At 43.5% G+C, this 137,999-nt stretch overlaps 3 protein-coding genes and 1 long non-coding RNA gene across 8 annotated transcripts in view; 2 read left to right on the forward strand and 2 right to left on the reverse strand.

Annotated features, from left to right (window-relative positions):
• Positions 1-40,575: 40,575 nt before the first annotated feature.
• Positions 40,576-41,436, forward strand: FAM181A (family with sequence similarity 181 member A). Its single transcript, XM_074865226.1, has one exon. The coding sequence runs from the start codon at positions 40,576-40,578 to the stop codon at positions 41,434-41,436; it is 861 nt and encodes a 286-aa protein (XP_074721327.1).
• A 2,245-nt stretch (positions 41,437-43,681) lies between these two features.
• Positions 43,682-97,238, reverse strand: ASB2 (ankyrin repeat and SOCS box containing 2). Of its 4 annotated transcripts, none has more exons than XM_074868672.1 (10): positions 96,819-97,238; positions 70,168-70,464; positions 68,489-68,593; positions 63,211-63,377; positions 62,405-62,560; positions 60,409-60,654; positions 57,986-58,157; positions 52,602-53,163; positions 48,644-48,797; positions 43,682-47,885 (listed from the first exon to the last, which is right to left on the reverse strand). In XM_074868672.1, the coding sequence occupies exons 2-10, from the start codon at positions 70,410-70,412 to the stop codon at positions 47,749-47,751; spliced, it is 1,944 nt and encodes a 647-aa protein (XP_074724773.1). In that variant the 5' UTR covers positions 70,413-70,464; positions 96,819-97,238; the 3' UTR covers positions 43,682-47,748. The 4 variants fall into 4 exon arrangements, with proteins under 4 accessions (XP_074724773.1, XP_074724772.1, XP_074724776.1 ...); XM_074868671.1 differs by lacking the exon at positions 96,819-97,238 and adding an exon at positions 76,516-76,791; XM_074868675.1 differs by lacking the exons at positions 68,489-68,593; positions 96,819-97,238 and adding an exon at positions 76,516-76,791.
• Positions 97,239-98,857: 1,619 nt separating this feature from the next.
• LOC141943425 (uncharacterized) lies at positions 98,858-120,194 on the forward strand. The gene is made up of 2 exons (XR_012628949.1): positions 98,858-99,028; positions 119,953-120,194. It is a non-coding gene; the product is annotated as an uncharacterized LOC141943425 (long non-coding RNA).
• A 3,265-nt stretch (positions 120,195-123,459) lies between these two features.
• Positions 123,460-137,999, reverse strand: part of DDX24 (DEAD-box helicase 24) — a 14,818-nt gene continuing 278 nt past the window's right edge. The window contains exons 2-10 of one of the 2 annotated variants that reach the window (XM_074868677.1): positions 136,973-137,698; positions 133,580-133,957; positions 131,790-131,943; positions 130,886-131,401; positions 129,749-129,824; positions 128,979-129,167; positions 126,386-126,515; positions 125,371-125,524; positions 124,537-124,624 (exon numbers count right to left, since the gene is read on the reverse strand). In XM_074868677.1, coding sequence (XP_074724778.1) covers positions 125,418-125,524; positions 126,386-126,515; positions 128,979-129,167; positions 129,749-129,824; positions 130,886-131,401; positions 131,790-131,943; positions 133,580-133,957; positions 136,973-137,693 — 2,271 coding nt within the window. In that variant the 5' untranslated portion in view covers positions 137,694-137,698 and the 3' untranslated portion in view covers positions 124,537-124,624; positions 125,371-125,417. Of the gene's footprint in view, positions 124,625-125,370; positions 125,525-126,385; positions 126,516-128,978; positions 129,168-129,748; positions 129,825-130,885; positions 131,402-131,789; positions 131,944-133,579; positions 133,958-136,972; positions 137,699-137,999 lie in introns of both variants that reach the window. The other variant, XM_074868676.1, reaches the window with a different exon arrangement.

Here is a 137,999-nt window from a genome sequence, read left to right on the forward strand (position 1 = left end):
TTTGAGCTCTGAGGGCAACTGAGTAGCGCACAGCCGCTCACTCCCCCATCCCCCACCAGCGCTGAGAAGGGGAAAATAAAGCAAAGGTGCTACTCACTCGCCTCCTCCCCTCTCAGCACTCGGAAGAAGAAAAGCAAAAGGCCTAGGAAATTGAGATAAGGACAGAGAGGGATGATTTCATCCATTATCGCACAGGCAAAAGACAGACTCCTTAAGGGAAGAAAAAAAGAACATAAATTTAATAGAGACACTAAAAACAACAACATGTAACAGACAGAGTAGGACTGTGAGAAGCATGACATCTTGAAAACTTTCCCCCATCCCTTCCTTCTTCCTTGGCTCAGCTTTGCTCCTGATATCTCTACCTCCTCCCTCTCAGTGGAGCAGGGAGCAGGGAATGGGGGGTGCAGTCAGTCCTGCTGCTTCTTCCACCTCAGTGGGGGGAAATTTCTGGCATTCCTCCCCTGTTCCAGCGCAGTCCCCTCTCACAGGAGACAGTCCTCCACAAACCAGCTCCGACATGAGTCACTCCCACAGGTGTGTGGGTCACCCCCGCGTGTTGCAGCCCTCCCAGCACCAAACTACAACAGTGGGGCCTTCTTCCCACAGGGTCCCGGCCTCCTTCAGGCGCAGTCTCCTGGTTCAGCGTGGGGCCCCCCACAGGCTGCAAATCGGCATCTGCTCCACCAGTGACCCCCATGGGTGGCGGGGGGGGTGGCCCTGCCATCTCACCACGGGATACAGGGGAGTCTCTGCTTTGGCGCACCTCCCCCCTTCTTCTCCTTTCTTCCACTCACCTCGGTGTTGGCACAGATGTTCTCCTCGCAATGCCACTCAAAACTCCCACTCGTCCTCCCAGGTTCCCATTCTTAAATACGTTATCGCAGCAGTGCAGCTAATTGGCTCAGCCAGGTCCGACTTGGAGTCAGGGGAGCTTCAAGAAACTTCTCACAGGGGGCCACTGCTTTAGCCTCTTCCCCCGCCACTCACTCAAACCAGGACTATTACACCAAGTTAGTACCAGTCTGACTACTTACATTTTCAGATCATTTTTTACCCAAGCACATGTGAATCTCCCCATTTTTCTATTTCAACATCACCTGTGTGGCAGCTAAATATACACTGACATCTCAATCTGGCTAGGATGGGCCATTTTGGACTAGCGTTATAGTAAAAACTTCATTTTATTCTCTATTACCAACCAATCTATTCCTTGTGCTTGTGCTGTAGTCAGTTTTGCTGACAATTTAGAAGTGTCAGAAACAAATGTGCGTTGTTACCTGGCTTAGTAACTGTAGTAAGACACCCAGTGCTGTGTCATCCAGAATGGCACCTTCATCCACTACCTGGATGTACATATTTTGCTTTTGCACTTTGCAGGCCACAGTGACTGTGACGTACTTCTATGCAAAAATTAATTGCTGTTACTGCATACACAGCATCCAACAACTCCATGAGGCTGCTTCTATGCTTATAAGGCTTTCCATGATAATGCTAAGTAAACACAAGTTTTCAAATAAACTTAACAGATCACTTTTATTTGTCAGCAGTTTACAATGGAAACCCGATAATCTTTTTATGTCCAAAATTTGCCATGTCTTCAATCCTGGGTATTGAAATATTGGAGAAGAACTGGTGTTTATTTTCAGACATTAGTTCATTCAACTGCTTTTGTTGAATACCCCAAAATGTCATGTTTGATTTTGCTTTCAGCTTCTCACAGAAAACCTGCCTGTTCCAAGGGGACCTGTTGGATTAAATTAAATAACCATTAAATGAAGGGGTTGTTTCACTGTGATTTAGCAAAGCAAAGCAGGCTTCTTCTGCAGCTCAGAAGAATAAGGATAAATCCCCTGCTTGCCCAGAACCATGCCTGTTCATATCTCTGGATATTTATGGACACGATAAATGCTTGCAAAGAAGAGAATACTGTAACCTTATTGCTCAATGCATACACATTTGAGATGTATATTATTTCAGCCTCTCTGTGCTCAGCGGAACAACTGGAGAAGTCTGCTAGTTTACCAGATAGGACAAATAGCTGAACATAAGGACTGAAGTGCACTGATAACCATCACAGATCCAAACCTCTGATGTGCTTACAGTAAAAACCAGGACTGAAAGGCCCCCTTCTAAAATAAAACAAAGCAGAAAACACAACAAATGTGAGCTGAAGTGATAAATTATAGAGGACTTCATGTAGAGAAATCAAATAAATCTCCCTAAATATTTTTAGCATGCTCACTTTCCTTTCAGTAGCTCAACAGGAGGTTCAGTGGTCTCACCTGGCATCTTATTAATACTGCACTGATTGGTGAGCATGCAGGAATGGAGCAGCACTGGCATCTTGGTTAATCGTGTCTTCCAGGAAATTGTGGAACAGACACAGGAGATACTTCACAAATGGCAAGCTGAAGCTTTGCTGCAAAAAAAAAAAGGTCTCTTTCACAGCAGGTGATCAATAAATCTAGCACTGTTATGGATCATAGCTATAAGTGAGTTTTCAAATGTTCCCAACTGCATGAAGCATCTGTCATATTCAGGAGTCTGATCACAAACAATCTTTGCTGCAAGTGAAAGATGGAGTTTCTCCTGCACTTGGGCTTGCTTACTTTCGTTTCATTTGTGACTTTTACTTGAGCTCTTCGTTGGATCCTGTTATTTCAGAAGACTATTTTTTAATCAATATAATCATTCTGCAGTGCCTAGTGAGTTTGTAATTCTGAACTAAAAATCTCTTTCATAAGCAGTTCCCTATAGAAATGTTCCTTTTAGTCTACTAGTAGTTGCACTACTTGGATTTTTCCTCAAGGATGGAATGTTATTTTTCCTTTTAATTCTCTTTAAACTGCTGACAGTAATGCTCTCTATAAAACCTGTTGTGGGCCCTGCTCTGTATCTCATATATATTTGGGATTAAGGAGAATTTATTATCATGTGGTCTTAAAGCAGCTTTTTCATAAGTCTTGAGTACACTCTCCTGTCAGGTGAGTGCTGATTATATATCATAGGAAAAAAAAGGGTTTAAAAATAGATCCAAGAATGAGAAAAATCTGAAGGCTTGAGATGAACAGTTAGGAGAAACAAGACTGGAAGGAATTTGCAGCAAGAGAAAAATCTTAGCTCCTGCAGAGTGGATGATGCTATTTCTTCTGGATGAAAGAAGCTTTGGCCTAAGAGGTGACCCAGTACTGCTCAACACCATGATGGCCAGACGAGATGGGATGCCTGAGCTCACCTCCCACCTAAATACAGGATTTGGAATCTAGGATTTTGATTTCATTCAATGGGGCTGGGGACATTCACAGCAGGAACCAGAGTCACACACTCAGAGACCTCAATGCATGGGCACACATACTTCATGTATGAACATACATGAGCTTTTGGAACATGTATCAAGCTGAAAAACCACCCTTTGAATCAGGGTCTTTTCAGACACCCCAAGATACACAAGTAAAACAGAAGTCTGTGTTTTGTGAAAGGGAAAATATCAGAAGTTAAAGATGCTGGTTGCAGAGAAAAATGCATTTTAGTGCAAAAAGAAAGGTTATTCTAAATATTGTCATCCTAAAATTGGTATTACTCACCACAAGCTTGGGAACTGTTCAGAATTTATAACCTTGATAACTTCGACTACAGCAAAATATATATAAGTGGATCAATTTTTAATATGTGTAACTGCAAATCTGACAGAGATAAACCCTCCAATGGATCACAGGCTCAACTTCTTGTTTGAAGTTAACAGTCATTTCATTAGATTTGACTTCAAAAAAACACCTTGCCATGATTTAATGTTATAAATTATGAACTATTCAAATGGCTCACTGAAAATGTATTATTTAAAGATTTAAAATAAGGGAATGTAAGCAAGGTGTATACTAGCTGTATATTTAACAGGTTACACATTCCCAGGAGACTCTGTCACACTGGGAACTATCACAGTAACTTGTCAGTGTGATCTAGTGGTATGAGCAGAAGCGTAGAAGTTGGTGGCTACAAGGCAGGTGGTGTGTGACCTTGAGAAAGACATTTCACCTCTGCATTGTTTTTTCACCTGTAAAATAGAGAGCAGGGGAAAACTAATGAAGCTCTTCTGGGGTCTGCACTAAGTTAATGTTTGTAAAACACTCTGAGGGTTGCAAATGGAAAAGGTGCCAGAGAAGTGTTATAACTTCACTTATTTCTAATTATTTTTTTCAAGCAGGGGTCAGATCCTCAGATTTGGCCTTTTTAGGTTTCTTCTGTGTTGTAAAGAGATTGTAAATCTGCCCTCATAGGGCAGCTAGCGGGAATCCCTGCTCACTGTAAAGCTACCTTTTGATTTATTTCTGCTGCAGTTTGGTCCATACAGAAACATCCAGCTCCTTTTTTTACTTGAAAGTTAATAGAAGACATATGATGGAGAAAAAGAGTTAAAATCTTTGTGAGAAAATCAGTTTTTCCATTCTTGCCTAAATCAGCCTCCCTGTGTATCCATCATATTGGCTGCTCTAACCAGTACTGTAGCTCACTTGTTCTTGTTGCATTGTAAAAGCCCTACATCATTAATTTCCATTGCTGTTTCTTAACTCCTTGAACTAGTAATTGGCACTAATGACTAACACTGGCTGCCTTCTTAGCTGACTTTGATTCATGCATATACAGACAACACTCAAAAGCATTAAACATTTTCAACATGTTGCCCTTCCCAGCCTTACAGGGTCCAGCTATAATTTCCTTTCCCAACTTTCTCATTAGCAAAATTTCCACCTTAAATATTCTGTGTCTCTGAAGCCAAATTGCTGCACATGTCATTCCCTGGTAATGCATATAAAATTTAGTTCCACTTAAAAAAATATCTCCAGAGCACTGGTTTTTGTTCAAATTTATCTAAATACGAGGTTTGGAGCATGCAAAAAACTATTTTTTTTTTTCTTATGAGAGATCAGATGTTAATCTGAGTGTTCATAAAGTAGTGATCAGAATTGTAGCAGGAAAAAACTGTGTCATGAAGAACTTCCTAGTAAAAAGAGAGTGGGTTCCAATGCCCCATGGAAGGTCTGCTGCCATGGGGCACTGCAATGCTGAATCCTCGTCCTTCCCCTGGTTCCTCCTTGCTGTGGTTACTGGAGACCTGATGATCCTCTGGAGGGTCTTGTGCAGTCCAGGACATTGCCTGGTCAAGGAACACATGTACTCCCTGTAGACTGGTCAATTCTGATTCATATTCCCCTCCAAAGGAAAGGTACTGGCACATTATAAATATAAAATGTCTTCTGTGCTTGATTAGTGCTGGCTCTCATGAAACCCAGACTGCTGGGTCATATGCTTTGCGTCTGCCACCTCTTTTTTTCTCGCAGCCATAAAAAGCCTTTCAGGGAGGCAAATTTAATAGCAAAACATCATTGAAACATGAGCTAACTCCCATTGCGTAATTGTAACCTCTGTCTCTGGGAGTTATTAGCTAGGATGACAGGATTTGCATTTATTTATTCTTCCAGTGGCAGTGAGAACATCAGAGAGCAAAGGTCCCTAGGGAACTGCTGCATCTTATTCCTAAATGGGGTATTTAATAGTTTCTACCACAGGCCTCTTAAGGTTGAATATGAACATATTAGCCAGAAACCACTGTTCAGCAAAGTGACAGGCAAATCTTTTAGAATGGTATTGTTATTTTTAATATACTGGCCTAAGACTTTTGGGTGAGAAAAAGGGAGAAGTAATTGCTTAGTACGGGGAGGCTCAGGCACAATTTAGGATCCATCCCTATCTATTAAAGAAGGATAATTTCTGTATTGTATATCCAGGAGAATAACCAGAAATTAGATTTGCACTTACAGAAACAAATGGCCTTTCTTTTATAATTGGTTCCTGCTTGGACGAAACCTGTCAGCACATTCTATGAATGTATTTCAGCCTAATCCAGCCTGGAAACACCTTAGTGACTGAATTCTCCTCCTGCAATACTTGGTCCCCAGGGGACTTCCTCACCCTGGCACTAAAATTAACCAGGCATGCCTTGTAGTCTCAGAGTTCAAAGCTCACTCCCCATTCAGTGCCTTGCCAGAATCCAAGATGGGTGAAGTTTTTTACAAGATTATGTTGTTTTGCTGTCAAGGATGCTGGCTTTTGTTCTAGTGTTGAATATATGTTGTAGAAGACCAAAGTGAGAGGCTTTATGTCCTCAAAACCTGCCTGATGTTGCCCAACAAATAGTTAAGACTTAAAGTTCAAAATAAACATGACTCTCACCCATGTATTTATTGAAAGTTGATTTATGAAAAAGAAAGAAAACAGAACAGAATAAACTTGTGCTTCTTTCTGATTCTTTTTGATGAGTAAATCTTGAGAAACATCTACTTCCATCTTATGGCACTGTCACAGTCAGTCAGGTATCAAGCATGTGCAGACACAATCTCAGATATCAACCTATTTTTGCTTAGTGTCTTCTTTACAGCGCACATAAAAGCTTTGTAAAACCCAAACTGCCAGCCTGCAAGACGCTTTGTGCTGATTGGTATTTCAACCCAGATATTCTCTGGAGGACAGAGGGTACATAAAGATAAGGAATAGAAGGGACTACATTAATGAGAGAGGAAAAAAAATTACAGACCATGTTCAAAAACACAGTGTAATTAAGGAACGGTTTGAAAGTATAGTTAATCAGAGCTATCCTATATTCAGCATGGCTTATTCCATGTTTTGATGTATATTCTACCACAGCAGTAAGCATCCAACCAATCACCTTGCTTCCCATTTTTATTGTATTGCTTTTATTTGCCAGTACATTGTGCCAGACTTTGTAATGTATCTGAAATAGAAGGTCATGGTATATAGATGTTTGACAAAGCAGAGGGGTCATGTGGAAGGACCTGGTTATTAATTTTGAAGAAGAATGTGTGCACACGGCAATAACAGCCAAACTGATGGCCTTAGGGAAAGAGGACATAGTGAGGGCCAAACCTTGACTGCGGTAAGCATATAATCTCCATATAGATCAACAAGAGTTTTCGAATTAACTTCAAAGGGGAACGGGTTATTCTTCAGTGTAGAAGGTCATGATTTAAGAACCTGTGCTATTGCACAGCTGCTCCTATGTGAGGGAACACATAGAGCAACCAGCTTTATGTATATCTTCTTACCCCAGCTTCAAATATCACTCTTACCCATCAAACACTCCAGAGAGACTTCATTCTTGCAGCTTTGTGGAAAAGAATATGAGACAACTGGTACACAAGCAAACTGTCCTGAGATATGTTCTTATATTAAAAAAAAAAATCCTCTTGCCTTATTCAGCTCCTGTCTGTAAATTTTCTTTCCTTGTCAGGGTTATTAAGAACAACTGGCTGAAGCAGCACTGTTGTTAGCTGAGATTCTTGCTCTCCTATGAATCTGTGAGCCAAGAGAATCAATAGCCTTTTTGGCAAAGAGAAAAAGCTGACATTGATTCTTCCAGCTCTGGCAGCTACCTTTCGTACTCTGCCCTTTGATGTGTGGTCAAGACCTGTCTTAAGCATGTTGTGGTCCTGTTATAACCTTGTATGTTCAGCATAGGAGAAAGGAGAGACCTACAGAGCCACATATTCCCTAACTTCCATGAGTTAAGGACTGGGTGAGTTTGACAAAACTTCAGACTTCCAGAGGGATAGATGGAACTGGGTGAAAAGGGTCCTCTCATTCCTTCCTGTCTTGGATGTTCAACCATCTGGCAGAGTTCCTATTTTGAGGAAGTGTCCTCAGTGGACTTCTGGAGAGGTCTTCTGTCATAATTTAATATATCTGACTAGATAATAAGATATGGTCCAGAACCACCATTAAATTAATAATTGTAGACGACAGTTCCAGACTATGGTATAGACATACAAAACCTGAACTTGCAAAGGAGCTAGTTTGCTGAGATTTAACACAGGCAAAACCAGAAAGATGGTCTATCCACATTATGATAATAAAATTTACAAGGCAAAGAGTTATGATATTGTTCCTTCTTTGCGCCCATACTTTCCCATCACTGCTCCTTAAAAACTGTAATACCACGTTTCACTGATGTTGCTTTGCAGATCTTTTGAGTATTTGCTTTTTCCCAACTCAACTGTGTTTTGAAATGCTGTGCACCTCTATAAGAGCCCAGTCAGAGGTGGGTGGAGGATTTACTTTGTAATGATTATTCTTAATACTAAGTGCCACCTCGTAAAACAATCACTCATAATTTGACTTCATTAAGCATTCTTTGTTTTACATCTTTAATTCATTAACCTTGGCATTGTCGGCATGTTGCCACAATCAAATGCAACTTATTCTGTGTTGCACAATGAGAGCTGAGGGCAGATGTCACACTGGGCTGTTGTCTAATGGACCTGAAGCGCCTGTTAAATGTAATGACGCACTGTCCTAAATATAGGCATCTAGCAAGGGGAGAGGATGTATGTGCTGGAGATGACCAGGTATACATCCAGGTACTGAGCTGAGTACACCCAGTCCTTTAATCCCAGTTTCATCAAATACCTGACAAATTTTCTAAAGCCCGAACTGATTCCACCCTTGATTGACAGCTAAACTTGAATGCACCATGGGGCTGTTTCAATTTTGCTTACTTGGATGCTGTTCTCAGAGGAGGAGAGAACTGACGTATAGGCTTTGCTCAACATCTGCTGTACTTTTCAAACTGCAGATAATCAGTGGATAATGCAAAATGATATAATTTGCATCAGAAAGATAACTGAAAAGCCTCTTACACATATTAGGGGGCATAATTTAGCCCTTTGATGTGAGAACAACAAAAGAATATTAAGGGCAAGTTCTGCCTTGTGTAATATGTGCTGATAAAATAGCTGAAGCCAATGACATCCTGCAGATCTCTGCCACCTTTTTTCATGTTGGCCTGCCTTTGGCCAGCTCCCAAAGGTCACTGTACAGCAACATGGGATAGAATAAGCCCTGGACCCAGCTGTTTGGCAAGAGTAACTTTCTCAACTCAGGCAGTCAAAAGACCTGCTAAAGCCAAACACCCTCGCTAGTGCTGCAAAGGGAAGGAAAATGATAAAAAGCTCCCTGAGAAATTTCTTTTCAATCTTGATATAGGTAATAATTGAACTGCTCAAAGCTATTGTAAGCAATTTTCTCTATGTTACAGAGAACAGACCTGGTTTTGAAGGTGATGATTACATTGAATTCCCAGCAGAAGCTCAATCAAATATGTGGTTATATAGTTTCCTTCCAGACTGGGCAATATGGCAGTTCTGGTGTTATTTTATAATGGTTTTGTGGGTATTAATTTACTGTATGCCTCATAGTTGGGCTTCCCTTCAGTGGTTGTGTCAGTCCAGACTCCACCAGCCGGAAGACCCCATCTCAGCCAGATATGCTGGCTTGCTTCATTCCTGACTTTTTGCCTGGTTTGGTCAAAACAAACACAATATGCCACAGTATTTAGGCCATGTCAATAGTTTTTAAGACCCATCTTTTCCAGTATTATCTATGCTCAGGAGATAGCATGGTGAAAGGAAACTGCTGTATCTTGTAGACTGTGGTGTGTTAAAGGAAGATAAAGTCAGTTACTGCCATGCATTCAACAGAAGAACACCACTTAGCACTTTCAGGTCTATAAATCATGTTTTTGGTTTCAACTTCTGCACCTTTTCTACAGCCCATCTACAGATTCCAAGAGATCACTGAGGTTTCCACCTCAGTCTATCAGTCTTTAAAGACAAAAGATTAACTGTGTTTAAAAAGGTAAAACAGAATTTGTGTTTCTTAAAAAAATAGCAAGGTAAAGATGGTAGATTTTGCAGGTGAATATGATACTTATAGGAATCAACATGCCCTTCTGATACCTAAGATACTCCTTTCCAGAACTTCAGGTTTTTATCCAGCCTCTTGACAGTGTCATTTTATTACTGCATCTGAATAAACATACTCTGCTAATAGCAAGGCCCACTGCCTTTTCAGCTTAGTACCCATTTGACACCTATTTATTGACTTCATTCTGGTGCCTGTCCAGACTTGTCCTTCAGATATCTCCTCAAAGTATTCTTTACCTTTTAATTGCACCAATAAATATTCCAAACTGCCTATCAGCTATCAAACTTTCAGCAGGAGGCCTAATGATATTTTATTGCTAGTGATTTGCCCAATTCAAGCTATAAAACAGCAATCAGTGTTTTGATGACAAATAACACAGGTATTTATCATTGCAAATAATGGACCTAACTTGGACTTCACCTACTTATTCAGATTATTGCTGAGTTATGCCAGCACTCACAGAATCAAACTCCCAGTCTTCTGGCACTGGAGACCAGTGTAACTTTCATGGAGTCAGTAGAAGATCTGGCTGCAAGTGTAACTTAACTGAGTGAAATGGCTCCTCCTGCTCCTGTTAAACTCAATGGGGAATACCCACTAAATCAACAGGATCAGGATCTGGCCAGCTGGGAAGTCTCTGTTTATAGAGAGACCAATTCTTCTCCTATTTCATGTGTTTTGAACTCCTCATACTCCTCTGACTTCAGAGGAAATAATCTGGATTTACAACTGTGTAAATGAAAGGAAAATCAGACTCCAGAGAGAAAGAAGGAGAGCCCACTAAGTGGATTTGTGGATTTCCTAGGAGGAGGTAAGAAATTACAGACAGTGGTGTGTGGGCTTTTATTTTGCCTTTTTTTTTTTTTTTTCCTGACCAGTATTTGTTTACATTATATTGTTTCTTTTATTACTGGCTTTCAACCATACACCTCAAAATTTTGGTCCCATGTGTTAAAAATATACCTGTTTTTTAATATTCCTAGTACTGGCTTATAAAACCTTTTAAGTACAAAGCTTTAAATCAGTAACAAAAGCTCTCTCCTGTCTCAAGAGGAATGACTGATGCATATGAAGACTTGAAAGTTGGCACAAATATCTTTCTCAAGCATATAATGAAAATGTCTCCATATAATATACTGGGGGTAGGAGGAAGCTGGAGGAGACCAAAGGTGCTGCTGTGGCTGGCTGACTGCCTCTGCAGCAACCGTACCATAGGAGTCCAGATACAGTTTCATCTGCTGTCTCTGACCAAATCAGGAGGCTTCCTCCATGCCTTGCATGGGAGCCTTGTGTGCAAAGAGAAACACCTTTTATTTTCCCCCCAGCCCTCTCCATGCATTAGTGAACAGCACAACATTTCTTAAAACAAATCAGGGATAAAGTTAGCTTTCCAGGATAAACCTCCCTTCTTATTAGAAAGAACTTATGAAAAAAGGGAATGTAGGTCTTCCTACCTCAACCACCTTCCCTTTTCCTGTACTTAGAAGCAAGGACAGTAACAGAGAGCAAAGACTTATGGGTACACTGAGCCTGGGAACCAAATGATGTGTTTTTCATTTGTTTTTCTTTCCATAATAGCTGAGATAATTTGTACAAATTACTTCACCTCATAGTGCTCATCCTCCCTATTTCTAGACAAGGGATAATAACTCATGCAGAAGAGGTCATAAAGAAAAATATCACTGTCTGGTGGCAGGTATCGCCTGTCACTACTATAGTTTGATAAATTGCAGGTAAATCCTGACTTCTTTAATGGGCATCAGCTTAACTAGATCAGGGTGTGGGGGTTTCTTGCTTGTTCATGCCTATGGTGCGCACTGAGATATTATGAAGAGAATGGTCCTGAAATGTCAAGTCCCTCTCCTATCTTAATACTTCATCTTGTGTGCTTTGATGGTCCTTTGCTGACTTGTCTCAAGTTACACCACAGCCTGACTGTAGTCCCAGAGTCCCTGCAAGGGAATTTAAAGCTTGGTCAGAGCTTTCCTTTCTTGCAAGAGCTAATATGAGTAATATAGGCTGGACTGCAGCTGAGGTACCTTGACATGGCTTCTTTATCACCAAGGACCTGCACTGGCTTGCCCTGGTGACAAAACTGATTTCATTTACCTGGTAACAGCACGGCCACTTCCTTGGGACGTAACGGAGGAAAACACATAGCTCTGCTCTCAGTGAGCCAAAGCAGTATTGTGAGCCCACAAGTTCAGTAAACTGTGGAGCAAAGAGTGAAACAAATTGAGGTTTTGGCTTGGTCAGGTTTTTTTCTTGTTTTGTTTTGTTCTATTTTGTTCCCACGCCCCATCCTCCCCCTTGATTGGGGCATTGATTTGGGACATGAGGTGACTGACATTGTAGTTGCTACTCCAGTGAATAATTAATAGCTCTTTCTGAGTTGGATTTTTTATTATTTATAAAAAAACCACAGCTTCATCAAAGCTAAAGAGTCTGATGAAAACTTACTGCTGTTGAGAAAGTCTGCAGTGATGAGATATGTTATGGAGTGTAACGAGACAAATGTCTGAACCTTGAGTGTTTCAGAGAGAGGGTCCCCAGCCAGAAGGAAGGCTATTTAACTTTGTTCACATCAGCAGTGGCCCTGGGAAGCGGATATTATCTAGCAAGATTACTGCTGCTGGTTCTGTTGAAATGTCTCAGAGATGGAGAAATGGGATTGGGGGTGGTGGTGCATGGGGGGAGACACAGGGCAAACGATTGCAGCAGTTTCAGGGCATGTTGCCCCCTAGGCAGCACCAACAGGGCTTGCTCTGGTTGCAACAGTAAAGCTTTAGCAGTCTCACTAAACCAGCAGAGAACTGGAGAGCAAGGACAGACCCTCCTCAGGCTTGTGCTCTCTGTCCTTGGCCTGGAGATCCCCTGCTTGGGCACAGTTTGCAGTGAGACATTGCATCTGCCGATTTACTTGACATGCCGTGCCCTCTGTGGTGCTTAACAGGCCTTGTGGTCCCCAGGAGAAAACAACTTTCTATTTAACCTTGGAAATACTCACACTTAATAAGTGGAAATAAATTTGAATACTTGGAAGATCTCCCGACTAGTCCTCCTGCTCTGCTAACTGCCTCTGACTGCAAACGCAAAGCAAGGCTGAATGCTCCCTTCTGCCTCATTGCTCGACTTGTTGCGTGCCAGCAGCCAGGCAACTGATGCTCTGGAAAGAGGGTCACTGGGAATGCACAGTGCCTCATGCAGGCAAGAGTGTCTCTTGTCTGTCCCTCTTCTACCGTAACGCCACACACTCAAGGTCCTAACAAAGTCACAGCCACCTGGGGAAGGTCTTAATTTAGTCATTGACTTTACGAAATGAGGGTGGAAAACATATATGCATAGAGGAGAGCTGAGCAAGCTCTGTCCAAAGCTCTCTGACATGTTGTTTGAGGTGTCATTGCAACTAGACCAGAAGCATGCTTGCTCACACACGTATCCGTGGGTGCATGGCAGAGCTCCCTAGTGCCCTGGGTGTGAGCTGAGCATCCCAACCCCAGGGCTCTGCCCCTTGCTCTGTTCAGCCTCCCTCTCTGTGTGGGTCCGGGTGACCCAGCCCACTGCACTGTACTCCTGTGCCCAATCTCTGCAAGACAGAATTGCTGAACACTGCTTTGACTCCAGCTGGGCAACTCACGACTGGCAGGAGGCTGTTTCTCAAAGTGCCCTTAGCCCAGTGCGTGTAGACAAGGAGATCATATGGCTGCATATATCATGTCATTGGTATTGGGAAAGCATTTGCAGTAAACCTGAAAGTGATGGGGATTGGACTCTGAGGTTGCAAATTGATGTAACATGCAGGGGCATCACTCTGAGTCCAGGGAGGGATGGGTGGCATGTCTCACTGAAGGGCTTCAAAAACGGCGTAAGTCAGCCTTTAGTACACTGCAGTCTTGTTTAATTGGCAGTATTTCTCTGCAAATGGATAAATCAGGCAGTTCTAGAGGCAATGGTCGTCTTTTAAATTGGTTTTTTGTTTTTGTAGAATGGCTTGCCACTGTTTTATGGAACAAAAATGTACTTTCTGCACCTGTTCTCAGTCACAGCTTCTGAAAGCTTTAATGGGGTAGTGTCTAGTGTCTGACTATTCCCACGGAATAATCAGGCCCCCTCTCCCCCAAGTTTTTGTTCTAAAGTCCCTAAATACGCTTTGGTTTTACTTTGGGAAAATTTCTTTCTGGGGTTTGTTTCTTTTCTTGTAATTTCATTTTGCAGCATTGAGCACCATTGAAATAATTATTTCCCATGTTGTTCCTGTGCACTGGGCTTTTTGCATTATTCCATGCAGCTTCATATTTGTTCAAGCAGAAATGCTTAAAATCCCTGGTAAGGGGTATTGTTATCAGGGGTAATCACCCCCCTGCGGAGATGTGAAGTACAAGGTGTAAATGGGTACCTTGGCTCCTAGAGTCAGTGTTAGCCAGCAACAGCCACTCTCCAGGAGCTGTCTTAGAGGTATTGTGGAATGTCTTGTTTTTCCACATAAATCATTTAAATAAATTACCATGATGGCTGGAAACTGCTGGCTGATACTAAAATGTCTTAAATGAAGACACAAAGATAAATCTTTTAAGCACTTATCATCATGTCATGTTCCATTAGTCCATTATTATTTAATTACAAGCAAGGGGCAGTGGCAGGGAGGAAACCCCACCACTCCCCTCCTTTAGATAGGAGGCAACCAGAGCATGGACCAAGGGGAAAGCTGAGGCCACTACACTTTCAAAAGAGGCTAAAGAATCCTGGCATGCCTGCAGTGTAAGGGTACCCAAGGTGGCTTTAACCAGCTTGCTGGGGCAAGCTTGCCACCACATGGACCTCTGTGCAAGCCAGTTTTGCTGCTGCTTTGCCAGCTCCTGCTGCCACAGGAGATATCCTGGCCTCGTTTCCCCTTCACATCACAGGGCAAGTGTTAGCCTCAACTGCATGGGCAAGGCTTCATCTGGATCCATCCACCCATGAGATGGACGGTGGCACCTGAAGTGCATGCCGACTTTAGTCTGCTTGAGTTTGAGATACACATGTTTTGCTAAATGTCTAGAAAAATAACATTCCCTTCTTCCCATCCTTCATCCTGGTGATGGGAAAAAGGGTGTTGAAAGACACTGGGAAGGCTTGGATACTGCTAGCTCAAAAGAAGAGCAATAGGTCACATGTAGGGAGGGAGATCTCCTGTGCTTGAGATGACCTCTTCAAGCAGGTTCCCGAGGGTAAAAGACCAAGCTATGGACAATGTGGCTTAGAGACTGTGTTCAAAATGCTTCAGAGCCTGGGTCTTCCAGGTGTGGATTCTGTCTGTGGGCTCACACAGGACTCAATACTTGGCACACCTGGTTGTGACTCATGATTTACGGCAGATAAAATTACACGGGAAGGCAATTTCTGTGATTCATGTGCCAGGCTGCATCCATTGCGCTTACTCTTGCAAAACAGCCACAGGCTGTACGTGATCGGAAGCAGTGTGCGTGGGCCCTGCTTGATGCTGCTCTAGAGCCACCTCTTCCAGCCAGTTCACTATCCACGATCCCCTCAGCACGAGAGAGGGCTGTACTGTCAGCTCTCCATCACCCACAGCTACTTTATCTTCATTGTGGATTAGCTGCTGCACAGAGGATCACAAAAAGCTAATGAGGTGCCTGCTGGACCTTCTCAGGTGCCTCTGGCACAGCCTGCATGAGGCTTTCCCCCTTTTCCCTTTTCTGAAGCACCCCAGAACAGAGCTTGTAACCCCAGACCAGAGATCGGCAAGCCTGGCTGAGGCAGGATCAGGGCTAGCATGCTGGAGACAGGGTCCTGGAGTGGAGGTGGCCATGGGCTAGGTGTGCTGGCATATTGGAGCAGCCACAGCAGATGTGAAGAGAGAGGCAATAGTGGGTCTGAAGTGCCTGCAATTGTCACAGCAGTAAGGTCTGGTGAGGGGCACTTTGATCATTAAAAGCATTTTGGAGGTAGGAAGCTTGGCACTTGGCACCAAGGACAGACTGGGTGCCATCATCCCCCACCACTCCTTGCCAGTGATGGGAACACTGTTAGGCCAGTCCAGGACTCATTCAACATCTGCAGTCAGCTCTCTCCTATACACCATGGCCATCTGCAACTCCTCTGGACCAGGCATCTCTTCTCCCTGAGTTTGTTTAATTTTTTTTAGTACTTTCCCTAATGGGGAGAGGTTTGAATTGGGCCAGGTTCAGATGTAAAGGGAGGAGGGAAGATCTCTGGGGTCATACAACTAGCGGTCAGAGCTTCTTGCACCAAAACAAGCCCCTGCCACTAGCATTACAGGAAACTTACATCACAGAGAGGCCTGTATCAAAGCCAGGAGCGTACATCACCCTATGCTTGTGGAGGTGCCCTTGTATTAACTAAAGAGAAATAAAAAGCTTAGGTCTAGGTATAAATAAGCACAAAGTGTGTATATAGTGTGTAACTTTCTGCCTTCACTTAAGGCTCCTCTGCACAGGCAGGGACAGTTTTCTTGCCATGTAAGACATAGAGCAGTGTGTGCCCTAAAGCTGTATGGGGGCTTGTTAAGGTCCACCACTGGGACAAGGAGGTGATGAAGCTCAAAGACTTATTTACATTAAAAAGTAGCCAGATCGGAAGCCTGTCGAAAGTAAGAGCCATTATTTGCTCTAAGTCTCAGCACCTGATATGTCTATCAATACACACACCTTCCTCCATACTTGCAAAAGTCCTTCCCCCATGCCCGATCTTCTGAAAAGCCCTTATATTATCTATATTACCTGCATTAAACAGTCTGTCATCCCTTCTTCTGTTTGTGTAAGGTTGGTGGATGGATGAATGAAGGGAGTGAGAGAAGCAGCTCAGAAATCCACCTGTCCTGACGCAGGGCTGGGACCTTGCAGAGCTGCGGCACAGACTGGGGTGGGGGGCTCGCTGGCAGAGCCATGCGCTGCCCCTCTGCTGTGCTCCCCCCCAGCCTGGCTGGGCACCAGGGTCCCTGGATTAATCCCTCGGATGCTGCTCACTGCACCAAACAGTCCATCCTGAGGTGTCACCCCTGTGTGAGTTCACTGAAGTAGGAGTTTTTATTCTCGCATAATGGCAGTGTGAATGGGGTCAGACTGATCCTGAATACCTTCCTGTTTGATGTGCAAAATGAAATGGGATTATGCACTGAAAAATGGAATCTCTGGGTATTTAAATGAAGTAGGGTGCATGAATTCATTATGATCGGAAAGCTCTTCAAACACTGCCTAAGTAGGTACAACAGCCTCAAATGAGCCTCAGGACTAGTTGCTAATGCACATGTTTAGAAAATTTCCTTGGATTTTTCCCAGTGCCTGCTTAACAGCTGCAGAGCTCCAGCTTGAAAAGAGCATCCATGCAAAAGGAGCTACACTAAAAGAAGCCAAAAGCTGTAAAAATATCTTCAGCGTAATTTAGCTCTCAGCTGTGGGTCTGCAATTCTCAGGACTTCCCCTCCACTATGTAGGCAGGAAACAAACTCTGCCTTGATTCAGGCATTACTAGTGATAATGTTTATAATAATGCTGTAGAAATGAGCAGACACTTTTATGTTGCATAAAAAAATAATAACATTTCTATAGCATCATAATTTTGAAGCTTAAAAGGTTCACTATGATCATAAGATTTCTATGATCATCTTCTCTGACTCCTTGATTTTATTTTTTATTTTTTAAAATAATTTAATAGAGAATTTTATCTTGCTGTAATTTTGATAAGGCTGCAGGCAACAATCCTGGCATTGTTATTTCCTACAAGGAATCAGAATCAGACCCCAGTCTGTCAGACATTTGTTTATGTACAGCTATGTAGGAAATGAAAAAAGAGCCCTGTAGCTGTGATTAAAACATCTCAACCCCCTTGCTCACTTGTGCAAGTTATGGACATAACTTGTATCTCCATCTAATTTTTCATCTGTGCTAAGGAAGCATTTTCACTGCCTTCACCAAGCACATGGGTTTCTCCTCATGCAGGGCCACAGGCTGCAGACTGCAACAGTTCAGTGGATCTGCAAAATGTGCCTTCAGCTTTCCAAACCCTTGTGGCAGCCATGGGGGTTTCAGTCCCTTAGTGGGACAAGCTGGTGGCAGCGTTAGCTCTCAAACCCTCCCGGTGGGTGAAACATTTCCCGCCACAAAATGCCAGCACAAGGCACACTGGGAGAACGATAAGCTACACGTTGTCTTCACCTGGCTGGGCCCAGGACAGGTTGTGCCCTGCAGTGCTGTGAGGGGACCTGCACTTGGGTGCTGGCAGGTCTCTTCCAGCCAGCCATCCCTCCTGCAGGGATCCCAACCAGCCATCCCAACACTCTGTGCTGCAGGACATCCTGGTGTTGGGCACAGCTGAGCAAGATAGAAAGTGCAACTGCCTACCCGTGATCCCTCATGTTTTATTTCTGACCTTGACTGAGCAAACCCCCAACCCCCTTCCCTTCACGGGGTAAGTTCTTGGTCCCAGATCAAGACCCGGGGAAGTGAAGTCCTTTCAAGTCCTGTTTTCAAGAGCAGCTCAACTCACTGCACATCCCCAGACACAGGCAAAGTGTGTTTTAAAGACAGTCCTTCACTTCTAAGAGGAAAAGGTCATGAATATCAGTCACTCTCAAATTCAAAAGGCTGCTTCTTCCTAATCAGAGAGGTGAAATGTCACTGGCTGTTCTCTGAAGCCAGTGCTTTGCTCTGAGAGTGTCAGAGATGCTCAGTGTTATCATAGATACCCTCACACCCCCAAATGAAAGGGGATCACTTGCTGACCAACAGGCCTCCATTGCCTGGGACCAGGTCTCCTACCATAAGTCCTGCTGAACTGGACACCAGGCAAAGGCATGCTGATGTCTGCAATGCACTACAAGTCACTGGAGACGAAAGACCAAGTGATGGGGGAATAAGGGACATACCTCAAGCCCCATGCCTACCCACAATGCAAGCAGCAAATCACTACTGCTGTGCTGGCAGGAGCTGAGCTGCCTCACTGGAGCAATACAAAGTGAGTGAGAAAGAGTCAGAGAGAAACTAAACTGCCTTTGATCAGCAGCCAAGGGTTGATGAAGGCCTGCCACTTGGGTCTCCCAAATAGTGTAGAGCAGGTATTTAATTTTTCTACTTGAAGTGGATGTTTGCAAAGAGTAAGTATTTGATGGGAATGCTGTGCAACTGGATCAACTTCAGGTTTAAACTTGCAGCTTGTCCAACAGTTTCTCAAAGTTCAGTCTCTTCCTGTGTTGTGGTGGAGTAACCTCAGCTTTAGCTTTAGAAAGGACTTGGCTGTCTTGGAAATATAGGAGTAAGTATAAGGATAAAGCCTACTTGTGGAACTGGGGTGGGACTCAGGAGACTCAGAAAAAAGGAATTAGAGAAAAGGTTGTTGTTTTTTGCTCCTCAGACTCTGAGTGCTGGGACCTTCCACAGAGCAGCTCATCTCAACCACCAGAGCTCATTCTCCCTAACACCACGGGGCCATTCCCCATTTCCAAGGAGGCTTATTCCCTATTGCTCAGCACCTCCAATAGGCCCTTGGAAGAGGGTTTATCCCAGTGGGAACTAGGGAATAGATCTTTGTTGTTTTCTGGCTGGGAGGCAAAAGCAACTTCTCCCCCTCTCAGGGGCTAGCGTGTGTCTTGGAGGAGCAGACAATGTGATGCCACACACAGGAGACCTCTCAAGCAGAAAAATAGGTGGATCTGCCTCAGTAGGAGAAAGCACACACTGTCTGCTCCCATATTATTAGTTGCATTATTAGTATTGTTTTATATCTTGCAAAGAATAGGTGCAGCACTCAGCTGTGCCCAGAGGCAGCTTTTGTTTGCCTGACCATCCCTTGCTCAGCCCAAGGCAGACAAGCAGGTCTCCCTGACTTTCTCAGCATTACAGGGATCTGAATTTCATGCTGATTAACTGATCTCACACAGCCACTCCTCATGTATGAAGTGTGAGCAGTTTTTCTACCCCACACACTTTTTCCCTCCCCAAGGCTAACAGGCTGCTGGGGCATGGGCTGGAAGCTGGGCAGGTTCTGTGCCGGCCGGGTCTGTAGTCTGGTGCTGGAGCCACTGCAGCCTGTGTCCAGCCAAGAGCTTGTCCTGCTCCAATGCTGTTGCCTGAAGTTATGCAGAAAGAAAATCCAAATCCAAATGAATTCGAAATGAGAAATCCAAATGCAGTGTGCATAATAGGGACAATGGAAATAGGAAATGCTGAGCTGTGGAAACCTGTAAGTTGCCCTGAAAACGTTCCTATTTGGGCTGAAGAGCAGCTGCCCTTGCTGTGCGTTCGGGCGCTGGCCACTCTCTGTTGTGTCAGCTCCCACCCATACTGTGGCCAAACAGCTGTGGCAGACAGGAACAGGCAGCAAAGGGCTCGGGCTCAGGCAGGCAGCAGCTGTAGGGGTATCGTCCCTTAAGGCCAGCTTGCCAGGACAGCTGATATTAGAGTTTGATTGATATCTCTAGACTGATACTAGAGAAAGAGATCTTCTTGATTTACTATTAGCATAGCTAAATTAGGTAGGAAATTATCTTCTTCTTCATCTTTTGCAAGCAATGCAAATTTGTTGTGTATTTTGAGGCTGTGGCTGAATTATTTTATTTGTATTTTACCTTAGGCTGGCTTGAACCAGGTAACCCATACAAGACAACAACAGGGATCTCCTGTTCGAGAATATGGCAACCCATGACCAACCCACCTTTACAAGTGTTTTAGCTCTGCCAGGTGAAGGTCCCCAAAGTAGCCAAAGGGCAGCAAGACTGGATATCACTTTTGCTGCTTGAGGGAGAGGTGAACTGGTATCACAATGGTCAAGAGAGGCAGAAGTCTTTTCTGGGGGCTGCCCTAGATGCTGGGACCCCAAAGGCTCCTAAGGGCTTTGCAGCAGTTTAGTGTGGCGTGGGTTTCAGCTAAGAGAAAAGAGGAAGGGTACGTTGGAAGTTACTGCTACTGAAATTAAATGAGGGTAAGGCAGTAGCTGTGAGGATCTGGGCCAGGATCCTCTGCCAGCAATAGTGAGAGGAGGGCATCCCTTAACACCCCGGTAATACGCATATCCAAGAGGTCTGAGGAGGCCCAGCGAGGCCTTGTGTGTGGTCTGGTGCCCCCAGGCAATGGCAAGGGGAGGGTGCTGGCAAGGGAAATGCTATCCTCCTGCCAACCACCATTACATTTGTCTTTGCTGCTTAAGTTGGAGCCAACTGTTCCCTCTGCTGTCATGCTTCACCCTCCTGGGCAACCATTAACCATCTCCTTCGCACAAGGTTTCCAACAGAGCGAATACAGCATCCCCTGGGACTCCTAGCTCCTAGATGTCAAATCATCACTAAATTGAACAGACAAAAACAAGGACACCAAGAGGGAAGAAGACTCTGCTTGCCTCCTGAGCGGGCCTTGTGAGACAGACTGTACCTGGAAGGCAGCCCCCTGCAGCTGTGTGCACAGCAGGGGAAGGCAGTAGTGCTGCTGAGACCTGGGCAATGCTGAGTGCTCAGATATGTACAGTGTGTATGTATAGAGATCCAGATGCAAACAGCATGGGCTGCATTTTGCTTTCATCACTGTCTAAGAGCATCCTTGGGGTAACACTATTTCCCAGCACACCCAGAAACTCAAGGTACATGAGGGTGCTGCTGCCCTGCTTTCCCTGGGTGGCCAGCAGCTCCAGGACACACTCCAGCGGGTCTATGCCGCAGCAATAGGTGGGGACTGAAAACGGACACAGTGCTTGCACCAGGGGCACAGAGGCATGAGGAAGAGATAAAGGTGCTCTAACACCTTTCACCTCACCCCACCAGGCACTCCAGAATTGCAGCTGCACACCAGTATGTGACTGCTGAGCACACCCACGTAATTCAGTGTTTGTAGGACTTTGGCAAAAGGTTTTGAGCCGACAAATTTAGTCATGTCCTCAGGATGATCTTCTCTTACTTGCAGTTTTATCTGTTATGAACTTTGGTTCCCAATCTGCATAGGTGTAATCACTTCCTTCCTTTCATCTGGGAACAGGGAAGAAGTGAATCACAAGACAGTGAATGTGGTCTTTCTGTACTGAGTTTTTTGTTTTAGTGAAACTTTGCAGCATCCTCAGTGAGATGTTCTTGAACTTGCATTTTCCAGGCACTTAAAGACACTGTGAATTACAATATAATTGAAAAATGATCCTGTTTCTTAGAAATGAAGTGTAACCAATAGCCCCGGTCTGCTGACTTAATAGAGAAGCTTAACATTATTATATCTATATTAATAACAAGGCCAGTCAGCCATTAGCAAGAGGAGTTCATTCATTGCATTTCTCTGATGCTTTCCAGCTTGCTTTTTTCATGGTAAATGAGTGTTGCTTGTCTTCATCTTCTATTCAGATAATTCCCATTAGCAAGATAAACATGAGTGAGAGATCCTACTTTCTTCTACTTCTAAATAAGAGCTGTTAGCAAGATCATGATAGAAATAATATCAATCTATGAAAGAGGAAAACACAAAAAGAAGGACCCGTGGAGAAAGCAGTCCTGGTGCAGGAGAGCAGGGGGGAATCAGGAGGAGGGACCTGGACCCCTGACCTAGAGCAGTTCAAACCTTTCTAGCAACTCACTCCAAGCTAAAAGAGACTTGCTAATGGACAGAAACACTGAAGGGCCTGGGACACAGAGACAGATAGCTGAACTCACTGGAAGCTTATTGTGTTTAGCTTTATAGCAAGTTCCTAACCGAATCAATATTAGCCACATGTATTCCTACTGGTCTTTCATTCTGCCCCACAATCTTGTTTTGAATAAACATCTCAGCATTTGAGAGACATGTCAGACAGCTTGGATGTATTTCATTGACCAGATGCACTTAATATAATCTGCCTCATATAACACTGTGAAGGATCTGTTCCATTTGCCTTGTCACTGGCAGATAATGTGTACTCAACAGGTTAGCTCACCTACCTAAAAAAAATCACAGCTCTGCTGGAGACTACATATTACCGACTCAGCAAAGACATCAGTTTTGTGGTATATAATAATCTCCTCTCTTCCCCTCAAAAAGCTGCTCCAGGGTTAGCTGTTTCTTTCTGGGCTGCAGGACTTCATCAAGTCTCCTCTTGCTCCATTCACCTGCTCCATGGGTACCAACCAGCCTTTGCACGTAATCAGCCAGTGCCATTGTTTAATCAATTATCATAACTAAATTAAACTCAGCTTGAAGCTTGATGCCTGTTCCAGTCCTAAAGAACGATCTCTGTATTCAAAAGCTTACCTGCTTTTTCCAACCGTATCAGCTGTACCAATAGAATTAACTTCTACACCCTTTGCCTTGCTTCCATCTGCCTGAAGCAGAACAGTGTGAAGTCTGGCAAATGGCAGTTTTTAAGGGAAAGCTATTGACCTTCTGATGTGTAAAATGCAGATGCAACAAAACAAAGTGCAGCCTTCTTCCGTGTCAGATGATAGATACACAGCAATCAGAACTTATTTTCTGTACAAGCCTTCCTGGAAATGGATTATCTAAATCTTCTGCCTGAAAATCAATATTCCCACTACCAAGCAATCTCTCCAGAGCCAACAAGCATTCAGATTCTTAATGCTCACCACAGTTGCTAAACACCAGGCTGATACAGCTTTTGTACTGGTGATTAGGGCTGCCTGCACACTGCAAAGAGCATTTGTAAATATTTGTGAAAACCCCCAAATGCTGCTGGATTCATCCATGTTCCTGATCCATACACTAGTTACTTTTTCAGCTATTTCTAGAAATTTCCCCCTTGTCCTTTATAATTGTTGGAGAAATAGATTTTTATGACTGAAGCTCAGTCCTACAGAAGACTAAAGCAAAGGACAATGAGGTCCTGGTATGTTAAGGCTTCTGTGTACTACAGTTGCAAAAATAATGCTGAGTGGTTGATGGGCACGCTTGTGCATTAAAATACAAAAGCAATTTTAGAAAAAAAATCTTAATTTGTTCAATTTTCAGTTGTTCAGTTTGTTCAATTTAAAATTGTTTTACTGTGTTTTTCTTTATTTTTACTCATTTTTTGGTAACAGCTATTCATGGGAAAGGCATTCAGATAACACAATTAGACTCAGTCCAGTGGTGACAATAAGTGTTTAAAAGGTTTTAAAAAGTCACTGTTAAATAAAAAAACCCAGATAATAGTGCTGATCATTTTGTAGGGCCAGTTAATTTTTTTTCCTACAAAAGCTTTGTAAAAGGGGGATGTTTCATTCAGAGCATTTGGACCAGGTCTGCAATGACATTTTCAAACTCCACTTATTCCCTGTGCAGCTGGCGTGCTGCATTCACCCCGTGGTAGCTGGCTGCACTGGCCTGGATGTAATCTTGTTTGCATAGTCAGTCACACACAAAACCAAGAATTACTCTACTGTATGAACAGGGTATTCATTACTTGCTACATCCCATTTTAAAGGTTTCATTCACCCAATCAAGAAACAAAAATGACACAATGTGACACAGCTGAACTGACATAAAATGAATTAACCCATTAGCTGGAACTTGGGTTACCTAAATGGTCCAGGAAATCATAACTGGGTAATTAATGACTAATTCTTAGAAAGAAAAGGAGCTTTATTTTAGTCTCAAGGAGTTTCTGACCAGTGTGCTTGCATAAATATGAACTAAATAGCAAGAAGAGAAGCGAGTCACTAATGCATCTGCATCAAGCAAGTGAAGCTACCATGCCAGAAATCCTTGGCGGTATTCAACCAAGCCAGTCCTAAGGGTGGCACACAAAATTTGAACAACAAAAATTGTTCAGGGACAGTTTTGTTCCTAGATGTTCTGGGATCACACCGGGCCAATTCAGCTGATACAATAAGCCTCGCCAGACTCTTGATATATCTATCACTTTTTCCCTCAAAACACATTTAGCAGCATCTCCAGTTTGGTCTGCTGAGTTGCTTGCACTGGTAGTGACCCTGATCAGAAAACAGGGTCTGGTCCAGGGTATGGCACAGTGGGCCACTCCTATTTGAAGGAATCCTACCTAGTGACAGAGGTGGGACACATGCATCTGTGCTGCTTTTCTTAGCAAGTATCTGGATGGCCACTAGATTGCACAAAATACCAGGTGTATTCAAAATCTTGGAACAATCTGCTCTGTCAGAAATCCTTTTTTCAGTTTTGCCCTTAGAGTGACATCACAGGAGGACATCTTTAACATGTTGCTGATTCTGAAAACAAACTAGATTAATCTGAGCAACTCCCTACAAACTATGAGTAAATCAAATTCCTGAAGATCATGAGAAATTCGGTGGAAAATAGACATTCTGTTGAAAGAATATTTCCACCTACAGACTGCTTTTACCAAGCCTTGGCTACTCATGCTAGTGATCAACTATGGTCTCTTCTCAACACTTCCATACCTGGAAGAATGGTTGATAAAATTCCCTCTCTTCTGTTTGAAGAATCTTAAATTGTACAGAGGGATGCACATTGTTTCATTGATACTACTTATTTATTTCTCTTTTCTATCTTTTTAGCAAAAGCTGTATCATTGCATAGCCATTTCTCTCTCTCTTGAAAGTCCAGCCGCAGAAAAAGACAAGTTTGTGAGGGTGTATGCATGTTTGGAAGGAGATCTGACAGCTTGTGAGTTATCTAGGCCTGAAAAGCTGACAGTTGGGTTCTAATGTTTGAAACGAATATTGCCGGATTCATTACCAAATAAATCTTGGAAATATTCTGGAAGCTGACGGGGTACTACTTTTTGTGGACAGTATTTCTTCTGCTTTCCTTGCCTTTCATTATTTATACCTGCCTGATATTGTACCCCTGATGTTTCTCTTCATTTATTAGAAAACAGGGAAAGACTACTTTCCAGAATAGCTTTTTCACATTGCATAAGGTAGAGTGCAAAGTGACTGCTTTTTGGCTGGGAAAAAAGAAAAATTTCTATATTGTCACAAATCACTGTCTGCATTTTATGATGCTATATCTCTCTGAGCAGCTGCAGTCTAGTGTAGGGATTGCCCTTCTTCAGCAATGTGAATGTATGCTTAAACAGCTGGAGATAAGCACATTCAGAGCCTTACTGAGAACACACCATTGCATTTCCATTGGTAATGAGTAAAACATCTACAGTACTTTCTATCTGAAATGAGCTTTACTGTAAGCTAAAGATACTAGCAACCAAGAAAAAACACCATGTCAGGTGGGCAGTGGCCTCCTGAAAGCAGGATGGCTCTTGTTCTTACACATTAGCGATCAGATTCATCCCTGGGATATCTCCATTAGACACGGATGCCCATTTGCACCTACAAGGGAAGTATTTCTTATTCCTGGAATATTTTGGAGAGATTTTGAACCAGAGAAATGTGTAAAAGACTGTAAACAGCAGGGGTACTACATGATATGGAGACGTAAGAATTATACAGTTGGTGTATGCAGATACCTCTACTTTTTTTTTTTTTTTTTTTCCCTTGCTTGCTCATGTTCTCATTCCTGTGTTTACATGGCAACTTTTGTCAAGAACTGCATGAGACAACATGTTGTGCAGCAACACTACGTGAGCATAGGCTGTGTTTGACGTTTCTGCTATAGGATCAGGACTCATGGCAGAGTCTGGATCCAAACATCTTGTCAAATCTGTGTGTTTCTGAGCTGCTCCCTCAGGTCGCATAAAGGCTCCTGTGGACAGCTGTGGCATGGCTCAGGCTTGTGGAGCTCCTGGTTTGAGCAGGGAAAGAGGAGTCCCCTCAGCCACAGCTGGACTGTCAGCACGAGTAAGGCAGGCTGAGTTTGAGCCTCCAGAGATAAAGAACCCCATGCTCTCCTGCCCCAAATATACTCTTTATGCAGGAGTTAAGAAGGGGAGAAAAAGATGACTTGGACATCATTGTGCTCCCCTGATCCTAGGCTGTTTTGCTATGAAAAGCTCCTGAATTGGCTTTATTTACTGGCTACAGTAATGTCGGTAGCAGCCAAAGAGCCTGCTGAGCAAATAATGATGGCTCCTACCACTTTCTTGCTCTGACAACCTCCCATGTGGAAACAGGGCTGGCTGGCTGGAGTAGAAATCCCACAAGTAATTCTTACTAAAGGGAATTCTAACATGAGACATCTTTCCATCTGTTTTTCCATGCTGAAGCAATACAAAACCACCCTCCACTCAGTCCCTTTTGTAAATGTACCTGTGGTGTTTGACTCACTGAGACAGATGAAGTGAGCCTACAGCCAGACTTTGGGCTACACAACCAACTCACAAACGTTACTGGCCACTTTTCCATTGTGGGCACTGCAGCACTGGGGCTGGGCTGTGGGCTAACCATGCTCTCCGGGCTCTTCAGGTTAGCTGATGTAGGAAGATGCACCATTAACCTCCTCCCTCATTTTCCCAGTCCCTGCACTATGGGATCAGCCTCCATGGAGATGTGCAACAGGGGGAGTTGAAATGAGGTGTCTGGGTGAAGACTTCCCTTTCTCTCTCGTGTTAAACTGCCCTGGTGCCCCACTGTCCTGGGGTCCCCAGAGGAGGAGTGGCACCCCTCAGTGGAGAGGACGCAGGTTGATGGCACATTTTTTATTCATGACCCCATGAGCTAAAGGGGGATGTAATAAAGATGTATCTGGATTTACATGAACAAGCCACCCACTGAAATGCTTCAGCATTGTCTAAAATCCTGATTAAAAAGTTGGACTTCACTTCTAGCTCCAAGCAGGCAAGGACTGCAAATAAGACATCACCTCTCTTCTCTCACTCTTCTGTTGGGAGAATTTTACATAAATTAAAATTAATGCATTTTTTCAACTAGGTCAGTGGAATGTAAATGTTCTGTTCCAGGGAGGATTATATATCGTAACTCAGTTAAGGGACGCATAGCACAGATCAATCCTGCTGCATTTATCAAAGCTGCACTGTTTGGAGCAGAAAGCAAACAAAGTTTGCCTACCCAACACTTCATTGCAGTATCTGAAGGCTCATGGGGCTGAGGAGGGGTATTTGTCTCAGTCCTGAGAAATCTCAAAATCTTTGGCTTTTTTCTATGTATCAAATGTGTCCTCAAATGTGGTCATGAAATCCCTCTGAAAAAAATGGGACAGCAGTAACAGCCCTATCTCAGTGCTTTTTAGCTCCAGCAGGAACATGCCTCCCTTGTGTTTGCAAACCAGGCAGAGCAGCTTGAGACTCAGCAGCAAGTTGAGCCAAATTGAATTTGTGCTGCCCCACGAACATGGAGCTTGGCTGCTCCTGCCGCCAGGTCCACATCTGGCTGCTGTCAGCTGTGTGCTGCCCTCAACAACTGCCTACTTTGTTTATGCCTTAGACCCATAGTCAGCCCTGGATGCAGATACTGTGCATCTGAACCCTTGATGGGGTCTGCAAACCAGCAAACAAGAAAGAATGTAATTTTGTCTCTCTCTCTGGCGTGGATTTTCTCTTGGGTCCCACATACACACTCACATGTACTGAAATGAATGGCCATCCTGACTTCCAACCACACTGGAGAGAAGCTTCAGAGGTAATCAGGTGTGTGGCTGTTTTCAGAACTGCACCAAAGCTTTTGTTTTGATGGGCTCAGTACTGTATATTCTGGTGTAAGAAAAGATGCTGCAACTGAGACCATAATACAATAGCAACAGAAACAAAAGCTTCTTAAAAAAAATAATGTATTTTTTCATGATGGATGACACTTTGAATTAACTTCCATTAGAGCAACCTCATCTTTCTTCTAAAAAATCATCATAAGTAAATCTTTATGAGTTGCAGACTTCCTTTTATGAGAATCAAAACAAAGTTGCTATGAATGCAGAATAGTCCCAGACTTGTAAGTAGTAGGTGAAAGGAAATGGAACTTTGTTTTTCACGCAGTTCCAGTACACCCTTTCCTTCTCGCACTGCACAATCATACCCAGATGTATTTTCCCATTCCTTCAGATAACAGATGCTATAGTGAATGAGATGAAAGGTCTTTATAGTCCAGTATCCTACCCCAGATGACAGCCTATGTGGATATTTAAGGAAGGACACAAGGACAGGTTAAGTACACAGTGATCTGTACCTGATATCCTCTTCTGGCTTTTGACAATCAACAGTTTCAGGAGTCCCTGAGCCAGAGGTTGAAGGTGGATTTTTCAGCTTAATAATGGTCCTATATGGCATGACTTTGTCTTTTTTAAACTCATTCATTCTTTGGAATCAAGTCCCATGGTTTAATGCATTGTGTGGAAAATTCCTTCCTTATGGTTTAGACCTACTGTATGATAATTCAAATTGCTGCCCCTAATTCTTGAATTAGAGAAACACAAATTAACTTTGTCCTCTTTACCTTCACCATGCCATTGGTGAATTTATACACTCACATCAGGTCCTCTCAGGTAGTTTTCTTTCCAAGCTGCAAAGGTCTAATTTAGTCTTTTCTCAAAAAGAAACTGTTCCAAAACTCTGGCCATCCTTGCTACCTGTTCTATATCTTTTCTAAAGTTATTAGCTCAGTGCTGTCATACTGTTTTCTGTTCTATTTTATTGTGTTCTCTCATTCAGCAATTTCTACTATCCAATTTGCCTTTTGACTGTTGCAGGGCAATAAGTGATGTTTTCAGAAAACTCATACCTTAGTTTCAGTTACCCAGGATTTTTCTTGAGTGTTGCTATATAGAGCCCGTCACTGCAGATGTATAAGTAGAGTTATTTTTTCCCTAAGTGCCTTAGTTTGCACTTGTCAATACTGAATTTCATCTGGCACTTCACTGTCGGTATTATAAGCTGCTTCTTGCAACATTCAGCTTTGGCTCTGATTATTATGAATAATTTTGTATCATCTGCAAACTTTGCCAGTATTCACCCACTTTGACATGCCACGTACAGAGATGGTGAACAGCCCCAATCCCAGAATAAGCCCTTGGGGCACTCCTCTGGTAAATCTGCCTCCAGTCCAGAGGAAATGTTGCTTTATTTATTCTGTTATTCACCTTTGTTCCTTGGTGTGGAGGCTACACCCTGTAGACAGGCTCTGAATTGGTAGCTCAGTAATTTCCTATTTGAGCTCTTCTGGCACACTTAGTTGAATGCCATCTCATCTTTGTTGGTTGATCCAGGTCAATTTATCCAACAGGTTCTGCTTTCCAGAGGCTGTCCATGCTTCTCTTTGACAAAGATATTCCACATCGCCATCAAAGCTCCAGCTCTGGGAATAATGCAGGTTTAATGACTTGTAAATCAGAAAATGTCAACCTTTTGCCATCTTCCAGAAAAACTAATACCTGAAAGAAGGGCCCTGTACACCTAGGTTAAGCTCTTAGACTGAGGGTGATTTCTGTAACAGCTCAGGCTTGGGGACTCCTCCAATATCAAAAACTTAAGTTCTATCCGTTATAACTGGAGAACTGTTTTAAATATATCCCATTGTAAACCTGAAGTGCTGGAATTAGCATTCTGTTGAGCATGTAACACAGTAGAGTAATGTCTTTCTGAGAACTATTGTCAAAAAAAAAGGGGAACTGACTGCTGCTAATCAAATGTTAATTCAGTTGAGTCCGCCTGAGTAAGTCTGTGTTGACATCTGTAGAGTTTCACATAAGCTTGTGCTCATGTGTTCCCCTGAACTGGGATCTAGAGCAACACACATAGATGGTGGCACCTCTTCTTATAGGTGGGAAGGAGACTCCTAGCAGGACAGCAAGCTGCGTTTTGACCCTTCCTTTTCCCATTTATTTTCAGTGCAGGCAGCTCTATGGTCTACAGATCCTTCTCTGATAAGCGGATGCAGAGCTTTTCTTCAGTCAGGATAGCAAATTGGTAAGCCACTGGTCTCTTCTAGTTTACTTTGTGTCATCCCTCTGTGCTAGAACAAACAGCAATTGCTAAGTTGAGGTTTGCCAAAGCTGAGCCAAAGTATTGCTTACACCACTCTCTGCTGTCCTTGGAGCCCGGCTCCTCAATATACTTGATGAAGAAAATAATTCAAATTCTGACTAAGTATTTTAGTTATAAAAACCTCCTCAGATATAAAAGCATCCTCAGATATAAAAGCCTATTAGATTTTGTTGCTAAGGTGCAAATCACAGTGCAAGTAATAGACACTTAAACTACTATTAGAAATAACTACAAATACTTCTCATTTACCATGAGCCACTGATTACAGAATTTTGTGAGTGAAGCACTACTTTAAAGCATCATCTATCTGGATTAATTTTCGTGGCCCCCATGATGGATCAGACCAGGCTCCCCAGTGCCACTGTCTCTCATGTGGAGCTCTGCACATGCCTGGCAGCTTGATGCACATCTCTAGCTTGTGCAACAGTGACAGACTTTCCTATGTACCAGATTCACTGGGGGCAAAAAAGAAAGAAGACAAACAATAGACTTGGTTGAAGAGACTGCGCTAGGGTCAATAAACATTTGTTTGTTTGGGTTTTTTTTACTTCAGCATATTGATCTCCTGTTCTAAATCCTCTGCATTCTGCATGAGCACATACCCAACCCTGCTGCCTCCCATCAACACCCATGTATAGGATCCCAGTGGACATAAACACTGTGATATCCCAAACAAGCAGAGTGGTAATCTGCTCCAAGTACCCTACTCTTATGTTTTTAGTGGAAAATTCATGCCAAACCTAACTTGGCACCTGTAGAAATCCATGCCCAGATCAAATCTGGCCCAGAATTGCTGTAGCAAACCCCTGAGCTCCAGCAGACTGATTCTGATCACTGATGCTTCGCTTAATATTGGCTGTGTGATTTGTTCCATTTCTTCACTGCAATATGTACTGCAGATCCCATTTTCCCCAAAAACTCTTCCTGATGCTTTATGAATGCAGGATTGGTCTCGAGGAACTGGACTTGAGCACCTGGAAGGTGCTGAGAACACTCAGGCACCACTGAACTGAGCGAGCTTTGAGGCTGCTCAGGGTTTTGCTCAGGCATCTTTGAACCTTTTGCTTAGGCAAGGGACTCCTGAACACAGAGGCTCATTTGTTTGCCTGCAATGGCTTCTCCTACTGCACATCATTTAAGAAGCAGGGTTGTGTCAGGAGAGCACGTCCTGAACACACTCCAGCATCACAGTGTGAAAGGTGAAAAGAGAGTAAGGGAATTTTCCCCACTAGATTTGTTATAAATAAAAATTAAAACCCTGATGTTGGCTGTTCTGGACAGATTAATAGTGTTTCTTTGGCTGCTGCTGCCCAGGCAGGGAGTGGCCCCAGGAGGATCCCGGTGAAGGAGAGAATGAACAGCAGCCAGGCCGGTGCCCACCAGTGGCCGCCCCACACCCTAATGGCACCACCATGCCATTGCCAGGGCCCCGGGCTCACCCAGTGCTGGCAGCCTCCTGCGGCCCCAGGCTCCAGGGCGAGGGTCCCTGGGAGCATGGCAGCCATGTCCACGTTGTGGGCATTTTGTGGATCTTGCTGTGAAACTAAGTTGGGAGTCAGTGCCTACCTTCTTGTCCCAAATGCCATGATCCTGCCCTTGCCAGAGCTGGTTTATTGGAACACAGGTGCACCTCCCACTGGTTCTGCGGCTTTGTGGCACAAATACCAGCAGCATGCCGAGAAAGGCAGATGGACAGAGGTGGCTCTTCCCTGGAGTGGAGGGACATGGCAGCTGGGTGTTTTCCCCAGCTGATGGCCACATACCTGTGTCAGCACAGCCTATGAACCTAATGAATCATGCGGAGAGGCAGACCTTGGCATATTGGCTTAGCCCCGGGGTGCTCAGCACAAGGGTGCATGTTTGGGCACTGTCAGGGCAGTGAGGACGGCAGCAACCAGCACCACAGAGAAGCACCTATTTCTCTGATCCATATGATAACCACTGCCTTTCCTGGGGAAGTGTCTCCATCTACCCACCTTGCAGAAAAGCAGGCCCTGCAAGGCTTCTCGTCTTCAGGTTGCTTGGCAAATGCAGCATGCTGTTCACATTTCCTGGCACTCACCTCCCAGGGACCCTTCTAGGGGTTCCCGGGGTGACCCTCATCAGTGGCTGCAGCCCTCATCACCTTTCACATTCCTTTGAAGCATAAAGATAACTTTAGAGAAAGACATGTCCAAAACTGGGATAGAAGGATGACACTGAACTTGGTACAGTCTGGTGCTACTTCTTCAAGCAACTGCTGACTACAGCAAAGATGGCTGAATTCCCCAAACTATGACTAGTACTAAAGTTATGAGTCAAGACAACAAACAGCATGGAGAAGATTTAGAGGTCTCTAGATTTTTTGCTAGGCCTTCTGCATGGATAATTCAGCCCAGCTAGGCTGGACACTGAGCCTTCATCCTAGCATCCATCAAGAAGGGACATTTGGGGTTGGAAGAGCTCCCCATTAGCTCCCATATTGCAGACCACCAGAAGATCTGGTCCAGGAAGAGGGGTGTAGTTCATCAGCTATGTCTAGCTGTCATTATAGTTTAGAAGGGATTTTTTTGTTTGTTTTGATAATAATTATTTCTAACTTTGTTTTTCAATAGAGAAACTAAAATAGTGGCTAAGGTTAGTTTTTATTCTCTATATCAATGTTATGTACAAAGTACCTCAAACAAGTGTGGGTCTGAGGGCAATTTGTGCCGCACAAACACAGCCTGAGCTGGGGCTGCACTGCCACAGAAACACAGTATGTTACAGCCTCTGTGGCCCATTAATGCAAGGAGGGGAAGGAGATCAAAGACACCCTTCTGGCTCAAACACCACCTTACCCTCAGAAGGTGCTTTAAGCAAAGCTCAGCCTCTCTGAACATCCCCTGTGCTGAGCCTATGCACCCACAGGTCTGCGAGTCATGCTCACCCACCAGTCGAACCAAAGCTTTTGCCCTGCTCTGCGCTCCGCAGGGTGTTTCGGCAGCGCTGGTGGGCAGATGCCGTGTCTGGAAATGCAACAAGAGAGGCAGGTGGAAGGAAATGTTAGGGGTATAACCCCACAGCGGGTTATAGACATCTAGCCTTGCTAAATGGCTGCCCGCCTGCAGCCTCATGGCCAGACTGCCACAGGGGGCCAGCTGATGCAGTGCTGCCTGAGGCTGCCTGCCCCCTGTCCCTCCTCTAAGGGCTGCCCAGCTGCAGGTGCAGCCATGGCTGGGCTGCGGGGCAGGGGCATGTCCCCCTGGTAAGGAAATGCAGGTTCAGGAGTGACAGGGGTGTGTTTCTGGCTGCACCGGGGTTGGAGAGCCTGGCACCAATTTCACTGCAGAAACACCCACATGGAGAAGCCCCATCCAAGAGAGTGGAGCAGGGAACAGGACTGTGAGCCTGGCCAAAACGTGGGCAGGGGGAGTACTACCCTTCTGGTCTGGCATGGGTCTTCTGTACTGTAGGCTCGAGATCCGGACCCATCCCCTGTCCAGAGCTCACTGTGCATTTATTTTTTTGCAGCTTTTAAGAGAAGGTCTTCACCTTTTCACATGCTCATATTCATGTCTCTATTTTTTTAATCCTCTTTGCAGCACTATTTCTCATCAACAGAAGCTCTATGTAGCATTTGGTACTGAATTCACCACTGATCTTGAAATACTTAATTACTCCAGAATTATGTAAAGAAACCTATATTTGGCCCTGCTGATGCTTCTCAGTGCATACCTGCTGTGTGGGGAGACAGGATTTAAACCTCCAGAAGGACCAAACCAAGACCAGGCTCATTTTAAAACATTATCTAATTTACCAGAGAGGCAGTGAAAGGTAGGATGGGCTTTGATCAAGCCTAATTATGGAGTCTAATACTGGATACATGGATACAATATTGCTATGGGTGTTTTTTTCTGCCCAGAAAACCAAAATATTCCTTAAATAAACAGCTGTGTCCTGCCTGCAGCCTGCAGAAGAATGGCATTAGTCACGTGCAGTCCAACACGTAGCACAATTGTAAAGTTCGCTCTGTGAGACTGACAGGAGCTATTCATATTGGCCCCCTCCACCATCTGCCTGAATGGCAGGCTGCGGGGTAGCAGTGGCCCCCCCTTACAGCCTCTGTGCGGCCTCAACACTTAGTGCCTGCTCAAAGTCTGTCCCCAAGTGCAGAAAATCGGGGATTGAAAGCAAAGAGAGGATGTCACTCAGGTCAAAGCAGATTGTCAAGAGGAAAAAGAAAAAAGGAGGGGGGGAAGAGTCAAAGCTTCATCTGGTGGGAGTGCCAGGTTGCTCTCCTCCTGGGAGCAGAGGTGTTGGCTTCAACAAGGAGATGAGGAGGGAGAGCAAAGGGGATGACCAGACAGTATGGGTCTGGGGAAAAATCCCATATACTTGCTCCTTCTTCCCTCCCTGGGCTTAGAGGACTCAGCTCTGAGGCAGCACCAGGCTGTGTGAGGGTCAGTGCCAGGGTGAGATGTCCCTGCTGCTGTTTGCAGCAACTGCGTGCTGGGGTGCAGGAAGGAATGATGAGGGCTTTGTCTGCACCCCTGTGCACACACTGTCAGGCATCCCTTGGGGGCTGGTGGCAGGGACCACAGACCTGCAACCATGGTCACTATTTGCCTGTCCCAGATGCCCTTCAGGTCCTTGGACTGGTTTTTTTCCCTTTCAGATGAACCTGCATGTCCTGAGATGAGCAGGCTCACGCCCCAGGCTGGGGTCAAGGTCTGAGTCCAGAGGACAACCTGTTTGGAGGCCTGAACACCATCAGTGCTCTGCCTTTGAAAGTCAGACTGTGTGGAGGAGGATTCATTTCCATCCTATGACCTGTTTTTCCTTCTCATTTCCAGACAGTGATATTTCCCCACAGCAGAAATTCCTGCTATCAGTGCCTGAGGTGTGTGGCTCAGGGTTACTACAATCCATTCCTCTACCATTGCATTCACTACTAAGGTCACCCGGTTTTTGCAGTATGTTAAATACCATCTCCCATTTTTATGCCATCAGGACATCATTAACATCCTTCCACTTCAGTCACTGTCAACAAGAAATCTAAAATCAGGACCTCTGAGGAGCTTTAGTAGTCTTCCTCCAACCCAATACTTCTCTTCTCCAGGCCAATACTTCTGGTTTCACCATGAGCCATTGTCACCTCCCCTCAGGCTCCTGCTCTTCTCAAAACTGTTGCTCTCTCTTTCTCAGTGCAAAGGCAGAGCAGAGTCTTAGGAAACAGCAGGTGAGTGAAAAGATATCATGTATCTGAAATATCTTTGCTTTTATCTGCCCTTAATGGACAAAGAAAAGGGACAATTCACAGGTGGCCCATCTGGGAGTTTTCCAGCTTATTTTCTTATTATGTTTCAAAACAGTTGGAGCCCCATTTTCCCTTTGCTTCAAAGTGCATATTCATTAGGCTCAACAAGGACTCACAGGATTGTGACCCAAATGGGGAAAAATAGTTGAAATTTTCCACAAACCAATGGAAATTTGGTTTTTTCCTCTCCTCTCCTCTCCTCTCCTCTCCTCTCCTCTCCTCTCCTCTCCTCTCCTCTCCTCTCCTCTCCTCTCCTCTCCTCTCCTCTCCTCTCCTCTCCTCTCCTCTCCTCTCCTCTCCTCTCCTCTCCTCTCCTCTCCTCTCCTCTCCTCTCCTCTCCTCTCCTCTCCTCTCCTCTCCTCTCCTCTCCTCTCCTCTCCTCTCCTCTCCTCTCCAAGAAAAACCTCTAAGAAATTTCTAAAGAAAACCTTTTGACCATTGTTAAGAAGCCTTATTTTCAAATTAAAATCTGAAAGGTTTTGTGTTTGGTTTTTTTGTTTGTTTGCTTGCTTGCTTTTTTAAATTAATGGAGATTGCCTAGTTTTAACAACCATGGGGAAAAGATGAGGATAACAGTGCTTACCATACAGACGTGTACCTTGGACAAAGAGATACCCCAAATCAGGGAGGGCAAGAAGCCACTGAGAGCTGATTTCCGTCCAGGCCTGGCCAGAAAGTGTACCATGTGAGACGCAGAGTTGTTATCCTGACAACGGTGTGAACCCTGTGACAACACCTGTTGTTCAGGCTAGGATGGAGAAAAAGCTCCGTTGTAAGGGAGGAAAAAGAATTTTGAGTAAACTAGTGTCAAAACTGACTTCTGTATCATCTCTGTACCACTCAGCTGTTCACTGGGCTGCTCTTTGCTTTACAGGCCATTAAAATAACAGCAGTGATTTGGGTGTTCATGCCATTTGAACTGCTCAGGGCACTTGCGGTGGAGGAATCTTTACCCCAGTTAATGGTGTGTACTGGAGTTAGTGGGTCTGCTCACACGGTCCAGGCCAGCCTGATGCTGGAATACCTTTGCTGAATGGGACCCTCAGCCTGGAAATAAGCTGTGGGAGGTTTTGGTGTAGAAGTGGCTAAAGATTGACATCACTTACAATGAGTGACACTTTAAAAACACTTCCCAGGTATTTTTGCATAAGAAAATATTTTCTCTCTCCTTTATTCAGTTTTGTAGGGAATACTGCATGTTTAGGAGAGGCCTGGCTGCAACTTTGAAGTGAATGGATTTATTCTTGTGCTTTACTTAAGAAAGGAGTTAGAAAACTTCACATACCAAGAATTCCCAGGAAGACAGCTGTCAGAGGATAACATGTCGGATATGAAGTGCCTCTCCAGCTGGTCCCTGTCTGCATGCTGGGAAGGCATGTGGAGACATTTTTTCAATTGCTGTACTAGTTTGACACGTTCACAGTAGAAAATGATGTATCATTCTTGAGCCTTTGGTTGGTGGACACTTCAAAGTGCATTGGATCCTCAGAGAGGAGTGCCCTATTGTTAATTGTTCCTTTCACATGTACATTGGGATGAACATGGCAAGAGCAGCGAGGAACAAAAGGGCTCCGGTGGCCTCTTAGAGAAAACCCTGTGCAGCTCAACCTGAGTCTGACCTTGAAAGGGTGGGTTGCTCTGGTTTTTAAATCCTGCTTGCCGGTTCATTCCCCTCCAGCTCCCCACCGTTACCCAGCTGCAGGGGAACAGCATGCCGGAGCAGCGAGCACAGCTAGGCATGGGGACCCCCTCCGCCACTGCCACGTGGTGCCCAAGGAGCCATGTCCTGAGCAAGCGTCCTTCCAGGAGGGGTCTGGGGGCTTGGAGAGGGATTCTGCAATGGGTGTGTTGGAGGGATGCCAGGTTTGCCTTATCCTCTGGTAAGCAGGTAAGCCATACCCACCCTCCTTAATATAACTGACCCACTAGCATTCAGTCTCAGCACAGCACAGGGGTCTTGAGTCCTATGATTGGATATAGGGTCTCAGAATACACAGCATGAGTTTTCCAGGTCTCTGAAGACACAGTTCATTAACATCCTCAGACAATCCTTTGTTCCCAGGCACCTGCCCCATGTTTCTCTGCCTCTCCCTCTCACCCCCTTGGGAAACCAGATAGCTCTATTGGGAGATTGCACTGTGCAACATGGTGTCCAGGTTGGGTTCAAAAGCTCAAGCACAGGAGGCAATTTGTTCCTGCAAACAGATATGTGATCCCTTGGTGTGCATCTCTTCCAATGAGCTAGACAAAACCTCTCCCTGTAGCCTCAGCTGCACGGAAGGATCTGTGTCGGGTCACAGAGAGGCCAGACCCTGGCCAGCACATCCCAAAATAGATGCTCAAGCAGGTAACTGGAAATTGTCCCCCCTCAAATGATCCAAAAGAAGATTGCACAGACATTTGTATGCTGGCATGAGGCAGATGATAGAGGGTGCAGGCAGGGCTAGCTGCCCGGGTCTCCTAGGGAATGAACTGCTTCTGAACTAGAAATTGGGAGGAGAGAGGCATGTCTGTGGTGACATATCAGGCATCGCATTACAGTCCACCATGGTGACAAAGGCACTGCAGCACATTCTGCTGCAGGATGTCCTGGCCCCGGGGTTTCCCTAGACCTGAAACACCTGAGCCTGGGAACCAGCAGATGTGGCTCAGACCAGACTGGAAGAAATTATGTGAATAGGGATGGCAGCACTGGGTGCACCAGTACAGGGACACTGAAGAGTCATCCCTGAGGCCTCTGCCCAGAGTTTGGTATAAGGACACAGTCTGGATCTTGTCTTCCTCCGAGGAAAATTGGAATAATACAAATACAGTAAATAACCTTAAAATGTAGCTGTTTTCAATCCTCAGTGCTCAGGCCTTTGATGCCTTGCATCTGTAAGGTAGATTTTACTTGCAAAACAGCTTGGATTTCGGTCCCTGCTTTCTCTAGGGCATGCGTTTAGTCTGGAGCTGGCAGCATCTCCCCGTGGTGGGTGCAAACATCCTGTGCCCCTCTCCACACGTCCCATTCCCAGGGTGCTGTGGGCTGGAGAGCAGGAGCAGTGCTGCTCCTGCCATGGGAGACAGCAGGTCCCGGGCTGGCACATAAGCTGCTGCCAGCTTTGTGTCCTTGGTGTGTCCAGTGCACACTGAGGGCAGCCCTTCTGCTCTCCTCTTCCTCCAGCTCTCCATTTTACGGTGCTATTAAGTTATTGCCACCCCTTAGGGACAAGCCTGCGAGAAGGCGGAGGGCTCACATAACTCTGGATCAGTAAAGGAAGCAGCTCAATTAGCATTTCACACGCCTTTTCTTCCCTCTCTTCTTACCTTCCCTGCAGCGGGCATGCTTTCCCCTTAAAGGATTGTCCTGTTTCTGCTCCTTGCCAGCGTTGGCAGGGTGACAGTAGTCGAGTGTGCAAACTTGTGCTATTGTCCCCAGGCCAGGGGGAGTCATGGAGACCCACTAATATGACACAGGAAAATGTTTGCTGATGGCAATTCTATGGGCTTTGTCTAACTCTTTCTCCATCATGACGACTCGATTTAAGTCTCTAACTGTTTGACTACAGATGCAAGAGTACTATCCAACTCCATCCTTTTGTCCGGGTAGTTTGAATGGGTAATTCAGCTTTTGTGTAACTCAATTGAGGGGGCAAACATAAAGACAAGATTCTTGAGCGCTCAAGCTCCCTTTCCATGGATATCTGCACATCTCTTTAGAGATTTGTTCCTTTCCTACCTTTTTCTGACATCATCCTCCCCTTAAAAAAAAAAAAAAAGGGGGCTCTGATGGGGAACGGTTAAAAGTAGGCTAGCCTGGTCCCCCGTATTACATTGTCCTGTGCCAATGAAGCATGGTTAGTATCAGCCCCCAGACAGCTTCGAGGAGTGCAGAGAAAAGGGTGTCTAAACTTTCCTAACTCATCCTCAGCATTTTCACTTCAGATTGTGTCATTTTTAAAAAGAAAGGCCTCAGTAGGGGTGAAGAGGATAGGGAGAATGGTAGAAATAGCCGGGAAATGATTGTATTTATTAGCTGTCTTTCTGTGGCTGTCCCCATGGTGACAATTTGTGATGGCAAAGAATGCAAGGAGGGGAGGCTGATGCCTGATTGGGATGCTTTGTATTTGGCAAAGTGGCTTCTGATTGGCCTGGGAGAGCCCCGAACTCGCCGGAGTCGATATTCATTCAGCTTGCTCAAGTGCTTGCTAAACTGCGTCCAAACACTGGCGGGCCCTGGCTGCCTCCGCCGAGGTTGGCGGTGTGTAACCTGCCTAACAAGATTAGCGGGTAAGGGGCTCTTCACAGCAACGCCGCAGCCACCAGCACCAGCAGAAAAGCCACTGTGTGCCGGGTGAGTGTCCACGCTTGCTTACAGGGAGGTGGGAGCAGCCGTCCCGGCTTCTTTCCACTAAGCGCTATCTAACAAGATTAGGTGCTGGGCTGGCCGGCATTCGTGAGCCAGTCCCCATGCTGGTGTGTGCTGGGGCAGCGGTGTGGGGCGGTGGGCTGCGGGTGCGCGGTGGCTCTGCCGGGAGTTTGCCGGCATGGAGGTGAGATGATGGACAACTTGTTTGCATGGCTGAGAAGTTTGACATGTCCCCCCACCCTCCCTCCATTTGCTTGGTGCTATTTGAACCGAGGCTTCCTGCCCTTAAGCCTGCCCATCATGTTTCACAGGTTTGTCAAGGTTTGTCCGAAGGTGGATTATAAACTTTTCATGGGAAACTCTACACAGTGCATCCAGTGAGATGGCATCAGACAGCGAGGTAAAAACTCTACTGAACTTTGTCAACCTGGCCTCCAGCGACATCAAAGCGGCTCTGGATAAATCGGCTCCTTGTCGCCGGTCAGTTGACCACAGAAAATACTTGCAGAAGCAACTCAAGCGGTTTTCTCAGAAGTACTCACGGATCCCACGGTGCCACTCCAGCAAACCCTCCGAGTGCGGCTGGCGCAGGGGGGCAGAGGACCGGGGCCGTGGCCCCCAGCCCGAGGCACCTGATCCCAGACCCCATGGCGGGGCTGCTTCTGAGAAGGTGCTGCAGACAGTGGAGGCACAGGAGAGCCTCACTGGGGAAACGGTTTTGCAGGAGCAAAACCCTGAGGCCGTCAGGCCGGACCAGGTGCCTATGAGGAAGAGACAGCTCCCCGCCTCCTTCTGGGAAGAGCCACGGCCAACCCAGAGCCTGCCAGCCAGGGCCTTTCCTGAGGGGCTCCCAGCCCCCAGAGACCCTGCTCCCTACGAGGGGAAGAAAAGCAAACGGAGCCCAGATACTGCCACCCCAGAGAGCCCCCCTGAGCCTGCCCCGCATGCCGGGGAGAAGGACCCTGCTGGGGTCCTCTCGGGCAGGGTGGGTGCCTGGACCTGCTGCCCCTTCCCCTGCCCTGGGCCGGGTGTGTACCAGCCCCCAGGCACACTGCCCCCGTCACCCTTCCCAGGGCTGGGGCTGTGGAGGAAGAGTGCGGCCACGTTGCCGGCAGAGATGCCAAACTTCTGCAAGGAGGCTGATGGCACAGGGCAGAAACTCTACAGGCCCGTGGTTTTGAAACCCATCCCCACCAAGCCTGCCGTCCCCCCACCAATCTTCAATGTTTTTGGCTATCTTTAGCTGGGGGGGTGTCAGAGTCACGCTGAACATGAGAGCTCCTGAGAGTGAATCGAAATGCCGGGTCGGGCACCAGGCGTGAGCTGCTGGCAGCGTGGAGCAGCGAGGGGAAGGAGACCAACTATTGCACCCTCTTCCTCGTGGGCGGGCTGGAGTGAATTAGTAACTGTTGGGAAGCTACTTGGGCTCCACTCTCAGTACATGGGTGTAAGTAGGGAATAAGCCTTACGAAGCCGGTGGCATGGAGCATGAGGCAAACCAGGGCTCTTTCATTGATGGGCATTGTCTGAACTGCGGCGAGTGGGGCTGCGGGCCATTCATAGCCGCACTTGTAACACCTAGGAGACCTCCTCCGTGTGGGAACATCTTTCCGGGGTTGCCCTGCGGCAGCAGCAGTGAAATGAAATGAATTAAACCCATTCAAAGAGTTTTTGTACTTTAAAGTAATTCAAGAGAAGTCAAGATATTCAGGTCACTTCCTTTTGCGTGCAAGAGACTGCAAGGACAGTATTTAATGTAGAAACCACGCTTGTGAATTGATTTAAGCTCTTCTTGTATGTAAATACTGAGAGAATTAAAAGAAAAAATTAAGGGAAGAAAGGAGGTAATTTTATTTTGATGATTCTGTAAATGCGGTCTGTTTATTTTTGCCCCACTGGGTAGACACAGGTTTGATTTGCAACTGATGGGTAGATATGAGGTCTGAAATCTTTGCCTATTCAGACTGATGTAAATCAAAAGTAATTCTTCTGAGGCTGGAAAATTAACTAGTGTTAAGCTGGTGCAAATGGAAGCAGATGAATTTCCACATAAGGAATTGTTCTGCATCAACAGAACAAAGGAGAAATTGTATTAGTTGAATACAAAACCATAAAATATTATAAAAGAAAAAAGTGTATAGAATAGCCTGCCTTGATTTATGGCTCACAGACAACTTTTACTTTGTCTGATTTTAAAATGCTATCACAAGGCCCGGCTGCCCGGTATTTTCCCAATTATTTTAACAAATTGCCATTAGAAAAGTTAACAGGGGATTTTTTTAAGTTAGATTTCTCTTAAACCCATGGAGAAAGTGGTGCTAAGGCATAGCACATGAGATCTGAAAGGTTTAATATTGCAGGCCTATGTATCTATTCAGTTATACTGGAGTAAATCACTGAGGTCAAGAGAAGTGCATTATGGGGGGGGAAGGGCCAGAGAATGGATGCCTGTGATCTCGCTTAACCTGCTCTCGCTGAAGCTAATGGGAATTTCTCCCAAGGTTCAATAAAAAGTGTGCTCAATCAGCTTGGTCTCTGGCTAATATAACTCCCTATGACTCTTGATATCTCCATAAGGGGAAAAACAGGCAACACTTCTTTCAAGTGCATTGCAGTCATGAAAAAATTATCATTTTAAGCACTTGTAGAGTGTCATTTTGGATCTTCTGATGGGGCTTGATGTTATATAACCAGGTTGCAACTTTCATTAGGATATGATCTACTCTCAGGCTAAAAGTAGATCATTCTTTCCCCAAACCTCACAGTATATCCCACCAATGTTTACTTTTACAGGAACAATGGCTGTAAGGTGTTAGTCTAACAGGCCAAAAGTAAAAATGTAGATGGCTTTCATTACTTTCTCCCTGCTACCAGCACTTAATATATGTATCAAGCCTCCATAGACTACTCCTATAGGAGAGAGAGCAGGAAATGGCTTTGGTAGCACATATCTGCAACTGTAGGCACGGTGCAAGGTGGTAAAGAGTTGATCTAAGGATTAAAGACATCAGGTTAGCTCTTGATCCAGAAGTGAAGATATGGATATACTTAGATGTCTTTCCCTTTTTGTCAAAAAAATCCATGAGGAGACTCTGTCCCTCCCCACGAGGAGACTCCAACCAAAACCAGAGGCAGTACCCCCATTCAAGTTAATGGGAGGAGAACGATGTCTCTTAATTTGCAGAGCTGTAGGCAAGGAACTTTTTACATGGAAATAGGGGCCCTTTCTCACACCTATAGGTGTGTGTCACTTTTGTAATCCAGATGAAGCCAGGTGCTGAACTCTGTCTCAGTGCTGTCAATGCCGAGCAGCCTCCTTGGCATTGGTCTGGAGTTCCATGTGGGTGACCCGAGCAGGTCGTGGAATGACCCACAGTGACTGCTGTGGACAAGTGTTCCTGCTAGAGTTCGGAAGGGAAATTTGAAAGGGCTAGATATCGCACCAGAATATGCATTTCTATCATAATTAAAATACTTGGCAAAGTGGATAGCCTCTGTAGAAATTTTATTTCTGAAGAAATCCAGAGAAAGAAGAGAGTTAAAATCAAGTTCCTACCTTCTGGATATTAAATTCTTTGTTTTCTACTTTTAAACTCTTTCTTATTTGAATGTATGTTGCTGCACATTTTCCATGTAGTAGAATAGCATGTTTTAAAGTTACGATGAAGGATTGAACCAGACTGTTCCAAATGACCTCTGACACACAGATATTTATGCACTTACCCTCAGATTTAAACTGATGTTACTTTTTAAAATCCTTAAAATCCTTTGTGACATACTTCCCTCTGCAGCCCAGGGCAGGCAGCGGCCCTTGCTGGGGCTCTGAACTAGAGCAGCAGTAAGGTAAAACATAAATGAACAGAAGACAATTGTGAAGTATATTCAAAATCACTGAATGGGAATGTGTGAGACTTTCCAAAAGGTTTGCAAAGAATAGGAACTTTGTCTCATCTCTAGCAATACTTACTCTTCTCTCACCCCTGAGTTTAACATCGAAATTATTAATTGTTCAAGCTTGGATTCAGACTTTTCCTGGGTATTTTTGGGTTTGGTTGTTCAATGTTGCTATTCAGGACAGCTGATAGCCCTTCAGAATCTACTTGTTTATTCATACCTTGATTGAAAGATGGAAACATAACATTCGAGAGATGCTATTTACTACAACAATGCAAATTTAAACTGTTAAAACCAAAATAGCTTTTATAAATAATGGGAAGGAAGAGGTAAGTGAAAAAGCTTTCATACAAAATGAAATAAAAAATCAAAAAAGTGCACAAGAACATCAAGTGAATTGCACATGTTGCAGTAAAAAAAAAGTACAGTAACCTGGTCATGAAATATTCCTTGAACATTTCACATAAAGTCATCATCTCTGAAGGAGTCTATGTATCACACTCAGTAAAAACAAGCCACTTCACCTTGCACTAGAACTACTGATCTGCTTACAAAGCCTGGTTTGTTTGGGTTCTGGGGTATTTGTCTCTTCACAGTAACTTCTAGATAGATGCATTAAAAGCACACTGAATTTGCGCAGATTCAGTATTGTGCACAAAATACTGTGTCAATGACTGGAGTGGAGAGGTAGCGGGCTCCATTTCAGTGCAAGTAAATGTAAACTGAGTGGGTGAGATTTGCTGTAAGAATCAAGCAGAAAGGACTTAATAACATTGTAATTATCAGATTTCCCCTCTAATGGGCTCTTCTCTCATCAATTTCTGTGCACAGTGTGCCCTTACCATCCCACAGTTGTGATACGTTCCCATCAGAGCAGTACTCTCTAGCTCAGTGACTCTCCTGCTCAGGACAGATGGTTGAGAGCAACCAGGACATGGATGTCTTCACAGAGATGAAGGTCTCTTGGTTGAAAGAAGAAATGGACTTTCCATATTTGCTCCACTCAAACCCAGTTTCAACTTCTCCAGTGACATAAAAAGAAATTGCAATTCGTGAGACTTTTATGTTCTCAGGGGAAATTCCTAGTTTGGGATCGTTTATCAAATCCCACCCCTGAGGTTATACATACAGTTGGTGATTGTGAATCCTTCTATCAGCCACCGGTCTCCAGGGCTGTCATTGCACACCAAACAAGCACTTAAGCATATGATCTCTACCAAGCTGTGTCTGTATCCATCACCCTCTACAACTGCTCTGTTACAGTCATTTAATTTCAAGGATTTTCTTTTTCTGATTTATATCAATATGAGAAGGGCCCAGAACTTCACTGCTCAGCCCCATAAAATGAGAGATGCATGAACTCCACAGGTGATTTTCTATCTCTCAAGATGTTGCTTACCAATACAGGGACTTCCTTGGCAAAACTGGTCTAAAGATTTCCTGTTCCCCATTCCTTTCTCTCCACACAGTATTTTTCCAACCTGAAGAAATTTCTTGTTCACACCACAGGAGACAAGGAGGGGGGGTAGATCCTAAACTGGTAGTAATGGAAGTCACTGGAGGAAATTTCAGCAGTGAAGGAATTTCATCTGACTTTCCAAAGCTTTGCAAGAAGATCACTGTTTGGTGTGAATTGAAAGTGCTGGTTTTTCAACTTCTTTTGCATTTGGGAAGGGGACAGCTATGGACAGAGTGTCCGTAGTTGTAACCAATTCCTCTGCTTACATCCTGTCCCGCAAGTGCTGAACACATTTCACACAAAACCATCACAGAACCTGAACTTGTGTGCCCAGACAGACTTGTATGTGTACAACATGCTTTTAGTCCTGTGTTAAGGTATAAAACTCCGCACAAATAAAACTCATTGCAATGCATATTCCCTGCTTCTTACATTTCTATCTGATTCCATGGATGGTATGCAGGCCCACAAACAAAACCAGATCTGTCACGTCTCTGGTGGGGAACCCAAACAAACCATGGTGCACAGCTCCTTTGTCACCTAAGGTAAGAATGAGTGTGCTTCTAGCATAAGATCTACAAAGACATAGTTGGAAATTTAGACTCTTCCATCCTAACTGAGGTGCCTAGTCAGGAATGAGGCACTCATCAAATCAGTTCAGTAAGTCACACCTGTCAACTGAGCTGTAGTCACTGCCAATAACTGTTCATGGGCTCCTTGGCCTCCCCAGCTGTGAGGGAATGTGACTTGTTAAAAACTTCAATAAAAGAATTTCACGGACAATTATAGCGGTTCAGCTGATAGATGGTAACTTGTTAAGCTGCCATAAATCAGTTGTGGATCTGAGCTGTAAATAGGTGACCTAATTTTCAAAGAAGCTGAGATATTAACTTTCATCAGTGTCAAAGGGAGCTAATAGATACTTCAAGCTCCCAAAGTCAGGAAATTCAGGGCTAAATCTTAAGATTTTTATTCTGCCTCAGTAATATCTGACACCAAATGTGGTCCCATTGGCTTAAGTGGAACTACACCTGGCGCAAGCAACTTGGCATTGTTTAGGCACCTGAATGAGGATTTGGAAGCCTGATTCTGGGTATTGGTTTTCTTAAATCTCAGAGTCTGAATTTCATAATTTTAAAATAATATCTATTTCTTCCAGTGATGGTATTGTTATAGCCCCAGAGGTCCAAGGAGGTAAGAGAGGCTGGGTTTTGTAGGGACAAGACCTTCTAGGGGAGGAACAGATAAAGTTGGTTTAGCAGCGTTGCCTCTCCCTGAGTACCTTGCCTCTCTCCTTCACATCACTTTGTTCCTGCTCCTCTCCGGCTTTGTTCTGCTCTGACACCAGCTTCATGACAGAGTAAAGCTACTGTTTACAGTGCAGCTACTTCTAATTTATAACAAAAAAAAAAAAGAAAAAGCTCCATGTTGCTTTCAAATCCCCAGTCTAGGAAATTCTCTCAAGCAGAATTTCCCCTACTTCTCATTACAAATGTAATATGAAATGAACTGTATTCACTACGTGCAAATACAATTCTTACAGCCTTCTTAAATAAAACTTTCCTTGACTTTTAAAGAAATCAGCATTTCTGGGTTTTAGTCTGTTAAAAAGTTCTGAGATTTGAATGTTCAGAAATCAAGTACTCAGTAAGAAAGATCCAAAAAATGAAGGTAAAAGTGTTAGCAAGATGGTGTCAAAGCATCAGAGAATTAGCAACCAGCACACTTCGCAGAAATCCAAATGGTAGAATAGAAGCTAAAATAAAAATCTCAGTCAATGAGAGAAATGTTTGTTTTCCTAAATATGTTGACTCTTGGCAATTTCTGAATTGTGATCACAGCAAGGATGCTAAGCTCCACCACCACCCCAGGATACCTTTGAATTCCTCACTGATACTTGCTTCAGCAGTACTCATTTTTCAGTGTTGGCTTTCATTTCTTGTTCTTTGCAGACCAAGCTCTGAGGTGAATCATACATGTTTTCTCTTGGAAAACCTAACAACAGTCCCATGTTTAGTTCACCGTCTCCTCCATTTTCTTCTCACTCATGCTTCAGAGCATATTTCTCTTAGATTAGTCACTGGAGGTCTCTTGACCAAGCCAGCAGCAACTCTTCCCCACCATGCACAATGTGTGCCCTCGCCACACTGATGATGCTGGGTGCCATGATGGGAAGCTGCTGCATGTCTGGTATGCCTGGGGTCACTGTGTGTAATCATGCTGTAAGTATCGAATCAGTCTGTCTGGGAGAGGCAAGGTGTCAAGAAGTTTAATGCGGCTTCTTCCAACCAGGCTTCGTACCTTGATGCGGCAAAGATGGGAAAGAGGTCGTGGGGGCTCTGAAAGACAGGCAGGTCAGAAACATGAGCAGAACAGGTTTAAACTTGGGAGGGACAGCTCAGCTTGGCCAGGGTCAGTGGCAAGAGAAAATGGGAGAAGGAGGAATGAAAAAAAAGGGGCTTTTCTGTAATGAAAGGACGATGCATCTGGCATTGGTGGCAGATCATCTATTCTGAGGCATGACATAGGAAAGGAAGCGGGGCTGGAGAATGGGGTGCTGTATCCCATCTCAGCCTTAGCAATGGGCTTTCTAGGAGGATTTAAACAAGCTCCATCACAGTACTCTGCCTTCCCACTAAAAATAAATGTAATATGTACCAGATTTAGCTTGGTGCCAGAAAACTAATTCTGATAATGTCTATGAAAGACTTTGGGTCCTGAGGGAAAGGATATTTAGGAAAGCAGAATATTAGTAAAGGCTTTAAAGGCCACTGTGCCTGCTGGGCTACTGTGGAGATGGTCTCACTGCCCACCTGCCCTGATCTGACTTTACCCCAGGTGCGGTCAAATTGGCCTTCCTGCACTGGCAATGCTCATTCTCAGTGGGTCAGATCCACAGCTGGTGTACGTTTAGCATCACACGGTCAGTGACACCCCAGCAATTTCTAATGCCTCATATCTGGTCCAAAATGTAATTCGGTCTCAGTAGGGAAATCCTATCAAGTTTAAGGGATGAATACAAAGAGGAGATGGTGACTGAGGTTTTGAATCCAACAGCTGGACTATTTGTGCCGGATTCTCTCCTGAGTGACCATACCTGCTTTTTCTTTAATGACAGCCCAGTCCTCATAGCTGTCAATATGCTCCTTGAGCCGGGAACAGAGCTGCACGTTACCCACATAATCCAGGAGAACATCAATGATTGGCCCGGCCCAGCGACTTATCTCTGGAGTAGACACCATTTCACAAAACTTCAAGGAAAAACAGATTGAGTACAGTCAGTGGGACATGAATGCACCTGTGGAAACTGCAATGATAGCAACAGCCCCAGCGGGTTTGGTGGTCCCACCCTTCTACCAGCTGTGAGGGCAATTACTAGTTTCCATGCAGAAAGCTTCAACTAAAGCCTCTTTTTTTTCAACTGAAGGTAGAATACTCTCTTTACAATCGCAGGAGGACCCAAACCCCTGGTGAGGTCCTAGCCCTAAAGCATGGAACGGATAATGAATTTTTTACAGGGTCCAAATGTCCTACTTCCACAGAAATGGGAGGGCAGAGGAGCTTTGCCCCAAGCCAGTGAGGGAGCTACTGAAAGGTCCATGCAGCCCAGGGCACTGTGACTCAGCGTGCTGGGTCCCCTTCCCTTCTTGGGAGGGGCTCTGTGGGGCAACTGTGCACAAAGGAGGCTTAGGGAAAGAGGGAGATTTGGCAGAGCACAGCACCTGCTTCTTGTGGACCCAATAGTATTTGCAGCTTTTGGGGACCAAACACATTACTACTAACAAGTCTGGGGAAATCTCTGCACAGATGAATCCCCAGCAGTTTTACTTGCTTATAAGAGAACTATCCTGGGCCTAATACAGAAGCATCTTCCTTACTCAGTCCTGGATCAGGCAAATTTTCTGTTGCCCCAGTGCGAGCTGCAGAGTACTCAGAGCCATTGCCCGGAGGACTGCTTATGGAGATACTGAAGAACAGACTTAAGGACCTGACTTTAAGCAGTCTCATTTCAAAAAAGTAGTGACTTCTCTTCCCACTTTAATCAAAATATGTACATTATACCAGACAGCTTCATCTATCTCTGTTAGGGTGCTGTGTATGATGAAGGTATCTGTGGAGTTATCTGTATGTGAGCAGTCAGAAAGTTTAACATGAATTAAATCATGCTGTATGGATAAGAACTTAGGCATGTGGCCGATCCCAATTGAATGATGGTGGCTTAAGCACCATCCATCAGCTTAGTCACTGAGACTGTCTGCAAGCACTCTCCAAGCTCATCCCAAACAGGAAAGAAAACACACCAGCTTAAACCTCTTTCAGTCTGAGCTCCTGTAACTAGATCAAATTTGATTATACGTGCATGAACCCTAACTCAAAATGTATTAAAGTCTTGTGTGGATGCTCTTATGCAGAAATAAAATCGTATTAGCTCTCTTAGGAAAGAATAAAGCTGCAGAAAAATATAAGGTCATTTTATTGAAGGTGAGAGCATTCACAGAGGTGTTTACTACTCTTCTGGCTTCTTTTTTTCACTGAGTAGTGTTTTCCAGGAAAATTAGATACAGTAATGCTGGGAGGATCCCAGCAGACAACCCACAGTTTCCTACCTGGACCGCTTATAGGAAGTTCGGTTTAGTATATCTGGCTGTCATATGCCATTGGCATGCAGTTACCTATAGGACGTGCAAACTGGGGATCTGCACTACCACCTCCAAGCCGTAACTCCACTTTGCCACAGTTTAAATGAGGACACATGTGCAGGGCAATAAAACACTGGATCTTACTCCTCTCCTATTCTTGTCTTTGCCAGAGACCTTGCCTGCCTTTTTCTCTCTTCCCTATTCACACGTTCAGCCTACAAAAAACGTTTTCTGGAATAAAAATGTTCCAAAACATGTTGCAAGAAAAGAAGCACAGCAAAACGAAGCAAAATAGTGCAAACCTGCGACTAGAGGCAATGGGATTGCCTGCAGTCTCAGTAGGCCCCTGAATGCCCTCTCGTGGCAGTAGGGTAGTTCACTCCCCACATTCACAATTTTGACACTGCAATTCTGGAAATGTGGAGTGAGACAGCAACAATTTTTCTTCATTCACTTTCTCCAGGACACGTTAATTTGATAGCAACACTAATGATTTATAGTTATGCATTTTTCAAATCTAATTCCAGTAACTCATAACCTTTACTGTATAAAGACTAATCATTTGGATTTATTATCCTTACGTAATCTTATACAAGAAAATAAAAAATGAACATCTTTTGTGTGGAGAAGACTACAGTTTCATAAGATCTTCTATATTTCAGAATACAAACCATATCACAACTATATCATGAAGCTACACTGCACAAACCTTACCTTATTAGCCAAATTCCTAGCAGTAAGAAGCAAATTTAAAATAGTATTGGAAGGAAAGGACTACTTTTTCCCTGTATGTATTTGTCCCTCACTGGTCTCTCTCTAAGCACAGATAGAATTTTATACAGCTTTTGCTACCTCTGCCTCACATGGTCTGACCTTTGAAATGATGACTGTGAGTGACCTAGTATTTTTTTATTATAATATTAGTGTTATAATATTATAATATAATATTAGTGTGACCTAATATTTTGTTAGGCACTAAAAGTAGTTTTAGGTGAGATACAGAGGGAAATAATGTGAATAAATAAGTAAAAACAGAACTGTTTTTGAGTGGCTAGGATACCATAGGGGGCTACAGACAAACCTTCTCTCCTTGCCTTGAAATTCCAGCCCTCTGTTCATTCTGCATGCTATCATATCACGGTTCAAGAACTAGAGATTATATATTTTATTAATTTTTCTTTGACAAAAATGTGGTATCCTGGAGCAATTTTGCTGTGACAAACACTCTCAAGGATAAGTTAGCTCTGTTTGGGATAAAATATTATTTTGATGGACTTTTACAATCCTCTTTCTAAAATTTCTTTTTGTTTGTTTTTTTCCCCAGACATGTTACTGGAGAGTAAAGTCTTTTGGAAGACAGGACTGATAAAAAGGTCAAAATTTCCTAGGATCTTTTAATGTTTTCCTTTATTCTTTCCACTACCAAGAAGCATTTATTGGTGACCATCTCTTTGGGCTAAAAGACACTTTCTTCTCAATCCCTCAAAGCTACACTTAAACTAGATAGAAACTGATTTATTTCTTCCCTAATTCTTTGCAAAATAGAAGGACTTCCATGCTGAGATTTTGTTGTGTCAGAAGTTGAAGGGTAGCAAATTTTGATTGGAGGGTCAGATTGTGTTTGAGATATATTGAAAGGAGTCAACATACAGAGATCATAAAAAGAAATCTGTAATCTGAGCTGTTGCAAAGTCCTTTAAGGAATTGAGAGTGCAATTCCAGACCAGTGGAAGCTGAGTCCAGCTGCACTTTGGAAAGGACTCCAAAGATATACATGTAAGACATGGATATCTAAAATCTGTAAATGGCTCTGAAAAGATGGAATCATGGATCTAAATCTCCTAATCTCTTTTGACAACTTCAAATATAATGCACAGTCATATAGATAATGTAACAATTTACACCTCTCTCCAGGGCTGCTTATCCAGTAGACTCTGAAATTGCAATTATTTACATTCACTAGTTTACCCTCATGAAGTGAAGCACTAGACAATTTTAATTTAACCAGGAGCTTAAATTCCATCAGTCAAAACAAATCTTACAGGGCAAATAAAACAAGCAGGTTTCTACTGCCCATATGACACTGCCTGTCAAGAAAACATACTTCACTCCTGGCACCTCAGATCCAGAGGAAAAGAACATTGTAGATCTGACAGCAAGGCTGTCAAGGTGACTATAATTCACTGCAAATTCAAGCTAGGGCCACAGCAGCTGTTGCCTACCAACTTGCTGTCACTGAACATGGATTTAGCACATTCACAGACTTATTGAGCCTTTTTTTTCCCTGTAAATAAAGTAGGAATAAAGGTATCTTCTCTTACAGGAAAGTTGGGAGAAAAAATACATTAAAGTTGTCAAGATGCATAGGTGGGAGACATCCTCAGAAGTACTGTAGGTAGATTAGGCCATGCTTACCTGTACTACTGTTGGCTCCTTGGACAGCTGAGGATCATTAAGTCTGTCCCGTCTGTAATCTAATGCAGGGTGTGGGCCATTTCCATACTGACACTCAAAACAGGAACCTGCGTCACAGCCCAGATCCAGAAGATACTTCAGCACGGAAAGGTACTTCATTGAAAACATGATGGTAGCTGGAAATGCAGTGGGATGGCTTGATATATAGGCATCAATGTTTGCTCCGTGGTCAAGGAGCAGTTTCATGGTCTTCAGGCAGCCATGGCGGATGGAGATGAGTAATGGGTTGATGAGGTCAACATTGGGGTTGGCTCCAGCTTGCAGCAGGAGCTCGGTGGCATAGATGTTGTTGTTAAAAACAGCAAAATAGAGAGGCGTGGTGCGTCTGTCCTCATAAAGGCAGGACCGTTCGTTGGAGAGGGCAGTGTTGACATCGTAGCCAGCATCAATCAGCTCTTCCAAGATGTCATCATTGTTGCGTTCAGCCGCTAGGTGCAAGGGACTGATGCCACTACGCTTGACACGGGTGCGGCTGGTCACAGGGATCAGCATGGAGACAATCCTGCCGGGTGAAGAGTCAGTGAACAGCAGTGAGCTCTAGGGGATCTACAACCATACAGCAAATAGTAGCTGTATGGTTGTATCCATAAGAGAGGGCCTGCTAACTTGAGCACAGGAACATCTCTCTCTGAGAAACCAAGATGTGAACTTGAAACCCGTCAACAACTCTCTGTGCTCCTACCTTGCCAAAAATTTGAGTTGTGTGATCCCCTCTTTCATGGAGGAACAAAGTTTTTTAAAAATATCACTCAGTTTCTATGAGGTAATGACAGCTACACAGGCAGTTACGATGGAAGAGACAATGTGCTGACACCTTATCTACCCTGTTGTAACTCTCTCAGTTGTCACAGCTCAAATGACACACACCCAGCCAGAATCCCCCAGACATTCTGCACCTTCATCATCGCTCTGTGGGTAGGACTGGAGGATCAGGCACATGGCCTCCAGCCTGAGGTGCCAGTAGAGGCTATATCTCCCCACCTCCATGAGGATTGCTTTATGGCTCAAGAGAAGGGCGCCAGCACAAGGCGTTGGTAGGCCTCATGGGTCACAGTCACAGCAAGAGGCTTGAGACCACAAAGGGGTTGAAAGCAAACCTTCCACTGCAGGACTCAGCTAGGATAAACTACATATTTGGTTCCCAGGCCTCCCTGCCTGATTTTACAATTCAATTATTACCCTGGATTGATCCCCATCCTGAAGGCCCTCACTGTGTGGCTTTTGGCTGTGGCAAACCCATGGGGCCATCAACATCCATCCCAGATTATGGGAAGCCAAAAAGACAGTTAGGAAAGGGGAGAAAATGAATAAAAATATTTTCTAGGCAGGTTTCCATGCTTGAGCCCAGGGAGAAAAAATGTACAGCCAAGTCCTAAACCCCAGTAATCAGGGATTTCTATTGGAAAGTGTAATGTGGCCTTAAACACTGAAACATAAATCAACCTGTTCTCGTTATGTAATGTGAAGTTCAAATATATGATGTACAGGAGCCCTGCAGTCACAAATCCGTGATCATTCTTATGTCTCCATAAGTGTGATTGGAACTGCATGACCAGTCCCATGGGTTAAACCCTCATTTCCTGCTCATAAAGTTGGGTGGTTTAGCCAAGGCACTAGGTTGATTATGTAAAAACAGACAAGTCACCTTAAATTACTTCCAGAAAGAGACTAGGGGCCATCCAACCTGAGTTTGCCTGCTGTCTCAGGATATGCCTTATGCTCCCTATATAATGCCTGTGGAGAGAGGGATATCTAAAAAGGAACTTCTGGGAGTCAGCAAGCCAAGCATACCTTCTCCTCCTCTTCCTCCCATGCAGACTCCTCTATCCTCAACAGCTCTTCTAACAAACAAACATGCAAAGCTCAGTTTCCTACCAAGCAGCATGTCTTCTTTAAAATGATGCCTATCTTCAGCAATGGCTGCTCCTGACACTGGGCCCTCAAACATATATTTACATAATGAACTAAACCAAATATAAGCACTAGATTCAGGAAAACCTTTGTCTGTGATACACTGAATGATCCTGTGAAAGACTGAGCCTCCAACGCTCCCAGGAGCTGAAATAAGAGTTGAAGATGCATAACACTTTGCAGGATTATGTTCCTATTTAGATGAGGGACTGTTGATGTCTCCATGTTACTTCTACATCTCATTTTTATATAAAAAAGCTTTTTAAATTATGTTAATATCTTGGGAAATTAAGCACGTGGGTTTTTTTCTCTAAGCAGCCTCACTAATCTTCCAGTGCTGTGATGCTCACCAGGGAGCAGGAGGTTTGGGTGCTGGTGAGCTGGCAACTTCCCACCATTAGCAAATGTTCTGTAAGAGCCATAATAACAAAAAGGGCACAGAGCACTGCAAGGAGAGCATGCCAAGTGCCAGCATTAGTCATCCCATGATCAACTGTTTTGAAGATTTAAGGGTCTGTTTTGTTCTTTCCCTCCAGCATATGTGCTTCAGCCAGCTCTTCACAACTGAGTTAAAGAGGTACTGTGTCATTTCTGTCTGCAAGGGGGACCTGAACTTCACTGCAGGGGTGTCACACTGAGGCTCCACATCCAAATGCTGAAGTGTCCCAGACCTTAGTACAGCCCCTGTACCCCAGATTTATTTTGGGAGGAAAAGCAGGAAGCATCAAATTTATATCAGAGTTTAATTTGTAGCTTGAACCTGTCTCTCTTCCTCATGCTCCAAAGTGGGTTGGTTCAGTAATATGGTGCCTCCATCTCTGCAGTCTTTCCTGTCTATCTAGAGGGAGAAGGCAGGTCAAGTGAAGGCAGCCAAGACCAGGCAAGCCAGACCACATCCCATGTCTGTCACAGTGCTGAGCTTCATGTACAGTTTCAAAATAGTGCTGAGTTTCCCTATATCCCTGACACCTGCTTCTGTGATTTCTATTTGTTAGAAATTATATGGAGGAGGAGGCAAAGCATCCTTAGTATGAGTGTGCCAAGAGTTTAGTGACTTGTATTTACTTAATAAATCTGCCCACACTTCACAAAGTCTTCCCTTCTCAGGATCTCAGTTCCAAGGGGGAAGGAGTTAAATGACTGCTTGCAATTGTCCTACAGCTGATGAGATGACCCTTATGAATTTCAGGTCAGTATTGACAAGGTGTCATTTAAAATAAACAAACACCAAGCAACAAGAGTTGACAGTTGAGCCTTGGGACCACATTCTTGGCTTTTTGATGGTAGGGAGCCTTCGTGCTCTGGCAAAAAGTTGAAGCATGGAATTCCTGCAGAATTACGTACTAAATCTGCAGGAATACAAAGAGAGGTCACCGTGAAGCATGTTATTTTACTGAATACCAAAGGAATTAAGAATGATCAGCCAATTGGGCTAAAGCTTTGTCATTTAGATAAATATTTATAAGAGAAGATCTTTTTCCTTTTTCTTTCTTTTGCACTTAGTTTGCAGCGGTTGTGCACAAAAAATAGTGCTCAGTCTTTTACAAGTGAAGGAACTGAAGAGTTTGGGCTGAATTCTGGTCTTATTTATGCTGCTGGGTATTGGGAATAATAGATGTGAGATCTGAATGAGGTCCTTTTTTCATAACATGGAGGTGGACACAGGTTGCAGAGTTTCCATGTAAATTTCTTTTCAGGTTAGGGTGTGGAACTATTGAGGGGAGGAAAAGATTCAGAAAGCTGGTCCAGAGTCTATACACAAATTGGATCCAGACCAACTTACTGTACTTTCGGATGAACTTTTCTGAAAGTGAGCAACTGGACCTGGGTTCTGTCTCTGGCACATTTCTCATCTAAAATGTGTTTGTTTTCAAGAAAATGTCTTTGTAACTCAAACCCCGGAGAAAATTTTTAATCATGCCTGCTTTAGTCTATGCAGGGTATTCACGTACATGCTGTAAGTGTATAAACCTGTTACATAAATTCACAGTGGGCTGCCCTCTAGAATACACAGCTTGCACAAAGAAGCAGGCCTACTCCAACGGGTCTATCAATGTGATTTGAGAAGCTTAATTGAGGTTCCCAAGCAGGCCTAATGCTAGGATAAAAATTCTATGGGAAAATGGAGTGCTGTCAAAAGTTTTAATTCCTCAGACACTGTGAAATATATAAGATTCTGCTCTAGCAGTTGTCTGCAAAGATAGCTTTACTATCCAGAAATGGTCTTTGCAGTTGGATATACTCTCTCCTTTGACTATTGCTGAAAGGATTTTGATAGAAACTGTGATAGTCAGAAGAGTTCACTACAGTCACTGTGGGCCACCCACCCTTCCATCAGTGAGGGGCTAAAGGCAGGGGCTAAAACTTGTCCTAGAATCAAAAGTGAATGCAAAGGAGTTCAGGCTCAGAAGTATGCTGCAACGTCCCAGGTCTTGAAAGAGCCCGGTAAACACTATTTACATGACAGTGCAATGATCCCATCCCTAGACAGCATCTTTTAAATGGATATCCTTTATCAGAGGCTGTAGAGTTTTTCCCCCTCCTATAAACACCTCTACTTCAGAGGACAGGTAAGTCTACCCAATTCCTGGTATTTCCATTAGTTACTTTTCTCACTGTTTAAAGAATGTGCTCAGCTCTATTCCAAACACATTTCATTTCAGAAACAAACCACTGGATCTTTTTATGCATTTGTCTGTTATATATAAGAGTTATTTAATCACTCACTAATAAAGTGTGTTTTCCAGACCGTGAGTAATTCTTGTACTTCTTTTCTGAAGCCTTTCCAATTTCCTGAAAGGTTTCTGAAAGGGAGGACACTAGAACTGGACACCATATTCTAGCAACAATCTCACTAATGCCCTAAAGATTCACTTAACCACTTCCCACTGTCAGCATCTGAATCATCGTTAATAAAATCCGAACACACCAGAGATGAATGCAGCATGTTCTGCTTGTGCAGAAGAATCACAGTGTGCTCATGCAGGACAATGATTGCAAACTATGCTGCAACAGCTATTGAGGACTAACATCACACACACACACACACACACACACACACACACACACACACACATGTTTTCTTATTTCATCTCCAGTATATTTTGTGGAGCTCAGTTTAATCGACTTCCAAGATACATGAGGTTATTTAGCTATAGTAAGTGATATCTTGGCAAAGCTAAAGGAATCTTGCATCCCACATTCCTGCTCACCCCATGTCATCCCAATCCATAAACACACTCTTCAGTTTATAATTTCCAACCCAAGCTCTGCAAGCAGAAAGTCCAGTTCTCAACTGGCAGCTCCCTTACTTGCAATGCTCAGAATTAGATCTTGGACATTACGTTCTCCTTTTCATAAGGACTTTGAATTCTTGTGTAAAAGATGAAACCATGAAATGGACTAAAACTTACTCGCAAATCCCTTTTTTGGCTGCTATGTGAAGAGGTAACAGGCCATCCTTATTGGCTTTGTTAGCATCTGCTCCTTGGGACAAAAGAAACTCCACAATAGGTACGTGTCCATTTTTGCAGGCTTCATAAAGAGCAGAGGCATTATCACTGGCTTGAGTATTTATATCAGCCCCTAGGAAGGAAGAAAATGTTTGTAGCACCAAAAGGTTAAAATTAGATAGAAGGAACGTACTTTGAACGAACACGTACATCTCCATGACCATAGAGCTACAAAATGTGCTGGACAGGGATGCGAATGAGGTCATATCAGAGTTGGTACAGTCATATCAGTTATATACAGTTATATCATAGATTTCCACTGGCTTTTAATATGATGCGAATTTTACGAGGGAGACTTTAACGTGGGTGGCAACCATTAGCTCCCAGTCATGAATCTAGGCTTCATTCAGCTGTAGCTTAAAGGCAAAAAACTTTAAGATGTGATGTTCTTTATATAGCATGGTCTTTTCTTTAGGCACAATAATTCCATTAGTATTTGTGTGTTCACACTATGTATATACACTATTCCTGAGCCAGAGTTTCAACTAGATGATCTCAGTAGGTGCTCTCCAAAATTCTATGGTTATGTATTTATGATATATATTTAATTGTATTTATACATATTATTTATACTCTATATATTCACACTATAAGTACATTTATACTATTTATACTATATTTTAATTTTAGTACATATCCAGGCTAAAAATAGGACCCTATAACACGACATCTGCATGCTACCGGGCAACAGTTCTAATAAGCTTTTATTTTGGCATGCCTTAGTCAATGTATATTTCATTTCATAAGTCAGCACCTAAGGCCATATCTCTTCACTTCATGAGGGTTCAAGTTAGACTCCAAATGGTAAATTATACCAAAAAAAGACAAATATTATTAATGAGCTACTACATTATTTGGGGCATTTTTTCTTGAGCTCTAGTGTGTGCTTGGCTTAATAACATGCAAGAATAAACCAAGACTTTTTGAGCACAAACAATTTGGAATCTAGTTTTTTCTGTGCTAGATATTTAAGGCCTGAAAGCCTGGATTTCGACTGTAATATACTGTACCATGATGTCCTCAGGAAGGCTGCTCTGTGTGTATCCTAAATGGGAATGACAGTTCACTGGAGTTTTGCTTCTAAACTCCAATAAAGAAGCCAATCAGTCTCCCACTTGATCATGAAAACTCCCTGCCAAAGAGAACATTTCCCTGTGCTCTCACCCCAAACTGAAACATCTGTGTTGTGTCTGACCCTTTGAAAATGTTGTAGCTGGAAACATCAGGAGAATTGCAGTGACAAAACATAATACAGGACTACATTCCTAATGAAAAAGAAATGTAAAAGAACCCCTTTTTATGATGAGCATTGCTCATCATAAACAATGCAGTGATATCATTCCTGGGATTCTCAGAGGAGTTTTTCAGGGCTTGGAACAATTGGAGTTTTATTGGATTTTCTGCTGTGTATTTTTCTCAAAATTGAACTTTAAGGAAATCCTAATATCTAAGTTGAAACACAAATCATACTCTGGCTTAGTTTCTAAAATCATAGGCAGTATGATGGACTAACTGGTCATATAAAACTGACTTGACAATCCTAGCTAGACAGCAGAACACATTTTTTGTTCCCCAACTCTCATATGTTTCTTAGCCACACTAACTGCTTCATAAGTTTTTCTTATCTTCATCACTATTTAGCTCTTGTTTCACAAGTTCAGGACCCAACTCTTACCTACATTGAGGATATTAGCCCCCAGTGAAAATAAAATATGCCTCAGAATAGTTGTGCTTATTGTAAAGCTGTTTTACATGAGTGGAGCAGTAAAAGGTAGGTTTAGTGTAAACTAGAATCAAATTCACTCTGTTTATATGTTTGAACATATACACACAGGGAGGGTGAGTTTGCTTCACCTTGGTGTAAATCCATTAAATATAAAATAGTACTTTATTTTCAGAAGGATTCATCAGTAGAGGATAGCTAACCTTGCCCATCACTGCACATGTTCCTGAGCAGATGGGGTTGGCTAATGTTCAATTTCTGCCATCTCTTACACATACAGTTGTCTTTTATGACTGGATTTTAGGCTACATGTGTGCAGCAATATGGGTTTTGAAAGCTGTCAGGCAATGCAATTAGAGAGCACCATATTACTTCCCAAAGTGGGTGACCATGAATGAATGCTGAGGAGTGCATGTGTCTAGACCACATTCTCTGAAAGACCCTACACAATTCAGCCATCCGGAGCAACAGGGTTTCAGCACCTCTGCAGGCTAGGCCTTGTCTCCAGAGACAGAAAAACTGAGCCAGGGACAATTAATGGGAACTTTGAAATATTAAGAATTAGATGAGTAAAGGCATGTAATAGCACAACTGTGCTCACCACATTTTGCGAGGTATCTCAAAGCTTCCAGCTGCCCGCTCTCAGCTGCCACAAATAAAGAAGTGATCCCATAGACATTTGCAGACTCAATCTTGGCACCCCCTTTCACAAGGATATCAATAATCTCCAGGTCATTCCGGGAGACAGCCTCATGGAGAGCAGTCCATCCTCGATTGCAACGATGGTTGGTATCAGCATTGTATTGTACCAGGAGTCTTGCGGCCTCTGCATTCTTGCGCTCACAGGCTGTTTGGGAAAAAAAGAGGAGTGTTTAGGACAGGCTTTTGAAAAGATTGTGGGTGTTGTGGTATCCATTTCATGCAGCATAAGGCAATATAATACAACTAGGCCATAGTGAGTAAGACCAAAGATCCATCTAGGTCAAGCTGAGTCCCAAGGCTCTAGCCAAATGACATTGTCTGGGACTCATAAAGGATGTGGCAGTGAAGCCAATCTTCAGCTGGGACCTGGAGGAGTCTAAGTGTCCTGTGCAAGACTTGTGCCAAGCCTGGTACTGAGGGGAATCCAACCCAGCACATTGGTACCAACTGGACATCACAGTGACAGGGAGATGACAAGGTGCAGAAGAAGTTATGAAGAACAAACATGTTACAAAAATCACATGACCTGAACACTGTCTTTCCAAATTCTGTGCAAACTGACTCTATCTTATTGCCCTGGACTGCAGATGAAGCTCTATATAGACAAGAAAATTAAAAAAGCTCAAACTGACAGTACCCAGAAAAGGATCATTAGAAAAAAATAATGGTGTGAGTCAGTAGCACTTTCTCAGCCTGCAAAAATTTATAGTTCAGGACCATCCTGAGTTAAAGATATTTTCTTGGTAATTAATAGTATTTTCTTGATTTTTATTCTAATTTGTCCCATTGCTTTTTGAATCCCAAATCATTAGGCTTTCTACACACCTTTATGGTGGGACCCCAAACCGAAGGTATCTTGAATAAGCAGCTACATTTACAAACCCCAGTTAGCATTTGTTGTACAATGTACCAAAAGAGAGGCCAGCATATTCACAGAATCATAGAAGCATAGAATCATAGAATACCAGTTTGGAAGGGACCTCAAGGATCACCAGGTCCAACCTGTCTTGGCAAAAGACAAGACTAGCACATTAATAACAGTTTTTCTCTGGCTAAAGGGTGCTTTCATATTATTGTTGTTGTTATTATTACTATGAGCGTTACTACTACTACCACCACTACTGTGTGTTTAATGCACAGCTGAACAGCTTTCCTTTAGCAGACCATCAGCCAGAATTTTAAAATGGAAGCATTCTAAACGGAGCAGCTCTAATGCCAGGCATCCAAAGCTGGAGGTAAGATTACTGTTTTAACTAGTGATATGTGCTTTTTAATGTTTTAGAGTGCTAAAAATAGTCATGGCAGGAGCAGTCAAAGGACATGAAGGTGTGAGAGATCATCTCCTTCTCTGAATCTTTGTGATATCATGGATGTAATGCTGTTCTGCTAAAGAAAATGTTCTCTCTGACCAGCAGCAAAGTAGTATGTTCATGTTAAACACTATCTACCTCACTGAATTGTTTTTAACTTTATGCATCTTCCATAGCACACAGTATATGAATTGTTGGCACATCTACAGTTACTGTACTCTCACATCTAACAGCTACTTAGGTCCTACTGTTTAGAAAAGCATACATAATCCTGTACTATCCAGCTTTCCATAAGTCTGGGACATTGTGCAGACACCATGTGCGTAGGGCCCCACTAAGCATCACACACCCCACCTTCAGCACCACATTGCAGCCCACACCCTGCAGGGCAGGGTCCTGTCTCTGATGTGGATGAGAAGAGAGGCCATGGCATGACAGGTCAGACATAGGAGACAGATGACTACTGGAGGGAGGTAGAAAATGGGAGCTAATCGCTAAGTTTCAGCCCCGCATCACAAGCGATCCTGCAGTTCTGCCTTGGTGGTGCCAGAAGATCTCGGTATTCCTGGAAAAGCAGCCACTCACCTTTGTAGAGTGGTGTTTCTCTGGCCTTGTTGGAGATGTCAGGCTCGGCTCCAGCCTGCAGGAGGGTGAGCAGGCAGTCCAGGTTGCCCCGGCTGGTGGCCAGGTAGAGAGCCGTCTCCTCATTGAGGGTGCGCTGGTCAATTGTGCCAGGGTACGCTGTGAAGAAACAGAGAGCCTAAAGTCATTATGGCATGTAGTACACAAGTATCCACAGCACCATCACCTTTCAAAATCCTTGGAGTTTTCAGTAAGTTTTTGTTATTTATTTTCTTTTCTGTTTCCATGAGCAAAGTTAAGAATATACTATAAAGTTACTATAAAGTTACTATAACTCAGATTAAGTATCTAAATCAGTTCAGATTAAAATGTTCAGCTGTGGCCACTAGTGATGCAGAAAGCTGCTGAGTAACTGTTCTTCAGTAGCAGTTTGAAACCATCTTCAAGCACCAGCAAAGAGGTTCTGGGCTGGATCTCCAATTAGTGGGAAGTGGGGTAACTGCTGTCAGCTGTGGCAGCCGAGCAGACCACAACAGTCGAAAGCTCAGTTACAAGGCTTTACTGTGAGAAATTCAGGGCTTGTCAAGATCTATCCAGATAAAACTTTCAACTGAAGATCCTAACTTTTAGAGGATTCAGTCTGGAAACCTATTCTCAAAGAGAAGGTGAAAGTGATATACACTCAGAAAGGTTGGAAAAAAGCTTCACACACAGTCCCAGACCAGGACTGGACTGCTGCTAATTCTGCTTTTAGTTTATTCATATTCTTTTTCTCCCTTTTGTAATTAAGTAGTTTTTACTTCACTGACCTTTTTGCAACAGGCTCAGGCAACCCACTTGGCCATAGTATGCAGCTTCATGGAGGGGTATCCAGCCATCCTTATTAGGTTCAGAAAGGTTTTTTCCTGATTTCATCATGTTGCATACTGCTTTTTCATCTCCATCCTTTATTGCTGCTACTACAGGGTCAAGTTCTCTTTAAAACAAGATTAAAACTTGATTACTGCTTCCTTCATCACTGAGAAGCAACATCACTGTATCATTTGGTCAAAACAGTGAACCCCTACAGCCTATAGAATAAGTGTCTGTGGCCCTAAGGTGTCTTGCTACAGGGCCTGTAGAGGTAAAATTTTTCTGCTCTAATTTGTCCATTCACCACAGATGAGAAGAGTCACTGTCTGGAAGTTGCTGATCTCTGTCCTTGGAGTGTAAGGAAAGTGTAGGTGTGAGTAATCCCTGACATAAGCACTTGTATTTTAGGTATCTAGTGTTGGAGGCGACTAGCTCTACCCTTGCTCTGTACACTGCCATGAGTGTCCATGGTTGTGATAATTACATCACCCTGCCATTTTCTGTCCCACGTGGCAAGGTATTTCCATATGAGATCTCTTAAATAAGATCAGCTTTGAAGAGAATTACCTCTGTTCATCCCTGAAGAAAATTTTAAATTTGATTTGCAGGTGGCTTAGCCCTAAAGCAGAAATTCTTAATAAATCTTGTTCTTGTATTTTAAGATATGTCCTATTTCTCTTATACAAGCCTGCTTTCAGAAGTTTTCTGGTCCAGTTATGAAGAAGGGAGAGCTCTGCTTAGACCATGTACATATTAAGGTGCTGGTCTGGGCTCTCCTTTCTTCAGCCAAGGAGGATTAAAAAAACCTTCACCCACACAAATGAAATTCTGAGTTGCCCGTCATGACTGTGCCCCAGCTGTTATCTCAGCATTGAGTACTCAAATTTTCAGAAATTATAACTACTTCAGACAATATAGACATTCAAAAATGTGTCTTTGGTGTCCCAGTAAGACACATTAGGTGCTGGGCACTTCTGAAAATCTGGTCTTTAGCAGCCTGCTTGGGAGCAGATCCGTTAGCTCTGTTGACAAGTCCACTCTTGCAAACCAAGTTAGTCAAGTTAGCAGTTCCCCAAGTAACTACAACAGTCAAGGGCCTCTGGAACCACAACTGGGACCTGGTGCCAAGCTGTGAAGTAGTTCATGTTCTGGTCATTTTGAACCCAGCAAACTCCTGTCAGGCTCCACCAGGCCAAGTTAACTTCTAGGCACAAAGAGTAAAAGGAATGAAAAAATATTAGGGAGGGAGAGAATATTTTAAAGCATCTTCAGAGTAGAAAGTCATTGAAATATGTAGAATCACTGAAAAGTGTTAAAGTAGTATTTCAGTGTTTACCAGAGAAAACAAAAATAACATGAAAGTAATCTTTTTTTGGTGTTACCTAATTCTGAAGGTTTCAAGAAGAGGGTGGTTGTGAAAATCTACAAAAACCATGAAGTATGCTTCATGCCACCCAGAAGCGAGACACAGCGAGCAGCCTACAAGCTTGCTTTGCTCTAAGCCTTCCCTCTGCCAAGCATGCATTCTGCACAGCCCAGGCAGCAATGCATTTCTCTGAGCTCTGTAAGAGCAATTGCAGAGCAGGACTGACCTGGGCACACCAGTCCTTCTGCAGAGCGACAGCAAGAGCTGCTGTGGGACTCCCCACACAGTGGGAGTCACAACGCTGCCTGACAGTCACCTGCCACTGATCAGCAGGGCCTGGAGCAGGGCCTGCCTCTCTCCTTCCACCCCAGCTGAGACTGCTGACAGCGCAGCAGGGGCAGGGAGCTGGTACCCTGCAGCCAATGCAGGCAGGATCCTGGCCCGTGACAGCAGCTCTGGGCATGGTGGTGTGCTGTGCCTTGCAGCACTAGCATCTGCTCGTGCTCCTGCTGAGCTCTGCTGGGAGAAGGCAGCCCCTGTTTCCTTATTCTGAGGCACCAAACAGCTAAGCTCCAGGACAGCAAACACCACAAAAGAAGAAGCATTTTTCCAGTTCTAATGGGGACTTGCAAAAAATGAACATGGGCTATATTTTCAGAGACAGAGAACAAGAGGATGTTAAAAACATACGAGAGTTTGTGGTTTGAACGAACTCTAAAGAGAAAATCTTGCAGCCTTGAAGGCAGAGACTGGGGAGGGAGGTGTGTGCCTCAGAGAGACTATTAGCATTGCCAGGGTAGGAATACAGCATGTGATGAAGGTCATGCAGGGCAGTGACAATGGGAACAACCAGAAACTCTGGTTATGATAGAAGGTCGAAAATGCCACAACAGAGTGAGATCAGAGACAGAAAAATATGAGCAGCTCAGCACAGGAGTCCTCAAAAAGGGGATCATTAGTGCAACTTCTGCATTTAGAGCAAGTTACAGGAGCAGAACTGGATTTCATTGCAGGGGCTGGATAGACTGACAGCCTGAAACTCACACAGGCATCATTAATTTCAGCTTGCCCAGAGGTACCAAATCTGTGCCGTAAACACTGATATTAGCACTGAAAGAAAAGTCACCAAGCTGCTTCTCTAAGGATAAGCTCAGGGCCTGGAGCAGAACAGGTGAACACAACACGTGCCAAGGAATGGGGAAAGACACAGTTTCCCAGGTGAAAAAGTACTTGGTGCCACGTGCTCCTTCTCTATAGCTGGAAGTGGTAGTCTCAAGACAGCAGAGTCACAAAAATAGCAACACTGGAATGGGGGGAGATATGGGACAAAAAGTCAGGCATTTTGCCTGAGGAGATAACAGCTAGAGCAGGCAGCTGCCTTCCTGGACACGGCCCACCCAGGAGGAATCAACTGACCTTCTGATAACTGCCAGGCTGAGGTCCCAGGGACACTGCTGTAAATACATACTATTTAGAGTACTAAAACTAAAATTTATAGTTTTGTATAATTCATAGATTTTTATATAGGCATTTGAAATTGAGCATTTTGTTGAAGTCAGTTAACAGCAACAATTGGCATGTTTGGCTGGGAGAGGAGGTGGAGGTGGGGGAATCTTCATCTTTAAAAGCCTCTGGCACAAGGCTGCTGAAACCATCTGTTGTTCTGTGCAAAGGTTCATGTTACACGTGCAGGGCTGCTCACTGCGACCTCAGGATTTGGGCTCACGATAGAGTTACCAGCACTTAAGGAACTACTGCATGCTAGGTGGGCCACAGCAGGAGTCTGTGCATAGGGCTGGCACACAACAAATGCAAGGTGAATCACGTTAGCTGAGACCTCAGTGAAAGCAGAAGGTACCTCATATCTGTGGTAGGGTTAAAAATGTGTGAAGAATCAGTTACCATTCTGCTTAAGCCCTCAGATGTTGAATGAAGCAAACTTCTGTCAGGCTTCTTGACCTTAAATGATTCCTGAGTAAGATGAGGGGGTTTGCTGGACCAGGCTGTAGATGCTTTAGCCAAGCCAATTCCAGATCAGTACAGAAAGTTTAATGAATCTCCATGTAAAATCCTTGTTTTCTGCCTGGCTCATAGTTGGCTGTTATAAAAAACCAGCACATTCTCCTGCTTGGATTTCATCAGATATAGCAAAAACAAGTATTAAAACTACGGAGGAAGCTTGAAGATCTGATGAAATCTTATAGGTGACTCGAAAGAATTACTGCATTTCAAAGGCCAGTAGCCAAGATAATAAATACTCATTGTAGATGAGATGTATATGGGGGATCAATTCTGAGTGCTGCAGAAGAGGTTCAGTGGAGCATGGAAAGGTTCAGGAAGCTCCCTCTTTTCCTGGCAGCCTGGTGAGATGCAGGCAGCATGAAGGAACAACATCTCCCCAGGTGAAGCCAGCTATCATCCCTTCCAGGCTCAAAGACCAGGGCTATAAAACAGTCATGGCATCATGCTCTCCTGTGGCTTCCCAGCCACAGTTTTGCTCTCACCTGCCAGCAGAGGAGGGCTAGCTTATCAGCCTTATCCCAGTCTTTTTGTGGACTGAACTCTATTGAGCTAGTGATGCAGAAGAAAAGCCTGCCCTCCAGTCATGGAACCCAGAGCAGCAGAGAGGCATGCAAGGTGTGCAGAGCACTTAATGAGAGGATTTGATTTCAGTGTGGCCAAAGGGAGCTGGCAGGTGACAGGGATAAGGGAGGCTTCATGTTTCAGCAGAAAGAGGTTTTCACAAGGTCAGGGAGGCCAATGTCTGTGGAGAGCCAGGGACAGAGCCTGGATCAGCCAGCGTGCAGGGTGAGGTGAAGGAAATTGTAGAGCTGGGTGAGAGATGAAAGGAAGAAGAATGGTGGAGGGGCAGTCACTGCAACCACGCATCCAGGGAGGGACTTGTAAGACAGCTAAAACAAAGTGGATTTGAACTAGGTAGATAAAAAAGAGTTTTCTGCAGGACACAGAGAAGTGCTGCCTACAACACTTTCCTCTCTTCATGATAGCTAAAGGCAGGTGCATGCATCCACTGTGCCCCGCAGAGAGCTGTAATAAAACCATCATGGTCCAGACATTACCACTACACACAGGTACTGCGGCAGAGCTCAGGTCACCCCCTTGCCAGTCTGCTTTCCTCATGCATGACTCTGTTCACCTAAGCTTATTTACGGTCTCTGCCAACAGCAAAACATGGCCAGGAGGATCAGTCAAGCTGGTTTCCTCCTTGGACAGGTAAGATGTGGTCTGGCTCCCCAGCAGCCCCCCTTGGTGTGGCAGGACAGTGCAGGTATTGCTGGGAACAGGCACAGCATTTTGGGACTGTTTATAAAATATTTACTTTGAAGAATTGGCCTTTCTCACCCCGTTTATATACTGCAATAAAATGTTTGTCTTCCCCACTCTTCCTCACCATTGAACTGTGAACTTAATATCAATGGAGTTACTATTAGCACCTGCCTGCCTCATCTATTGTGTTGATACAGGAGCCAGCCTATATAAATAAATCACAGCACAGGCATCCTTTTCCTGCTGTCCTTGTCACCTCAGAGCTACCAAATGACCCAGAGTCCCCAGGACACACGCACTGGAGGGATGGAGAGGGATGAAGGGGGAGAACGACGGAGGTTTGAGGTGGGTCACCTGCAAGAGTCTGGGCATGGTCTCGGGCAGCTGGGAGGTCAGAAGGAAGAGCAGGAAGGCAGTGAGGATGAGGTGCAGGTATCAGCAAGACCTCCTCCAGATGAACACCACCATTTCCCCCCACCAGACACCACTGTCACCCAAAAGAGCTGGTTTAGGGGGAGAGTGCATAGCAAGGCTTGTTCTGACCATGGGGGAAAGCAGGAGAGGGAGAGGGAGGCACTTACACGGGCTGTGATGTGCTGAACAGGCTGCCGTCGTACCTTCGCCTGACCCCCCAGGCTGCCCCCGAGTTGGACGGCTGAGCACGGCCTCTTGGCTGGGCCGCCAATCTGGAGTGGCGATGACATGAATGAAATAAAGAGAAATACTCCGAATAGGAGAAACAGGTCATGCTGAGGCAGAAATAGGGACGTACATCCACAGAGATGGAGCAAGAAAGCCTGCTGGTCAGGGCTTTGAATAAAAGCAGATGGCCACAGCTTGCTCTGTGCTGGATTCAGCTGCTCGCTCAGCTCGAGATTATTTTTGGCCCTCTGAGGAAGCGTCAGGGGATTCAAATGACCATATAAGACAACAGTGAGGTTAACCCTACCACCACCGCACAGGAAGCAGGCACGAGGCGAGGTGGGGTGACATTCATCACCTCTGAAGTGTCACGCAAGCAGGTCGGAGGCGGGGGGTGGAAGAGGACCCAGGGCTCCCGGGTGCCAGCTCTGTTTCCAGCTCGGCTGTCCCAGGTGGCAGAAGATTTCAGCAACGCTACAGATCTGGAGCTACAAGCTGCAAAGATTTTTCCCTCCAGTGGGAGGTCAAAAGCTGCTGGGCTGAGGTAAAGGCAGAACAGGTTAATGCACAGAACTGCAGATGCTGCCTTTTGCCAAAATAGCAGGTGTCAAAGGACCCCCAAGTAGGACAGGACCAAACAGCCAGGGAAGCCCTTATTCTCCCCCGCATCGGGTCCCTGCAACAGAGCTGACAGTACAGGTGCACAGTAATGACACCAAGAAGCCATAACCTTTGGTGGGCGCAGGACTGTCTGCTGTACAGCATCCTGATTCTGTAGCTATGAAACACACTTAGTGCTCATCAAATTGTCCCCAGTTTCCCAGCCTTGGAAACCAAACAATCACTGGTGGTTATGAGTGAGGTGTCAGAGGATGGTGGAGTTATAAGAAACTTCAGTTACTCTCAGCTTATTAAAAAAAAAGTAGTTTAAAAGGATATTTTTTCCTTGGTTTTGGGGTGACTTTGTAACCTCTTCCCTTCCCCCTTGAGAAGTCTGCCTTTTAAAAAATGAAAGGAGATCAATGTCTGGGTTTGAAACTGTCAGCAGGTTCTGTAACCCCCAGCCCAGCATCACAGGGGAGGGGGATGTCACCACACTTTGGTGTCTGAAGCTGCTCTTGGCTGAGAGCAGCGTTCTTGAGGTCAGACTTTGATCTGAAATAACTACATCCTTTAAAGACTGAAGTATCTAAAAGGCAGCCAGCTCACAGTTTTATATACACCTATTTTTGGCCTCTCTCCTACGTTTTCCCATAACAAATGCTGTGCTCCCTCTCTGGCGAAACCTAAACTCAGTGTACAGTGTGCTCCCTGAGGGAAAGGAGCCACCGGCTTCAGCAGGGCTTCTGACATTCAGGAAAGCTTGTAGCAGTGCCCCTTTTCTTATTTTATTTGTTGCTTAAAACAGACAACATCAAGCAAATTCTCATTTTGCTGTGAGAACGTTGACCTCATTGGATTTATAGCAGGCTCTGGCTTTCAAACTAATGACAGACTCACAGAGCAGCCGCTCAGTAAAGCTAATTAGAAAGCATGTGTTTTGACAGGGGAAGCTGTTTTTCTCTTCCTGGGCAGGGTGTTTGTTGGGACAGCACAGCTCAGGCAGGCGCTTACTCACCTTTGCCAAGGGTAGATGTGGTAGGGCGGGTTATGGCTGTTGGCACGGCTGGGGGTGGCCACCTCACTGGGACTTGCCACCATCGACTTCTGGTGGCTTTGGGCAGCTGGCTGACCTGCAGGGTCCTCTTCCAAGCTCTGCTGGATGGCCATTTTTATAAGCTCCTCTTCACTCAAGCTACTGTACAGACTGTATTCCTCGCAGCCTATTGTTTGTCTTTGAGTATTTGCTGCCGTTGTAGCCATTCTTTTATTTTTTTTTTGCTTTCCCGTAAAAGGAAATTGTGATCATCAAAATCTGGAAAATGAAAGAAAGAAAGAAACTCAATTATCTTGTGCTTTTTTTCAGCTCTGCCTCTTGATTAGACTGACCAGAAAACCCTTCAGAAATCCTTCACCAGGAAGAGAACATTACCAGCTAAAATCTGCATTAAACTTAATGAACTAACTCCTTTCTATCAGACAGAAGTAACTGATTTAGCTGGTGTTTAAAAAAGGAAAAGAAGCTGCTGCAAGCAAGGCAGTTTTTTATCTACTTATTCTGGTTACCACGGCTCAAGAGAAAAATAGGTAAAGGAAAACCCTGTAAGATTAAAGAGATACAGCTTTGAAATTAATTTAATAAGGAAAATGCCAATGGACATATATTTTTGGTTTTTTGTTTGTTTATTTCTTGCTCTAATTGCAGAAAATTAAGGGAAGAGTTTGTCTGTTTGCTGGTTTTCTGTAAGGGCATGTTCTCCATCACAAGGTGTAAGGAGACTTCGTGGAGTAATTTTTTCCACCTTATCTGGAGATCTCTTGAGCAACATGCAAAACTATTCTTTGAAGTGACTCTGTTTCAGTCAGCTAGGAGAGCAACATGACACTGCTCAGTTTCACTTCTGATTTTTTGCTTTTCACAGATAAAGTTCAAGGTCATGAGCTCAGAGTCACTTCTAAAAACTGGTGGTTGAGAGCTGGAAATGAGAGAAGGGGGAAACATCAGGGCACACTGAGCGATCACAGAATGAATGTGAACCATCACCACAGCAGGGACTCAAAAAAGGCAAAGAAAATCCAAAATACTGCGGTATTTCCAGCAATGGTATGGACGTACTAATGCCATGAATGGTACGATGCTCTAGCAGGATCTCATTGGGATGCCAGAGAGAACTCTGACCACCAGCCAAGGTGGTCAAGAGTCAAGGGCTTATTTCATGGGAGGAGATGGAAAAACTTGCCTCTGTTAAGAAGATGACAGCCAAAGGGGAATAGGCTTGATTTTTATAAGCACTGAGCAAGAACTGTGTAAAATAATAGAGAACACTGGGATGAGGAGCAACAGGTACAAGCTGCCCAGAATAACATGGACAGGTCAGAGGAGGACCGGGAGCCAGCAGAAGGGGACTGGGGATGTTCCCCATGTGCAGAGAGGTGAGAGGCTGGCGGAGTGCACCAGTGAGGTTGCTGACAAAGCTGCCTGCCCTCACCCTGTCCCATCAATGCCACAGCAGGGCTGGTCTCCAGCTCCGCACAGCCCTGCCCTGCCCAGCCATGGGTCCTACTGAGTCAGGCCACCCGGCAGAGCCATGTGCATGAGGATGGCAGAGCCACCCAGGCTCCCACGGCTCAGGACCTGCCTCCCACCACACCAGCACTGCTGACACAGCAAAGCCTTCAGCTCCCCTCCCTGTGCAGCAGGCTGGGGCTCTGCCCCTGGGTCACTGAGAGCCCTGGGCAGCCCGGCTTCCCGGGGACTCACACCCACGTCGATGGCAGCAGGATCCAGCACACCACAAGCCTCAGACCAGGAAATTGCCCTGCTCTAGCAGTCCTCACTGCTGCATACACGGCCAAGAGCCAGTCCTGACGTGGAGGAAATGGCAACAGAGCCATATCTATGCATGTCAAGACACTCATGTTTGTTTCTTTAACCATTTTTTTTTTTAAAAAGAAACTAATACACTTTGAAGAAATTACAAGAACTTGAATAAAGCCATAAGTAACTTAAAATCTTGGATTTAAGCTTTTCACTTCAGAAATGGTGATATCTCCCACATCAACAGCCACCTCAGGCTCCAAGCATACCCTAGAAGAAGTGGGAAGAATTCAGGGGAAAGGGAAGCCGAGCAAATTTCAGATTGACATTATGACCTTTAACAACAAAAGGTGTATTTTACAGCCATGAAAACTGCCAAAATAAAACGTTCTGTTGCTGTAAATAAGGCAACCCAATTTCGTTGGTTTTTCTTTTCTTAATTTTCAGCCACATCTCTTATGGCTGCTGTTGGCTACCTTCTCCAGTGAGAGCTGGTGTGCCTCAGCTCTGCTATGACCCTTGCTGTCCCAAGGAACCAACCCCCAGCATGAAACTGCTGATAGCTCCCATACGGAGGCACTGCCCGCCCTGTGCCCCAGCCGCTCTGGTACTCATCCTTGGCTGCGCTCCATCCAGCTACTGGCCAAGAACCATGACACGGCTTTGTTTTCCCAGCAGCTTCTGCTAGCTGGCTAGTTCAACTCCTGGCATGCTGGGCAGCACTTTCATAGTCTGTCAGCCTAGGTACTCACGTAGTAACTGGTGTGCTGCGAATGTGTGAAATCCATGGGCTGGAGTCAGAGTGCTTGTCTGCAGCATCTAGCACTGTAATGTCTAAATGTAGGGACCTGGCCCCAATGGTGACTCAGAGACCTAACCTAAGCAGTCAGTGCCAAGGATGGGATCTGATTGTAAGCTCCTAATGGAGGTGATGCACAATGACTCTTTGGAGGAGGCAAGAATGGAGGTGAAACTGCTCCTGTCTGAGGACAACCTGCACCAGTGGAGCCCAGGACACAGATCCCTCCTCTTTAACCTTCCCAGCCTCACTGCCAACATCCTGATGGCACAGCAGGCGGATCAGGCAGTGAGTGCAGCCTCACCATGCTTCTGAGCTGGGTGGCGGAGTCCCTTTGTGGGCAGCCAAGGCTTTGAGGAGCGTACAGGAGACCACTGTCGATGTGACTCCACACTCTGGCACAGAGGAGCTAACTGGTTTAGGTGCCTCACTAAATCCCCAATGGATCTAGGTATAAAGGCCATTTCTAGACATCTTCCTTCCCTCCTCTTTTCACACCTCATTAAGGCACAGGGAGGGAAAAGGAAGATTTTGAGTTTGGGGATCACTCCTATTTCACCCTCTTATTCTTTGTATGGGTTAACTGAGTCCCACCCACTCACAGAGAAAAGGGAGAACCTTCTTTGCATATTGGTGATCCTCACTAATCTAAATATTTTGACAGGAGTCCCACAGAGTGCAGAAACAACAGTGTTGGCTGCAGCTCCTGCCACTGACTCATCCTGCAGGAAGAAATTTTGCAGGGCCCAAAATAGAGAAAGCTTTCAGTTCTTCTCATCTAACTGATACAACCCTGAAGAAGGTGTGAGGGTCACATCCTGAGGCTGCAGGAACTTTTGAGCTTGTCCTGACAGCCAGGGACAGCCTTGGCTGTCCTGGACCCTTCAAGAGACTGTTCTAGTTGGGCTTGAAGCTGTTCTTGCATCCCATTGCCTGTGTCCCCTTGTTCAGACTGACCTGTGTGGTGTGACTGACAACATGTGCCTCCTTGCTACAAGTCCCTGTGCGACAGCCCCAAGCAGAGCAGAGCCACCACCACCCTCCCTTTCCACCTGGAGATGCTTTTGTTTGAAGGTGCAGAGCCACAGGGCTCAGGCACTGGTTTGAGTTATTTCTGTAACAAGCCACGGTGAGCCAGGTGAGCTGCGGTAACAGGCCAAGCACATGCCCTCAGCTGGAGGCTAATACAATGCAGCCTGATTCAGTTTAACCTTTTTTTCACCAGAGCCGAGCTTGGTGGCACTGTCTGGAGCTGCTGCAGCCACCCAGACCTACTCTGGCTCAGCTGACACAGCAGAGCTAAGGTTACCCCATCTGAAGCCAGTGGCAAACTACCAACTATGGCCACTAGACTAATGCACTATAGGCTAAATATTTTTCACCATCTATGATGAAGGTGTGAAAAAAAAATCAATCTTTATGCTAGGAATGGTTGAACAAGTTTGGATAAGTAAGAGCTGATCCTTGAGGTCCCTTACAACATGGTATTCTATGATTCTATGATCTGGGCAAAGTGGTCTTTCTAAATGCAGCTTGAATCTATTTGCTTACTCTAAGCCTGCCTTCTGTACGTTTAAAGTATTGGTATCAGATTTATGAGTTAAATGCTGGGTTTACTGTTCACCCTAACCAGGTTTTTTGGGGGAGGTTTTAATGTTTGGCTGTCCCCTGTATTTCTCTGGCAGTCCAAGAGCCCATCCTCACATGCAGGTAGTACATAGCATTGTATCTACTGTAAGAGCAGAACCTGATTTTTAAAGCTGTGGGTCTAGTGTCATTATTCCTTAGAGACCTTCAGGTCTGAATGGCTTCACTAGTGATCCCTCTTGGCAGAACACATCTTAGGACACTGCTGCCTGTGCTGCCATTTAATAGCTCAGTCTGACAGGATCTTCTGGATCTAAATTTATCATCATTTCCACTTAGGGCCTGATCCTGATTCTTAATTTTGCCATCCTCATTTCAGTGAGAGTTTGTTTATTTAGATGTAGAAATCAGGTCTGTGCCATACAGAGGTAATTTACCAGCATCCAGCGACCAGAAGATTAGAAATTAAATGCTTGTGCAAGGGCCAGTCTGTGACGTTCTGTCCCGTGTTAATGAGCAGCTGTACCTGACAGATCTCTAAAACCAAAGGTACTACTCACAGGGTGACTACTAGTAACCACTCACATTATGGCAAAAGCCAAACACAATTAGGTTGCTATTATGTTTGGACTACAAGCTCTGTCAACATATAGTGTTTGGGGGAATGGGCCTCTGATCCCTGATGCAACATAAATAAACAACAAGGATTACAGCTGGCTTTGAACATGCAGAACTGCACTATTCAATACAATTAGCATCTGAAACAACTGGTCCCCATTGATAGTACTTCCTTAGAGAAAAGCTTAGCAAGGCTGCCTGTCCTCCTTCAATAGATCCCAGGCAGCAGAATTAACAGAATTACTTACTGCTGTCAGAGGAGGGTGGCAGGTGAGTGACAAGGTCATTAAGGGAGCAGAGCCAGGGACTTTGCCTGCCTTTGCACTGAGTTTACACCAGTCAGCTTGTAACTCAATACAGAACCTCAATATTTATGGCTCAGGGTGCAATAAACCAAATTTCTAAAACCAAAACCAAGTCTCTGGAGGCTGCAAAAGAGAGAAGAGGAGGGCTTGCTCATTTTGCCTTTTGCAAGGAACGACTGAGCCCCAGCTTCCACAGATACATGTTTGCCTTTACTTCTGAAAGCAGCAGGAGCACTCACAGGGGGAGGGTAAACATGGCTGGAAGTCTTCACAGTAAACCCATTCTCCACTTCAGCTCTTACTGCGGCACCTTTCACACCAGATCTTCTGCTGGCAATGGAAACTAGATCAATTTGCAGCACTTCAAGCACTCACATTTTTGCTCTATTCTAGGTCAGTTTTTAGGTAAATCTTTGCAGTTCTCCAAGGATATTATATTGGATAACTACTATTGGGAAGCAAATGCTTTTTTAAAAACAGAAAGATTTTGGTGCCCATCAGATCTGCCAGAGCTGGGACATCAGAAGAATGACACCTCATGCTGTCTGGCTGTAGCAACAGGCAAACATACTTTGTAATGACAGCTTATGCAAACTGCTCAAGTTCTAGCCCAGTGCTAAAGGAGCAAAGCCAGGCTTCCCGAAGGAATCCTTCAAGCAAACAAACCTCCTTGTCCAGCCCCAGCTGTCAAAACAGGTCACCTATCAGTCTGGCATATGTTATGATGCCATCAAACCACGATTCTGCGCAAATTCTTTACTGGAAATACATACACCTGCAAGCTTTTATTTCTTCTCAGAAAGCATTAATTCACACAGCAATCAGTGCAATATTAGCTTCATGTCATACCAACTGGAAATTTATAAATGAAAGAAAACATTTGCTAATGTAATTTTTTTCCTTCACACTGTGCCTTACATACTACGTTGTACCTTAGCATGTTGTAACTACAACAATCATTTCTGAGCAAGCTATTCTAGGGACAAAGATATAAGCATCACCTGCAAGTAAAAGAAAACTAAGGAAATGACAGAGCTACAGTTCTGCTTAACACCAGTGAGTGTTTTATGGCTTATTTGAAAAAAAGAAAAACCACAACAAAATGAAGCCACAAAAACTCCCAAGACTGCGTTAGGGTATTATGTTACAAACTGCTATAGGAATAAATATTTGCATAGACATAGCAAACTGACAGATTGAAAATGCTAAATCAGTTCAAAACATGCATATTTGTATTACCTTTTTGTTCTGAAATAAAAGGGTAATAATACTGTTGAAAGGGGTTATCTCCTTGATTAAGTCTTAATTCAGAAAATTCTCGCTGGCATTCGTCTCCCTGCTTTGCCTGGATGTTTCGATCAACTGCAGGACAGCTTTGAAACACTCTCGCTTTGAAGCCTGGAGTTTATTTCTGGATCACCCCATGATCAGCGAATACAAGCCAAAATATAAGTTGTTCTGAATCTCAGATTTCCTGTTGAAGATGCACAGCAGAAACTTTTACCCATCCTAAAGTTCTTCTTTGTTGCGTTATCTGAAGAACTTCACTTCACCATGCATCCTGTAGCTAAATGACACAAAGTTGACCTTTCTATTACATCATTATTTATTGTCCCTGACAAGTAGACCATATATGGACATGTTTCTGGAACCTAAAGAAGAAAAAAAAAAATCCTGTATAATTTTGAAGTAAAATATTTTGTCCTGGAGAGTTTTATTTACTTGGGGAGAAGGGAGATCCACTTACTTTTCTTTTAGCTGCTGCTTCTTAAACAAAACAGCCAAACATGGGTATTTATTGATGTTTTAGACTGGTTCGTAAATTTTTAAGGCTGCAAGTTTGAGACTTCAGGATTCCAAAAGATGACAAAAGCAGCTGTGAAGCTGTTCCAAGTAGTATTTGTAGATCTTACTAGTGGAAAAGAACTGCTCTTGTACCATGTAAATGTGAATGACAGACCCTCCCTCAGACTCCTGGAGGCCATAAATGTGAAACGGTAGCTATCTTCCCCACATCTGGCAGAAAGCAAGCTGGCCAGAGAAGAGATAGCGCTGATCCAGGGATGAGCTAGAAGAAAACAGCCAGGCACATACAGGAGAACTGCCACTTGGATTAGCTGGCACATGGGGATAATACTCAGTTTGGGAAGATTTCTATGTATCTGTCCGGCTAATAACGTGAATGAAGGGAAACTATAGTACAGTATCAAAATGATGCCTATGCTTTTTCCTTCAGCTCCTGCTTCACTGATTCCCATGGCAAAACATTGCATTTAAAGAGAATGAAGTCTAGACTGCAATGGTTTCCTTTCCAAGTACCTTGTCGAGCCTCAGGCTAGCTGTATTCACCCTGTCAGTGCATAAACACCCTCATCTAAGACTTAGCAAGACCAATCTTGAAGGGAACAAATTTAGCAAGACCATATCATCCACTCATACATGATCCCTTCCAACTCACCTGCTTCACCCGCAGGTCTTTCAGGACCAGCATCATTCCCTCTCCATGACTGCTCCTTCGTCCGACTTGCTCCGGCATGACAGGATAGCCAGTACATGACATAGCCCCATTCCCTGCTGTCTGCAAAACCACCTGCCCCTCGTAACTAGTGCTAGGGCTGTTGTTTTGTCCAAAGTTAAGGATATTCACCAGTTACTGTGGCAGGCAAAGGAGCCCTGGATGTCGTCAACAAGAGGGTGTGAAACCCTTACGCCCTCGACAACACATCAGCCAACCCTCTGTGACTTTTAAACAACACCCAGAACTTTTTTCCATAATATTACTTTAAGATTGTAATCAGCCTTGGCTTAAAACCAGGAGTGACTATCTCCCACATTTAACCCTTCTGCTTGCCTCTTGGCAGTCTCTCATTGAATCCACACCCTTGGCACTCTTATGGTCTGCTTGATGTCCCCCTGAACTCAAGGAAAAATGCCGATACTGTGATGCAGATTTGCGCTTGGCAAAGGCAAGGGTGTCTATGTCTTCCAGGATGGACTGTTTGATTAGAAAAAAGATACTGGGGCTCAAGATCCCATCAGCTATGAACACTGCAGGTGGTTCCCCATGCCATTCACACCATCCACACTGCAATTCCCTTCCCTCCCACATTCCTGGGTTTCCTTGCAAAGCCCTGTGCACTCCTTTGACGTAAATTGGAGCTCCTTGAGTGCTGCTGCACCATTTTCCAATAAAAGCACAGGACTCTACTTCAGAAGATCTATTTTCAGATACCACTAACTCTTCCTTTTGTCTTGAGTAAATAATTTAACTCCTCTGTGTCTCATTTTCTACATTAGTGAAGTGGAAATAATCAAATGCATTAACTTCAGAGAAGAGTCCAAAATTCCTTGCAGATGGGAAGCCAACAAGATTACTTATATGGATAGAGATTGCTGAATAGGACCTTATTTAATTAGTATCTGTGAAATACTTTGGTATTCTCAGAGGAAAACCTCATAGAAGTTTGAAATATTAATTACAGAAATATTACTATACAGGAATGAAATCATACATTTGGGGGTTGATTTTTTTCCCAATAAAACAATGTTGTGGCTTTATTACAACACATCCAAAGTATAATAATAACAATCATTATGATTTATTAGCATTGCATCAGATTTTCTAATATTTCCTCTGGGGCATGTACAGTTACAAATCTGCATTTTCAGCTTAACCCTAAGACATTCCAAGAGATTACAAAATGTCACCTGCAAAAATAAACATAAATTTATGCTATTTTCCAAGGACAGATTTCAAACTCAGACACTCCATATTAGATCTGTTTGCTTTCTCTTTAAATAGAAAATGATGGAAATAGCCAACTCATGCTGATGGGAGAGTCAGCTAGGGTCTCACAAATGGTGCAATAAAAGAGATTTGAATTTGAGAGAAGGCAAAGAATGATGACCACATGAAAATATGGTGAAATGAACAGCAGGATTTGCTTTATTCTTCATGTTTCCTCAAAATAGCCAACAGAAGTCAGGTTAGGAAAGCACATTTAACATTTTCTTCAATTTTGGATTTGTTCAGAGTCTCTACTTCCATTAGTTGAATTAAGTAGCCCTTCAGCTCTACTAAGCTACACAACTGAATCAGGCAACTAAGGTTGGTGAAAAAAACAAAGTTCATTTGTGCATCCCAGGAGACCGATGAGCATGTTACAGACTCATTCTGTGTGCAGAGCTGCCATAGATGTGCCATCACATGTTGAAATGCAAATGAGAATAAACTATTCTTGTCCATAGCCTATAACTACCAACAATGGCTAACTCTACTGCATTGAAACACTTAGCTCATCGGTGGCTGTTCTGAAAGGAAGAAAATACTGATTAGTTGTGACAGTAACAGTCCCTGGACAGAAAATCCTCATAATACTTTGCCACAGAACAGCATACTGCTTTGTGCACCAATTACCTGGAGCTGTTCCTTTGTTACTTCTATTTTGTCTGGACTTTTTTATTGTAGAAAGACAGCAAGATGTTTTGGGTGGCGTATTTCACTGAGAGCATAGACCTAGGGCACACATCTCTACCTTTTGCCATCATATCCCAGTGAGCAGAGCTGTGTATTCAGTGTTGCTGTGCTGTGCTTCCGTCAGACACTCCCAAAGATTAAATGCAAGCACCAGAACCAAAAGCAACTCTCCAGTGCCTCCTGCTACACAGCCGACATTCAAATAACAAGAAGAAAGAAACTCCTGCAGGGGAAGATGGTTTCAATTTTCTTTGAAAGAAGCAATGATTGCTTTGGCCACAGTACCCTGAGAGAGTCAAGGAGTCAGAGGCACTTGTATGGGAAAAGGTGTAGGATGTCACATATGCCCAGGGGTAAGGAATACAATATATATTATTTCTTGCTTGTTCTACTACCTAAACACTTCAGTGCTGGAAAGATGTAGGTGTTTCAAGATCACTCTACTAAGAACATAATTCCCCTTTCAGGAGGAATTTATCCCACTCTAACGGCTGCTGACCCACACCCCCAAGTCAGGGTGGACCTCAACTCAGTGTATGACTTCTACCTATGCACAGTGGCTCCTCATAGAAAAATTTTACCTTTCAGATACAATCAAAATGGAGTCCTCACTCCTCTGGAAATAGGACATGAGCACAAAGGGGAACACCCAGCATCCAGGGTCCTAAGCTCCACTTCAGGTATCGGATGACTCAGCCTGGACCTGCCCTGCCAGTGAGCTTTGGAAAAGTGTACAGCTACTGCAGCCATTGCCACTCTCTGCAAATGTCATCATAAGGTCACATCCGCTGACTCAAACTGAAAGAGGAATCAGTCAGAGGGAACATGAAATGCTAATACGAAGTGAACACAACCCAAAGACTATATAAACAAATACATGTTCCTTGGAGGAAGAGGGAAAGCATAAACATTATCTTTTAGTGACTCTTTACTGTGCAAATACCATTTATCTTATGTTATAATGTGTTTTAGTAAGAATTCTAATGAAAGACTTGTCTTTTTCTTGACCTTTACAAAATCCACAAAATTCAGAGATGTTGCTGCAACCCCATTGCTCTGAAGCTCTTGCAGGGGAGCAGGAGGAAGAGAATGGCAACAAGAGACACAAGCTGCTGTGAATAGCAAAGGTCCTGGGAAAAACAGCAACCCCAAAACAGCAATGATAGAAAAGTTAAATTATTTTTGATGGGAAACAACCTTTCCCCAGTTTTTTTAAAGCAGTCTTTGGAAATATACAATGGATGTTTACCTCTCCATTCAATCCCTTAGGCTACTTTATGAACAAAGTCTCTTTTGATGCATTTCTCTGGTACCCTCTAATTCCTTTAAGACTGATTTGCTTCTAACAATTGTGCCCGCTGTATGCAGTAAGACCTGCTGCATTGCTCTCCTTCCCTTCCCTCAACATGAGAACAATAGGCTTTCTAGATATGGATCTGTCTTTGCTTTTCTATTGCCAGAGATAAACAGCCCTTGAAAAACAAAAGATGCCCCTACCTAAATTCGGCAGCTTGCAGAAATGTCTGTAACTTTGAGCACAATGAAGTTCAAGGAGTTATGGCTTTCTATATGCTTGGAGTTAAGCTAAGGCTAGCAGGTACTACCAGAGTGGCAAGGCAGAGCAGAACCCTCCTGTGCACCAGGGAGAAGTGGGTGGTTTTGGTTCCTGAGAGATGGGCTCCAGTCTGGCTTGGGATGAATGGTGAAGGTGGCTTCTGGCCACCCCAGCTGGAAGTGGGTTCACTGCCATGGGACTCAGAAACTCAAAGCAGGGGGACAAGCTGTCATCTGCATTGACTCCTGCCATGCTCCCCTGATGAGATGGCCAGGCCTGGGACATCATCAGTTGCTGTGCAGACAAGAGCAATGAAAGAACCAGAATAGACTGTGCTAAAGGACACTGCACCATCATCTCTATTTACCCAGTGCTGTTTTTGCTGTGTGGTCAAATTCGTATGTAATAAACACAATATCTGAAGACCTGATTAAATGAACTGTCCTTTATACTGCCACTGGGAAAGCTTCGTTGTCTTGCACTGACTGCTTTGAGCATGCATGACAGAGGACCAGAGCTTTATCCCTCCTTTAAGTTCAAATCACAATGCAATAGTTTTGTTTTGCAGGGCTGACATTTAATTATTTGCCCTACATCTCTCAGGTTAAATTTAGAGCTAAATTTAGAACAAGTGTCTGGACAGAATGTCATATGACACCAGTGTATATCTGTTGCACAACATGCCATATGAACATGTAATGTTAAACTCAGTTAAAAATAACCGTACACTTACCTAATTCAGCAGGCTTCTGGACTCTATCTACTGAGTTGGTAAGCAGGCAGTGCAGTAAGAGTCACAAGTATACTGAGGGAAGAGACATCACTAAAAGCAACTTTCTTTTCCTGTGTTTGTTCTCTCTTCTTTTTGCATCAAGTAGTAATTACTTTCCCATCGTAATCTATGTATGACAGTTTAGATTATCTTAAAAATGAATGTGAATAGGTAAATTAGAGTGGAATTGTGAAAAGAATTGTAGTTTTTTACCCACCGAAGTCAGAGATCTCTGGTTCCTCAAGAGGAGAGTTAAATGGCTGTTAAAACCACCCTAAGCCTAGAAGAGGACAGATTCTTTCACAGTTAAAAAGTAGCTTGCTACATACATGGTTTTGTCAGCTACAACAGGGCTAGATGACACCAGTCTGTGTGGCTGAGGCAGGAAGACCCAGATCTCCAAACTAAGCATCATCAGCTTCCTGAGCTGTGTTTGGAGATCATAGCTCCATGGAAAACCTGAGCAGAAGAAAAAAAAACCTGTTGTACAAGTGTCAAAACCACAAAGTGAGATGGAAAATCTGTTTAACACCTTTATGGATGAGAACAAGCATGACAGCACAGATGAAGGCTGGAGTAAAGAGCTGAACTTCAGCCAAGATACCTTGATGTTACTGAGAGCTGTAATGATAAACAGCCTGTATTTTCTCCATTTGAGCTGCTGCCATGCTTCTGTCCTTTGCATTTATCTAGGCCCACTTTGCTGATAAGGAAAGGTTAGGGTGTTTTCACCAGGCCTTGGATGGTGGGGCTGTCGGTGCTCTGGCCACAGGTGTGTGATGGTCATCAATGCCAAGCTCTCCTCCAGCGTGAGGAGCTGGCAGCCTCTGTGGCTCCTTGCTGTGGAAACATCCTTGTCAGTCACCAGCTGGTCCCTGTCCACCCGTGTCCCTGGAGCTACAGCCTGGCAGAGGAAAAGTCATCAGGATGAGACAGAAAATGCTGAATGCTGCTGGCCATCAAATGGAGGGGCCAACAGCTGTAATGTGCAAATCAACTCGTTATCAGGGTGCAGGTAGAGCACCAAGGCAGTGTGCAGTGCCGCTGAGCAAGCACTGGGGGAGTGCGGGGAACTGACATTCCCTGTGGTAGCTGAGCAAGGAGAGGGTTTTGTTTCAAGGCATCAGAAATGGGATACAAACAGCTCCCTGGGTCACTAGGCTAAAGCTGGTCCAGCCTAAATGGAAGGGGCTGATAGCTGACAGTTACCCAGTAGCTGATGGGAGCACGTGCAGGCTTGCTCTGGGTGTGGGGGCAGGATGATTGATCATGTCATGGACTACAGTGGGTACTGCCTGGTCTCCTCAGCCAAAAAACTCTCACCCTCAGGTGGGACAGTCCTTTGGGAACAGAGTGAGGCACGTTACTGAGTCAGTGCAGGGAAATCTATCCATCCACTTTGTGCTTGCTTTCCAGATACTGAAGAACTTTGCTATGAGGGCATGCTAGCAGAACGCCTTTCAAAGGTGCTTAAATCATGTTTAAAATTTTTTCCTTTAATGAGTGATTTCCTTTTGACCTGAGATTGTGAGACAAGTTTAGATACCTTAAGCTACTCACACTTTATATGAGTGTAAGCAGGTGCACGCAGTGTCAAAGATATTTTTACTGAAATGCTGCAAAGACTGAGTAATTTCTTGGTTGACACGTTCTATTTTTCATGAAAATGGTTTTGCTTTCTCGGCTGTGATTGTACATCATGTCTGTCACATTAGTTGTAGTCACAGTATGTATCATGGATTAATGTTTGATATAATCTTATTTTCTTTTGTTTGGTACCTAAAAATTAATCAGGCCAGTGATCAGCTTAGACTCCATAGGCTGACAGGGGTGGTTTAGGAACATTTGCAAGAAACTTTTGGCAGGATAAATTGTTCCCTCAGAGACATTCTGCCATCTCATAAAGACCAGTTTAAACGTTCAAAACTTGGCACTTTGCAACCTTTCCAAATATTTTTCTGATTATTTACTTCTCAACAGTCCCATTTTCATTTAATGCTGAACCCAGATTTGAATCTTGCTAAATTCTTTATCTCCATGACATTTTGAAGCAACGAGTCCCAGAGCCGCAAATAGCACATTTCTGTGATGTCAGACTCCTGACAACCTCTTTCTGTGTAACAGCAGAGACCCACATGTGGCCTTGAACACCAGGAGCAGGGACCTCCATCCCCCATGGATGCTGGCACTGTGAGCCAGGCACTAGGGGAAAGCAAGGCTGCACGCGCCAACCTAGCTTTTGACACATTGAGTCACATGGAAATGACATTGGGGCATGCTGCAAACACTGAGTTCAGGTTGCAGAGGAAACTGTGGCTAGCTTTAAAACACAGCCAAAGAAAGAGAAAAAAATCACAAACCTCATATATGCATCAAGACTTCACTTTTGCAGGCAGCAGCTCTTAGTGAATGTGCCAGCATGCTCACCGGGGTAGCCTGTGTAGCACATGGCACCAGTGGAGCTTTAGACACATTCGTGTCTGGCAAGAGCCAAAACACTCCTACCACAAAAAAGTGATTCATAGTGTAAATTTTCACCACTGTTATGAAATGTCTCTGGCTATTGGTTCACTGCTCAGGATGTGAATAGGAATGAAGTGTTTCATAATCATTTCATTAATAAATGATTTTTTTTTTTTAAAGGGGGAAAAAAGGAAAGATTTACCAGACCATTGGAGTAATTGGAGGGAACTGTCCTCGTCACTGATCTTTGTAACCACAATCTATACCTCAGGATCAGTTCATTTCTGCTCTGCATCACATCTGTATAATAAAGCATGGGAGCAAGCATTTGTTTAGTTGTATGCTCAGGTATATTGGTTCAGCACCAGAGAAGCTGGTGGAGTCACACCGGAGTAAGTGAGGACAAAGCAATCCGTCAAAACTCACTAAGGTCTCGTAATACACTGGAAATAACACACATAGATATGCAAAGAAATAATAGATCAACCAGGAATTACCAACATTTTGTTTCCCTAGTGTAATTACACTTTATTATTTATGACAAACTATTATCATCTCTTCTGAACAAAACAATTATCATCTCTTCTGTCATGCAAAATACACACACAAATAAGCACTCTCTCTCTTTGCATGTGTATGTGCATATGTACAGATATCTTACTGGAAATCTGCTGTATTTGGGTGAGGAAGGTGAAGTCCTTTACCTGAGACGTTCATTCCAGGTACAAATTAGTGCAGCTAGAGAGTAGCTGGGGAAAATATTGCAGAAGGTACAGGCTTTCTCCAGCTTTCTTCCTATAAAGAATTCCTTCATATAGCTAAAACTCTACTTCCATCCATCCTTAGGTTCTTCACTGTATGCTGCAAAATTGACAGACGAGGCCAGGGAATGCAGTCTTTTGGGTTTATTTATGTAAAGAACGATCAGATCTTTAGCTACTAGAAATCAGTATATCCCTGTTTATTTTAGTGGAACTTAACTTACTTGTTTCCAAAGAAGGTGCAGCTCAGGCTGAGGAGCACAAGAAGCACTTCAGGGAGAGGCATGTACGTTCCATCAAGAGATTTTTAAAATTGTGTCTCAGATCTGTGAAATAATGTGACATGCAAATGGCAAACACTGACTTGCCATATGAAGTTCTCATGACACATTAACAGTTTTCCTTTTTGAGCTCCAGGGTGATAACCTATGTCTGGTAAAAAACAAACAGGAAGACTTCATGATCTTTGGAGATGAGTGACAAGCTCTCTGATGATCCTGTATCATTCAGGGTAATTTGCTGACAGCCACAATTGCAAATAGACCTGGAAAGGACCTGATGACGTACTTGGGCACAGAGTCCCCCACTCTGTCTGAGCACAGCATCAATGAAATATGAAAAATAGGTGTGCATTTTGCAGATGGTTAGGCTCAATTGAAGCAAGCAGAAAAAAGTTTGTCTTAGGAAGTATATGTCTTTACCATCATGAGTGGACAGGTCATAGTTCTGTACTGGCTAAACATCCTCAGAAAAAAATCACCATAATGATTAGCAGCACAGTAAGCATATTAGCAGAGAACCGAAAGACATTACATAAAAATAAAGCTACAATTACATATAACTAAAACGGCATAATCCAGATATAAGCAAGGGACTCTGCACCTCTTTTGCTTATTTTGTAGAGGAAAACCACACTTCACTGTGCAAATTAAACAAAATATTGCTGAGAGAACTGCAGTTTGGAGGGAGATAAAAGATAAAATTTGTGTATCTCTGCATATGCTGCAGTAAGTACACTCACAAACAGATGCAAAGAGAGGACTGGGAACTGTGTAAAAAAGGACAGCATCAAGCAAGTCAAGCAGCTTCTAAAAAATCAAAGAAATCTAACCCTAACCCTCCAATTCTGTTTGCAGCATTTGTATTTTGGAGGTAACCAGGGAACTGACTGTATTGAATTTTTTGCAATTGATTTTGTAGCTTTCAGGCTGAAATTTCCTCTGAGGAGTTACGTGTGGCAAGGAAGGGACATTTGCCCAGATAAGGGTGTTAACATGACTTGGAAGACCTCTGCATAGTGGCATGCAAAAGAAGTATTTGTGAGAACAGGCCTTGAAGCTGGTGATCACCTGCCCCATGGTCTCTGCCTGGACGCCGCCAAGGCTGCTAGAGGAGCAGGGGCTGTGGTCGTGGCTGGGAACGCAGCTCCCCACAGCTCCCCCCCTGCTTAGTGGAGATCAGCAGGAGATTTGCATCCATCTTGAAATTTATATTGCTTCAAATCATATTTTGGTATAATTAAAACAAAGGAGGTTGGATTGTGTTGATGCAGGCAGAGGCTGTTAAAAACTTTTCTCCCCCAACTCTGATCCTTCCCTTTGCAGAAGAAGGCATCAAAAGACATGTGGCTTACTGCATAGAGAACTGCGTGTTGGGAAAGGCACCTACTGTGCTCCCAACTCATCATGAGCAACTGGGGGTCCCCAGCAGTCTCACATGAGGTATTTGCTGCAGCTGCAGAACAGCAAAAGAATTGTTTTGCTGACCCAGTTGGGTGAATACAGATCGGTGACTTAATTTCAAACCCCACCATACTCTTGAATTTAAAAGAAGAAACCTTTATGAGGACCATGCGGGTTGGAGATTTTCAGAAACATCAGTGTTTCTAAACAATTTAGGACAAAAAGGAAGAATGACTTGAGTAGTAACTTTCCTATACATGTAAAACAGCTCTATCTGTAAACTTGGTGCTGTGCATTTAAGGTGGCATCCCAGAAAATAAAAACCAACTGGGATGATGTCACTAAGCACTGACTGAATTTAAATCTGCCTTGCAACATAGGGAAGGGAGATTGTAGAAGGCAGTGAGATGATTCATCATTGCAAAATCAGAATTTATAGCAGATAATATGGAGTCAATAAAAATAAAAAGAGAGAAAAACACCATGCATAATATGACACATGTGCACAGCTGGTTGACTCATCCCCAGAAAAGCCTAGGACAGATCTGGGAAACTGAGTATGTGTAGCTGCTGCTCACGCATGAGTCCATCTAATTTATCCCTCAAGTGAAACATGCCCACCACTGTGGTATCTATACATACCACAGAGCTTTGACACATTCATGCAACGACCTCCTTTATCTAAATTGCTGCCCAAACCTACTTGCCTAGCTGCCTACATCTAGCTGACTTGCCCATTGGCCTTCTCAAAATGGTGCAAAAGGGGGCAGGCACAGTCCTTCCCATGTGTGTTGACAGCATTTCTTTCCAATAGAATATCTTTTCAAAAGAATCAGCAACATACCAGACATACCCATTAGCTTTACACTTTTCAAGACCATTCTCTTGCAGCTTGCCCTCAAAGACCTCCACTCCCAGTCATAAAAGACTCTAGACTTCCATAATTTAAAACCATAAACGAATCAAATGCATAAGGTCAGTTAAGACATTTTGAATGGGACTAATCCTGGAACAGAAGCCTCATTTTTCATCCCATATCTGCCAGGCTTATTCTATGTCCAGTGGAAAATTAGTAGCTGGGACCAGATCTCATTTTCCCATTTCTAAAACCTCTGAGACCAGGTACATTCTCCAAGACTCCAGCGGTCGTGTCCACTGAATTAACCTCTACAGAGGTGGGAGGACAAACGTTTCATCTGAAGAAAATTCTCAGGAGCTGTTTAGCATCCATCCATACAGAAGGATCCATTCAAGACACTATTGCACTCTGGATTATACTGATAAATGTATGTCAGTGTTGTCTGTCAGGATCTGGGCTTGCAGATTTATAAAATTTCAAATCTTTGGAGTTAAACATTGATGTTAAACTTAAAAGAGAAGTATGATATAAAGGCTGTAATGTTGGTAATTTTGGGGTTGAATCTTCCTGTTGGAAAACCTGCCTGCTTCCTGAATACCTCTCTCCATTGTGCAGTATGATGCAATATGTTTGCTGCCTGGCCGCTGAGTGCAGCACTAAAGTATAATCTTTGCACTAACTTGTCAAGAAGCTGGACAGGTCTGTTTTATATTCTCTCTGTCTGTGTTTAGTCCACTTTGTCCTCATAAGGACCCCTGCCCATATAGATATATATATTTATAAAAACATCCATTCATTTTGTATGCAGAACATTTCAATGTACAGTCATCTCTGTAAACACTCAGACCAAAACGCCTTTGGCATTGAAAGCGCTGATGCCAGAACAATAAAAGAGACTCTTTTCTTTGTCTCAACACAACCCTTTCTCATCTTTGCTATCATGCACTGCTGAGCAGAGCTGTGTGATTGTATGCCACGACAGTGCACCACATATCATTACTATTATCAGGGCTAAGAAATGTATTAGAAAGAATAACTCATCACTGCAAGCTGATATTTCTCACACAAAGTCTGATTTCAGAAGCAAATTCTTGATCTTTTGTAAACATGCAGTGTAGTCTTTCTTTAAAAAGCAAAATCTCATAAAATACATCAGATTTCTTATTACATTTCCATTTAACTTAATATTGAACCTAAAAGAAATGTTGAAAAATGACTGAAATGACTTTGCTTCATAAAATAAAATTTTCCAAGTAATGTAATTGCTTTTGAAACCAATCAAACTTTATAAAAAGCAGAATATTAAACTTCCCCTGTCATCAATTCATAAATTTTAAAGAACTTTTTAAACCATCACTGCATTCAATATGCTGATGACAAATCTACTAAAGACAAGGAGATGCATCCTGTCCTCAGCTCTTCTAATTTACCTGATTATAACACCGATGAATACAAACAATTCGTTTTCAATTTACATCAGTATCATTGAGCTTATGATTTGTGCAAATAATTAAATAATTATGTCTCAATAGAAAATCAGTGACTAGAAATATTGTAAAAAGAAACCTGATGAAAGTTGTTGCCTGACCAGTCTTTGCTGGCAAATAAGTAATGCTAATTTTTTAAAAACATGTCAACTGAGTAATTTCCTGGCTGATACAAATACCTTGTCCCACATTGGTGGTGTTACCTGCCAGCAGAGAGCCCGAGTCTGGAATGAGTTGTGCCCTGCATGGCCAAACTGATAGACGGCATCATCAATATTAACATATGGTTGGTCCCTTCTTTTGGTCCACAGGTGAGGAGAAATGGTCACCTCCAAACCTCTCTGAGAGATGAGGGATGGGTCTTCCTCTCCTTACTCTCACAGTGTGGGTATGTGGCCAGAAAGATTGGCAGCTGTGCATGACATTCAGATTCTTCTGCATATCCTTGAGTGTAATCTTTAACAGCTCTTTGGGTTTCCTCTTTAACAGATTTACACAGAGAAGGCCATCTATGAACTCTTTGCTAGGGGCAAAATGCCTGCTGAAGCCAAAGACCATTTTACCATGTACAGACAAGTGAACATCAAATAAGAAATTCATGATTTGGGTGATGCTTTGATTGATTTGATTGACTGTTGTGTATTTTCCCAGGGAAGAGACGGACAAAGGCGTCACTTATGTCCCCATCATCCATGAGGTCAGACAAATCTCTTTGCCTATTCATGTGTATGTCAGAAAATCTCAGGGAATGGCATTTTCTCCTTAAATCAAAGCAAACTCTTAACTCTTAAACAGCTGCCCTCTCAGTGCACAGTGCATGTGTCAGCCACACTCACCCTAGATGTTTCCAGCTATTTGTCTGTTGTCATTTGCATCCAATTTTGGGCTCCTGGAGAAGTGAACATGTGGCACACTGTTCTGCAGGAAAATTACCTTAGTATGCTGTATCAACAGCTGAGGTGAGGCAGTGTCATGAGTGGAGGAAGCCAAGCATAGAGTAGATTCAAAGTGTGTGTTTAAATTCGAGCTGGGCCACATTTTTATATGGGGACTTCCGTCAAAAAACATCATACATGAAAAAATTAAGCATTTTTTTTTACATACAGCAACCCAAAAGCAGTTATTCATTATGAGAAAAAGGTAACAAATTAGGAATGCAACCAAAGAAGAAAAACATACTGTGTTAAGAAAATAAATCTTAGTTCCAAGTCTTCAACAATAGTATCTGTAATTACGGACAGCTCCTGTTTGGTTTATGACATGTTTCAAGTCCTACTTCAGGTACTCCCTCTGCAGAAAGCAGCCTGTGCCTTGGCACCTGCCCAACTCCTTTGCCCATATTTGTCCCACGTAACTGAGTAATGCACCTTACACCCCCCTGAATCATGAGAGAGGGAGAGAGAGGTGGTACCTCTTTGGGCACTGGAGAGCTTGGGTGGGCTGCACTGACCTCTCAGGAAGTTTATTTTTGTTCATCAGTTCTACAGTTGGTTAGCCTTCTAACTTTGGCACCTCTTTGAAATGCCTAGAGATAACCAGTATGCCCTCTACTCAATTAACACACACACACACACCCCCCAAGGTTACATCTTTCTGGAGGTTAGACCCATATCTAGCAAGTCTGTCCCACATCAACTTACTATTCATTTAAGTCAACATGCACTGAAACCAGCATAAAGACAGCACTGAGTGAGGCTTGGCTACAGTCTGGGCATTTCCCAGCTTGACACAGCCAGCTCCACAGATGTCAGAGACTCCAAGGGCTGCTCAGACCCACATGGTAGTGTCCCACCAGTCTCACCAGCCATATGGTACAAGTACAGCCCAGCCCATCACTGTCCCCTTTGCTGCTGCTTAGCTGCACCCCTGACTGAAGGGTCTCTTCCCACTTCATGCTTCTTGGGGGCTGTGGCAGGATAACCCCTTGGGTCATGGAGACTCCTAGCATGGCCTGAGGAAGTCTCATGGTTTATTTTGACAAAATGAGAACTTCTTAAAACTGTCACACTCCTGTTCTGGTTTGAGGTGACCATGTAAAGTATATGCCCATACTGCAAGGGTGAAGGGGTGGAACTTGAGATTTTAGCTAGCTTTAGGACAAAGAGTTGTTGTGTTCTGAGCTGGCTTTATGCAAGTGCAAAGGGATTTGCTGTGTGCCTTTACTGACTTGCAAAGGCAGTTCTGTTGTTATGCCCCAGAAAGATGCTGGAAAGCAGTGCAAACACACTCCAGAAGACTTCACTTCTAAAGAGAGAGGTCGAAGTCAATCATGTCACAGCAGAGCTCATTGCCAAGAGGCAAGAAATTAAAGTGAGGATGGAAGCCCTGTCCTAGCAGAGAGCAGAGCTGGCCACCAAGTGCCACAAGATGTAAGCACCTTTCTCACTCTGTGCTAGGAGGGAGAGCCCTGGTGTCAGGGTTTAGCCCTGCTTCATCCCTTGGTAACCCTCTCTGGCTGTTCATAGGGAGTGTTTGCACATTCACAGATGTTGCAATCAGTAGGAAATTTAAGCAGCAGTCATAGTCCACTGGAGCAAGGTAAGAGCTGCAAACAATAGTCTTTCTCCATGGGTGAGTAATATGCTCGCTGTCTCTCTCCCTTTCTCACAACTGCACATCCCACATGCAGTGGCAGGAGTGACTTGCATGTTTTACCATGAGTCGTTGCTGCAGCCTGCGTGGGCTGATGCCTAGGTCTTTGCTTGTGCTGTAAAATCCTTTGTGTTAGGTTCAGCAATGACACTTGGGCCAGTTATTAAATGAACATCTCCCCCATGCTCCATTCTCGGTGTGGACACTTCAATCATTTGGGACTTGATCTGCTGGAAGCTAATAAATCTATCCAGGACACTGGATAATCCAGCAGTTTACCAAATCCCTGAATGGGTTGCCTCACTCACCTGTTAAATGCACCAGTTAATGTCTTTTGTGACAGAAAAGGAATCAAGTTCTTAAGTTGTTAAGGTTTTTTTAAGGCTACCAGTGTGAAGAGGAAATGAGAAATCTGAACTATCAAGCTGAATGAAATGACAGAGGGAGAGAAAAATAAACTGGTAGCAGAGCTTGAAAAATTGAGAATCAGATAAGGGCTAAGCTCCCCCCTGCCACAATATCAGACTGTGTAACACAGGGCTGCCTCTGTCTGCACACGGTCTCATCCAACTTCATGTATCTCTGTTGTTCCAATTATTCACTTAATAAAACAAATTAGCATGATAATACAGTACTGGTAATAGGAGCAAGGTACTAAAAGGGACCCATTGCATCTTTTAAGTCTTGTCCTCTGCTGTTTTTAGTAAACATTATGTACAATCCTTATTCAGAATATAATGAGACCCATCAAAAATGAGCAAGGAAATCTGGACTAGACACAGTAAGGGGCTGCAAGAACTGCTGAGCTGGGCAGTGCAAATCCTGATTTATAGCCAAAGGGGACTCGAGATTTGGGAACTCAGATTCCTTCTGCAGTCAGTGGGGATTAACCCCTGTTATCTAGCCTGGCTGTCAATAAAGAAGCTGTATAAAAATGTGGGTAGTGGAGCACTGCCTCCTCCTCCTCTAGCCATGTTTAAAATACAGTGGCTCTTGGAGCCCTCCAGGTTTAACCCCCAGGACGTCAGCTGTTGATGAGCCACTTTTGACATGGCTCAGGAGCAAAAGCATGAAACTGCTCAGCCTGAACAGGGTTGGGTGCGTGGGGACACAGCAGCTCCCAAGAGACTCTCAATGCCTCTGTGAAAGTGCTAAGCAATTTAGGCACCTCCAGCATTAGAGGACTTTCAAGAGGCTGTAGCTTGCAATGACAGTATGTGAAGGAACGGTGACGGTGTCCGACATGGCTCTAGCCCCAGCTCTCGTTACACCCAGTAATATATTGTTCAAGACCTCTCTCCTCTGATTACAAACTTTCTTCTAACTGACTCATGGCCCTTTATTTCTTTTGCTGTCAACTCTGTGCTTTAGCTTAACTGGCTTTGTTCTCCCTGGTGTTATGCCCTTGCTTTATTTATAGAAAGCCTCTCTAGCATTCAGTCAGACAAGTGCCCCTTGTCCCAGACAGGTTCTTGGTTCCCCTGCTCTGTTCAGCTCTCCCTGCCTGCACCTGTCTGGTCTGACTCTGCCTTTTGTGAACACTGCACACAGTAGAAGTAGATGTCATTCATGTCTAGTACCGCAGGACGTTAATACTTGCTATTATTAAGCATTATGATTATTAGCATTCCTATTATTTCAGGAAGTCATTGGGAGGCTGAACTGTCAGAACTGCCAGATTTCCCCCTCAAAGGATAGTTGTTTTTCTATACTCCTCCAACATCATGGAAATCCTCTTTGTGTGGCATAGCACAACTAAAAGCTCCTTTGACACCAAAGTATCCCTTTAACAACATACTTCATTCTTACTGTTTGAACTAACTCTTCTAAAATAGTCTTGTGTATTTCTTCATTTTCTTTGCAGGCAGCAAAAGCTAGAGAGGGAAGTTGCTAAATATGAAGTATATGAAGATTTCCTACTGAAAATTGGTGACAAATTGCCTTACTGTAAGTGTTACCCTAAGGCACCCTCTGGCTCTTTTACTGTAATAACAGCAACTGTCGTTGCCTCTCTTTGCTCCTGAGCTGTAGTTTGGTAAATGCAGTCACCAGCAATCAGCTGCGCAGAGGTGTGCTGGCAGTGTAGCTGGCAGCTGATGGCAGGAACAACAGGGAGCCAGTCAGACCCACTTTTCTGCGGCTGAGCCTGGGTGCCTGCTCAGCACTGACAGGCTGTAGGTAGAGGACAAGGGAGCCGGATCCCTTCTATAAGAGTTGCAGCCCAATTTGATCATGGGATCTGTGTAGCCTTATGGCTGGGAACTAGGAGCACGTTCTCCAGCTGATACCAGCACAAGGGACAGAAATCTTATTAAAACTGTGCTTGGGAAGAAAGCAAGTCAGGACTGTACAGTGCAGCTTTGCAGCACCACAGCAATTAATTGATGATGTTGTCCGCTTGGGAACTGTGTTAGGCCAAGACAACATGAAGTTGCTGAAAGGATTCACAAAGTATGTGTTTCATTTCTGCATTGATGAGCTTGTCTACTATTGAAGGCAGGGTCTAAAGCATTCCTCTTGCACAGGTAGCTCTTAGACCTGCAGACTCCAACCATGTACTGCAGTCAGCAGGGCCAGCCTGAGGAAGATGGCGGTGATGCTTGGACAGCTTCACCACACTATCACTGCAAGCATAGACTGGACTGAAAGTGGCTATAAGCACCCTGAGCCTTCTGACCTCCTTGCTTCTCATTTCCATCATAGGCTGTTAGCTCTGTTGTGCTCCTGGCTCCACACAACCATACAACATTTCACAGAATCACAGAATCATCTAGGTTGGAAGGGACCTTGAAGATCATCTAGTCCAACCATTAACCTAGCACTGCCAGTTCCCAACTACACCATATCCCTCAGCGCTATGTCAACCCGCCTCTTGAACACCTCCAGGGATGGGGACTCCACCACCTCCCTGGGCAGCCCATTCCAACACCTGACTACCCGTTCTGTAAAGAAATACTTCCTAATATCCAGTCTAAACCTTCCCTGGTGCAGCTTGAGGCCATTCCCTCTTGTTCTATCACTTATTACTTGATTAAAGAGACTCATCCCCAGCTCTCTGCAACCTCCTTTCAGGTAGTTGTAGAGGGCGATGAGGTCTCCCCTCAGCCTCCTCTTCTCCAGACTAAACAACCCCAGTTCCCTCAGCCGCTCCTCATACGACATGTGATCCAGACCCTGCACCAGCCTGCACCCTGCCCTTCTCTGGACACGCTCGAGTAATTCAATGTCCTTTTTGTAGTGAGGGGCCCAAAACTGAACACAGTCATCGAGGTGCGGCCTCACCAGTGCCGAGTACAGGGGTAAGATCACTTCCCTGTCCCTGCTGGCCACGCTATTTCTGATACAAGCCAGGATGCCATTGGCCTTCTTGGCCACCTGGGCACACTGCTGGCTCATGTTCAGCCGGCTGTCAATCAACACCCCCAGGTCCCTCTCTGACTGGCAGCTCTCCAGCCACTCCAACCTGAAGAAACCTGCCTGGACAAATTGCAGCCTATTGACCTTGCTTAGCACTTTTCTCAGACCACACAGGCACTTCCTCAGCCCCCAGGACTTAGGTTTTTACCATGGCTGGATTCTCTCCCTCCAGGTGATGGTGGAACTTGCCCTAAAATGGCTGCAGGGCACATGCTTGCATGGGAGCAGTGTGGATAGGAGACACCTCTGAATTTCTGTTTCCACCCTTTTGTGAGTGACACATTCTATTTTTCTCCACTTATTTATTAGAGGATTAGAGTTGCAGTAGAAGAGGCTCCAGACTGTTTTATAGCTCAGTGTTTTTCAGCAAATTGGTTGTGACCCCTGTAGCCCCATGCAAGGCATCCAAGAAGGTTGTGATATGTTGAAACATTTATTACACTATAAAATGAATACAGTACTGCTCCCTGACTGCTCCCCCCCGCCATGTCTAAGGTCAACTATGCTCTGTCAGCTTCTCCAAACAAGCAAGTCAGTCCAACAAGCTTTGATACTTTTTTCTCTTGCTTTTATAACAAATATACTGGGGTCAAGGGAATATTTGTGTTAGAATGAGGGGGGCCACCACCCAGTGGAAGCTGTTAAACATAGATCCAGCTTGCAGAAGTCTCATTGGTGTAGATAAGCCCATTTGTGTTTTAATGTTGTATTTAAACACTTAGGTGATTTTCTTTTAAGTAAATTCACTGATGTGTTGTTTACACACAGGTAAAGGACATGTGTAAAAGTCTCTAATCCTTCTGAGTTACACATACCTTACAGAAGATGCATTAAATGTACTTTCTTAAATGTATCTTATATCCCAACTGAATCCTGTCAAGCATTCCAGGTCTTTGGGTTTTCAGTCCAGTCTCAGTCTGAAGTGATAATTCTGCACCAAAAGGTTTATCAGCAAGAGCTATTTAACACCTAGTCAGGTGTTAAGCCTATAAATAGTTTATCTCTTGGCAGCATTTAGACCCTGAGCCATGAAAAGTCACTGGCTTGCTTTCACTATGAGGTCAAGTCTGTTTGAAGAAATAGCCTGTTTAAAGGACGCAGAAGTCCCCACACAGACTTTAAAAAAAAACCCCAACAAACAAAAATCCCCCCCCCCCAACCCACAAAACCCAAAACAAAACCCCAAACAAACATGTTCTCTTAAAAACCCTTTCCACTCATTGGTGTGACCTCTCACACTGGATTAATTTCCTTGTTGGGTCACTGCAGGCTCTGGCTGTATTCATTCTCTATTCATCAAGCAACACCTTACTTGGTGAAGAGTCTTCCTCCTTTCCATCCTTATCACTATGTTTTTCAGTAATTAGAATCCCTAGGATTAGAAGCTTAAAGCCCTCAGTAGTAGAGGTATGAAGTCCAATACATTTCCCTGACAAAACCTTGAAGTGAAATTACTTCAGCCACCTTGTTTTCTTACCTTTCTGCATTCTCCAAGTAAAACAGTGTTGCTTCGTTTTGTCAAACATCCACCAGCAGAGACACTTTACACAATTTTCTCACACCTCAGACTAGCCGATGCTTTGGACTCAGCAGATTAAGCACCGGTCTCCACTGTTCAGGCAGGGTTTGGGGAAGGAGGCAACATGTGTTTTTTTCCTAAGGAGTCTGTTTCAAGCCTCTTCAAAGTTGCAAGGAAAGAACCTGAAAATGTGAAACTCCCACATTTAAAAACTGGCAAGCACAAAGAACTTCCAATTTCTATTTTTGGAATTCATGATTATTGAGATGACCTCCAGATGCAGTAGAGGGGAGCAAGCTGAGTGCTGAGATATGAATGTTCCTAACTAGTCATCTTGAATTGATTCCCACTGCTAGACACACTCCCCAGCAGCGAGATTAGGCTGATATGCAGAAGTCCTGGTCCTTCATGGATTCTGTAAGGTGCAGGTACTTCCTCAGAGGTCCATGAGCAGTCAGAATAACATATCCTGCAGGAAGAAATCTGTACATCAGCAGGATTTGGTCCCTACCATGCAAAGAAAGGACAATAGGGTATATGTGATAGATGGTAGGTGGCACCTATAGCCACTTTGTGATCCATTTCCCTTGTGCCCTTCTACTGATTATTTGGAGCATGGTGGGGATCCTGTGGTGAGAGCTATCATTAGGAAGCATGAGACTCTCTTAGCTACAAACCAGAACTTGATAAAGAATTTAGTCATCCTCTCATATGACTACAAAAAAAGCCAGCATGACCTTGAAGACTTGCTATGGGAACATGATAGCACAAAAATCGTAATGTTAAGCATGTTATTTATGGTTTATAGCATGGTATTTAGGGCAACAGAGTCACACTACCTAAAAATCAAACTCTTTGTGGTGCTGAATGCCATCTTCTTGCAAGAAATCCTTAGGGCCCAGACTCACATAGAACAGCTGAAGAGGGGAATGTTTCTCCAGTTACTGCTGACCGTAAATATAAAATATATCTCCCTCATTTGAACAGGCTAGAAAAACATCCCTGTTGTCAAATGAGTAGTGTCATTGCACAGCCTGGAACCCCTCCCTGTTGGAAGTCTCTCATGGATATCAAGTGGGTTCCTGGAGGGGGCCCAAGTGCAATCCAGGACACGGCGATACACAGACATGGTGACTGAAGCCTAATTTTGAGCCATGTTTACAAAATCTTGCTATTGAAGCTGATTTCTATAGTTAAAAGATTACTCCCAATATTTTTGGTTAAATCAATCATCCTTATTCGTTATTTTAATTGGGATAAATTGAGAAAACATGTCCTTACTTGGAAGAGAAAGCAATCCTGCGAAAGCCTGTTTCCTCAGATCATTGCCCTGGATCTGATACTCCAGGTCAGGTCCCAAAGAGGCTCAAGTGGTGCCCACCGGGTTTGGGCTGCGCCTGGGTGGCACTCCTCCCAGCACCCACCTTTCTGCTTGGCAATGGCTGAGTGCTGACACTGGAGCTGCTTGAGGTTTACCTCAGCATTGGTGGTAAGAGAAGAAGGTGGCCCTGCCAGCAAAGGCAGAGCTGCACAGCCCCTTGCAGAGCCTTGGTGCTTGTGGACCAGCCCAGTCTACACTTGTCCTGGCTCAGCCCCAGAAGCAGGGCTTGGTAAATTTGAAAAGACACAGTCACTTGGAAAGCTATTTCATAACTGGAAGCCATCACAAATGGCCACCTCTCTGCAAATAAGAAGCACAACAGCGAGCAAGCTCTCTGCGTTCTTCATCCAGATGCTGAGGAGTGAGCTTTCTCTGCTTCAGATAATAGGCAACAGCTCATGGAAAAAAACAAAGAGCTGGCGCTACACATCACCCGGGAGAAAGGTCACTTCAGACAGCAGGTGAGCAGGTGGCACAGACACCAGTCAGAGTCACAGGGAGGAAATGAGGACAGGGACAAAAGCAGCAGCATCACTGGGAAGCTTCCAAAAGAAAAAGAGGATCTCCCAAAGGGATTTGTACTGGGCTGGAGCCCTGCTTTGTCACCACAGGAGGAATGGCCTTTTCTGGGAATTTGGCAATCCTAGACTTGCTATGGGGGGCAGAAATTCATGCAGGACTTCTGTACCGGGACAGAGCCAGGAACAAGGCAGGCTGCTGTCAGCCACCCCGTTGTATGTGGCCCTGGCAGGAGGTGGGATTCCTATCAAGCCTGGACTTGAGGCAGGTAAGTAACAAACACGCTTTGAGCATGGCACATGTGTGGCACTCCTCCACGAGGAGCACGAACACCCCGGTGGTCAGCTAAACTCCCAGAGACTCTCCCTGCTCACCAAAGCACTCTGGCAAACACAGTACCACCCAGACTAGCAGCATTACTGATGAGATCAGGAATATTGCAGCAGTGGGCAGTGTCTTGCATAAACAGCCAGGAACAAGGAGATCCAAACCGTCCCTCAGCTGTGCCAGCGAGTTACAAAGAGACTGGGAAAAAGTCATGTAATCCCATGCTTCAGTTTCCTCTCATATTTTGTCTGAAAGTTAATAGGAACATTAAACAACTGAAATACCAGGGGGAAAGGTGCTAAAAAGGGCTATATATCATCAGCAGCACATGCACCTATGCATGCGTGGCATGCACATTGCACAAAGCATTGCTAGTCTCATCTTGCTGCCAGTCTGTAACACTAACAGTGGTGGATTAGGCTCCTTTTAGGTGATGTGACAACAGACAGGATATAAAGCCAGGACATGGAGACTTGTACTTTTTGGCCAAGATATGTCACAACATGTTCTTCAAAGCTGATCTTTTCAGGATTCAGCCCCTGGGAATGTAAACCTGAGGAGCATAGTATCGTTGGAGAAAGCCACAGAGCACGCAGTCTGCTAGGATAAATAAATCCACTTGGAGACTGCCTAAATTTGGCTATATATGGACATTTCTAGAAAGTGGGAACCGCAATGGTTTTTCCATCAATATTTCAAGGGCTTTCTCCAGCCTCTCCCAAAGCCCTGTATTAAACTGGTTTAGCAGAATAATCCTGTCTTAACAGAGAGATAACAGAGGCACAGAGAAGTGCTTGGTCAGAGGAGGAGCCAGGGAAAGGGCCAAAAATAGCATCTAAAAACAGTTCCCAAGCTGTTACAGCTTTGGGTCTAACTCTGAACCATGCCTCAGCTCTCTCAATCTTCAGTCAAAATCCTGGCCCTACTAAGACAAGACAAATTATTTTACCTTGCAAAAGTAAAGAGGAAGGAGGAAATCAGTTCAGCTTATGGTCTCAAAACCCAGATTGTGGACCTAGTCTGCATTTATACATGTTTTATAGCAAGGGCAGGAAATCCTGAAGGTAGGCTATGTTAATAACAGTAAATAATTCCAGTAGTTAACGGGGTACAGAAACAGACTCCTTTCTTCACTTGTTCTGATCCACTGTGCCTGTATTCCTGGCTCCAGTGTGTGCCTGCAAGGGGCAGCACAGCCCCACAACAGGACTATGGTGAAGGCACAGGCTGAGGAAAGCAGAGCTGTAGACTCAAATCTTGTAGGTTAGGAGGGGACTTGGGGCAATTAGTGGTTTCCTGCAGAGGAAACTTTTTCTTTTCATCACCAGGATTCACTTCTGAAAAAATTAGTATCATTAGCACTTAATGACAGAGCCTGATGAATCTGGAAAGTTGCAGTCTGGTTTTGGAGACCAGACTCAGTGCAAAGTGCTACAAAGAAGGCGCAAAACAAGCTACCAGTGGTCAGTGGTGGAATAATACAATGTGGTGAGAAAAAGTGGAAAGCATTCACATGGCACTATTTTAGATTAACGTACTGCTGCTTCAACAGATTAAAATTGCAAATCGCAGCATCAGGCTAGCTGGTTTTCCTTAACTAATTCTTCTAATGCTCTTTTTCATTTGTTTTCCCTGCATGTCCAAACTTGGTAAAAACAGGTGTAACAATTTCTGCATAATGGAAACACATTGATATAAAAAAAACATTGACATTACATTGGTCATGCTGGGAATGAGTGGGATCAATGTATATTTTGGTGGACTCTGATGCAGATTTGAAATTAGAGCAGAATCGCTCATTTTAGTTGCTTTTTCTCTGGGAAAGAAGGGGTTACAAAATGGACAGAGTATTACATACTGGATCACTGTGGGAACAGTGATGAGAGATGCTACTGGAATCACTCACAGTGCCAAAACCATATCATGATATTTCAGAGCCTTTTCAGTATGAGGCCAGTGGGGTTCAGAGGCGTTTAGCCTCTTGCTCTCCTCACGCTAGCTCCTCGCTCTATCCAGCTCACTCTGTCCATGGGGTTTATACTAGTCTCTCAAAATTCCCCCTGAACCTGGAGTCGAACAAGGCTGTGCTGAGTTTGGCCCTCACCCACCTCCACTCAGTGCACACAGCCCCCTCCCCAGTCCATTATTCAAGGGCTGAGACCACCCAGCAGCTCCAAGAGCACCAGCAGCCAAAAGAGTAGAGTGGGGTGAAATTCTCTTTCACTCGTCTTCCTTCCTACAATCCCTCCCTGATAGTAATCCAGCCCTGGGGGGTTCCTCAGCTCTGGGCTGGAAGACATAGAGGAGACCATCAGGAGCAGAGGCTCTCCAGGGCCAGATGATGTAAGCAGGAATGGAGGAGCAAGACAGAGCAGGATGTGAACCCAGCATCACAGATCCCATGATACCCTGGCAGTACTTTGGTACTGGTCAGCAACACACATGCTGCACTGTGTTATCACAGGGTCCGTCACTCTGTTTGAGAGCTGATTCATTACCTATAAAATACAGGGGCTCTCCTGACTTATGCCTGGTGAACATCTTGCTCAAGATTTCCAACGTTGTAACAGCATGTTCCATTCACAGCTCTCCTGCAGGCTGCCAAATCCCTATACTAGAGCAAGCTTGCTGGAAAACACTACCAAATTGGAAAGGAGGCATCTGACACTGCTTTGCACCAGGCTGCAGTGAACCAATCCCTTGACTTCTCCCCTCACACTAGTCTAAACAGGAGAGCTGGTTGCTAAAGTTTTGTTTCTTAAGAGTCACTGAATCAGACACTCCTAAGTGAGTCACCAGCTGATGAAGCTAGAGGCACTCACTGCAGACAGCATCAAGTTCTCTCAAATCTAGCCTCAAACTAACTCCTCATCTTTTGTCTCAGTTCAAAGGTAGCATCAGTTTGACATCAAACCACTCCTCAAGACCAGCCTTCCTTGAGTCACCAAGAATTATCCAGCTAGTAAAAGCCCTGTGGGACAGCAGCTGAGTACTGTTCATGCCTTGTGCTTATTGCCAAACTCAACAAGGAGTGGTACTGATGCCAAGGATGGTACCTTTAGGACAGGTAGGCAAGCAGAAGTAAGAACTAGACCTGGTGCCTCGGCTGGCAGGTGTGGAGCTGGGCCCAGAGCCCAGGAGCGCAGATTCACACTTGCTCTCCAAAATATCCCACCACTGTGCTGCAGATCCTGCTCCCTTCTCACCTTGTGAATCCCAAGTTCCACCCTGGGCAGCTGCCAAAGCAGGGCTTGGTACTGCCTCCACCTCGCTCTTGCTGAGGCACTGCCATGAGATGTAATTTGGACCTGTCAACCTGAGGACAGGGAAAGAGCCTTAAATTCATTTCTAATCACCATGCCATTGATGAGTGATGAACACTGTGCCCCTGTGCTGCAGTGCTTTAAAAAATTGGTGACTGCTGCTCTGTTCTGGGGCAGACTGCAAGTAGGGCTGGGTGCTGGTGGCCCTGGCTCCTCGGTGGAAACAACACCTCCCTTCAACCCCAAATCAGCTGTCCAAACTACGGGTAGGTAAGGGAGATCACATGAACTTTTTCCATAATGTCCCTAGCAGCAATCTTTAGGTAATGCCTTACAGTGAGTGTGGGGTTTTTGAGCAAAGGAAAATAAGCATCCAGATCTTGGATTGGGTCCCACTTCACAGGCATTTTTTTTTTTTTTGGCTAAATCGTGCTAAATAGCTGACCTGGGACACTGGGGACTTGAACCTTCATTTCTCAGTTCCCAGCAGTGCATTCCTCTCACAGCAGGCACTGTATTGTCACAAGCATTTGCAAACCTTCTCAATCTGAAAAGCCACTAGCAGGGAGCAATGTAATACTATTGCTCAAAACAGCATAATCTCACCTTCATATCAATGTGGCTGCCCCTAAAAGTCACATGGAGATGAGGACCCATGGTGCCAAGCACCTGGGTAGGCACTTGCTGGTGAGAGGCTTGTCTCTGGTCCCCCCCACGCTCTCCAGTGAGGGTGCAGTAGTGATAGCTCTTCATCCAAAGCATGTGACAGTCGGCTGGATAGGACTGGGCTGCCCACTGGACTGCCCTGAATGACGTTTCGTATGAAAATTGCCTTCTGATCACAGAAAGGATGAGAAAAATACCTTTTCTCCAGCTGGTACCACAGACCCATGTCCAGTCAGTGCACTGGAAAACAAATAGCTTCTTCTTTCAGAGAAGTGTGATGTAGCAGTTCACTGACTCACATCACCCAGATTCTGCTGAGTTCCACATTTCAGATTTATAAGTTATTATTTATAGTGCTGCTGTATAGCTAAAGACCCAGACTGAACCAGTACCCCTGTGAGCTGTACAGATATTAAAAAAAAACCCAAAACAAAACCTGTGGTCATTTGGAGAAGGACATGGATTTTCCTTTGGTGTTGAAGGCTCAATTCAATAGTATTTGGAAGCTGATATTGTTTGACAAATAGGAATTATCCAAGCTCAGTTCACAGCTTAGAAACCTTTAAAAGACATCCCCTTTATAAGAATCTACTGTACAACCATTACAGGACAAAGTCAGAGCAATAACTGACAGCAAACTAAATTGTACAGTAAGATAAAGAAGAAAATAAGAACACGTTTAAAGGCCTGAGGAAGGCAAGTGCTTTTGTTGATATAAGAGAAATGATTGAAGAGCAGTTTATGCATGTGAAAACATGATCCCAGTAACTCTGTCCAGGTCAGTCAGCTGAGGGGCAGTGTGCTCTGCTGATGGAAGGGACAGCCAGCACTGCAGAGCTCTTCAACGTTTCATTTTACCATGGGTAGTATCATGGGTATCTTATGTGATCAGCTTCCCTGGGACTTAAAAAGCAGGATTCAGAGGTGACTGGGTACATCCTACTCATTCTGGCTGCCTCTGCCCATTGCCTGGAACTCTCTTTGCTCCAGGCGTCCTTGCCCAATACTGCTGCATGGGTCTCACCTCACAAGTTTATCACTGGATAAACCCAGCTTCATGCAGATCTGATGGAGAAGACTGTCAGGTACCAGTCCTGGAGTGGATCTTGTTAATAGAACCGCTGGTAATAGGCACTGCTAATGCTGGAAACTGCTTCTGAATGAAAACAAGACTTTCCAAAAACATGTTTATTGATGGAAAATGTAACTGCCCTTTGAGATACTACAACCGATCTGTAAATACCTGAAAAATTAAAGTCACAGGATCTTTAGACTAGAGTTGCACTTTGGTCCCTGTATCCTTCAGCTTTCCTAGAGGCCAGGATGTCTCCCTCTCCTGCTAGGGAGTGAGGCCAGGGCTTCCCAGGGCAAGGAGGCTGAGAGGTCATCTCAGGATCCCAGCCTTACGATGAGAATGACAGCTGCAAATGCAAAATGCAACTTTTAAGAGGCATTACAGCTCCTGTTTTGACTTCAGTCTTTCATGTTTTTGAAAATTAAGTCAGAATTTTCCACTGAACGAAACATTTCCACTTCAGCAACAATTTCCCTTGCTTCCCCTCTCCTACCAAAATGCTTAAAAGGATTTCAACTAAAACTGTAAACTGCTGCATATTACTTTTGTTTCCTTATTCTTTTCTTTAGGCCACCCTAAGTCTCTTTCTATAAGAAAACCAAATATTTGGAATTGCTGTGATCTTCATTTCCATGACAGGGCTACAAGGGCAGAATGGTGCCCACGCTGAACTTGGTTCATCTGGCATAAATCAAAATGCTCACAATTACATAGACAAAATTCAGAAATGGCTCATTTCTCTTCTTTGCACCTTTGTTTAGCCTGTGCAGAGTGTAAAATGTGACTGAATTGTACTGGCCCCAAGCAGCTCTGTGTGCAGGGCAGTGGCAACCAAGTACATTATTCCTCACCTGCAGTTCCCCACCACCTTCCAGCTCCCATGGAGGTTTCTGCCTTCAGCTGCTCATCATTGCCCACTGCATGGACATGCCATTGGTCCTAGCCCAGCTCGTCTGTACTGAAGAGGGATGACCAGACTCCCAGCCCTCTGCTCCCCTTCCCCATGGGGCATCTCCCAGTGGCAGAGGGGTTCTGAAGCTATACCAACCATGGGAAGGACATACAGCAGGTGCATTTGCCACTGCAGCAATTCAAAGGAGATTTGAATTTGAATCTTCTTTGAAGAGAAGACCCACTACCTGATTCATCATTGGTCACAGTCAAGTTTAGAGCCATAGTTTTTCTCCAGCAGCCAGACAGAATCTGTAGAGAGAGAGTAAATGTGACCCTACTGAGGCTTTTGGTTGTTTATGTGGCAAGAGGAAGGGAGGAAAGGGGAGAGAGGGATGGGGAGAGCAGGATCATCCAGATCCTGAACTTATGACTGGCCTCTCTACAGGGAACAAACAGCTTTGCTGAGAACTCAGAAAAGACCTTGCTCAGCATCAATATTTCACATCTCAGGCAATGGAAGAAAGCAGTAAGGAAAGCTTGGGTAGCTCAGTTCATCTGACTGATTATGCCAGGTTTTGATCTTCTTTCCTCAAAACACCATTGTTCAAGCAACCGCTCATTTTCTGCTTTCTACACAAAGGGGCTGTTCCTCCTTTAACAGATTATTGGCAGAAGCTGGTAGGCCTGAAAATTCCAGACTGCTTTATGATGTGAAAAAGACACAAGTTAAAAGAAGGATCAGACTTTTCTGGGGTCTGGAAAAGCTGTTTGTTTTCAGTGTGGGCCTCAGGAAGATGGCAAGGTTATTTGTAGAAAGGTTGTGTTAATGTTGTGTAGGTTCCCTTCTACTGCTATGGAGCCTATTTTCAGAATTAACCATATTTTACAATGAGCAGTAACTACATTCCAAGCTGATATACAGGAATCAATACACTTCTGAATTGGAGAAACATTTAGCAATGCTATTGAGAAACCACTGTTGGAATGCTGGCTTTACCAGTTCAGTGAAATGGGGATTTAATTGGGCATGAATACCATTCCAGCTGGGTTACATCTGGGTGGGTGCTTTGAACTGTCTCTTTCCCCCAAAGTCAAGAGGACTGTCGTGACCAAAAGTGTGGTCTTCCCTAAGAACAACAGCTTGCATGGTTCAGTTTAGGATATAGTGGTGACTTGGAATACACTGGGATAAAAATGCATAATGCAGAAACAAAGCAGGCATGTTACTTATAAAGTGTTTCTTCAATCACATAGGTATCCGTATTTCAACAGAATGTGCTTATTGGCTTATATAGTGGAAGTAATCATGCCGACTTAAAGCTGCTGATTTAGAGAGCTAATTGACTCTGGTCATATTTTAACTTTATTGCACAAACTGAATAACAACTACATGTTAAAAAAATTCTTAAGTTCAAAAGTATTAAGTGGTCACAGTCTTCAGCAGCAATTAAGCTACAGCACAAAAGAAAAAAGTGTACAAGAATATTAATCCACCCTTCTGAAAAATTGAAGAAGCTTTACACTTAAGACACTTTCAGTAACCAGACTGCTAGTAATGGTAAGTTCACACCACTGCCTCGTAAGCCTCACTTCTTTATTAAAACTGGTCACAGGAAGAGGACTCCCCCATACAGGTGGTGATATTGCCAGCTTCCAAGTGCCTGGAATAGCTAGGTGGAGATGTGCCTTTTGGATATCCAGGAAACTAGCAGTAGGACGATGAGAACAGCAAATACCATGGTTCTAAGAACTGTATTCCTAAAGGAGTAGAAAGCCTGGATAGGCACATCAGTTAACCTCAGATCAGCCAAACTAAGGTAGAGCAAAATAATGCATCTACTGGCAACAGAGACAATGTTCTAATGGATAAATTTTCACTGAAGCTGAGGCAGTTTGACAGTCACAGCCACAACAGAGGTGCTTCTGACACCCGCCCTGGGGCTGATGGTCTCTGAAGTGCCAGCGAGTCTGCCACAGCTGGGGATTTCAGGATCCTCCTGCAGCTGCTTGGGGCACCGACAGATGCTGCCAGCAGTGGGACTACAAGCGTATCAGTTCCAGACAGCCACATCATGGACTGTGGAGGTTTCGGTTTGCTGGAAATTCAGAAAAATGTTGGTTTCCACCCAATTTGGATCAAATCCATTAAAAAAAAAAAAAATCAAAAAAATTCCCACGACCTCTCACTTTTTGGTTGGCTCTGCTTACTACCTGCATGCGTAGTCCTTCAGGCAGGGACCCTGCCCTGGAGAGAGGTCAAAGGCATACAGTAGTATACAGAATACCAAGCCCAAGATCCAAGACAGAGACAAATACAGACTTGCCTCAAACCAAGCAATTCAAATCTTGTTTATTGCTGTTGAAACTTAATCTGAAGCTCACTCAGTATTAGAGCAATAGGGTCAAACACTTGATGTCTTATGGTTTTTAAGCAAGACTGATTCTGTTAAATGAATATAAAAAGCCATCACAAATATTAAAATCCTAAACAAGATTTTGAATAGTGTCTATCAATTTAATTACTTAATGGAAAAGGCAGCAAGAGGACTGTGTTTTATTTTTACACTAATAAAAAAGCATCAACTGTTGAGATAGCAATCTGATGAAGTTGTATCTATTTCCAAAACTATCTGCTTTTTAAAAAAAAAAGGTTGTATGCATGAAACAAGATCATCATGCTCAAGAGAGATTTTTCCCATCACATACTGTGTTCTGTGTAGAACAGCCATATCCCTTCCACCCAAAACATATTTTCCAGGGACAAGGGAAAGAGAAGGAAAGGAATGGAAAGAGAATAGGATCAAAATCACTTTCATGAAGTACACCGGATACTAAGACTTGTGTTTCAAAGATTACTCCAATCTCTAATTTCTGAGATCAGTATGAGACCTCTATGGAGGACTGATTAACCCACATCTGCCTGTTACCAGTTGTTGGGTTTTTTTGTGATAGTCCTTCTCAACAGCTGCTTCTGACTGCTGTCAGAGATAGAAGCTGGTCTACTGCTGCAATCCACAATGGCAATTCCTACATTTCACACATCGGCCTATTGCCAAATAGCTGCGTGCCCTCAGCAGCTACAGAATTGGTACATGCGTATCTCATTAAAACAAGATACTTGTCACATCGACATTATGGGATTAAACATGCGCAACCATAGTTCAGTTTCCTCGTTGAAGAAGCATCTTTGTGTTACTTGACTGTCACTCAGTGAATGTCTTGCTCTCATTGTTAGAGAGAATTAAATCTGGATAGTGTTTGATGTTATGGATTGAATTAAATCCAGCCTACTTTTGATTCATACTCTCACTCCTTCATAGGAACCTGAGGAGGAATTGTAAAGTCTAAGTAGGGCTTCTGCCCTATGAACTGGGAAGATTACTGAAAACATTGAATACTGACAGCAAGAAAGTACTGATGTACTTACTCTCAGGCAACAGAAGTACATAAAACTGAGTATGAGCACTGACTCTATAAAAGCTTATGAAGCTCAAGAGTAAAAATTAAGACCAAGTATCTGATAGATTCCTCTTAAATTTAATATCCCCCATATTTGTAATGATTATGGCTTGAACCTAGTAGATTCCCATATTTCTGTAACTTTGCTGTGGCTCAGTCATCCCACAAAAGGGTTCTTGCAACTCTTGAACAGACTTTCCAGGATTGCAGCGTGAGACTAAGTGAAGAAGTGGGAATCCTTAAATCATTGTTTGCTGAAAAAATGGGAGGATTTATCAGGTGCAAGCAGTTGTTGTACTTGCTCTATTTGTTTCACGCTATTTATAGCCTGGCTTCTGGATTGGGTTTCTTTTACCATCAGTGTTTAGAGCAAGAGCAAGAAACTAAAGCCAGGAGAGGGCAGGTGCTGTGGGCAGCACCCCCCTGCTGTCTTTCACAGCTGTGCCCAGTGTCCCAGAGGGACATGGGGACTTGGCTTTTCCCTGGCAAAAAAAAAAAAAAAAGTTGCAGGCACCCACAGTACTTGAGCAAACTGGGATCCAGCTGCTCTAGCTTCTTGTGGGAAGCGCAATAACGGGTAGCAATGTCACCTCTGGGTCATGCCTATGGATATCCACCCCCAAGATATGCTTGGCAAACAGCCCCATTGCATACATCCAAACTCCCACGGCCCTGCTGCTGCCCCATGCAAGATCTGCACACAGTTAACCAGCATAAACGGAGACCTGGTTGCAGCCTGTGTGACTATTGCAAATAGAAGTCTAGAGAATGTAAGTACCAATGAGTGAAGCATCTGAGTGAGATTTCCCCAAAACAGAAACCCACAAGAGGTGTCTACAGAGGTCATTTACCAACAAAACTGTGGAGACTTAAAATATCCTTGTTTCAGGCAGGAGGCACATGAGGAGAACAATCCAGAACCGCCATGTCCGGTCAGCTTTGGAACAGTAACAGGGGTTTGTTCATCCGATGACAAAACGCCAGTCCTCACTGTCAAGACCCACATCTGTCCACTTGCTTCACACTACCGTTTTGTCTAGAGGTTTTCCAGCTTCCTTTCTTCTCCTGCCTTGCTAGGGAAGTTTAAAGAACAACTGTGATCATCTTCATCTCCAGGACTGAATATACACAGGTCAATGTGAGTGCACAAGAACAAAACAGATGCAAAATGCTGAGGATTTAAGTGAGGCTGAAGTCTAGTCTGCTTCATGTTCTTTGTTGCTAAGATAAATGACTTATCAAAAAGAAGTAAATTTGGGCAAGTAAAAGGGGCAATGCAAATATCCAATACTCACATTTTCACCCATGAGCCACAAAGGAATATTCACAGATATATAAACTTGGCCTGTGACACCTCTTGCCGAGGCTGACAAAGCAGTGTATTACACTTGCGGTTCATAATTACTCTGGTCACAGTCCCTTATGTCTCCCACCCGGGCGCCTTCGCTGCAGAGGTCCAGGTTTGGCTCCCGGAGATGGGGGATGCCCGGGGCTCAGCCCAGCCCAGCCCAGTTCAGCCCAGCCTAGCCCAGCCCAGCCTTCCTCCTGCTTTGCAAGTGCGTCTGTGCCATCTAGTGTCTGTTCTGCCTCATTACCGAAATGTCTCGGAGCAGCCCACTGTTGTGATAAAGACATTCTGGAAAGTAATTAGTTGGCTAAACGCTAGTAACTTTAGCTGGGTAAAGATATACCTGAGATGGAAGTCGCACAAACTCGACTGAGTTTGGACTGAGAGCAGCCCTGTGGAGAAGGACTTGGGAGGTACTGCTGGAAGAAAAACTGAGTATGAACCAGCAATGTGCTCTTGCAGCCCAGAAAGCCAACGGTATCTTGGGCTGTATCAAGAGAAGTGTGACCAGCAGGTGGAGGGAGACGATTCTTCCCCTCTACTTCACTCTTGTGAGACCCTACCTGCAGGACTGCGTCCAGCTCTGGGGTCCTGTTACGGAGGCTCTCAAACAAACAAACAGCAACCAAAAATTAAAAATTTATTATCAACACAATTAACTAGCCCTTTGCAACCATTGAATGGCAGGTTCAAACGCCCGTGGGAGGAGAACAAAACACCACTTTCCTAGGGTTTAATGACAACCCAAAATGCTCTATCACTCACCTAATAAGTGAGGACTCTCAATCTCGAGGAATTTCTCAGGGCAGCATCCTGACCCAAGTAACCTCAAGGAGTTTCCTTGGGCAGCGTCCTGACCCAAGGGGAGAGTCCTCAACCACAGCGTGCTGCTCCAGGGGGGACTAGCGCAAAATGGCTCCACCAAGCGACTCCATTTATATCCAGGATGAATCTGCTCTGTGGTCAATAGCGGCTTCCACTGGCCAAAGGCCCCAACTACCGTCAAGCCCTGAGAACAAGGGCATAGAAAAAGGAAATCAATAGCTGCTACACTTCAGCAGCTGAGAAGCCCTATTTTCATGGCGGGGGTGGGGGTGCATCTGCCACAGGCCCCCAACATAAGAAGGACATGGACCTGTTGGAGCAGGTCCAGAGGAGGCCACGAAGATGATCAGGGGGCTGGAGCACCTCCTTTATGAGGACAGGCTGAGAGAGTTGGGGTTGTTCATCCCAGAGGAGAGAAGGCTCCAGTGAGACCTTATAGTGGCCTTCCAGTACTTAAAAGGGGCTACAGGAAAGATGGGGAGGGACTCTTTATCAGGGAGTGTAGTGGTAGGACGAGGGGTAACAGTTTTAAACTGAAAGAGGGTAGATTTATATTAGCTATAAAGAAGAAATTCTTGACTGTGAGGATGGTGAGGCACTGGAACAGGTTGCCCAGACAAGTTGTGGCTGTCCCCTCCCTGGCAGTGTTCCAGGCCAGGTTGGACGGGGCTTTGAGCACCCTGGTCTAGTGGAAGGTGTCCCTGCCCATGGCAGGGGGGTGGTACTAGATGGTCTTTAAGGTCCCTTCCAACCCAAACCATTCTATGATTCTATTGCATCCATAGGCACACAATTATCAAGTCATTAAACACGAGGGAAAGATAAACACAGGCAAATTATTCTTTCTGCCCATCTCTTTTCTTGTAACCTGTGAAACAGAAAGTGCTGCAGTTTTGCCCTCTGGGAACTATGCAATGAAATTCAACTCAGAAGGCATTGAAAACTCCCTCAGTGTCTTTTTAAGTGCTTCAAAGCACTTGGATGTTTCCTTCTCAAGAGAAATCACAAAGATACATTAAAACAGAGTTGTTATTCCAGAGGTAAATCAAGCATGAAGTGCCTTAATATTATGTTTGCCTTCTCTCTAATTAATAAGCCCTACTTAATCACAGATTTTGTAAGCCTCTATTCAGACAGGTCTGCAGGAGCAAGATGGTCTCTGCTTATCAGAGACCACAAAATTTTACTCTCGTATTTGCAGCAAACTTAAAATCTTCAGTACAAGATGCCAAAACTACATGTGACTAGAAGACAGTGAAGGGGAAAAGGAATCTTTGGTGTTGGTGGTTCCTGCTGTAGCAGAGAATTTTGCGAGGGTCATCTAGAAAGTCACTGGACTCCACAACACAAAGGAAGGAAAAACCCCAAACAAACAAACAACAAAAAAACCAACAAAAAACTCCCAAACCCACCAATTCCAGTTAGCCTGAATTTTACAGTGTTTAAGACAGACACCAGATTCTTGGAATTTATTTCCAAGCCAATGGAAATAAAAGAGTATTTCATCTGACATCACACCCGTACAGCTTCAGAAGACACAAAAAGGCTTAAGGATTACAATCTTTAAGAGAGAAGTCCTTCCTCAATGTTTGCAGAAGATCAGTACACTCTCAAATAGAGGGCCTGCTGTCTCCTTCAGGAAACAGGATACTGGCCTAGGCGGGCCTTTGATCTGGCCTGACAAGCTGTCCTTGAGCTCTGCCTAACGTATGCAGGAGTCATTTGTTAAGTAAAACTTCTGGAAACAGCAAATGTTTGCTCCATTATTCACAATGGGAATTATCAGGAATGTAGTTATTATGAGTATTTATCATCTTTTAGGAGCTCTCCTTATCTTCTCAGCCACTGCAATGCAACTACACCTGGCAAGAGTTGGTTTTGGTGCAATAGCTGAATTATGGGAAAAGTGGCAAATGTAAAAAGAATAGAGGGGTTGATTGATAGAGATTTATATTCAACCATGGTAAGAACCAACAAGAGACAGAGTAACAACTCACGCTCTATTATTGTAGTAATGCCTAGAAAAGAGGGGCAGAAAGGTGGGGTGGTAACTACAGCCAGTGGTAAGCGACTTTGAGGTGCAAGATGCTGAAGCAGATCTGAGAGAGCAAGGCTCTTCCTTTCATCTTACCATATTTCATTTCCCTCTTGCAAGGAGCAGGTAGGATTCCACAAGGAGAATAACCACTGCTTGTGCAGCAGCATCACTCTGGTTAAGTTTTGTACATGGGACAAAACAGTATCTTCATAAGACACCTCTTCATGAAACTAATACAGGAGTTAATCACTGTACCAGTTTATCCCTCAATGTATCCACTGCTGCAACGTGCTGTGCACTTTATAATCCAACAGCAGAGTGAATTGTTTACTTAAAATTCAGTGCTGCTAGGGAAAAATGTACTATCAGATTTGCCAGGATGGATAAAGCCAATGGCTAAAGCAGAGAGACCTGTTTACTTCTCACAACAGCAGCAGCCTTTTGAATTTGAAGATTTCTTTCTAGAACCTCAGAAAGGTTTTTGAACAATCATGGCATTTTTGTGCAAGGGGCACACAAACACAATGCTTGATATTCACCATTCACCAGATAAAGCCAGAATCTTTTAATGTTTTAATTGAGAAAGATACCTGTCTATCCCCCCAGACACAATGCAGACTGCTGAACTCCCAGGGTTATGGGACTTGGACAATCTTTTGCTCAATGTTTGTCAAGCAACTAGCACACAAGAGCCTGGCCTGCACCTGGCAGTTCTGGCTGTATTAATAGTATTGGATCAGTAACTAATGAGAGCTGTCAGGAATTGGCAAGCACCACTTGTAAAGCTGTCACTTGAATCTGTTCCCCCCCGCAACACTCCAAGGTATTTAATCAATTTTTCTAAATGAGTGTTTACATTTCACATTAACTCATCTGAAAAGTTATGCTGATCACTTAAAAACAAAGCAGAGAGGGAGAACATGTAGTTCTAGCAATTGCAAGGTCACAGAAAATTTATGGCATTGTTTGCCCAGCAGTGGAACCAGTGTCTGACGGCTGTTTGTTCCCGCACCATAACCCAGCTCTGGGAGACTGTAATTCATTGTGAACTGAACTCTGGTTTCACCCTCTGTATATGAGGAACAGTTTAATTAAAATGCAGGAATAACAAAGACAGATTCCATTGACATACAGTAAATAAACGTTTCTCAGTCAGATCAATGTCTTAGAAAAGGCAGTTTTCCCAGTCGAGGTTTTTGGGTGGTTGTTTGGGTGTTTTAAAATAATAAGGCATTGCAGTATAGTGAAGTATAATGGAAAATACAAACATTTTCTTCATTGCAAACAGAAAGCTGCCCCTGGCTATTGGTAACACCCAGACTTTTGTGTACAGAAAAGTGCTGTGATAAATGATGGTACCCTTTTCTAATAAAACAGTTTATTTTTGTGCTGTCATTGATCACATTTTAAATAGGAGAAAACAACATGCATTTCAACTTGATAAAGCTGTCCTCATTTTTACACTCAAAATATCAGGTCTTGATTCCATTCTTTTCCTGGGTACGTATAGTTGAGGGGTGTGATCTGGGTCCATCTCGGCAGGCACCCAGCTTGAGTTGTAACCTGAGAACTAATAAAAGAGGAATTGGAAACCTTCACTTGGACTTTACATTAATCAGTGGGATCCTAGGGTTGGACCCTGTTACGGTGGCTGACACACGTAAATCTGTAACAGTTTGGCAACCCAGGTGGGACACTAGGTAACCACTGTCAGAACCTCTCATCTCCAAATGTCTGATTGGCTCCAACGGGTGAGTTCAATTGGAATCTTTGGCAGCAAGAGGCACCGAACCTGGTGAGTCTTAAATTCCTGCTTCAAAATTTTAAATTCTGCTAAAATAGTGCACTAAATGAGAATTGTGTGGGCTGATCAGCATAAGATGCAGAATTTTAGAATGGGAAATACTTTTGACATAGAAAAGGAGATGCCCTTAACCAAAGTACGGAAAAACTAAGGTAAAATCAACAGTACCAAAGGAATAGGGAAAAAGAGATTAGTAACATTATGACAAGAGGATTGGCCACTTCTTACACAAGAGGGCAATCCAGCAGAAAAGTGGCCACCACAGGGAACCTTTGACCAGCAGGAATTAACCTTCCTGTGTGAACATCTGAGGGACACGTTCCCTGGACAAATGGATTATTGCTATGTATGGGATAATTGGGCATTTACTAGATGAAAAGAAAAGCCTAGAACAAGTGGGAAAAGTTCCTTTAGAAATACTGTATATACTCTGCTAAAACGTTTGCAGAGTCTGCTCCACCCTATGTTCCGCTCTCTACCTTGGCTTCTTTATCCCCCCCTCTCTCACCTACTCCTATTTTTCAGACCGCCTTACCAGTGGTACCAGTGCCAGGGACAGCTGTGCCTGGTCCAGGTGGGGCACCCCAAGTAGCCAATACAAGGGTCTACCAACCTTGGCATCCCCAGGATTTTATTGCTTGGAGTCAACAGACTCCCAGACTTCGAGAGGACCCAGAGAAAGTGGTACAAGTTGTGAAGGGAATACTACAGGCATATGATCCTACCTGGGGAGATGTGCAGATGCTCCTTGAAGTCCTATTCATCCCAGATGAAAACCATGCAATTCTTGATGTGAACTGTCACTGGGCAGAACAAGGGGGAGATGCAGCTGCCCGGACAGCCTGGCCGACTGTGGATCATGGATGCAATCATAATGTAGATGCAAACTACAGACGATAACAATTAGCCAGACAAGGCTTTGAAGAGGCTATACGTTTGGCATGACAAAATCTGAAAATTGGTCTGAAATAAGGGAGTGTCAACAGAAACCTGAGGAACACCCAGCTTTTCTCTCTAGATTATTTAAACAAGTCAGAATGTTTGGAGGAGGAAAAGACCCAGAAGCAGAAGCTAATAGACCTCTAATGGTCTCTACTTTTGTGGATCAAACAGCTCTGGATATTACAAATATTTTTCTAAACATGTTCCCGACTGGCCAGGGAAGTCAATGGATGAGGTAATGCGTTTGGCTACGTTTGTATACAATAGTCAACATGAGGAAAGGGTTAAAGAAAAGAGACATCGGATGAGAGAGAAAGTAAGTGTGTTTGCGGCTGTGCTGAGAAAAGGGAGAAAGTAGAGGGAGAGGCCAGGGAAGAGTCAGAGGAGGTAGATGGAATCAAAGTGAATGTGATTTCCATCTGGGAGATAATGACTTGCACTTGTTGTGGGTAATGGGGGCATTGGAAACAGGGATGTCCTGTGGGGCCAAGAGGGCCTCAGGGACCTGGATTTGGGAGAAATCAGGTAAGTATCACTGAACAGCAATGATGGGAGGAGAGAGACTCAGACAACTCTCAGGCTACATATCGGTTTTGGAGTAGTAAACTGAATCTTAGGGGTCAAATTGTGGGAAAAAATAAGGAAGATAAGGAAATACCATTCCTAGTGGACACAGGAGCCACTATTTCACTTTTGAATTTCAAGCCCAAGGGACAACTCTCAACTGATAGAGTACTGGTTCAAGGAGTCATGGGCAAAAAAGGAACAATCCCTTAGACAGCTGATGTTGCTATGGATAGGCAGCCAGGGGGTGTGGGGAAGATTTGTGATTGCAGCAGAATCACCTATGTGTTTGCTGGGATAAGATCTATTACAATCCCTAAATGCCCAGATCTGTCTGTCCCCAGAAGTGCTAGAACTTTTAATAGCAGGGGTCTGCCTCACTGCTAAAAACTCACTAAAAATTCCTGGGGTTCCATCTGAACTTATTAAAGTACCTACAAAATTGTGGAGGTCCTCTGGAATGGATGTGAGCATGACTGGTCTGCATAAAAACAAAGGAAGGAAAGTCTGTAGCAATCAAGCAGTACCAAATTCTCAGGGAAGCAGAAAAAAGTATTCATAAGTTAACCAATATCTGAAAAAAGGGGCTTTATTATAATGCAGTTCCCTGTATAATACCCCTATATTACCTGTAAGCAAAAATAGGTTAGGCAAAGAAGGAGATCCAGAATACCAGTTTGTGCAGGACCTCAGACCAATAAATCAACGTGTGATTCTACCTCATACGGTGGTTCCAGACCCATCAACAATATTATTGCAAATTCCATCTTGGGCAAAATAATTTACTGTTTTTGATTTAACAGATGCATTTCTTTAGTATTCCTATAGCAGAAGACAGCCAGCATCTGTTTGCATTTATGTGGAAAAGTCAACGACTAACGTGGACCTGCTTGCCCCAAGGATTCACTGCATTTTCTACAATATTCTCCTGTTTGCTTAAAGATGACTTGAAAGATACTATATTACCTGGAGGTTCTATACTTGTACATTGTGTAGATGATTTTTTCATTGCCAGTAAGACATATAAAGATTGCTTGAAAGATGCTCCTTTAGCACAAAAAGGTCACTGTGCATCTCTTTCTAAGCTTCCACTGTGTCAGCAGGAAGCAAAATATTTAGGATTTATATTAAAAGAAGGACAAAGATTAGTAGACCCAGAATGGGTCCAGGCTACTGCAGAAATACCTCAACAGTAACAAAAAATTGTGAGGATCTTTAGGCACAGTAGGATAGTGCAGGCCCTGGATACCAGGCCTTGGGGAGTTAAGTAAGCTGTTGACAGAAGCTACCAAGGCAGAGGAAGTGGAGCCTATACATTGGGGTCCAGAGAGAGAAAAGGCTTTCTAAACTACGCTTTAGCTTCTGCTCTGGCACTGGGATTGCCAGATTACTCCAAGCCCTTTGAACTATTTGTGCATGAGAACAAAGGAGTAGTCAGCCTAGTCCTTACTCAAAAGCTAGGTCCACACCACCACCCTGTGGCTTATTACTCAACTCAGCTGGATCCTGCAGCAGCAGGGAGTACCATAGGAAAAAGCAGACCATTAGTCCTGGGTCACCCGACAACCATGCACATCCCGCATGAAGTAGAACTGATTTTTAAGCAACATGCTACACGAGCATTCTCCCCATTCTCCCACAAGGAGCGCATTCGTATGAATTATTTTAAATGTGGATAATATTACCTTAAAAGGATGTGATGCTTTGAATCCAGCAGCTTTACTGCCTGTTCCCTCTGATGGTGAGCCATATCATGATTGTGCTGAGGTGTTTCACTCCAGCCAACTATGGGAAGATCTGCAAGATGAACCTCTAGAGAACTCGGATCTAACCCTTTTCACCGATGGATCTTCATAGTATGTGAATGGGAAATGACACACAGACTATGCAGCGGTGAGAAACTTAAAGGAACTTGAAGCAGAACCCCTACAACCCTGGTGAGTGCCCAAAGGGCTAAATTAACTGCATTAGCAAGAGCAGCCTGGTGGGCATGTAATCAGTGGGTAACTATTTAAACTGATTCTAAATATGCTTTTGGAGTGTGTCATGCAATGGGTACACTACGGCAAGAAGGATGGTTCCTCACCTTGGTGGGAAAGAATATTTCTAATGGAAATGAAATACAAATACTATTGGAAGCTATTACACTTCCAAGGGAAATCGCTGTAGTACACTGTCCAGCTAATACCAAAGGATCCAGCAAAATTGAAAGAAATAATGGATTAGCAGATAAAGCGGCTAAAGCTGCTGCCCACCAACCTATATGAGTGTACTGCCACAACAACTCCCTCTGCTGATGACTGGGCAGAGATCAATAATCCAGCCCAAGTATATGCAGAGGTTACTCAGGAAGAACGGGCTCGATGGGTAAGTTGGGAGGCTGTGAAAGATGAAACTGTAATTTGACTACTGGAGGAAAACCCATTTTACCAAGAAAATACTTAATGACTTTGGCTAGGTGGTTTCTTGTTAAAACACATGAAGGGATTACAGTAATTTTTAACCAGACTGAAAAAATGTGGGCAGCTCCCGGAATATATATCTGGCAGTAAAAAGGATTGTGAGTTCTTGTCACACATGTTGGAAGTTTTCCAATGCAAAACCCAAACAGGAGGTTGAATGATGACCATGAGCATATTTCCCATTCCAAAGACTGCAGACCGATTATGTTGACATGCCTCCTGTGAGCAGATTTAGGGACCTGCTGGTAATCGTGGATCAACTCTCAGGATGGGTAGATGCTTTTCCCACCAGGAAAGCTGATACTCCAGGAGTAGTCAAAGCATTCTTGCGGGAAATCATGCCCAGATACAGAATACCTGAAACCATAGGATCTGACAGGGGTTCTCATTTTTCGTAGGGAATACTAAACATACACTTCTATAAAAGTTTAGGAATACAGTAACAACTACATGTTCCCTATCATCTGCAGGCCTCAGGACAGGTGAAAAGAATGAATAGGACTCTCAAAAGTAAAATTGCTCAAACTTATAGTCAGGTAGGTTTGAAATGGCCTGAAGTTTTAGGAATAATGCTATGAGATATTAGAAATAGCCCTTGCCAACCTCTAGGGTTGTCACCAGCAGAAATAGTTTGGCAGGCACTTATCTGTACCTGGGACCTTTGTCCCCACTAGGACCAGCCTCTTAGATGGAGATAAATGAGTTACCAAATTTGTTTTGGAGATACAAAAACATCTACAAGAAAAAAGGGCACAAGCCAGATGGTTTCAACCAGTATCAGGTGGAATACAAGTACATGATATCCAGTCTGGAGATGCAGTAATAATAAAAGTCCACTCTTGCAAAACGAAGTTGGACCCTTAGTTAGAGGGGTCCATATACTGTGTTATTAACTTCTTACTTTGCTGCAAAGTTTGCAGAAAAGGATAACCAGAGTCACCACTCTCATGTTAAACAGCTGCCCAAAGAATATCAGTTAGATGGACCACTGTCGACCCCACGGAATTCCATCAATCCTACCTTGGGGATTGAAACCAGGACTGTGCGAGTTTACAAAGGCTGAAGGAAATCCCAGAACCATGTCATTTTTGTTTTCTTTCTACAGCAACCTGGACCAGGGAGTCACCTGTTTCTTGACCAAGTGCACCATCAGAGACTGTAAATCAAGGACAGTGTCCTGTGTGGTGTGTCCACCATCCTTACAGAGTGGCAATCACTCCAGGCGCAGTTCCAAGAGGGAAAGGTTTGAGATTGCATCAGTATGGTTGGCTTTGGTTATCCTGGAATAATTGTGGCCCAGGTGGTGTATTAATAACTGTTATAAAGGTCATTGGGAAAACCATCAGCAAGGTTGGACCTGGGGATACATACACCAACTGCCCAGTGAAGAAGAGTTAGCCACAAGACTCAATGTTTTATTATTACATTATCTTCTATACCTTCTTAAGATTGGAGTAGAGTGGTTACCCCAGTTCTGGTATTAACCCTTCTTTGTATAGATGTTTTGGTTCTTTTTCTTTTCTAGAAGCCAAGAAACAAGGAAACAATTCCAGGAGAATGAGGTAACTTCAGCCAGCCAGCCCAGTGACAGTGAAAACCAGAAAGAAATCAAGAGACCACCAACTAGAATTAAGTGATTGGACTTAATCAAGTGCTGGGTGATATGGCTATAATTGAGGGGTGTGATCTGGGTAGGGTTCCCTCTCCAGAGGCACCCAGCTTGAGTTGTAACCTGAGAACTAATAAAAGAGGAATTGGAAACCTTCACTCAGACTTTACACTAATCAGTGGGATCCTAGGGTCAGACCCTGTTATGGTGGCTGGCGGGCGTAAATCCGTAACACCTGTCAATACTAAAATTGCTTATACTGGTGTAGGTATTCCCATGAGGAAAGGAAAACAAACTCTACTCCTATAAAAGCATCCGCACTACTGATTAGGCTGATACAATTACATCAATAATAAAAGAACATCAGACTGCTAATAAGCCCAGTGGTACCAAAGCCCATGTTTACTTTGCAGTGCCCTTTCTCCTTTTCCAACCCAGGATTTGGGTCTGTGTTCTGTAACTGCCGCCCTTACCTACAGAAATTTGGCAATTTGTACCATCTAAAGTTGGTTGCTCTGGAAACAGGCTATAATTTCTTCAAGCTTCACAGCAAGAGCTGCTGAACTCCAAGACAAACAAGCATAACACCTCTGTTCACTTGCTTCCCCAGGCCGATGAACTTGCCTCAGCAGTCACAGATTATTTTCCTCTTCCTTACCCACTTGTGAGGCCAACCTCAGGAGGAGCCTTTGCTTGAGAAAACACTGAAGCCTTGAAGTACCTTTCACAAAAGGAAGCTGGAACAGGAAATCTCACATAGGCCAGAAAAATATCAGACATCTGCCTGAGTATTAAAAGGGGGCATGGAAGGGATCTGTAGAGGGTTACATAATCAGGACCTTTTCCTAAAAGAGAGCCCTTCTGTCTCCTGCCTCCCATCTTCTCCCCAATCCCATGACCTCTGACAACATCCTACTTTTCTGCAAGGACTATTGGGTATCACTTACATATTGTTGCTTGCTACATTATCAGTCTGTTACTAGTCACTCAACTGATGGTCGTCTGAGCTCCTCCCTTTATCAAGCCATTCATCAAACAGTCTGGAATTGCTCAGACACCCAAAATGCACTCTGTGCTAGCAGTGGGTGTTTCAACACTCAAGAAAGCCCAGTGGATGACACCCAGATTCTCCTCCTGGTGTCAGGCAGTATGAGGCAAGATCATCAGAAAGTGTCCTTTTCCTACTCTTTCCCCCTTAGGGACCTAGATACACAGACTGACTGCAGTAAGCATATGTACCTGGCCCTTTCTCATCAAGGTGCAAATTACCTCCCCTATGCCACATGGCCAGCCATGTGCCTGGGCTGCTGGCATATGGTGAGGCAGCACTCCAGCTTCTGCTTTGCTAACTTGCTGTTTTATTAACCTATCAGGGAGGAAAGAAAAGGGTAGGGGAATGTCTGGAAACTTTGCTGTTCAACATGTGAGATCCCAACTATCCAAACTATCTCCTCAGCAGATGTCTTAAACTACAGGGACTCTTCCTTCTCTTAACAGGCATATTGCAGACCAGGAACTCTGTGGCAAGGATGAGATCAACTGGTCCCACACACTCACAAAATAAAAACAAAGGCTCAGAAGTTATTAGGGTTTCAAATTTCTGTAATGTAGTACTGGTTGCTCTGTACCAGCTTTGTCGCTACCAACACTCTGCTGAACTCATGCTTTTATTAATCTACTTGGAAGTTGCTGTGATGGCCTAGACTTAATTAGTCCTTTAATTAATGGGTATTTTAGTAGACATAAGCTACATAAGCCACAAAACACAAGATTACTTGTTTGAGGCCTTAGCGTAACTGCTGTGCCAGGAGAACATTACAGAAACCATTCGATACTACCTATTTTATTAAATGCTAAAATTAAATTGCCCATATGTACTTGATGTAAAACTCTTCATGTCTAATTTGCACCAGTGATACACATGCAAACGATCAGAGCCGGAGAAAACATTCTCCTTTGCTTTCCTCTCTTCCTGCAGTAACCTAGTTCACATTGGAGGAGGGCAGCTAAGTGGTAATATTTTCCAGTTACTGTTTAATAATTTGTTTAAATTAGCTAAAGCAAGTATAAGGTTTTTCCTCTAGGTAGAAAACTCAGGGTATCCTGATAAGATAAAGACAAGACAAAGCAGGCACCCACAAGAGAGCTTTCAGAGTGCTAGACAAGTATTCTTTTTAAGACACTGAGATATTTTTAGGGTCCAGGCTCATCTTGAGCTCCTGTGGGGGTGCAGCGTCAGTAGATTAAGCATTGAGAGCTCATGCTGAGCACATCAGAAGCTGCAGGAGAAAACCAGCAGCAGAGCATGCCACAGGCAAGCATGAAGACGACAAGGAGGAGGGCAGAAGTGTCATGATCCATCTTGGGGAGACTTAGCAAGACAGTGGGCTGAGGGCCAGACAAAGGGGTGGGAGTGTGAAAACTAGGTTGTTAAACAGTAAACCAGAAGCAGCTGAAAAAGTTCACAGCAATGATGGAGAGGAAATAATACTCTCAGTCCCCCAATTCATTCTCCTGATCACATGGAACTAGAAATTGCCAAAACTGTCCTACCTCATGCAGATTTCCAGACAAGGGAGGAGATGCAGAACTCTTTTGTCAGGATCCAGCCTTGATTTTGCTGATGAATCATAAATAAAAATATATCACACAATGCAAAAAAGGCCCACCTGGTCTTTAGTCCCTTCAGGGATGCAAAACCAATGCACGTTTCCTTTCCATAATGGAACATGATTAAAATGGCACAGAAAAGGAATGAGGGCACACTTTGCCTTTCTTCAGCTTCCCTTACAAGGAACTTTCTTTAAATTCTTATTATTTTTCTGATGTTACATTAACTCCAAAGATGTTTCGTCTTCTCACATGGGTGAGGAAGCAAAACCTTACCACCTCTTCCCCCCCAAAACTTCTCCCCTCTACTCCAAAGGGCATGAGACAAACAGTGCATTGCAAGGAAAGCTTAATACATAATTGATAAGCTATGCATGCTTATGATTAAATTGTCACAGCTCTTCTTCAGTAATGCAAGGAAACAAGAGAAGAGCCCTCCAGAGATGGGGGAGTTGGGGGGGGGGGGGGCTTCAGTTATTCACATAGATGAAAGAGTAAAGAGTTTGCTATTCTCACATAACCAGCAAGTGGTTAGATGGGGCACTCAACCCCACAGACAAATTTCTCTTTGACTAGCTCAGTAAACTGATGCCTCCTATCACAGCAGTGACACTAGTTCTATACTGTATGAGACACAAAAACTCAGCCTGATCTAGAGTTGGCAGGTGAAGGTTCCCTGTGCTCCCACCAATACAGATCCCACTGTTACGTCTTACCTCTTGGGTGCTTTTCCCCTCTCCTTGCCTGCTAAGTACAATGGACATCAGCTACAAGGAATTTAGAAATCTCAAGTGACTGAAAACAGACACAGGCTTTGGGTTTTATAGCAGATATAATTTAAAAAAAATTCAAATTATATTTTTCTGACACGTTTTTAAAAATAGTTTTAAAAATTACTTGCCCAGGTCAGGTTAAAATTCTTTAAAAGCATAATTATTAGGAAGCACTCTTCAAAAGTGACATTTCACAACATCATCATCTTTTCCGTTAAAGTAAAGGTCATGGTTCTAACATGTTTTCAAATACAGACTTAACTCCAAATATTAAATACAACACTGAGTAGCAACACTTATTTCTCAAAACTCTACATATCTCCCAAGGTCAGTCCTGGCCCACTGCTATCTTGACTTTTTCACACATTCTAAAACATATTAACACAGGACTAAGGGAATTAGACCCAGTGGAGAACAGAACAGAAAAATATTATCAGAGGAGAAAGAAAATTGGGAGAGATTTCCATAACCAGGATTGTAGACCTGCTGGTAACACTGCTGGTAACCTGCTGCCTTTCTCACTGAACTGGCTGCAGTAAAAGCCAAACCTCCCATTACTACCAGCTCAGATTGTACTCAGACTGTATACAGCTTATCTTCCCCTTTCTTTTAAGGACACTAAAATTCAAATCAAGTTTTATCATTAGAGTATGCCCACAGTGAATTTTACCCAGTAACTTTTACCCATCTCACAAGAAAGAGTAATAAACAGAACTATTTCAAAACTAATTAACTTCTGTTAATACAGAGAATAAGAACATAAGAAAACAAGATCCAAGACAAGATCTGACAGTAACTAAACACACATTAACAAAGCCCTTTAAATCAGCACCTTGCTTTGTGCCTGCACAACCAAGACAGGCAACACCCTCTGATACGTGTCTTCTAGCTGAGTTCCTCCATAAGCACTGACAGCCTTGATAAGGATTGTCCTTGCTTCCGTCACACCGAGTGATCTTGCTCAGTTATCTAATTTAATTTTATTGATTTCTTCTTCTTGGCTTGTTGTTTGGACACGGTACCCAGAGCAGATTCTGAAATGCCCGCTGATGTCTGAGGCAGAAGTAGTTTTCCAGACTGTGTTGGGTACTTGGTTTTCATAAGGACTTTAAACAGTGGCTGGGACAACATGTGCTTTAGTTGTTTTTTCATCCCCTTCAGCATCTTTTGCTTTTGGTTTTCTTCTTGCTCAGTAGCTTTTCTTCCTTGGGGCAGAAATCAAAGATACAGAATTTTACAAGAGAAGAATTTGCACTGGCATCTTTCACCAGGCTTCTGTAGTGCTAGGGGCAGATGCTAATCTCATCTCTCTAACAAGGTCACTCAATTCCCATAGAGTCTTGCAGTCATCTGTGACACTTTCAGATCACCCAGGCTGTCCACAAGATACCAAGATCAAGAAGAATTCTGACTACTGAGTAACTATAGCCCAGGTATCATTCTGCTAAATCATTCAGTTGCTCTCAAAAGCCAGACGAGACTTGGGAACAAAAGGAAAGGGGGCCCAGAAGATAAGGTATTATTAACCCAGGGCTTCTAGCTCAGGCAGATGCTTCTTCTGTGTATTTTGTTACTTTATGCATGCCTCATTTCAGCACCTACAAAACAGGAAGCCCCTTCCTCGTTATACATAAAAACCAATGAGGTGCTCAGATTTAGTAACACAGGAGAAATAAGGGCATAGAAAAGACTAGAGATAGTTAATACAGTCAGAGGCCTGAACTGGACAGAATTAATGAAATCAAGGTTGCTGTAACGTAAATTGGAAGGACATTACTAAATCTTTGTAACAGTGTAAGAGGCATTTCATTTATGGGAGGAATGACTGAAATTTTAATTGGTCTCCAACAAGCTATGGAAGAATCAGAGACTGAATACATTTTAAAAGCATGAATCTGGCAAGATTCTGGGTAGCAATTACAAAGTGCTTCACTCAAGAGCCACAACTTACTTGGACTAGATGTGCTGTTTTGAAACTCGTTTCAAAGCACAGCATATTCAGATTATGTCAAAACAAGACAGCAGAGTGCTAATTATCTGAGAGCGCTCCTGAACAGTTTGGACAGAGATGATTAGCACTTGCTTGCAAAGTGGTTGAGAACAAGCTAGGCCAGCCATGAATAAAGAAAAGAAAAAAATTAATGTGAACATGCTTCAAAATTAAGGCATCTGCATATTTAGCAGCTAAAAGGTTAAGAGACAGCTTAAGCTAAAGTGACCCAGGCAACACCCCTACTCAGAATGCCTTCAAAGAACTGTTAGGAAATCATACCTTCAGCTCCTAAAATCTGAACACAATGTGGCATTTTACAGCGCATCTAAGGAGTGCAAAGCTTCATGGTTTTGAACTAATAGGCACCAGTAGTTGCACAGCCCTACACATTCTGTCAAGCACAGACTGCAGAACATTTCATTTTAAAAATATAAAAAATTATTTAGTTCTAACACACCACCAAAAACCTCAGGAACTTGAATGTAAGTATTGGCCATTCAGCCCACACAACTCAACCTACATAAGGCTCACAATTTTTGGTGTTTGCTATCGCTTCCTGGGTGTTCCCACACAGAGCTGTCAGGCTCCTGTCCTGCTGCCTGACTACAGGGGAGTGGGAGAGATAAGCAGAAGTGGAGAAACAGCTTTTTCTTTGACACAGAGGGGACAAGACTCAAGCAGGACATACTGTGCTTTAGATTACCCTGAAATGTTTGCCAGAAGCTGACAATTTTTGTCCTACAACATGTGGACTTGTCTGTGACTTGTCAGAATTGTCACACCTCACACAGCACCAGAAATCTGCACAATCATCCCGAAAACACCAGCAACACCACATACTGAGTAATGACACTCCTTTCCTTACCTTCTGCCCTGCAGGTTTTAGGAGTTCCTCTGCCATGGTGGGACTTCTTCTGGACACCAGTGCTATGGGACCAACTGAGCACACCCTTAAACAAGCATTTCTACTTACCCATAAACATGTCATCATCAAGATCAATCTCAAGAGCCTCTGCAGCTTGCTGGAGCCAGGAGTTGTGCTGCTTTACCCGACTGTTGAAATACTCTGCCTTCTCAATCTGCCGTGCCAAATTCATCCGCTCCTGCAAGAAAAGTACATTTTAGACATTATTATCAAGTTTAAATGTGGGGCACTTTAGCAGAATCAGTGTTTGAGAGCATGCATTACAATGCAACTGAGGTTCAGAGACACTTTTGATCCCTACTGCTGTCCCAGCAGGTGCCCCATGTAATAAAGACACGTCATCATTTGCTAGTGTTTTCCTTCTTCAGATCCGTGATAGAATCTGACTTCGAAAACATCTCAACCACTAAACATGCCTGAATGTTAACTCCTCGTTCTTTAAACGAGTCATTACAAACACTTCAGAGACATCAAGGACAAATCATGATTCAGATACCAGTAATTTCCAAGTTACATATTTATAGTACAGCTGGATCTTAAAGATACCAGTCTCAGCAATAATGGGCAGCCGCTAGCTTCATCCCACTCTGAAGAAGTAAGCTCCTGCAGGCCATATGGAAGGAGCTACTCATGTTTTCAGAAATGCACCTGATCTTGTTTAGGCACAGGACAAAATGTCCTGCCCTTCCTCCCAGCTGCACACAGGTGGAACAAAGATGTCTAGCAAATCTAACCTGACCTGCAGCCTTCCAGCTGGGCCAAGCTGTCTTAAATAACTAATTCATTATGGAAAGAAAATCTGCACTGACAGGAAATAATAATCAACCCAGCAGCAAGTTCTGCTCTTTGGAATGTGCTTGCGGTTGCACAAAACAAACCTTGTGCAGGACACCCTGACCACCCCAACTGCACCGTAACAGCACCAGACAGAACTGCTGGCTAATTAAGACGCAGAGGGAGGGAGGGAGGGAGAGAGAGAGAGAGAGGAAATTAAACATGCAGTTGACTAATAAAACAAGTCAGTCACTCCTCCTTAGATCATTACAAGAAATTTATTGGTTTTCCATCTTTGTAAAACTTGACTCCTCTTTTGGTCTCTCCTCTACCCAGGTTCACCAATTCTATTCCTCTCAAGTGTGAAATCCCTTCAGACTTTTCCTGAACTTGAATGAAGGCATGCAGAACCAGGGAAGGAGTGTGCCAAAGGGACAGAGATAAAGAACCAGCATTACCAACTACAGCGGCTGTGTGATTAAGCCCAGGGCAAAGTGTAAATGAGACCTGACCATGTGAAGGGCCTAGGAGGCTGCAGTCCTGTAATTACAATTACGAAGACATCTTTTCTGGGGAGAGGATTACTATTATGGATAGAAGACTGTGAGATAGTGACAGGAAAATTTAAGTGTGGAAACAATATTTATTTGCCCATTAATTCACAAAGCATAGTAAGAGCCAAGAACTACTCATCAAGAAACACAGAAGGGACCTCTGAAGAAACACTCTAAAAACCAACAGATTTCTTTGTTGAACCAGAAACATTTGGCAGGTGGAGGGGGGCAAGGGGGGAGATTTAAAAAAAAAAAAAAAAAGAAGAAGAAGAAATTCTCTTTGTTACTACCAAGAGGAGAAAAACGAGTCTGTGGAAGCATTTCTTGGATTTTCTCCCTCTTTTAGAAAGCTGCATCTCCTGAAAGATTCATATTAAATATCCCATTTTCAGCAAGCCTGGGCTTTGAAACTTGCTGACATTATTCCCCAGGCGAGGATACCGCTGCTGCCACTGGGGTGGACCCTGGGCTCAGTTCAAGCCAACTGGATAAGCATGAACCAGAATACTGTAAGGAAGATACTTGTTGCATTATCTGACTGCTTGCATTTTTCTTCTGTTCTCAGTGTCTGTGCAATATTCAGACACTCTAACCCCAGCTGGATTCCTTTCAAATGCAGTATTTAAAAATGTCCCATTTGTACAAGGCTGATGTCACCCAAACTGTTAAGAGAATGCTCAGACACGAAATGGCCTCTTATTCGAGAAGTAGAAAATCTGCAGTGACTAGATGCTTTCTAAAATATGTTGTTTTGTAAATCCTAATCATTGCCCATCTAGTGAGTTACTGATTGACTGAATTCTCCTTAAAAAGGGCAATAACCTAGAAAAAGGAAACATACCTGGTTTGACAGGGTTCAGTGGCAGCTGTGGCCTCACACTTTTAGAAAAGTAGACAACTCACTACTTCAGCTGAGACAGATGAAGACCACTGAAGATCCCTGACCTGCTACTGTTCCTAACACAAGAGGTTTTAAACAACGTACTTAACAGAGCCGTTCCAGCTCCCCAGCAGCAAAACATACTCACTTCCCTGTACTGTTTTTGGGAATGTAGTCATGAGAAGCTCTACATAACAACGTGCAAGAAAAATGTAAGGGATGTTTATATTTGAACACATTTCTTGGGCCAGTTATTGAGGAGAAATCACAAACATTACTTAAAAAAAAAGATAAAAGTAGGATTAACTTCATTTTCAAATCCAGCTTCTGAAGAGTAATTTCATCTGAAACTGGGAAATAATGTGATGGGCAATGCAGTAATATAAGTAAGCAAGCAACTACTCAGACTGCAAAGAGATTGTTGTTTCTTTACCTTGATAGAATTCATGCACTTGGTTTCAACTGGGAAAAATGGCAGCTCTTCACTCTTCTCCAATGTTTTATAAATTTTCCTAAAATTAATCAAGTCATCAGGGCCAATCAGCAACAGGCTAAGGCCTTCATTGGCAGCTCGGGCTGTTCTGCCGCTTCTGTGTACGTACAACTCAGAAGTACGAGGGACCTGAAAATATTCAGAAAAACCATGAAGCTGGCCATGGAAAGGCAGCAGCTGCCTGTCAAGAGGTTGCTAAAGAATATTGGTTTTTATATACACATGGTACATTGCATGTAACACAGCTGAAGGTAAAGTAAAAAATGATATCTGGAGACACTTTTGTTCTCTGGTCCAGTATTCTCCCTTGCATAATTGTTTGTGAGTCTCTCAACTTCTGACCCTCTGCCATTTCATTTACAAAGCTGGAAAAAATTGTATGTGTCCTCAGAGAAGAGTAATAGGGCTGAGTCATTTGACACTTTTGGGTATCAAAGCAAAAAGCAAGAAGGATCATATTTGTTATGTCATTTCTCAACTATAATCACACATTCATGAAGTGCTACCTACCACAGTCAGTCACTGCGGCAATGAGATCCTTCAGCACAAAGCACTACAGGATAGTTAAATTAATAATGATCAAATCTCTACTTGGGACTATACTATATACAGGACCAAGAATTACAGCTTAATAGCGTTCAGGGTTTGGATCAGCAAAAGCTTATTTCAAAACCAAAACCATAAAAACAGAAACATTAAAAATATTTAACCTGGTAGTGGATGACATGCTGCACATTGGGAATATCAAGACCACGAGCTGCAACATCTGTTGTCAGGAGGACACAGCTGAGAAAGTGATAACATTTAATGAACATGAAATTGAAGAGTAAACCATCTGCCAAGGAACATAAAATAGAGCGACCTAGAATTCTACCACAGCAATTTAAGGAACAGATTTTTACTATATCATCTGCTGGAAATATGCTATTTGTTTGCCCTTACAGAAAATGATACCAAATATTACATCAGAGGTAGTTTTGAAACAGCAATTATTAAAGTTAAAAAAAATGCAAGGTTACCTTCAGCAGGTCTATTCTGTTTCTAATAAACAAATTCACTACCTTGCTGGATCCTGTTTTCCTATGCTTTTATTCTCTCCCAATTCACAGGAATGCTAGCGCAAATCACTATTTATAATGACCTTAACCCAACCATTTAGCAGGCGGGTACGCTCCCCTTCATTAGATTTTCAGTGCTCTGCCCAGTTTAAAATATATTTATTGTTTATGGTTTAGAAATATCTTTAGCTTGATATGACTATACCATTAACAACACAGTTGAACTTTTAGCAGGACAGAAAGGTTATTACAAGTTCAACCCGTTGAGAAAAACCACATTATTAACAGTACAGATTTAATAGCTTTTTGGGGCTGAAATTATCTTCTACCAAGTTGCACTCAAATAAGTTCTCTCAATAAATTAAAAGCTAAAAATACAAGAGGGGGGTGTCTGTTCTGACAATTAGTATTTCTTCTTACCCATAGAAATGAAGAACTATGCAAAAAAGTCATTCTTTTGTATAAACAGTCTACTACAGAGACAAAAGTCTCCCTAGGGTACAGAACAATTTGTTTAAAAAAAAAATCTCCCAGCAGCTGAAACTAGTTACTTGTTGGTAATGGGAATCTGTTAAGATTTTATGGCATCTGACTGTATACTCTCTGTATACCCCTTGCAAAGTGGAACTCACTCCACCCCATCACCTCAACCATCCTGTGAAACCCCATCCTTATTCATTAATAACCTTGCCTCCCCCAACCTGCTCCTACTCCAACAGAGCTGTTTCTTCTCCCCACTACCCTTTACACGATTTCTATTCTCTACTAGGAAGTAGAAAATCTATTCACCTCTCTCGCTCAGCAAACCTTTCCAGGTTTTTCAGCCTTTGTTTTTGGTGCATGTTGGCATGCAAAGGAAGAGGATCACAATTTAAGATTGTGAGGAGCGAACTGAGGCGTTTTACACAGTCTATGCTGTTTGCAAAGACCATGGTTCTTCCTGGATACTGCAAAAGAAAGTAATAGAGATAGTAGTCCTTCTCATTTGTATTACAGTGGATTCTGGTTTCTGTCAGAGTCTCAACAGTAGCCTCTTTCCTTGTTAAGTCTATTACTTTGGGTTTGCTTTTTATTCCTACTTTTTCCATTAACAATTCTAGTTTGGTCTTCTTGTCCATCTTTTTAGCATTCTTTTTCTGTAAAACTCTTGTGGGAGTCTGGTGGACTAAAGTCAAAGTGGCAGAAAAAACAAAAGTCTGTCGTTGAGGGTTATACTGTGAATCATTTAAGATTTCCAGCAACTGAGAGAGCTCTAAGAAGTGACCTTTCTCAACCATTCGGTCTGCTTCATCAATCACAAGGCACCTGTCAAATAGAAAACACACAGTAAAAATACACTTGTGCAGATAAATACAACTCTGACACACTTAAAAAGAAATTTTCCTGCTAAACACGTAAGGGAGGTTCTGCATGTAAAACCCAAAGGAGCACCAGGTATGCCAGGGCAGCTACAGTAGCCTTCCACATTTCTTTTTGAAAAATCAGGTTTCAAAAGGATCAATGAGGTTTTTGCTACTGGCTTTAATTGACATTTCTCTCCATCAGTATAACCACTGTGCATTTCAATAAAACACTCTGGCAAAGAAATAAGTGATGTTACGTAGTCTAAATTATTTTATCAGTTAGTAAACATAATCAGTATGCGGTGACACCCAGTTCAGTATCCAGCAGATAGTCTAAAAGGCACTTTTACCTGAGCTGTCGAAGATTTGAAAGATGTGGGTGTCTCTCTTTAACTAACTCCCACAGACGGCCTGGGGTTGCAATTACAATTTCTGGCTTTCGATTCAGTACACGTTCTTGCTTCTGTGCAGCCATGCCTCCAACTAGAATTGCAGTCTTAATGCCTGGAACATATAAATAATAGATTTTATCTCACTAATTTATCAGTGAATTTCTTTACATACATCCACTCAAAGAAGCATTTTATAAAGTCTATACCGCAACTTTAAGCAAGCACTTTGGCCAGGAAACTTCAGGGGTTTTATGTTACACTGAACACACAGAAATGCCCTCAATTTTACAGAAAAATCCTCATTATTGCTAGACACCAAAACTAGTCTTTCTTTTAGTGACCTGTCTTCCAATAGCAGGAAGAATCACGTACGTACTCCATAGCTGTTAGCTTTGTTTACCCGTACTTCAGAATCTCATGTTTTGTCAATTATATCTCCATGAGCAAGCATGTTCCTGTTACGAATAACAAGCAGGGCTCCCAAGAATAAGACTGAGAAATGCTTGTCTTGTAGTAACTGTTATGGAATAATCCTAACAAGAACACTCCCACCCAATTAATAACTCTCTGGACTGCACAGTAGCGCAGACCCTAAGTTAGCTTTTGACAATCTGCTTAGGTACTAAAAGGAGTTTAGCTTTGGAAACACAGACTCCACACATAGCTTATTTCACCCTACTTCTTCAAAGAATACATTGGCCCACGACAAACTCAATGCCACTGTGCAAGATTCCTGCAGTACCCAAGCTGCCACCGATCTCTCTTCCCTACTACTTGTGGAATCCCATGCTTCCAGGTGAAGATTTTTTTCAAAGTGAGTTGGAGACAATAAAGAAAACCTTCATCAAAACATTTTCTCTCCTGCTGCAGCAACTATACATCACTTGGGCAACAGATTTTTTACACACAAACAGCATTGCTCCTATCAGAACTGTACTGATATAAATTATTTCAGGCTAGGAGTTAAAATTAGCCTTGTAATCAGCTGTGGGCTGATGAGCACAGCAGGACAAACCAACAACAAAAGGAAGTTGTGCTTAAAAGCTCACTGCACTACACATCCTCTTCAATAAATAAACAATTACTACTATTGGACAGCTGGGGAGTTGTTTCCCGGATGAACAGACGGGGATGTGCTGACCTCTGGTTTAGAAGAGAAAGGAAGAGGATGGAATTTCTTTCATCAGGCATGTTACCTCCTGCAGCAGTCAGGCCACAGCATATTGCTGGGTAAGTCAGACAATCCAGCAATGCCTTCTACCCTTAAAATTTATGGCCACAGTTTCTGTTTTTCATACATAGACCTAAATTATAGATATGTCTATATCTATAATCTATTATCTACATAGATGGATATATTTGTAAAAAAAGGAAATTATATTAATAAGTTATATATATATAATGAATTTATTTTTAATATATAACCTACACTATCCAAAACCAGGACAAAGTTACCTGTGGCTGGGTATATAGTACTGATTCTGTGTTGCTAAAGCACAAGCCAATAGCTATTTGAAGGAAGAAATATTTTAAAGCAAAATATCCCACATTAACCGTTTACTTCCACATGCATCTCACTGAAGAATGTGAATGCATTTCTCAAATATTAGCAACTACAAAACCTAACCCTCCAAAAGCCACCCCAATTTTATGATGCGGAAGAAACTGTGGCACACATTCTGGTTCAACACCAATGCCAAGATCCAAACGCAGCATAATCTGGGACACAGCCTGTGGGGTGTACATACCTGTAAACTTTGCAACTGCATCAATGTGGTGTTTTACTTGTACAGCTAATTCTCTTGTGGGAGTAAGGACCAGTCCTAAAAGAGGTCTCTTTTTACAGGAGCCAACAGTATGTGTCTTGTCACCAGAATCAAATTCAAAATTTTCCAGCACCTTCACACAGCCTGTTGTGAAAGAGGCATCATCTTCATCTCCGCTATCTTCAACCTGCTGATGAGTTAGTTTTTCTGCTTCATCCTCGTTTTCCCATCTTGTTTCATCATAATGCTGATGGGACTCTTTAGAAACGCTGTCATTTCTGGTTGTTGAGCTATTTGATTTTTGCCACTGCAGCACAGAGTGAATCATTGGAATTGCAAATGCAAGCGTTTTGCCGCTTCCTAAAAAAACAAGCAAGAAGAATAATACAGACTGACAAGTCATTTATTTGAAAGGATGAGAAAAGCAACAGCCAATCACACACTGTTCTTAAAACATACATTTGTAACACACACAAACTCTTCATCTTTAGAAGACCAGAAACTTGCAGCAATAGCATCTTTTCTCCTGTTCCCTTTATACATCTCCTTGAGGTCACCAATAGCATACTTCCTGGGGAATAGGTATTTTTCCAATCTCTAGCAGGTCAGGCAGATTCATTTGTTCTCAAAGTGTTTTTTAAAAGCTGCAGTTGCAGACGAGATATTTTTAAAGAACTGTATGCCCGTAAGGAGAGTACCATGCCCTAATTGACAGTTCTGATCAATGTTCTCCAAATAAAGGAATAGCAAATGAGGCCAAGGACAAAATGAAATATACTTGAAGGATTCGCTTCTATCTACAATTTACAGTACATTTCCTTAGAAAGTTATAAACACAGTATTTTGAAATACTCGACTGTCTATAATCAAAACACATAAATCTGATTTAAAACAGATAATCCACTTTGGAGAGAAGGGGGTTGTCAAACACAAAAATGCTCCTCTGATTTTTATTTCAGGGGTTTACTGTACCAAACTGCAAGTCACATCCCTGCCAGATATTCCCTTCTAACCTATCTGTCACTAAAAAGGATGTTAAGAGAAGCCTGGCAGCACATCCACACCAGTTAAGGTTCTCATAAATATCAGCTCATTGATCACAAAAGCAGCATTCAGAGCACAAGACACTATGACACCATTGCTGCAATAGGCCACTGCTGGGAAGCAGTCCTCTGGAAATCTCATCTCAATTCCCTGAGCACTGTTTGTCCATATCACAAACCCATAATGGTTTGCCAAATTCAGCAACACAGAATTTTGCCTATTTAGGGGAGAACCTTAAGATTAGTTAATAAACAGCTAAGACCAGTATTGTTATCCTGATCAATACTGCTGCAAAGGTTCCTCGTATCCCCTTCCCCACCTTTTTGCATGTCTGGGAGGTTTCTCATGACTTCCACACTTGAAGCAAAAAATGTTTATAATCTGGATCTGCAGATTCAATATGCAAATTCAGTTTGCAGATACAATAAGATTCTGTATTACCAGAACATCTGTTTCTAAGGTGAAGAACACTGCTGATCTTGAATTAAATGTAATGCAATTTGGCTGGTGCAAATGTCAGTACTGCACCCAGCTAGATTATGGCTGTGATGATCAGGACTATTCTGCAGTCACTAGATTCACCCACAAATTGAATAATCACCTCACAGGGCACGTTATCTGCACAACACACAGATCACATACTATAGCCAGGCCTGCCAAACCAGGAGAAAAGTTTATCTTGGTACCCCCAGATACTACAGCTCAAGTTTTTAATGTCTTTTAAATGGTGTTAGATTGTAAGATTTTACAGAGATAAAATTTGGTTCCTTAACCAAAAACTTCACTAGTTCTATATGGTAATGAACAGAACTAGTTAGATCCACTGCATAAAACAAGCCTTGACATTCCTGCATCTGATCTCCATGTGAATCTACTGCTATATCAAAATCTTGCCGTTCTCCCCCATGTTGCTACCAAAAAGGGAAGACTGATAGTTCTTTCACCTGCCACCTTCCTCCCTCAAGCCCAATGCTAAGGGAAGCAGTAGGATGTGGAAAAAAGAACTGCAGAGTTTCAGCCTCTCCCAGCTGCAGCACTTCCTAAGACAACTGTCCGCACCTTCCCTCAAGTTCCTACAGGAACACTGATGACCCACTGGGCTCTCTGGAGAGACCCTGGTTTTCTCTCATGAAAGAAAATAAATGAGCACAACAGCCCTAATACCTCAGGGTTATGCAAAATTAGAGCAGCAAAACAATCTGTCATCAACAGCGCTTTCCATTCTGCAGCTAGTGAGGGATTTGCTTTCCAGCACTGCCAAAATGGCACTTTTTTGCAGGACAAAAACACCATTTAAATCTTCAGTTCCATTTTCAAGAACACTGCCTGAGGGACTTTCCAATCTTATTAAAGCTAATAGCACCAGCCTAGCTTCTAATTAAAATAAAAATGCAAATGACTGCATATTAGTATACCTTCATGCTCGAGAGCAGTAAATGGTTTTACAAGACAAGCAGTGAGATAAAGCAACTGGAACAGATGAAAAGAATGCGAAGGAAGCCTTTAAACCAAGGCAGCTTCCAACTGTGCTTCCTATTTTTAGTTTTTTGGGGGAAAAAAAACACTGCACTGCTAAAGAAGAGAAAACGTCAAAGGTATTAGCAGCAAAAAAAGTTAGAGGGAATAAGACTCTGAGATTTCACAGTATTAAGTAAAAAAGGAGCTATAACAAATTTCACGAAGGCTAGCAATGCTCAAAGACAAAGGCATAAGCTGGATCACAAGCTGGACAAGAGACAGTACCTCTCAAGTAATACTTACAAGCACAAGCAGTGAGAAGGGTTGGTGACAATGTACAGTCCCAGAGACGGCACAGGGTTGGCCTGTTTTTCTACAATAAAGGCCTGGGCCATATTCGTGCCTAACTGTGCCTAGCATTTATTTACCACTCCAAGCTAGTATTAAATCATCTTCAGCGGAACCTAGTTCTCTGCTTTGCCTTGGCACAGGGACATCCATAGAAGTTAGGCTGTTGGAAAGATGACCCTGTTTGTTTCGTTAATTCTCCCCTTTGCAGTGTATTGCCTTACAGTTCCCAAAATAGGAAACAATTTGAGAAACAACCAAAAAAGAGACTTCTGTCAGAAGCATAAAAACTCACTGAGACTTCAAAGCTTTGTATAGATGGAATGTCCTGTGTTTGTAAGCTACAAAGTTTTAATACTTTACAATGAATCATTACTAATCTGCTGGATATGCAGAAGATTCAAACTCTCCTCCTACATATAAATGCTTCTTCTGCTACATATAAAAACTCATAACCACGACCTACATTTAAAGAGGTGAGATGGGAAGTTCTCAGCATATACAACCAGTTTAACAGATTTGTACCTGTTTCTGCAGCACCAAGAACATCCATATTATCCCGGATAGCAGAAGGCAAGGCTAAAGCTTGAATAGGAGTTGGAGCACTAAACCCCAAGTAGCTCAAGGCACGCAACACTGGTTCAGGTACAAACAGGTCTTTCCATGCAGACACATCAGCTCTGTGATCAGTTGAGACAACTTCTGTTGTCCAGTTTTTAACTTTTTTAGAAGTAGGTACTGATGGAAGAGCTTCCTGAGCTTGAGAAGTCTTATTTTTAGCTACCTTCTTTTTCTTTGGAGCATCTTTTGTGCTTGAAGTGCTCTCAGTCACATGTCCACGGTCCTCAGAATTTGCTGCTTCAATTATTTCATTACACTTTGCCTCTTTATCAACTGGTACATCAATTTCTGCTGCATTAGGATCATCGCTTTTATCTGTTTCGCTTCTCAAATCTTTTGTTTTCCTTTTCTTTTTCTTTTTGGGAGGGACGATAAGTTCTTCCTCCTCCTCATTGCCACCTTCTGAAACACTCTCAGCCTTTCTCTTCTCTTTTACTTTCCCCACTTTAGAAGAGCTTACTAGCTTGTACTCTGTAAGTTCCTCCAAGCATACTATATCTCTAAATTCCTCATCAGCAAATAGATTGGGGTCGATTTGCACAGTTTTCCATTTTCCTACTACTTGAATGCCTTTTTGTTTCAATTTAAAGGAAGATTTAAATCTTCCTCCTTTTTTGGCCTTCATTTTACCTAAAAAAGAAAATGGAGGGAAAAAAAGCAGAACATCACATGAAAAGAATGAGGATTACATACAGTGATGATATTCAAACAAACAGGAACGCAAGGCATAATCCTTTTACTCATTTTTGGAAACATTATTGATACAAATGGCCTTACGCACAGCTGCAGCGGGCCAGGCCTGCAGCCTCACTCCTGGAACGCTGCCAGGGACAAAACTAGAATCGCCAGATAAATCCCCGCAGGCCGCGAAGCGCTCTCGTCCCTGCCTACCCCGGGTGCCGCCCGCCGGAGGGGCGGCATGGCCCGGCCC

This window comes from Strix uralensis, chromosome 4 (assembly GCF_047716275.1).
Source record: "Strix uralensis isolate ZFMK-TIS-50842 chromosome 4, bStrUra1, whole genome shotgun sequence".
In the NCBI taxonomy this organism is placed as follows: domain Eukaryota; kingdom Metazoa; phylum Chordata; class Aves; order Strigiformes; family Strigidae; genus Strix; species Strix uralensis.

Bases quoted from the DNA above. Each gene is read 5' to 3' on its own strand.
- FAM181A (XM_074865226.1), top strand. From the start codon at position 40,576: ATGGCATCAGACAGCGAGGTAAAAACTCTACTGAACTTTGTCAACCTG.
- ASB2 (XM_074868672.1), bottom strand. From the start codon at position 70,412: ATGGCTACAACGGCAGCAAATACTCAAAGACAAACAATAGGCTGCGAG. The intron at 53,164-57,985 runs GTAAGTTTTAGT...TTCACCCGGCAG, and splicing joins GCCAAAAAAGGGATTTGCGA to GATTGTCTCCATGCTGATCC. The intron at 48,798-52,601 runs GTAAGCATGGCC...TTTTCCTTGAAG, and splicing joins AGGAGCCAACAGTAGTACAG to TTTTGTGAAATGGTGTCTAC.